The sequence below is a fragment of the Ranitomeya imitator genome, chromosome 1 (genome assembly GCF_032444005.1).
Source record: "Ranitomeya imitator isolate aRanImi1 chromosome 1, aRanImi1.pri, whole genome shotgun sequence".
NCBI lineage: Eukaryota > Metazoa > Chordata > Amphibia > Anura > Dendrobatidae > Ranitomeya > Ranitomeya imitator.
The window spans coordinates 761769065-761890960 of NC_091282.1; the positions used below are offsets into that span (position 1 = coordinate 761769065).

Consider the following 121896-nt stretch of genomic DNA (forward strand, 5'->3'; position numbering starts at 1 on the left):
GATAGTATTATAGGTCACTGTGGTGATATGGTGTCTGGTCATGGTGCTGTGGTATTTGTTGCTTGTATGTGGTATTATAGGTCATTTTAAAAATTGAAAAATAAATAAAAATATACCTAAATTGTATTGCATATTTTAACAAATATTTAATAGGTTACAGTAGAGTAGGGCCCGGCCAAAAGTGTCTACCTTGTCATTTTGGTGGCTTAAAAAATCTTTTGGCCAAAACAAAAGCTGCCGGCTATATGAGTGATCTGGTGATGGGAACTGTTAATGTGTGATAGGTGAGAAGTGGAGTTTTTCCAAGAAAGAGTGGTGGGACTGTGGACAGTTTGAGGGGTGGAGCGTGGAGGCAGGGCTGGGGTGGAGCCTGGGCGGAGTCTCAAGGGGGCCCCGGAAATTTTGCCAGTATGGGGCCCTGAAATTTCTAGTGGCAGCCCTGGTGACTGATAGTCGCTCTGAGTTAAACTCTCATCGTGATGCATACTCGGCACAACCTGTTCTAGTTCTAACCTATAGCACATTTTTCAAATCTGTTTCTCAAATTGTCACACGCAATCTAAATATACTCAGAGATGAACATATCATAGATTCCATCCTGAAATATGGTATTAGAATCGTATCTAGACGCGCTCCTACGCTGGGAAACGCTTTATCACCCAGTTTTTTGCATTCTAAAAAGACTAAAAATAATTCAGATTGGTTATCCACTACAAGTTGTTTCAAATGCGGATCACATTCATGTAAGACATGCGCTTACATGAAAAAAAAATGCAAATTTCAATTGTTCACAAACTTTAACCACTTTTCCTATAAAAAAAATTGTAATTCTGATTATGTGGTTTATATTGTCGATTGCACTGAATGTAAACTTTCCTATGTTGGATCTACTATTAGGAAATTTAAAGAAAGATTTAGAGAACATCCTTATGACATAGTACATCTTACATTTCGACATGTGTCCAATGTATCTAACCATTTTATAAGAAATCATAATAGGCATACCACTCATCTTAAGACATTTGCCATTGAACAGATACACAAGGACCCACGGGGTGGTGATAGGGAAAAAAAATTACGTGATAGAGAGGCTTTCTGGATTTTTAGGCTTAATACCAGAGTCCCTTCAGGGTTAAATCTCAGAAGGGAAATTATGCTCCATTATTAATTGATCTTGCGGTTTCTCTTAGATTTTTTCAGATTTTCAACTTTTTCTAAATTTGCATGTTCCCTATGATTATTCATGCCAACTGAATTGTTGCACAGTTTTAGTTGTTCATTTTGTTGCATTCATTTGGTCACATCACGTGTTTATTTTAATTGTATTCACCTGCTGTGAACATTTTTATAGTAACCTGTGTTTCCATCAACACACTGAGGACAAAGAACACGTCTGTGTTCGAAACATATCTAGTCGGGTGTTGATTACTCTCCCCTACCGACCATGCCGGTCATGTTTCAGCAGCATTTTAATACGTACCAATAATGTCTCTACATTTTATTCCTGGAGGTGGAGCCATTTCTTCTTTTCCAATATGAGGAAACAGTACTGGGGTATGGGGAGAATGTATGGGCAATGGGGGGCATATATGAGGAAACAGTATGGGGGGATGGGTGCAGACAGTATAGGGAGCGAACGGGAGAATGTATGCGGGCACAGTATGAATAGCGATGTGAAAAATGTATGTGGACAGAGTACGGGGAGTGAGGGTGATGGGATGTGTGCAGGCACAGTATGGGGAGTCAGGTGCACAGGCAGTATATAAAGCGAGGGGGTAAATATATGAGGAGACAGTATGGTGAACAGGAGGGATGGGAGAGGAGACAGTATGAGGAGGGAGGGGAATAGTGTGATCAGACAGTGTTGGGGGAGAAAAGTGAGTGGGCACAGAATAGAAACTGAGTAGTGGGTTCGTAGCATGGGGGACAGTGTAAGGGCACAGCCAGGAGCGGACAGTATACCAAGGAGGGGGAGTGTGATGAGAGAGTACAGTATAAATACTGGGCCTTATAGGGGGGACTGTTGTGAATTCTGTTATCGAACTCCCTCCTGTGGTCATGAATGGTACTTCGGCGAGTTCTGTCCATGGACTCCCTCTGGTGGCTGTGATTGGAGCTGCTGCTTCTGAGGTTCCTTCCACAGGTGACTTAGTTTATTCTTTGGCTGGCTGCTCTATTTAACTCCACTCAGATCATTACTCCATGCCAGCTGTCAATGTTCTTGTACTGGTTCAGTTCGCTCTTGGATCTTTCTGGTGACCTGTCTACTCCAGCAGAAGCTAAGTTCCTGCTAGTTACTTATTTGTTCATTGTTTTCTTGTCCAGCTTGCTATCATGATTTTGCCTTGCTAGCTGGAAGCTCTGGGATGCAGAGTGGCACCTCCGCACCGTGAGTCAGTGCGGAGGTCTTTTTGCACACTCTGCGTGGTCTTTTTGTAGTTTTTTTGTGCTGACCGCAAAGATACCTTTCCTATCCTCAGTCTGTTTAGTAAGTCTGGCCTCCTTTGCTGAAACCTATTTCATTTCTGTGTTTGTGACTTTCATCTTAACTCACAGTCCATATATGTGGGGGGCTGCCTTTTTCTTTGGGGAATTTCTCTGAGGCAAGGTAGGCTTTATTTTCTATCTCTAGGCCTAGTTAGCTCTTAGGCTGTGAAGAGGCATCTAGGCAGAGTTAGGTACGCTCCACGGCTATTTCTAGTGTGTGTGATAGGATTAGGGGTTGCGGTCAGCAGAGCTCCCACTTCCCAGAGCTTGTCCTTTGTTAGTTTAACCATCAGGTCGTTTCGGGTGCTCCTAACCACCAGGTCCATAACAGGGGACACAGTGTGAGTGGATAGTGTGAAGAGGGGGCCGGTATGGAAAGGAGAGGTCAGTGTAAAGAGCATGTACCATAAGAGGGACAGTGTAGGGGTCATGTTTTGTGCAGACAATATAGTGAGGGGCAATTTTTCATTCAAGAGCATTAAAATGACACTTGTATCTTTAAGGGCATCATGTGGAGATTTTCTGCAAAAGAGCGGAGAAGATGGAGGTCTGCAGAGACGGCTGTGGATGAGAAAACTCATCATGGGGTCTGGACAAGATGAAGAAAAGAAGGAAAACGGCTCCAGAGGCGACGTCATCTATCAGGTACCTGGATGTAAATGTTATTTGTGATACTGTCTAACTCTCATGTTTTATTTATGTTAGGAGCATTAAAGGGGATGTCCAGGTTTGTAATGAGTCTGCAGTGATTCTTTGTGACTGCAGACTTCTGATTCTCACTGTGCGCACTGCGCGCTGTCAGGATTCTCTCGTGCCGGCAATTTACATACCTGCGGTCACGTGCCGACTAGACATGTGTGGCCTCACTCTATGAAAATGAACTGAGCGAGGCCTGGAACGTCTAGTCGGAATGTGGTCAGAATTATACAAATCACATGCTTGTACTGACATGACTGTCCACCGGCAAGGAAGAATCCTAAAAGTGTGCAGTGCATGCTTTGTGAGAATTCAGAAGCCTGCGATGTCAGGATTCAGCTCTGCAGGTTCCAGTAGTTGTCACATTGACACTTCACTCACATGCGACTTTCACACTTATGGTCCTGTGACAACGAGCTTCTCTTCTGCTTCTCTCTGTTTTTCACTGAACATTGAGAGTATTAGGAAGAGAAGCTTGTCGGTACATGACTAAATGTGCAAATCGCATGTGTGCTGGGGGGGCGCCAAAATGAATTCTTGCCCCGGGTGCCAGAAAACCGACATGCACCTCTGCCTGTATGCTACTGCAAGCGGTGATTACTCGGTCTGGTGGAGGGATGTCTGTGCACAGGCAGTGAGGCAGGGACTGAGGGTGTGCACAGCGAGAGAATGGAGACTGTCCGTCCCAGTCTACGCCATAGCATGGAGCCCTCATTATCATAGGAATATGTCAGTTAATAAATTGTTTTTGTAAAGCTTTATAGTGTAGCTTTAGGTCAGAGAGGGATGGTTAGGGATGAGCTAGCAAGGTGCAGGGACAGGTAGTGATGTCTATTTGCGGACATGTGCGGCACTTGCGGTTTTGCACTTGCGGTGAGACAAAAAAACACTGCTAGCAGCGTTTTTTTCCATTGCTGCAAGTACCGCATTTGCCGGATCGCGGCAAAACCGCAAGTGCCGCACGTCTGCAAGTCCCATAGGGAATGAATGAGGCTGAACGCAGTGTTGCCGTAAGTGATCCATTACACGGCAGATGCAGAAAAACTGCCGAATCTGCTGCAAAAGGCTACTTTCACATCAGCGATTTTTGCCAAAGTCACTGCCGATAGTGTCATACTCACCAATGGGGGAGGCAGCACTAAAAGTGCCTAGGGCAGCAGAAACTCTAAATACGGCCCTGACCCCTTGCTATACATATATACACACAGTATATGTGTTTATGTACTGTAATGCTGCAGAATCTCAATCTTAGATTCTGGTTTGGCTATTATCCTAAGCCATGTGACTTGTAGGATTGCTACCTTCCAATAGGTGGCACTAGAGTTCTAGTTCTCTTCCTCTCTGAAGAGACAATTTGCATAATTAGCAGACCAAAACCATAATATAATACCAATTAAGGAATCCATATACCCACGGATCCCCCAGACCAATTTAGCACCAACTTCAAGGACCCCCCCAACTGCCACAACAAAGGCATTTGACAACCTCAAATGCCTGAGACCCCTCCACAACGAAATGCTATGGCCCTTTCAATACCAACCTGTAAACCAAGTGCCCACAAATCAATGCCTACAGCATTCAATTGTACCCTGTCCGCCAACCAGAATTCATCATTCCCTTTTTCCAACTCAAAGTGGCTAACCACAACACCCCCATTCCTAACCACAAAATTGGACACAGCCCTGTTAACTTTTATCCTGGCCTTGGTAATCTTCTCCACTGATCTCGAGTAATGCCAACATTTCCGAGGAACGATTTCGACCACACCACAGTCAACCATCTAAAAGATACCCATAACAGAAGTAAATCTTGCTTCATGTCCTTCACTGATTCCCGAAATGGGCGAAACCCCAGGCCATTACCCCTAATGTGTGGAACTAAAATATCAGGTGGCCTGTCAAGCTTGGCGCTGCTATGTACCTCCTGAAGAACCCTGCTCCAATACATTCCCCTGAAGCCAAGCCACCTGATCACTGCCACGTTCCTGGAAAAACCAAGCTGCCTCCCCTCACACCGCACATCTGCACACTGCGCTCCCGAGTGGACATACGAATGGCCCAAGATCCAAATCAATAACGGGTTGGAACCTACAATAAAAAACACAAACAACTTACACCACAAACCCTTCCCATAAACCAGGCAATCACAATTTGCCCCAAATTTGCAGATCTGCCCCAACTCCCTGAGGCCTGATATAACTCATATAGCGCCTGGAATCCCATCTCCCAATCCGCTGCACTATTTCCGGACCCAGCCCACAAACAGCTGATTCCGTTGCTGCTCCAATCAGAAAAGAATGAGATGCAAACTGGCAAGCATTCATACACAACAGAGCTAAACCCTTCCTAAACATTGTAACAAACTGGAACTTTGACAGAAAGGAACCATTCGTATGACACAATAATGCCCCCTTTTACAAGGCCGGAAGCCATTAAACGACTGTAAACAGCGTACCAAACACATCAAAGTCTCCAGCACCGCCCCCAATACTACCCACTTACCATTCCCCTCCTGATTAGTTTTCTACCTCCTGATCCGAAACTCCAACCCCTCGTTCATGATCACCATGTCCCCCTACTTTTACTGGGACACACAATCTCCCCCACCCTTAAAGCCCCAAAGAAGGCAAGCGAAAAGGCCAAACGAAAAAGACATGCCTCGAAAACTGAACCACAAATTTTGTCTATACTCCCACCTGTTACTGTTCCAGTATGCTAAAAGAAACCGGGCGCCTACAATCACCCCGACCACCACTTCGTCTAAAACATTTTAAATGCCTGTTTTATCAGAAACACTTTTGTCAAATCCCTCTGACCCCGAAGCTTGAAACCAAAGGCCAGAGCTGCACTAATCCGGGAGACCTTCCTTGATGACCAACCCTCTGCAGCCCCCGACTCAATCACCACAACAATGCTCCCACCTGATCTGCAACAGAGCTGCTACCAGCATCCGACGCCAACCAACCTTCCCAGGAACACCATACCGAGTGATAAGCGGCCCACGAGCTAGATGTCAGAGACAACTGAATCAAAGGTTCTGCAGCCCAAAGACCACGCTCCAAAGCTCCGCTGTGCTCTCCAAACCCTTGTCATCCGCATCCGGGACCAGTGATTGAAAACGATCCCATTGCGATCGAGATAGCAAGTCAGCAATGGAATTCCTTACACCTGGCACATGAGAGGCTGTAACATTCACATTTATGGACAAGAAAGTCAAAACCAATTGCCGAAGAACACGAATCACCGGAGGTGAAGATGCCGTCAAACTGTTAATTGCACACACTACCCCCATGTTATCACAATTGAAACGTACCCTCCTGTCTCAAAAATCCCTCTTCCATAAATGCACGATTACCAGAATGGGAATTTTCTCCAACAATGCTATATTCTTGTCTAGGCCTGACAAAAAACAATCCTCCGGCCACTTATCAGCACACCACCGACCTCTAAAGTATGCCCCAAAACCAACCCCTCCTGAAGTATCCATAAACAAATCCAAATCTCCATTTCCCACCGCCTCTTCCACGAGCAATGAACGGCCGTTATATTGCCCCAAGAACCTATCCCAAACCTCCAGATCATTCTTGTGCTCCCTAGATAGCCGAATGAAATGGTGCGGGGCTCGAACTCCCACAGTGGCACTAGCCAGACGAAGAGAAAAACTCTCCCCATTGGGATAATGCGGCAAGCAAAATTCAGCTTACCGAGAAGCGACTGAACTTCCCGCAACGACAACTTTTTCAGACGCCTTGCCCGAGCAACCTCTACCCGCAATGCTATTACCTTCTCCTCCGGCAATCGGAATTCCCAACTGACTGAGTCAATCATGATTCCCAAAAAAGAGGCTCATACAGGGCCCTTCTGTTTTTCCCGGAGCTAGCGGTACCACAAAATGCTCCGCCACCCATTCAACTGCCTCAGAATGACCTCGCAGCATCTGGACTGACTAGGACCAATACACAAAAATTTGTTCAAATAATGTATCAGGGAGTCATAACCTGACACATCGAGGACAACCCATTCAATAATAAAAGAACTGAATTCTTCAAAAAACGCACACGACAGAGAGCAATCAATTGGTACACATCTGTCAACAAAAAACTCCCCTCCCCAATAACCCAACAATCTAACGCTTTCCGGATGAACTGGTAACAATCAAAAAGCATATTCAATATCCGTTTTTGCCAAAAGTGCCCCCTCCCACAACTCCTAACCCAACGGGTCGCTTTATCAAATGACGTATAAACCGCGGAGCAAAGCTCCGGGTCAATCCCGTCATTCACCAACCTCCCATGAGGATAAGACAGATGATGGATAAGCCGGAATTTATTCAGCTCCTTTTTAGGAACAACTCCCAAAGGCGAAACAACCAAATCTTCAAACGGAGGAACACTAAACAGTCCGGACATCTAGCCCAAAGCAACCTCCTTGCCCAACTTCTCCGCATCCACCTCCGCATATTGCTCGGCCAACCTAAGATTCTTAAGAGCCTGAGGTCTCTCAAAAGAAGGAGCAGGAATTTTAAAACGTCCCCAAAACCAGACAACATAAGCGCCGCCTTAACCTTATCCAAAAATCTACTTAGGTAAGGCACCATCGCGGCCAGCTTCACTGGCGTCTCCCCCTTGGCTATTGTTATTTGCCGCCTTTGCCTTGTTTTTTCTAAAACATCTGGCGGTGCCAAGTGAGGAACCATTGTAGTGCGAGCAGAGATGCTTGAACTTGCAACTGGTTCCAAATTTACACTGGCTTTCGTTAAACTGCCAGCATAACCCGTGCTTCTGAACTCCTGACTGTCCCCAGCCCCTTGTGTACTCCCCAGGGTGGTGGACTGGCCGGCAACCCCGGCTTTCCCCTGAAAGGAATGGCCAAACCTAGTCGGCGCCATAACCCGCAGCCACAAACCTATGTCCTTCTGATCCCACCTAATTGCCGGATGAATAGCTTTCCTCTGCCGAAACTGTTCATCATAATGGAGCCATGCTTGAACCCAGGTATGGACTGTGGCTGAAATTCAGCCCTGGCATTTGAAGTCACACAGGCCCATGCTATCCCCATCCCCAAGCACCAGATGGGATAAATTACTAATATTACCCTGGATGGAGGAAAGGAAGATTTACTACAAGACCAATATTTCTAATGATACCTCCGTCACAACTCTTAATAGTATGGCTGTCTTGAGAACACCTATTCTGTTAACAACGTAGCAGACAAGGTGGCCCATGACCAGACAGGCCCTTCTGGCATTTGCCAGAATTGCCATATGGCCAGTCCGGCCCTGCTTGACCCCCATAAACCCTATGATCTTCCTCAATGGAGTCCATATAGCAGAACAGAGGAGGGAAATCCTCAGGCGCCTTTTCCCTATAACACTTGCCAAAATAGCAAACGCCTGAAGCCAATTGACAAATGTCTGAGGGATGAGGCGCCACCTACGCTTTTCCGCCTCCTCCTTCTCACTATCATCCTTTTTCCCTTTGTCCAAGTTAAACTTCTCTAAAGGAAGCAGGCAAAAAATCTCGACATACTCGTCCTTCCAGATTTTTTCCTTCTTACGGTGAGCCCCAAGTCGACCCTCAAAACAAACGTAAACCTCCCCATGCACCCTATCATCTAAATTAATCCTACATTTCTTCTCCTTTTCCGTCTGCATGGACACTGATACCGGATCAGAAATTCTGCCAGGCACCACCAAACTCACACTCGAAAATCTATGTCCTAAAGACTGCGATCCCACGCAGCTAAATGCGCCAGAGTCGACCTTCCCCCTTCCAAATGCATCAGTAAATTCCGCACATTATTCAGGATCTCGCTAACCCCATCACCCCCCCCCCCCCCCCGAATCTGCCTGAACCCCAACCCCTTGACCCAAAACTACTGACCTCAATACCTAGCCACAGGAAAGAATCCAGTATACTGTGCCAAGATACAATTTTTATTAAAGTATGCTAAGCAAAGTTTAGGCATACATAATACAAAATAAATAAAAAAAATCAATCGATATCAGAATTCAGGTCACTACTTTAACCTATAATGGGGAAATGTTCCAACACCAACCTGACCGAAAAACCCTATATATGTAGTGCAGAGTATGCTCATATCACATGGTCCCATGTACCATAGTACTATATCAGCTGTGAACTACATGCTCATGAGGCCATATTAGCATCTATTAGCTGAAACGCTTACATTTAGAGTGGTCCGTTATTTGTGGCTATCCCCAAGCGCCCCAACGCGCGTTTCGTCCCTTCGTCAGGAGGCGAATGCTAGATGGGAGGGGTGAGTATCTTAAATAGGAAGGGCAGCCAAGCTTGGTTTCGTTTTATATATACATACTAGTTGTCACGGAGTTCACTTCCGGTATTTATTGCGCGTGCGCCGTTGATATCATCCATCTATGCGATGCCGTGGTTCACGGCCGTGGAACGCAAGCTCAACTCAGGCCGTCATAGAGACGGCGCAGGCATCCAGCGCCAATGGGCGTAGTGCAGCGCCCCAGAGTTCTGGTCGTTGCAGTAATGACGCTCTGCCACTAAGGGGAGCGATGTTATGTCTGATTGCACTAAAGGAGTTCACTTGACCAGGTATCACAGTCACACACTACACTTCACACTCCGGCCACCAGGGGGAGCAAAAGGCACTATGTACTAGGCCACTCCTCACACTGGTAAAACTGGGGGTTGGATAGGAAGTTAGGTCAGAACGCAGCCTGGGAGAGCTCCAGGGAGGACCTGTCAGAACTGGGAATCTGGCAGGTACCTAGCAGAAAGGACAGATTGTTACGGGACCGCGCCTGCACTACCTTGCGGCGGTATCTCAAGGAAGGACACGAAGAGAAGGATATTGTGGAGAAGTGAGAAGTGGGATCATAGTACGAAGGAGATAAAACCGGAAGGAGTCGTGCCCCGAGATTGGCAACATCCTTCTGTGGCGTGTAGCCGGTGACCGGAGCACTGAGGAAGTAACAGACTCCACGCATTACTTCAAACAGCGGCAGGACAGTTAATTACAGGTTGGCTGTCTACCATACATCACCTAAGAAGACATAGGAGGCAATCGTGGGAGAGGGGAGGCTCTAGGGTCCCAGAATAACTCCAGGCCTACCTGTCATAAAGGTGCGTCCTAGCATTATAATCTGGGGTACGGAGAGAGAGAAGGAACAGATACGACAGTTGTGAGGATTATCCCGTGGTGCTCCGCAGGGAAGAACTACAACACACAGGCGCTAGAAGGTAGACACTGATTCCCACCTGCAAAGGGAACTCTGGATGTGCCCTCAGACTGGCCGGTCTCAGTCAGCCCCGTTAGCAGTGCTCTGGACTGCGGACCCCAAAGCCTTCAGTAAAAAGGTAAAGAGACTACAACCCCGTGTCCTCGTTATTCCTCGCACCTTGCACCACGCACCATCACCTTTCATTGGACGCCCCTTAGCAGGATCACGGACCGGGTCTAGCCACCGTGACAACCCCGGATCGAGTACCCCGTGGCCGTGTCTGGGGGCGCTCCAGTAACAGCCGAGCACACGTCATACCGGAGGGAACACAAGTTTAAATGTGATAATTTAAGACTTTAAGTAAAAATATAAAAGTGTAAAAATACACCGTGCTTAATAAAGTGCTGATAAATAAGTGTAAAATATAATATCACAGTGTTATATTACTAAATGGTGCACGGATAAAAAATTAATAGCTCCTATAGCGTCCCGAGTCTTATATCTCAGGGACATAACAATGAGGCCGGGATCACACACGCGAGAAATACGTCCGAGTCTCACATGGTAATACCCGGCATTGCCGCAGTCTCTCTGGAGCGGAGCATGTGGTTGCATGTATTGCTATGCAGCCTCACGCTCTGCTCCTGAGTGACAACGGCAATGCCGGGCATTACCATGCGAGACTCGGACGTATTTCTCGCATGTGTGATCCCGGCCTAAAATACGTGTATAGAAAAAATACGTAGACAAAACCTACACATATAATAATTAAGTGTCAAGTTTAAAAAAATCACTGGTGAGACGTTATCCTCAGATTAGGTGTCATTAGGGTTGAGCGAAACGGGTCGAACATTTTCAAAAGTCGCCGACTTTTCACAAAGTCGGGTTTCATGAAACCCGATCCGACCCCTGTGCGGGGTCGGCCATGCGGTACGCGACTTTCGCGCCAAAGTCGCGTTTCAATGACGCGAAAAGCGCCATTTCTCAGCCAATGAAGGTAAACGCAGAGTGTGGGCAGCGTGATGACATAGGTCCTGGTCCCCACCATCTTAGAGAAGGGCATTGCAGTGATTGGCTTGCTGTCCGCGGCGTCACAGGGGCTATAAAAGGGCGTTCCCGCCGACCGCCATGTTACTGCTGCTGATCTGAGCTTAGGGAGAGGTTGCTGCCGCTTCGTCAGAAGCAGGGATAGCGTTAGGCAGGGTCCATTAACCACCAAACCGCTTGTGCTGTAGCGATTTGCACTGTCCAACACCACCTTCGGTGTGCAGGGATAGTGGAAGCTACATTTTTGTTTTTTTTTCTCAGCGCTGTAGCTCATTGGGCTGCCCTAGAAGGCTCCCTGATAGCTGCATTGCTGTGTGTACGCCGCTGTGCAAACCAACTGCTTTTTTCAAAGCACAAATCCTCTTGTTCCTTCCTTTCTGCACATCTATCTTGTTTGTTTGTCCACACTTTTTATTTAATTTGTGCATCAGTCCACTCCTTATTGCTGCCTGCCATACCTGGCTGAGATTACTGCAGGGAGATAGTAATTGAAGGACAGTTCCTTTTTTTTTTTTTTTTGTGGGAGATTAAGATTGGCATTTCTGCTAGAGTGCCATCCCTGTCTGTGTCATCTCTCACTCAGTGGGCCATAGAAAGCCTATTTATTTTTTTGCTTGATTTGGGTTCTAAAATCTACCTGAAAAAATCACTACATCAATCAGTGGGAGAAAAATATTGGCCTCAGGGCTTGTGTGCCACTCCTTACTCCTGTGTGTGCCATCTCTCACTCAGTGGGCCATAGAAAGCCTATTTATTTTTTTGCTTGATTTGGGTTCCAAAATCTACCTGAAAAAATCACAACATCAATCAGTGGGAGAAAAATATTGGCCTCAGGGCTTGTGTGCCACTCCTGACTCCTGTGTGTGCCATCTCTCACTCAGTGGGCCATAGAAAGCCTATTAATTTTTTTGCTTGATTTGGGTTCTAAATTCTACCAGAAAAAATCAATAAATCAATCAGTGGGAGATTAATATTGGCCTTTGGGCTTGTGTGCCAGTCCTAAGCGTGCCATCTCTCTCTCTCAGATAGTGGGCCATAGAAAGCCTATTTATTATTTTTTTTATTGGGTTTATAAATTTTCCCTGGAAAAAAAAAAAAAAAGTGGGAGATTAATATTGGCCTCTGGGCTTGTGTGCCAGTCCTGAGCGTGCCATCTCTCTCACAAATAGTGGGCCATAGAAAGCCTATTTATTTTTTTGGTTGATTTGGGTTCTAAATTCTACCTGAAAAAATCAATAAATCAATCAGTGGGAGATTAATATTGGCCTTTGGGCTTGTGTGCCAGTCCTAAGCGTGCCATCTCTCTCTCTCAGATAGTGGGCCATAGAAAGCCTATTTATTATTTTTTTTATTGGGTTTATAAATTTTCCCTGGAAAAAAAAAAAAAAAGTGGGAGATTAATATTGGCCTCTGGGCTTGTGTGCCAGTCCTGAGCGTGCCATCTCTCTCACAAATAGTGGGCCATAGAAAGCCTATTTATTTTTTTGGTTGATTTGGGTTCTAAATTCTACCTGAAAAAATCAATAAATCAATCAGTGGGAGATTAATATTGGCCTTTGGGCTTGTGTGCCAGTCCTAAGCGTGCCATCTCTCTCTCTCAGATAGTGGGCCATAGAAAGCCTATTTATTATTTTTTTTATTGGGTTTATAAATTTTCCCTGGAAAAAAAAAAAAAGTGGGAGATTAATATTGGCCTCTGGGCTTGTGTGCCAGTCCTGAGCGTGCCATCTCTCTCACAAATAGTGGGCCATAGAAAGCCTATTTATTTTTTTGGTTGATTTGGGTTCTAAATTCTACCTGAAAAAATCAATAAATCAATCAGTGGGAGATAAATATTGGCCTCTGGGCTTGTGTGCCACTCCTGACTCCTGTGTGCGTCCTCTCTCACTCAGTGGGCCCTAGAAAGCCTATTTTTTGTTTTATTTGTTTTCTAAATTCTCCCTGAAAAAATCATTTTATTTTATTTGGTTTCTAAATTATTCCTGAAAAAATCATTTTTTTTTAATTTTTTTTTTCTAAAGTCTCCCTGAAAAAAAAAAAAAAAATCAAATCAGTGGGAGATTAATATTGCCCTTTCTGCTTGTGTGCCAGTCTTGACTCCTGGGTGTGCCATCTCTCTCTCTCCAATTGTGGGCCATAGAAAGCCTATTAATTTTTTTGCTTGATTTGGGTTCCAAAATCTACCTGAAAAAATCACTAAATCAATCAGTGGGAGAAAAATATTGGCCTCTGGGCTTTTGTGCCACTCCTGACTCCTGTGTGCGTCCTCTCTCACTCAGTGGGCCCTACAAAGCCTATTTTTTTTTTATTTGTTTTCTAAATTCTCCCTGAAACAATCATTTTATTTTATTTGGTTTCTAAATTCTTCCTGAAAAATTCATTTTTTTGTATTTTTTTTTTCTAAAGTCTCCCTGAAAAAAAAAAAAAAAATCAAATCAGTGGGAGATTAATATTGCCCTTTCTGCTTGTGTGCCAGCCTTGACTCCTGGGTGTGCTATCTCTCTCTCTCCAATTGTGGGCCATAGAAAGCCTATTAATTTTTTTGCTTGATTTGGGTTCCAAAATCTACCTGAAAAAATCACTAAATGAATCAGTGGGAGATAAATATTGGCCTCTGGGCTTGTGTGCCACTCCTGACTCCTGTGTGCGTCCTCTCTCACTCAGTGGGCCCTACAAAGCCTATTTTTTTTTTATTTGTTTTCTAAATTCTCCCTGAAACAATCATTTTATTTTATTTGGTTTCTAAATTCTTCCTGAAAAATTCATTTTTTTGTATTTTTTTTTTCTAAAGTCTCCCTGAAAAAAAAAAAAAAAATCAAATCAGTGGGAGATTAATATTGCCCTTTCTGCTTGTGTGCCAGTCTTGACTCCTGGGTGTGCCATCTCTCTCTCTCCAATTGTGGGCCATAGAAAGCCTATTAATTTTTTTGCTTGATTTGGGTTCCAAAATGTACCTGAAAAAATCACTAAATCAATCAGTGGGAGAAAAATATTGGCCTCTGGGCTTGTGTGCCACTCCTGACTCCTGTGTGCGTCCTCTCTCACTCAGTGGGCCCTACAAAGCCTATTTTTTTTTTATTTGTTTTCTAAATTCTCCCTGAAACAATCATTTTATTTTATTTGGTTTCCAAATTCTTCCTGAAAAATTCATTTTTTTGTATTTTTTTTTTCTAAAGTCTCCCTGAAAAAAAAAAAAAAATCAAATCAGTGGGAGATTAATATTTCCCTTTCTGCTTGTGTGCCAGTCTTGACTCCTGGGTGTGCCATCTCTCTCTCTCCAATTGTGGGCCATAGAAAGCCTATTAATTTTTTTGCTTGATTTGGGTTCCAAAATCTACCTGAAAAAATCACTAAATCAATCAGTGGGAGAAAAATATTGGCCTCTGGGCTTGTGTGCCACTCCTGACTCCTGTGTGCGTCCTCTCTCACTCAGTGGGCCGTACAAAGCCTATTTTTTTTTATTTGTTTTCTAAATTCTCCCTGAAACAATCATTTTATTTTATTTGGTTTCTAAATTCTTCCTGAAAAATTCATTTTTTTGTATTTTTTTTTTCTAAAGTCTCCCTGAAAAAAAAAAAAAATCAAATCAGTGGGAGATTAATATTGCCCTTTCTGCTTGTGTGCCAGTCTTGACTCCTGGGTGTGCCATCTCTCTCTCTCCAATTGTGGGCCATAGAAAGCCTATTAATTTTTTTGCTTGATTTGGGTTCCAAAATCTACCTGAAAAAATCACTAAATCAATCAGTGGGAGAAAAATATTGGCCTCTGGGCTTGTGTGCCACTCCTGACTCCTGTGTGCGTCCTCTCTCACTCAGTGGGCCCTACAAAGCCTATTTTTTTTTAATTTGTTTTCTAAATTCTCCCTGAAACAATCATTTTATTTTATTTGGTTTCTAAATTCTTCCTGAAAAATTCATTTTTTTGTATTTTTTTTTCTAAAGTCTCCCTGAAAAAAAAAAAAAAAATCAAATCAGTGGGAGATTAATATTGCCCTTTCTGCTTGTGTGCCAGTCTTAACTCCTGGGTGTGCCATCTCTCTCTCTCCAATTGTGGGCCATAGAAAGCCTATTAATTTTTTTGCTTGATTTGGGTTCCAAAATCTACCTGAAAAAAATCACTAAATGAATCAGTGGGAGATAAATATTGGCCTCTGGGCTTGTGTGCCACTCCTGACTCCTGTGTGCGTCCTCTCTCACTCAGTGGGCCATAGAAATCCTATTTTTTTTTTATTTGTTTTCTAAATTCTCCCTGAAACAATCATTTCATTTTATTTGGTTTATAAATTCTTCCTTAAAAAATCATTTTTTTTTTATTATTTTTTTTTTTCTAAAGTCTCCCTTTTAAAAAAAAAAAAAAAAATCAGTGGGAGATTAATATTTACATTTGCGCTTCAGTGACAGTCCTGCGTGTGTGGCATCTCTCTCATTTGTTGCCACCAACAACAGAGTGTGTAACATTGTGCCTGATTTTCGTTGTGGTCTCACCCACCTGTAAAGGGGTAGCTAAATCATACTGAAGTTATAGCTCACCGTGTAAGTTGTGTGACAGCAACAAATACCGTTAGTTTGGTAACGTTTTTAAAACAATGAGGAAGTCTGGTGGAAGAGGTCGTGGCCGGGGGCGTTCATTGTCAGCTGGTAATGAGGGTAGTGGTAGTGGTGGAGCATCAGGTGGTCGTGGGAAAAAAAATATTGCACCTAAGTCTGGAGCTGTGGAGCCAGGTTCGTCGTCTGGCTACACAAGGCCTCGAACGCTCCCTTTTCTGGGAGTAGGAAAACCGCTTTTAAAGCCGGAGCAGCAAGAGCAAGTTTTGGCTTATCTTGCTGACTCAGCCTCTAGCTCTTTTGCCTCCTCTCGTGAAACTGGTAAAAGTAAAAGCAGCGCGTCGTTAGTGGATGTTCACGGTCAGGGACAAGTCGCTTCCTTGTCCTCTTCAGCAAAAACAACAACAGAGAAGAATGCAGCAGGCGACACAACGGGTTACTCCATGGAGCTCTTTACACATACCGTCCCTGGCTTAGAAAGTGAAGCAGTTAACAGTCCATGCCCATTACAAGTTGAATCTGACATGGAGTGCACTGATGCACAGCCACAGCCAGACTACTATGCTGGTCCTTTGACTCAGACCACAACATTGCCCTCGCAGGGTGCTGATCAAGAATCAGACCCTGATGAGACTATGTTGCCCCATCACGAACGCTATACCACCGACCGACACGGTGACACAGACGAAGTTGCACACGAGCTACAAGAAGAGGTAATAGATGACCCAGTTCTTGACCCCGATTGGCAGCCATTGGGGGAACAGGGTGCAGGCGGCAGCAGTTCTGAAGCGGAGGAGGAGGGGCCGCAGCAGGCATCAACATCGAAACAGGTTCCATCTGCCGGGCCCGTATCTTGCCCAAAACGCGTGGCAAAGTCAAAACCTGTTGGAGGACAGCGTGGCCATCCGGTTAAAGCTCAGTCTGCAATGCCTGAAAAGGTATCCGATGCTAGAAAGAGTGCAGTCTGGCATTTTTTTAAACAACATCCAATTGATCAGCGCAAAGTCATCTGTCAAAAATGTTCAACTACCTTAAGCAGAGGGCAGAATCTGAAAAGTCTCAATACAAGTTGCATGCATAGACATTTAACCACCATGCATTTGCAAGCTTGGACTAACTACCAAACGTCCCTTAAGGTTGTAGCACCCTCGGCCAATGAAGCTAGTCATCAACGCAACATCCCTTCCGGCAGTGTAGGGCCACCATTTTCTGCACCACCTGCAGTATCTGTGCAGGTTTCTTTGCCAGGCCAAAGCAGTCAGGGTCAGGGAATCACCAGTTTCGTAGTAGGAAACACTGCATCTAGGGCACCGGCGGCAACAATACCATCTCCCACCGTCTCTCAGTCTGCCATGTCCACCGGCACCCCCGCTAGCTCCACGATCTCCAGCTCTCCAGTCCAGCTCACCCTACATGAGACTATGGTTAGAAAAAGGAAGTACTTAGCCTCGCATCCGCGTACACAGGGTTTGAACGCCCACATAGCTAGACTAATCTCGTTAGAGATGATGCCCTACCGGTTAGTTGAAAGCGAAGCTTTCAAAGCCCTGATGGACTACGCTGTACCACGCTACGAGCTACCCAGTCGACACTTTTTTTCCAGAAAAGCCATCCCAGCCCTCCACCAGCATGTTAAAGAGCGCATCGTCCATGCACTTAGGCAATCTGTGAGCACAAAGGTGCACCTGACAACAGATGCATGGACCAGTAGGCATGGCCAGGGACGTTACGTGTCCATCACGGCACACTGGGTAAATGTGGTGGATGCAGGGTCCACAGGGGACAGCAAGTTTGGGACAGTTCTGCCTAGCCCACGGTCTAGGAAACAGTTGGCTGTAGCCGTTCGCACCCCCTCCTCCTCCTCCTCCTGCAGAAGCGAGACCTCGTCCACAGACCGCAGTCGCACAACCACTCCATCCGCAGCTGCCACTGTTGCACACCAGGTCTCCCATTATGGGGCAGCTACTGGCAAACGTCAGCAGGCTGTATTGGCTATGAAGTGTTTGGGCGACAACAGACACACCGCTGAAGTTCTGTCCGAGTTCTTGCAGAAAGAAACGCAGTCGTGGCTGGGCACTGTAGATCTTGAGGCAGGCAAGGTAGTGAGTGATAACGGAAGGAATTTCATGGCTGCCATCTCCCTTTCCCAACTGAAACACATTCCTTGCCTGGCTCACACCTTAAACCTGGTGGTGCAGTGCTTCCTGAAAAGTTATCCGGGGTTATCCGACCTGCTCCTCAAAGTGCGTGGACTTTGCTCACATATCCGCCGTTCGCCCGTACACTCCAGCCGTATGCAGACCTATCAGCGTTCTTTGAACCTTCCCCAGCATCGCCTAATCATAGACGTTGCAACAAGGTGGAACTCAACACTGCACATGCTTCAGAGACTGTGTGAACAGAGGCGGGCTGTTATGTTTTTGTGGGAGGATACACATACACGGGCAGGCAGTAGGATGGCAGACATGGAGTTGTCAGGTGTGCAGTGGTCGAAGATTCAAGACATGTGTCAAGTCCTTCAGTGTTTTGAGGAATGCACACGGCTGGTTAGTACAGACAACGCCATAATAAGCATGAGCATCCCCCTAATGCGTCTGCTGATGCAAAGTTTGACGCACATAAAGGATCAGGCGTCTGCAGCTGAGGAAGAGGAAAGCCTTGATGACAGTCAGCCATTGTCTGGCCAGGGCAGTGTATAGGACGAGGTAGCGGGCGAACAGGAGGAGGAGGACGAGGAGGATGATGGGGATGATTATATTTTTAATGAGGAAGCTTTTCCGGGGCCAGTGGAAATTGTTGGCGCGGCAAGGCCGGGTTCTGGTTTTTGGAGGGACACAAGTGACGTGGATTTGCCTGAAACTGCCCCTCAACCAAGCACAACCACAGATTTGAGAACTGGAACTTTGGGCCACATGGCGGATTATGCCTTACGTATCCTCAAAAGGGACACACGCATAACAAAAATGATGAACGATGACGATTACTGGTTGGCCTGCCTCCTTGATCCTCGCTATAAAGGCAAATTGCAAAATATAATGCCACATGAGAACTTGGAACTAATATTAGCAACCAAACAATCAACTCTTATTGACCGTTTGCTTCTGGCATTCCCTGCACACAGCGCCCGTGATCGTTCTAACACGAGCTGCAGGGGCCAGCAGACCAGAGGTGTTAGAGGGGCAGAAATCAGAAGTGGCGTTGGCCAGAGGGGTTTTCTGACCAGGTTGTGGAGTGATTTTGCTATGACCGCAGACAGGACAGGTACTGCAGCATCAATTCAAAGTGACAGGAGACAACATTTGTCCAGTATGGTTACTAACTATTTTTCATCCCTTATCGACGTTCTCCCTCAACCGTCATTCCCATTTGATTACTGGGCATCAAAATTAGACACCTGGCCAGAATTGGCAGAATATGCATTGCAGGAGCTTGCTTGCCCGGCAGCTAGTGTCCTATCAGAAAGAGTATTTAGTGCTGCAGGTTCAATACTAACAGAAAAAAGGACTCGTCTGGCTACCCAAAATGTAGATGATCTAACCTTCATTAAAATGAACCACAACTGGATTTCGAAATCTTTTGCCCCACCTTGCCCGGCTGACACCTAGCTTTCCTATGTAAAGGTCTTGCCTGTGGACTATTCTGAACGACTTTTCCAATCTCGTAATTTGCAGCACCTGATTGTCCAGCATCCGACATGTTAACACCTCCCTAAATGGCCAAAGTCCCCACACGGGGCCGTGGTATCGCCACTTGGCGCCAGCACCCGTGAGAGTACTGTTTGTCTGAAGAGGTGGGTGTGCCCGCTTTTGGTCGACGGCACTGCCACTAGGTCCCTCATAGTACAATAAAGTGTCTGGCGGTGGTGGTGCGCACCCAACGTCAGACACACCGTTGTAATATGAGGGGCCCTGGGCCTGTACCGCCGGCCACAAGACAGTCCCCCCCCCAGGTCAAACAGTGCTCTACCACTTGCAAAATTTTCTCTCACAGCTCCACCAATGTTTAGTCTATGCGCTGACATCCTTCAATGCCTGGCACTGTCAATACCATTGTATTGACATTTTTCTTATGTTAGGCCTTCGAAGCCTGTCTGCGGTCACTCCTTCCACTAGGCCTCCACTGACCTGTCTACTGCTGCCCGTGTTCCCCTGGAACCAATTTTAAATTGCCTACAGCCAGCCCAATTTATTATGTTAGGGCTTCGAAGCCTGTCTGCGGTCCCTCCTTCCACTAGGCCTCCACTGACCTGTCTACTGCTGCCCGTGTTCCCCTGGAACCAATTTTAAATTGCCTACAGCCAGCCCAATTTATTATGTTAGGGCTTCGAAGCCTGTCTGCGGTCCCTCCTTCCACTAGGCCTCCACTGACCTGTCTACTGCTGCCCGTGTTCCCCTGGAACCAATTTTAAATTGCCTACAGCCAGCCCAATTTATTATGTTAGGGCTTCAAAGCCTGTCTGCGGTCCCTCCTTCCACTAGGCCTCCACTGACCTGTCTACTGCTGCCCGTGTTCCCCTGGAACCAATTTTAAATTGCCTACAGCCAGCCCAATTTATTATGTTAGGGCTTCGAAGCCTGTCTGCGGTCCCTCCTTCCACTAGGCCTCCACTGACCTGTCTACTGCTGCCCGTGTTCCCCTGGAACCAATTTTAAATTGCCTACAGCCAGCCCAATTTATTATGTTAGGGCTTCGAAGCCTGTCTGCGGTCCCTCCTTCCACTAGGCCTCCACTGACCTGTCTACTGCTGCCCGTGTTCCCCTGGAACCAATTTTAAATTGCCTACAGCCAGCCCAATTTATTATGTTAGGGCTTCGAAGCCTGTCTGCGGTCCCTCCTTCCACTAGGCCTCCACTGACCTGTCTACTGCTGCCCGTGTTCCCCTGGAACCAATTTTAAATTGCCTACAGCCAGCCCAATTTATTATGTTAGGGCTTCGAAGCCTGTCTGCGGTCCCTCCTTCCACTAGGCCTCCACTGACCTGTCTACTGCTGCCCGTGTTCCCCTGGAACCAATTTTAAATTGCCTACAGCCAGCCCAATTTATTATGTTAGGGCTTCGAAGCCTGTCTGCGGTCCCTCCTTCCACTAGGCCTCCACTGACCTGTCTACTGCTGCCCGTGTTCCCCTGGAACCAATTTTAAATTGCCTACAGCCAGCCCAATTTATTATGTTAGGGCTTCGAAGCCTGTCTGCGGTCCCTCCTTCCACTAGGCCTCCACTGACCTGTCTACTGCTGCCCGTGTTCCCCTGGAACCAATTTTAAATTGCCTACAGCCAGCCCAATTTATTATGTTAGGGCTTCGAAGCCTGTCTGCGGTCCCTCCTTCCACTAGGCCTCCACTGACCTGTCTACTGCTGCCCGTGTTCCCCTGGAACCAACATCAGAAAATATAAAAATAAGTATTTTGCTTATAAAAAAGAAAATACTGGAGAGATATCAAATGCAGACATTTTAACATTAAAAACAAACACATACAACAAAAATCTGGTACAGTACTAAAAATGGCCACCAGCTACAATAACTTTCTCCTGCAAGTAGTTAACTGAAAGTTTTTTCAATTTAAAACACAGATATGGCATCCACCGAGTGTTGTCCTGTCGCGTCTTCTTTATATTATTGCCAAGAAGATGCAAAACAATGAAAATAATAAAATCATTATTTACCAAAAAAATAGAGTAAGTCAAAACCACATTGCAAATAAACATTCATTACAAATAAAGAAGCAGGGCGCGTCCGAGCATATACCTAATAAGAATATAATCACCCTCGGACGCGCCCTGCTTCTTTCCGACAGCCTTCCTTCCTAAGTATCAGCCCTTCCGTGGTGTAGAGAGAGGGTGTGTTACACTCCAAGGTGTTCCCAAGGTTGCCTTTCCTGAGCTTCGATCTTAATGCTCTCGTTTAGTAGTTGTCGGAAAGTAGGCTGCATTAGGCCTACAAATTGGGTATGGGGTGGAGAGAGATGGTGTGTTACACTCCAAGGTGTTCCCCAGGTTTCCTTGCCATTGCTTCAGTCTTCCGACTCTCGTTTAGTAGTTGTAGAAAACTACACTGCATTAGGCCTACAACATGGGTATAGGGTGGAGAGAGATGGTGTGTTCCACTCCAAGGTGTTCTCCAGGTTGCCTTTCCAGAGCTTCGATCTTAATGCTCTCGTTTAGTAGTTGTTGGAAACTACACTGCATTAGGCCTCCAAATTGGCTATGGGGTGGAGAGAGATGGTGTGTTACACTCCAAGGTGTTCTCCAGGTTTCCTCGCCATTGCTTCGATCTTCAGACTCTCGTTTAGTAGTTGTAGAAAACTACACTGCATTAGGCCTACAAAATGGGTATCGGGTGGAGAGAGATGGTGTGTTACACTCCAAGGTGTTCCCCAGGTTTCCTTGCCATTGCTTCGGTCTTCCGACTCTCGTTTAGTAGTTGTAGAAAACTACACTGCATTAGGCCTACAAAATGGGTATAGGGTGGAGAGAGATGGTGTGTTCCACTCCAAGGTGTTCTCCAGGTTGCCTTTCCAGAGCTTCGATCTTAATGCTCTCGTTTAGTAGTTGTTGGAAACTACACTGCATTAGGCCTCCAAATTGGCTATGGGGTGGAGAGAGATGGTGTGTTACACTCCAAGGTGTTCTCCAGGTTTCCTCGCCATTGCTTCGATCTTCAGACTCTCGTTTAGTAGTTGTAGAAAACTACACTGCATTAGGCCTACAAAATGGGTATCGGGTGGAGAGAGATGGTGTGTTACACTCCAAGGTGTTCTCCAGGTTTCCTCGCCATTGCTTCGATCTTCAGACTCTCGTTTAGTAGTTGTAGAAAACTACACTGCATTAGGCCTACAAAATGGGTATGGGGTGGAGAGAGATGGTGTGTTCCACTCCAAGGTGTTCTCCAGGTTGCCTTTCCTGAGCTTCTATCTTCAGGCTCTCGTTAAATTGTGGTTAAATGGAACAACTGCATTTGGCGTACTAGTTGGTTTGGGGGCCTACTAACAGTGTCTGTCACTCCTTGCTGTTCTCCTGGTTTCCTGTCCTGAAATTCCGTTTTCAGGCGCTCGTTAAGTAGTTGTTAATGTTAGACTGCATTTGGCCTACTAGTTGGGTTGGGGCCTACTATCGGTGTCTGCCACTCCTTGCTGTTCTCCTCCACTGAACAAAGCTGTGCCGCCTGTTTACTACGGTTGCCAATTTTGAACTGCATTTCGACTACTTACTGATTTGGGCCTACTCTCTGTGTCAGCCTCTCATTCCAGTTGTCCTCCACTGCAATGCCCCCTGGTTATTCCTGTGTTACCAATTTTGAACTGCATTTAGCCAACTTTATTCTTTGGGCCTATATCTGTGTTTCCTCCTCATCCTGCCCATTGCCCAGCCAGTGATAGATGAGTCTGCTGGTACATTGACCCATAACGCAACATTCCCCGTGCACGCTACACAACAACATTGTGACCCTGCTGAAAGTCAGGTTGCTCTTCCCGCATACCATACCACCTTACACGGGGACAAAGAGGAAGGTGCAGATGAAAGTGCAGGTTCCTTCATCAGGTGGGGGGAGGAATACTAGTTGGCGACGTCACTGGCACAGGGCCTCTCATAGTACGCAAAAGTGTTGCTGCCGGTGGGAGGCGCCCCCGCCGTGCAAACACACCGCTGTACTTTGAGGGGCCCTGTGCCAGTGCCAATGCCAACGAGTGGGCCCCCCCTGCTTGCTCAGGTTCACAGCACTTGCAAAGTTGAAATACTTACCTCTCCCTGCTCCACTGCCGTGACGTGGTCCAGATTTCCTGGGCCCACTAATTACTTGAACCAGCCCTACCCACCACAACTTTAGCCAAATGACCCCCAATTTCAAATGCCTTCCAATTATTATAAGGTAAATTACGCTTGACAAGCTTCATTAAGAAGAATGGATGGTTTTGACATTAAAATGGGCACTCTAGGTGTTTTCCTGGCCCCCACTCACTGCCGACTATGCTGCCCCATTGACTTGCATTGGGTTTCGTGTTTCGGTCGATCCCGACTTTACGTCATAATCGGCCGATTTCACTCGACCCGACTTTTGAGATAGTCGGGTTTCGCGAAACCCGGCTCGACTCTAAAAAGGTCAAGGTCGCTCAACTCTAGGTGTCATCATAGTGCATTTATCAATATATATCTATATACATGTGCTTGCTAATTATGCCAGATTGTTATAAAGTGCACGGTGCATACAATAATCACTAGTCCAGACAAGACAAAGGCTACCCAGCCAAGAAAAAAGAGAACCTGTAGCATAATAGATATAATTAGAATCAAGCAGCATAAAATAAAATAAAAACAATAACACACCATGCAGTCAGGAATAAACCTCGACTACAAGACCGAAAAAACACCCCAATCCCAACCCGGTGCATTGCAGCAGAGAAAGCTAAGTGTGGTGTTATTGTTTCTTTGTCCCTTTGTTGTTTGTAACTTTCCCAGTGTTGTATTAGTGCAGCAGTGGGACCAGTGCTCTCACCTGCCAGTTCCCTACATAGGGATTAGAGCAGGGCAAGTGAGGGACTAGGTATCCTGGTCGGCGACGGGTTGAAAAAACCCGTATAGGGACGGTAGCAAGATCAGGGCACAGCCTCAGGTGAGTGCAGGAGGTGCCCATTCCCGTTCCCTACCGACAGGGCCCACCGTTGTTAAAGTGTCCCCGGTGTACCCTTGTGTGTTTCGCCGTTTTGTGACCGACCACCTGCTAGGTCGTGTCACACCAGGACAGTCACATCGTGACATTATAACCAACCATCCCATTTTTTTTTTCTGGTGAGCTATGGCCCAACTGCTTCAAACCCTCACTGATGAGTTTAAGGTGCTTCGTGGTGAGGTGGTGCAGCAGCTGCAGCAGTTGGTGGGGTTTTGGGCTTCGGCCCAGGTACATGCTCAACCAGAGCCCAAGATATCTCTTCCTGACAGGTTCTCTGTAGGGAGATACATTTTTGTTTTTTTTTCAGAAAGCCTGTAAACTTTACCTCAGGCTCCACCCTCGTTCATCACGGAGTGAGGAACAGTGTTTGGGGATTATAGCCCCCCTTCTTAAGGGTGATCCTCAATCCTGGGCTTTCTCCCTGCCGGCCGGTTCTCCATCTTTACGGTCGGTGGACAAGTTTTTTCTGGCCTTGGCGCTTGTGTATGGGGACCCTGATGGCGTCTCCCTGGCAGAATCCCGACTGCGTAAAATCAAGCAGGGGCTCGGCCGGCTGAGGATTACTGCTCGGAGTTTAGGAGATGGGCCACTGACACACAGTGGAATGACCCCGCCCTTAGGAGCCATTTTAGGCAGGGTCTGTCTCCTAGGTTGCAGGATGCTCTTGTGCAGTATGCCTCCCCCAGGTCATTGGAGGCCGCCATGTCCCTTGCCATCCGGGTAGATAGACGCTTGAGGGAGAGACATACACCTAATGTGTCTCCGGTATGTTTTTACTGTGGGCAGACTGGTCATTTTATCAGTGTCTGCCCAGCTCGCGCCAAAAAACCTGTACCACCTAAGAAGCCGCATTCCCCTGGTCGTGTGGAGGGAGGCGACCAGGGAGTGTATATTTCCTCCATATTCTCCTCAGTGTAACCTGTCAGCTGAAGTAGTGGTTGGCGGGGTAACTGAGTGTATACCGGTGCTTGTGGACAGTGGAGCAGGTGTCAATCTGGTGGATGTTCATTTTGTTCAGACCCATGGCCTGAGGTGTAGAACACTAACTAAACCCCTAAGCATCCAGGCCATTGACTCCGTACCACTCAGCCAGGGGTGGGTGACCCAAGTCGTGGATGATATACACCTGCGTATAGGGACTCATCATGAGGAGTTCCTGTCATGCTACGTCTTGGGGGAATACCAACACCCATCGTTTTAGGACTCCTTTGGTTGAAAAAACACAACCCGGTCATAGATTGGCGGTCAAGGGAAGTGGTCAGCTGGGATCAGTTGTGTGAGGGCTGCTGCCCAGGGGCAACTGTCTCTGCCGTCCTTCTACAACCTACCCCTTCCTCTCCAGTGGGGGCAGCAGAGATGCTGCCAGAGAGTAGGGGCAAGACTCTACCCTCACTACATGCTAACCCGGTGTGTCAGAGACCTCTTAGGAGGAGGGGTCAGAGGAGGGTGGTGGTTCCCTCTGAGCATAATGGGGGTGTGAGTTTGGTGACACACGGGGACTCCTCTGTTGTCAATTCCTCTAGGAATTCACCATCTTGTGGCAGACGCATGCATGGAAATAAACGTTCAGGTCCGGACCTGGGTGTGAATGAATATGTATGGGTTTCCACCAAAAACATCAGGTGGTAGTGTGCAACTGGGTCCTGGAGTTCCAGGGTGATTGGGCCATATCGGGTGTCAGCTATTCTCAGCCCAGGGACTTATCAGTTGGAGTTACCGGCAGTTATGCATGTACACAACTCATTTCCCAGGTTGGCCATCTGGAGGTTTGTGGCGCCTCCGGAGCCTTCGCTGGTGGCATTTTCATCAGGCCACGTTTGCTGTAAACCTGAGAGTCAGGTGACTGCCGAGGTGAACGTTGGTGGATCGAGGCGTCCTCACCATAGGTTATGTGGTGAGGTTCGGTGTTGAGTTTCCAGGGGCCCCTCATTGAAAGGGGGGTACTGTCACGATCCATGTTTGGAACTGTGTCAGATCTGGTTTCCTTCAGATTAAAACCTTTTTTCCTTTCAGGTCATCGGGGGTTAATGCAGTTTTTCTCTGGTGGCCGCTGGTGTAATTGCATTGCAGCTTGTTCTGCTGATGTGGGTGGTGACCACTCCCAACTTCCTTTAAAAGGTCACCTGGTTCATCAGCTGACTGTTGGTTATACAGGTCCTTTGGATGCCAACCTTGCTGGAATAGGAGCTTGCTGAGTGCTGTTGTTCTACAGCTGAATACTTATTCCTGGTGCCTTACTCTGCTGTGCGGTGCATTGCAGCAGAGAAAGCTAAGTGTGGTGTTATTGTTTCTTTGTCCCTTTGTTGTTTGTAACGTTCCAAGTGTTGTATTAGTGCAGCGGTGGGACCATAAAATAAAATAAAAAAAATAACACACCATGCAGTTAGGAATAAACCTCGACTATAAGACCTGAAAAACACCCCAATCCCAACCCAAGTTAAAAGATACCAATACCATTCCAAAAAAAGAACTAAACCCAAAGTTTTCATTAAGCCCTAGTGGTGTCACCGTTTGTAAGCGGTAGATCCAAAGGCTTTCAATTTGTGCCAGTTTTTTTTAATAAATCTCCACCACTTTGACCCATTGATACCTGGTCAATAGCTCTCATTTTCAGGAGACTGGAATCTGAATTGTGGAAATCCTTGAAGTGCCTAGGTAAGGTCTTCAGCGGTTCATACATGGTACTGTTTTATGATTTATCAATATCTCGCACATGTTCCCTTGCCCGGATTTTAAATTCGCGGGTTGCATTCCCACATATTTTTTTTGCATGGGCATTGGGCATAATAAATGACACCTGTAGACGAACAGGTGAGTCTGTGCCAGATTTTAAAATGTGCGTGTACACCCGGAGTTCTGAAAGTCCTTACATTTCACTAAGTTTCTACAAGCCTTACATAAACCGCATGGGAAGAAACCCTGCGGTGAGGCTGAGTTGGTTCCAATGTACTTCTGATGGTCTTTCGTATAATGACTGTGCACAAGGATATCCCTGAGATTTCTTGATCTCCTTGCTGTGACCTGTGGTTCAGGGGAAATCAGATTTTTCAGTATCAAGTCCATTTTTAAAATGTTCCAATGTTTTCGGAAAATTTCCCTGCAGCTATCCCATTTGTTATTATAAGCAGTGATAATCCTAAGTTGGTTCTTTTTTTGATCACTCTGGGATGATGGTTTGTAGAGCAATGCATTTCTGGGTGATTCATTCGCTCTACAGTACTGTCACAATCCATGTTTGGATCTGTGGCAGATCTGGTTTCCTTCAGATTAAAACCTTTTTTCCTTTCAGGTCATCGGGGGTTAATGCAGTTTTTCCCCGGTGGCCGCTGGTGTAATTGCATTGCAGCTTGTTCTGCTGATGTGGGTGGTGACCACTCTTACTTCCTTTAAAAGGTCACCTGATTCATCAGCTGACTGTTGGTTATACAGGTCCTTTGGATACCAACCTTGCTGGCATAGGAGCTTGTTGAGTGCTGTTGTTCTACAGCTGAATACTTATTCCTGGTGCCTTACTCTGCTGTGCGGTGCATTGCAGCAGAGAAAGCTAAGTGTGGTGTTATTGTTTCTTTGTCCCTTTGTTGTTTGTAACTTTCCCAGTGTTGTATTAGTGCAGCGGTGGGACCAGTGCTCTCACCTGCCAGTTCCCTACATAGGGATTAGAGCAGGGCAAGTGAGGGACAAGGTATCCTAGTCGGCGACGGGTTGAAAGAACCCGTGTAGGGACGGTAGCAAGATCAGGGCACAGCCTCAGGTGAGTGCAGGAGGTGCCCATTCCCCGTTCCCTACCGACAGGGCCCACCGTTGTTAAAGTGTCCCTGGTGTACCCTTGTGTGTTTCGCCATTTTGTGACCGACCACCTGCCAGGTCGTGTCACACCAGGACAGTCACATCGTGACAAGTGCCCTCTGTGTATGGCTCTGTGGCTGTACCCTCTATCACAGAATCTCACATATAGGTCTCTAGTACACATCTGTGGTCAGCAACCCACTTTCATTGATTTGAATGTTAACATCAAGGAAGTTTACCTCACGACCATATGTAGATGTCAGCTTTATGTTTAGGTTATTGTCATTCAGAGTATCCATCATATTTTTTAGTTCCTCCTTAGATCCCTCGCATACAAACCACACATCATCGATATAGCGGATCCAATGGTGTATTTTGTCCGCTTTTTCAATGGGATTACTCAGGAAAAGCTCACGCTCCCATGCCCCAAGGAACAGGTTTGCGTACGAGGGGGTACATGTGGCCCCCATCACTGTTCCCTGGGTCTGGAGGTAGATCTGATTATTGAATATGAAACAATTATGTTTCAGTATGAATTCCAGTAATTCGATGATTAGGTCTGCAAGGGGTTTGTACAGATCGCTGGACTGAAGGAACCAGGTAACCGCTTTAATACCATCATACCATCAGTGTGTCTAAGTGATGTGTAAAGACTCTCGAATGTCTGCTGTCACCATGACCATGTTATCGCAGAGGATTAAACCATCAAAACGCCCCAGTGCCGAGGTGGTATCCTTGATATAAGAGGGCATAGTGGATACCAAGGGCTTGAGATTAAATTCAATCATTTAACATACCACTTCACACAACCCCCCAATCCCTGACACAATTGTACTTTTGGGACTAAAGGTCCCCTCACACTGAGCAACCTTTGAACGATAACGATAGCGATCCGTGACGTTGCAGTGTCCTGGATAGCGATCTCGTTGTGTTTGACACGCAGCAGCGATCAGGATCCTGCTGTGACATCGCTGGTCGGAGCTAGAAGGCCAGAACTTTATTTCGTCGCTGGATCACCCGCTGTCATCGCTGGATAGGCGTGTGTGACGCCGATCCAGCGATATGTTCACTTGTAACCAGGGTAAACATCGGGTTACTAAGCGCAGTGCCGCGCTTAGTAACCCGATGTTTACCCTGGTTACCATTGTAAATGTAAAAAAAACCAAAACACTACATACTCACATTCCGGTGTCTGTCACGCCCCCCGCCATCACCTTCCCGCACTGACTGTGAGCGCCGGCCGTAAAGCACAGCAATGACGTCACCGCTGTGCTGTGCTTTACGGCTGGCGCTGACACAGTCAGTGCGGGAAGGTGACGGCGGGGGACGTGACAGACACCGGAATGTGAGTATGTACTGTTTTGTTTTTTACATTTACAATGGTAACCAGGGTAAACATCGGGTTACTAAGCACGGCCCTGCGCTTAGTAACCCGATGTTTACCCTGGTTACCCGGGAACTTCGGCATCGTTGGTCGCTGGAGAGCTGTCTGTGTGACAGCTCTCCAGCAACCACACAATGACTTACCAACGATCACGGCCAGGTCGTATCGCTGGTCGTGATCGTTGGTAAATCGTTTAGTGTAACGGTACCTTAAGTAAAAGGTAAGCGAGGTTTCATGGCAGCAATTATTTCCATCATTTTCTTGAGAATAATGTTATTCTATAAAGCTCTAGTCACAATGGCAATCAATTCCCCATGAAATCTATCCAATGGATTGTATGAGAGTTTTTGGTAACAATTTCTATCAGAAAGCAATTTCATGGCGTATCTCTCATACAATACCTTGGGCCATATAACCAGATTCCCGCCCTTGTCTGCTGGTTTGAAGCAGACATCAGTCCATGATTGCATTTCTTTAATTGTTGACATCATTTGTTTATCAGGTCGGGATGTGGTGGTCATACCCAATTTTTCAATGTCAGCAATGACAATTCTGACAAATATATCAATCGCAGGGCAGGAATTCAGATTTGGGAAATTCTTAGATTTTGTAAATAAATGTGTGGGGAAATTGCTTACCATTGTTGAGCTCTCCTGTGCCAAGGATACAAGAATGGCCAGTGTCTCCTGCTCCTCCTTAGTATCACACATCACAGACTCAGTATTCTATTTTTCATGGAACTGTTTTAGCAACATTTTCCATGCAAACAGATGTACATCTTTCACTATCGTGAATGTGTCTAGGGGATCATCGGGAGAAAACCTTTTTCTAGAATATTCAGTTGAATGTCTGTCAGATAAATCTGTCAAATTTAATATCTTGGGTTGTTCCCCTTTCCTACGACCTTGGTTGAAAAAATCTTTTGGGTATCTATTGCCCCCGAATCTGGTCTTGATTGTCCTTTGATTTGCCATTTCCATTTCCGAACTGGTGGAAGCATTACTTGTTTGTGAAGAGAGTGATATACTAGATGTATTATGTGTCAAAGGTCTCTGCTGTTTATCGGACCTATATTGCCACCTAAAAACTCTCTTTGTCTCATAGTCATGAGCGTCTCTTTGATATTTTTTCATTTTGTTATCACTTATTTCTTTCTCTCACTTACTTAGATCCCTGTCTAGATCTTTAAAAAAAGGTTCCACCTGGTCACTCTAAAAACTTTGACTCAAATGCGTTTGAGCATTACTTATTTGGAGATCAATTTCCTCCAATAGTTTATGGTTCTTTTCATTAATAATCTGCATGAATGAAAGAGAGCATGCAGTAGCAGCTTCTTCCCATTTTTTGGTCAAATTATCATCATCAAGAGAAAAAGTTGGGTATAATTGAATACGAAGGCCTCTTGGTATAATTTTAAGTTTTAGATAGTTATCTATAGAGGTCTTCGTCCACCAGAGTCTTGTTTTTTTGTGAGCAAGATTTTTGTATTTTTTGGTTGATTCTTTGAAATCTGGATTAGTATCATTAAAATTTAAAGTAGTGCCTTATTTGAATATATCAAAGGCCTTATTTTGCCAGGACAAAGGTCCGAATCCCGATGATTCTGACGATAACGATGCCATGGCCCTGGCGGGCGGCGGCACCATGGATGTGACCGTTTCACAGTAACCGCTTGAACCAGCAGGCTGCACCTGAGAGGGTGACCCCCCAGGCATCAACCCGCTGCCCGATCCACCCACTGGAAACAGAGGCTGCTGGGCATCCCATGTTAGACCAGTCGCCGTCGAGGGAACTCCTGGGGCCAATAACAGGGTTGGCAGCCCCAGCTGCAGGATCGGCAGCCGCCAGCATAGCATCCATGATAATCCTGCGGTCGTGTGAAGGGGAAGAGGCGGGTCGCCCGACAGGGTCATCACCATGATGACCTGCCATGATGTTACAGGAAGTTGGAATCCTGGCATGCAGGCTCCGCCTCCAACAGAGACTGAGGCGGAGGCCTACTAACTGACACTGAACCCAGCTCAGCTCTCGGATTCCTCTCAGACCGGGGCCTACTGGAACGCTTATGTTCCGGGATCCCGCCTGGAGGGTCCCCGGAGGGGCTCCGGTGCTGGGTTCAGGGAGCCGTGTTGGGGAATAGACGTTCAAGGGGCCTCACCCGACGGGGATGCTGCTCCCGAGAGGATACCACCACCACTGTCCCGGATCCACTGCCAATGACCCCCGCCACCTGCATCTCCAGCCAGTCAGGTGGCTGATACTCCGCTGCCAGACGTAACCTTTCCAGTACCAATTGAGGAAGCCATATATCCACATATCCCACAGACCAATTTAGCACCAACTTCAAAGACTCCCCCAACCAAAGCAAAGCCACATGACCCAATAAACAGATCAACCCAATCCCACCATACAGATACGAAAATTAGGGTGGGCGGGACTGTTCTTGACCTCACAGGAGCAGGAACTGAAGTATCTCCGCCCCTAACCGTCCCTATAGAAGCCCCTTTTGCATACCCCCACCCCACTAAACCTGTTTCCACCCCCTCCAACCCACTGTCATGCCGCCCTCTGCCTACGCCGCTGGGGGGAGGGGGCGGCTTGCTCCTGCCTTTACTTTATTTCCTCGGTGCTGCAATACACCAACATGTACTGTATATTGTCTCCTGACCCCGTGTTTACACCCAAACAAAACATATGAATTGCTCCAATGCTGTATTTAAGTTAGGATGGTCAGGCGTCATCTCTGTGGTCTGTGTGCCTTCTTCCTGCTCCTAAACGTCATCCTTCGACTCTGATCAATATGGATGACTTGTCATCGACATAGCTAAACAAAGTTTTACGCCGGCACAGTAGCATCGCCGTCCCGCGCAGGCACACTTTCATCAATGCTGGAATTACATCTTTTTACGCATACGCAATAATGTGCCTTACTCCACCCATAGAGCAAAGTGGAAAGGCCAGCAATGCTACTGCACAGGCACAAGATTTTGCTGCACTATGTAGATGATGCAGTATGAGTTATCCACATCAATCAGAGCCGGAGGACAACGATTAGGAGCAGTGAAGGGGAACACACACCACAGATGGCTTTGGAAAGGAAAATTCCAGCATAGAAGCAGGTAAGAAAAATGTCCAATTTTATTCAAGAAACAAATCACATCCATGAAAACATGGTAAGTGCGGTTCTGGTCACATTGGCTACAAGCGACGCGTTTGAGCTCCGATAGCCTTATTCATGGTTGTTTAGACAGTGTGAGCAAGCAAGGCTCTGAGAATAAAAGTTTGTCAAGCCACACAGCTGTATCATTCCAATTGGTAGGTACGCTGATGTTAAATTAAAGGAAACCTGTCACCCCCCCCCCCCCCCCCGGGCCTATTAAAGTAAAATAGCCACCTTCAGCAGAACTAAGGTTGCATTCTGTGAAGGTGGCTCTTATGTTTATTATCCCTAGGAATGCTAAAATAATGACTTTTATCAATTTCCCGCCATGAGTCAGAGAGGTATATTTTCTCCCCATGACTCAACCGCCTCGCAGCCGTCCATCATCCAGCGCCCGCATTCTGCAATCAGTTCTCGGGCATGCGCCGTGAACTTACATCAGGTGCCTGCAGTGTGTTATGATGTTTTCACACTGCGGGGCTGAGAATCTGGCGATTGCGCAGTGGAGCGGGTCACCGTGCTCCATTCAAGAAAGTGCCGATGTCTCACGAGACTTTAGGACTTCTATCGAGGAGCACGGTGACCCGGTCCACTGCACAGGTGCCAGATTCCCAGCCCCGCAGAATACATCAGAACACACTGCGGGGCGGGATCTGGGGCCTCCGCTACACGCAGGCACCTGATGTAAGTTCACGGGCAGCGCGCACGGCGCATGACAGAGAACTGATTACAGAGCACAGGCGCCGGTGACGTCACAAGAAAGAGAAGAGGCGGCGCACGGAGGACAGTCAGGGGGAGAAAACATACCTCCCTGACTCAATTGAGGTATGGCGGGAAATTTATAAAAGTCATTATTTCAGCGTTCCTAGGGATAATAAACATAAGAGCCATCAAAAAATGCAGCCTTAGTGCTGCTGAAGGTGGCTCTTTTACTTTAATAGGCCCTGGGGGGGTGACAGGGTCCCTTTAAGAGTGCAAACACCTGAAGACTTATTGTAACTTCTGTAATCTTGCTCTCTAGTCTAGATAGTGTACCTACAGGTCAGCAGCATACAAACAGTTTATGATGTGGACTTGCATAGCTAACAGCCACTGAATTATGGCCAATTTAGATGAGCCAATCGTGAAATGTGTGATTGTAAGAGCGCGGCTTCCTGATTATTGGCTCATTTAGATAGGTCAGTTTTCATCTGATGTAAGAGCAAAATGATTATTTGTCACTTACGACCTGTGTTCTTAAAAATGCCAGGGCTGAATTTCAGTCCCAGTCCGGCCCTGTTGGTCCCTATTATACTATTTCTACTGTGGTGAAATTTATGCCCTTTCTGTGGTGTCAGGCCCTCATTTGTAAGGTTTTGTCCTGAGGAAGAGGTCCTGTATGACCTCGAAACACATTGACTATTAACCTATTTGAAATAAAGCTTTGAAGAATATCGTCCGCCATTTATCTTTTATCAGGAGTGCAGATTTGGACACATACACCCGGTTTCACTATTTTGTTTTTTTATATTCCGTTCCGCGTGTGATAAAATTGGTAAGGCAGCTTTATTCTTCGGGTCAGTACGATTACAGCGATGCCCAATTAATATATTTTTATGTTTTGGCGCTTTTACACATTAAAACTATTTTATAGAAAAAAATAATTATTTTTGCATCGCTTTATTCTGAGAGCTATAACTTTTATTTTTCTGCTGATGGAGCTGTATGATGGCTTGTTTTTTGCCGGACAAGATGATGTTTTCAGCGGTACCATTTGTATTTACATTCGTCTTTTTGATCGCATTTTATTGCTCTTTTTGTTTGGCGGTATGATCATAAAGCATTGTTTTTTGCCTTGTTTTTTATGGTGTTCATTGAAGGGGTTAATTAGTGGGACAGTTTTATAGAGCGGGTTGTTTTGTACCTGGTGATACCAAACGTGTATTTTTATTGTTTTTTTTTTATTTACATAAAATAAATGTATTTATTGTAAAAATATTTTCCTTTTTTTCTTTGGGGATTTTTTTTTATTTACACTTTGTAATATATATACACTACCGTTCAAAAGTTTAGGGTCACCCAGACAATTTTGTGTTTTCCATACTTTTATTAATCAGATGAGTTGCCAAATGAATTGAAAATCTAGTCCAGATATTGACAAGGTTCGAAAAAAAGATTTTTATTTAAAATAATAAATTTCTCCTTCAAACTTTGTTTTCATCAAAGAATGCTCCCTTTGCAGCAATTACAGCATTACAGACCTTTGGCATTCTAGCAGTTAATTTGCTGAGGTAATCTGGAGAAATTTCACCCCATGCTTCCAGAAGCCCCTCCCACAAGTTGGTTTGGCTTGAGGGGCACTTTTTGCGTACCATACGGTCAAGTTGCTCCCACAACAGCATAATGGGGTTGAGATCTGGTGACTGCGCTGGCCACTCCATTACAGGTAGAATACCAGCTGTCTGCTCCTTCCCTAAATAGTTCTTGCATAATTTGGAGGTGTGCTTTGGGTCATTGTCCTGTTGTAGGAAGAAATTGGCTCCAATCAAGCGCTCTCCACAGAGTATGGCATGGCGCTGCAAAATGGAGTGATAGCCTTCCTTATTCAATATCTCTTTTACCTTGTATAAATATCCCACTTTACCAGCACCAAAGCAACCCCAGACCATCACATTACCTCCACCATGCTTGACAGGTGGCGTCAGATACTCTTCCAGCATCTTTTCAGTTGTTCTGCGTCTCACAAATGTTCTTCTGTGTGATCCAAACACCTCAAACTTGGATTTGTCTGTCCATAACACTTTTTTCCGATCTTCCTCTGTCCAATGTCTGTGTTCTTTTGCGCATATTAATCTTTTCCTTATATTAGCCAGTCTCAGATATGGCTTTTTCTTTGCCACTCTGCCCTGAAGGCCAGCATCCCTGAGTCACCTCTTCACTGTAGATGTTGACACTGGCGTTTTGCGTGTACTATTTAATGAAGCTGCCAGTTGGGGTCCCGTGAAGCGTCGATTTATCAAACTACAGACTCTAATGTACTTCTCTTGTTGCTCAGTTGTGCAGCGGGGCCTCCCACTTCTCTTTATACTCTAGTTAGAGCCTGTTTGTGCTCTCCTCTGAAGGGAGTAGTACACACCGTTGTAGGAAATCTTCAGTTTCTTGGCAATTCCTCGCATGGAATAGCCTTCACTTCTAAGAACAAGAATAGACTGTCGAGTTTCACATGAAAGTTCTTTTTTTCTGCCCATTTTGAGAGTTTAATGGAACCAACAAATGTAATGCTCCAGATTCTCAACTAGCTCAAAGGAAGGTCAGGTTTAAAGGTTCTCTAATCAGCCAAGCTGGTTTCAGCTGTGCTAACATACTTGTACAAGGGTTTTCAAGGGTATTCTAACCATCCATTAGCCTTCTTACACAGTTAGCAAACACAAAGTACCATAAGAACACTGGAGTGATGGTTGTTGGAAATGGGACTCTATACACCTATGAAGATATTGCTTTACAAACCAGACGTTTGCAGCTAGAATAGTCATTACCACATTAACAATGTATAGAGTGTATTTCTGAATCATTTAATGTTAGCTTAATTTGAAAAAAACTGCGCTTTTCTTTAAAAAATAAGGAAATTTCTAAGTGACACTAAACTTTTGAACGGTAGTGTATATTTTTTTACATTGTCCCATCCTTGGACATCACTGTATGGTGTCAGATCGCTGATCTGATCCTCACTGAAGAAGAACCACGAGCTGACCACTCGTGTAGCAATTGCAAAAGGAAGGAAAAAATGTTCCAGATTCTGGTAAAATTTTCAAAGTAATCTATATTCCATAAAAAAATGAAAAAATGGTGGACAGGAACAAGAGCAAGCGACACACTTCGATCACGGTTGTTCTTTATCAAGCTCACCAAACACCAGTTTATAGCCCAATTCACATATTGGGTTTTTCTTTGTTACACAGTATATTCTGTATACAATATATCTTCCTGCCTTCTACACTTTAGGTCCCTAGGGACAATCATTTTAATATTGATTTTTGTATGTTTAGTTTTTAAAGTATTAGATTAAAAGTTAAGTCTTATTATTCACCACTATTTGCTGGTATATTACTTTCCTTGACTTGCTTTAAAACCACAATAAAGTGATGCTATGACACCTAACCTGTAACCAAAGGACTCACATTTTAGTGGTCTCTTTAGTCCTGTTCCCTGGGTCCAGAGCTAAGGCTTTGCCGCCGCTCCAAGTCTGTTACTTATCGTCTGCAGCGCTGACCTCCCATCAACAGCTCTGCAGCCAATCGGTGAGCCCAGCGGCTCATACCACCTACTTGGGCAAAGTTTCTGAGCTCAGTGATTGGCTGCAGTGCTTGGATGTGATGTAAGTGCTGTAGACAATAACAGACACCAGGAATCAGAGCTGGATCCGGGGAGGGTGAAGATTCGAAGGATTCAAATCGTTCTTTTAACCGTGTCTTCTTAATCCATAGATGTGTAGAACAAAGAGCAATGCCCGGGTATCAGGATGTTTCGGACTTTGATTATAGGATTCCTATATCGTGGCATTTTACAGTAAAATTGGGCTGTTCCTACCACCAGACGAGTAGCTCATGTGAGAGGGGAAAAGAGGCCACTGTCTTTAGCTACTATTAATCAGGGTGTCATTCATTACTGCACACAATAAAGTAAAAAAAAAAAAAAAATCAGAAAGATAATGTATCAGGGAGAAAAAAAATGGTTTGTTCCTTATACCAGGTAACGTCTAAGGTTTCAATCTGTAATACCTTGTTTTCACCACTAGGGGTCAATATGTGTCTGCCATGAATTACAGCACAAGCCATGATGATAATAATAATATTTCTTACCGTATTTATATAGCGCCAACATATTCCGCAGCAGTTTACAATTAAGCGAAGACATGTACAGACAATAAATTCAGTACAAGTTAAGACAATTTAAACAGTGACATTAGGGGTGAGGTCCCTGCTCGCAAGCTTACAATCTACAAGGAAATGGGGGGACACAATAGGTGAAAAGTGCTTGTTACTTCAGGTCTGGCAATTATAATAAATAGGGATTTTGATATAAAGCTGTATGATCCGGTCATCAGCCCGTGTGTTTAAGTGCAAAAGTCAAGTATCAAGTGCAGTTATGTGTATGGAGGGTGTGGAGACAGATGAATAGTAGGGTGCAGATTCAGAATAATATTTGGAAGGAGGGAACAGGACAAAGTTAGTTTACTGAGTAGTTGATGTGGTAGGCTTGTTTGAAGAGATGGGTTTTTAAAGCGCGCTTGAATATGTTGGGGCTAGGTATCAGTCTGATCGTCTGGGGAAGTGCATTCCAGAGAACTGGCGCAGCACGAGAGAAGTCTTGGAGACGGAGATGTGAGGTTTGGATTACAGGGGATGTTAGACTTAGGTCATATGTAGAACTGAGGGCACGTGTAGGGCGATAGACGGAGATGAGAGAGGAGATATAAGGCAGTGCAGAACTGTGCAGAGCTTTTTGGGCGAGAGATGAGTTTATACTGGACCCTGTAGTGAATGGGTAGCCAGTGTAATGATTGGCACAAGATGGAGGCATCGGTGAAGCGGTTGGACAGAAATATGACCCTGGCTGCCGCATTCAAGATGGATTGGAGAGGAGAAAGTTTGGTAAGAGGGAGACCAATCAGAAGAGAGTTGCAATAGTCCAGACGAGAATGAATAAGAGCGACAGTAAGAGTCTTAGCAGTTTCAAAGGTAAGAAAAGGTCGGATTCTGGAGATGTTTTTAAGATGAAGGTGACAGGAGTGATCGGATATAGGGAGTAAAGGAAAGTTCGGTGTCGAATATAACCCCAAGACAGCAGGCATGCTGCTTGGGAGTTATGGTTGAACCCTCCAGGGTAATTTCGATGTTGTGTAGAGTGAGGTTAGTAGAAGGGAGAAACACAAGTAGTTCAGTTTTGGAGAGATTTAGTTTCAGATAGAGGGAGGACATGATGTTAGAGACAGCAGACAGACAATCCTTGGTATTTTGAATTAGGGTAGGGGTGATGTCGGGGGAAGAAGTGTATAATTGTGTCTCGTCAGCATAGAGATGATACTGGAACCCAAATCTGCTGATTGTTTGTTCAATAGGGGCAGTGTATAGAGAGAAGAGGAGGGGGCCTAGGATTGAGCCCTGCGGAACCCCGATAGTAAGGGAGGAGAGGAGCCAGCAAAAGATACAGTGAAGGAGCGGTCAGAGAGGTAGGAGGAGAACCAGGAGAGGGCTGTGTCCTTGAGGCCTATAGAGCGGAGCATAATGAGGAGGAGCTGGTGATCCACAGTTTCAAATGCGGCAGAGAGATCCAGGAGAATCAGCAGGGAGCAATGGCCTTTGGATTTAGCTGTTATTAGATCATTAGAGACTTTAACAAGGGCAGTTTCAGTGGAGTGTAAAGAGCGGAAACCAGATTGTAAGGGGTCGAGAAGAGAGTTGTCCAAGAGATAGTGGATTAGACGGGAGTGGACCAAGCGTTCCAGGAGTTTAGAGATGAAGGAAAGGTTAGAGACAGGTCTGTAGTTAGCAGTGCAGTTCTGGTCCAGGGATGGCTTTTTAAGCAAAGGGGTTATGATTGCATGTTTAAATGAGGAGGGAAAGATACCTGAAGAAAGAGAGAGGTTAAATATTTTAGTCAGGTGAGCGGTGACCATTGGTGAGAGAGACTGCAGGAGATGTGAAGGAATGGGGTCACTGTTGCAGGTTGTAGGCTGAGCAGAAGCGAGGAGCTTGGAAAATTCTTCTTCTGAAACAGGCTCAAAGATGTCTAGTGAGCTTGAGGTGCGGCAGGGAAGGGGATCCAGGCAGTGAGGAGATTGAGCTGAGATATCCTGATGGATGTGGTTGATTTTTTTCTAGGAAATACGTGGCCAGATCCTCACCGCTGAGTTCGGTGATGGGGGCCTGTACATTAGGTTTCAGGAGGGAGTTTAAGTTTTCAAAAAGTCGTTTTGGGTTGTTGGATAGTGAGGTGATGAGGGTGGAGAAGTAGAATTGTTTGGCCAGATGAAGGGCAGAGTTATTGGTTTTGAGCATGAACTTATAGTGGATGAAGTCTTCTGCCAAGAGAGATTTTCTTCACTGCCGCTCTGCACACCTTGAGCAGCGCTGAAGAAAGCGTGTTTGCATAGTGTGCCAGGTCTGCCGTTGTCTGTGTCAGGTCTTTCTGCGTGTAGAAGGTGCTGCTTCATCTAGGGCATACTTCAGTGTATTACTGAAGTCTTACAATGCTAAATCTGGACCAGGAGAGGGAGGAGATGGAGGCTAAAGAGGTGTGGAGATTGTCCATAAACTGCTGGGTATTAATGGTACGTGTATTCCGATAAGTGTGGTAAGTGGGGGTGTCCCAGGTGAGGAGACAATTCTTGACAGAGAAGGAAAGAAGGTTGTGGTCCGAGAGCGGGAGAGGGGAGATAGTAAAGCTGTGCAGCGAGCCGGGATGGGAGAAAACCAGGTCCAGAGAATTCCGGTCCTCATGCGTAGGATAATTAGCAAACTTTGAGAGGCCCAATGAAGAAGTTAGAGAAAGAAGATGAGAGGCAGATTGGGAGAGGGGATCATTGATAGGGATGTTAAAGTATCCCATGGTGAGGGCGGGGATGTCACAGGATAGAAAGTGAGTAAGCCAGGTGGCAAAGTGGTCTAGAAACTGGCGGGAGGAGCCTGGAGGGCGATAAACAACTCGCAAGGAGAAGGGCTTAAAGAATCTGACAGCGTGGACTTCAAAAGGAAGGAAATGTAAGTGAGGGAACCGGGGGGGGATGACCTGGAAAACACATTGTGATGAAAGGAGCAAACCAACACCTCCACCCTGTCTGTTTTCAGGCCTGGCGGTATGAGAAAATTTCAGCCCACCAAACAAGAGAGCGGCAGCGGCGGTGGTGTCTGAATGCTGGATCCAGGTTTCTGTAGTAGCCAAAAGGTTAAGGGAATTAGAGAGTAAAAAATCGTGAATGTAAGTTAGTTTGTTACACACAGACCGTGCATTCCTGAGAGCACAGTGGAAAGCGATAGGAGAAGGCAAGCATTGAAGGTTAATAAGATTAGCAGGGTTTCTATATGTAGCTGGAGGAAAGTAATGTGTGCTGGTGGAGGGAGGCGCAGGGTTGGGGGAGATGTCGCCTGCAACTAGTAAAAGGAGAAAAAACAGAAAGAGCAGGTGGTGGGATGATTTGTATGAACATTTGAGTGCTGCATGGAGGTATTGGATGGTTTGGAGTGGGTAAGAAATGCCAGTCGAGCCTCAGAGTTATACATGGGAGAGGGGAGAAGGGAGGGATGGATATGGAGAGAGTGCACAGAATGTGTTAAAGGGCGGGCGAGTTGCGAGAAAGCAGAAGTAAAAACAAATAAGAAGCAGATTGATATGATCAATGCATAATGTAGTACGACTTACCAAGAAGCATGTTTGTATGAAAAACTTATGCACTTTACCTGTTTCCTACCCTGTCCAACTGCCATTGTCTAACTGCCAAGCACTTTATACTGTTGGCACTTAATATCTGTTGCGCGTGTGACCCCGCGTGCGTGCTATCCCAGCCAGAGCTAAATATATATGAAATTAAATGACTGCTAGTATCAGGCACCAAATGGCCACAATGATGATCTCTACCTTGTACTGTAGGAGTTAATTACTAAATTGCTAATTTTATTTTTACCTCTTGGTAACAAATTCACTCAGACTTTTTTTTTCCTAAAATGAGGATCATGTGTAAATAATAGTGAAAAAGAAATATGAATCCCGTTGAGATGAGTGGGATGTATCAGCTGCTGTCCATAAAGTTCTGCAACTTTCTGATATAAGTTGTGTGTTTTTGCCAATTTTTTTAAAAAATGGATCCAATTCTTTCATTGCCTTCTATGCCGAATGGACATTAAGCATCTACAGTATAGGCTCTGTACAACCAGGCCTAATGCACATAGACCCCATGCAGAGGCGGACTTCCCATAGCCTTTCATTACAGACCTCAGTGTGTCACCATATGGTGCACCGCATATGCAGTTTTCTCCCCTGGAATTAGTGTTTCCAATATAGAACACTGCTATAACATGGAGACCCCTATAACATGTCTAGTATGGACCTCTTTGATTAATGACTGGGTGTCATTACTTTTAAAATCTGTACATGAGCACTGTGGCTCACATGGACCTCTTATTAAAAGATATGGATTGTGAGAGGAGGCACCTTTTTATGGGTGGGGTCACATGGGCAAAACTCACCTGCCCTCTTTTTATTTCAGTCATGTGGCCATTGGCCTGCCACACTTGGGTGGAGTGTCATACTAGTGGTCATCCGCACCGTCAGTCCTGAGCTTAGTACCTCTTTAAATTATAAGACGACAAAAGAGCAAAAAAATTGGAGCATTTACGTTTATTAGAAAAAAAATTATCAAAATTAAGAGCTCATAAACAAATCCAAATGTACAGATATAAAAAGAAGCTTTAACATTTACCATCAATATACATGAACATTTTGGGAAAAGTCTGCATGCTTTTTGAATAAGGAGAGGGGCAGAAACATAAGAAAAACACCGGATTCAGGAGAACAGAGGCATTTACACCAGGTATTTATTATATATTTTAAGGCAAGTGATAAGTCCTCCTTAAAGGAACATTTCATGGAAAAAAGTGATACACTTTGTTACGCCTAGTCAAGGGAGAGCTTCAAAAAGCATCAGAATCTCTCTACAAAAGGAAGATTAATGTAAAAAATTAGTGTCATAAAATTAGATTTTTTTTAACATACCTGCCAATCAGAATAATGCTTTTCTGAGTAGAGGAGTAAGTTCAGGAGCCCGAGGAATATTTCTCAGCTATACACAGAGACAACGCTGTGTATACTGCTGGTTGGTGCTGCATGTAGTGCTGAGATTTCCCTCTGCGAGAGAGAAAGAGAGAGCTGCTTCTTTCAATGTTTGGACACAAAGCTCATCACAGTGACTGAATTGCTGATAAAAAATAAAATTAAAAAACGCGTGAATGTTTTTGAGCTTTTTTCAATTGCAATAATCTTTTGCTGATTTTAGAGCTGATCTACAAAATAACTGTTTTCCCCTTGGGAGTAAACTTATTCCCATTTAAAGGGCTACAAACGTGTACTTCTTATCAACATATTTGGCGTCATTTATCAAGAATATCTAACTGGAAAAAAAACTGCCCTCCCAACCCAATAGAGCTCTAATTTGTGGCTATTGGCAATATATTGATTAAAAAGATTAGTTCATATACAGTAAAATGATTGGTGATAAATTGGAAAAATCAAGAAGATGAAGTTATACTGGTGTATTCCAAAAATTCTAAAATTTAGAATTCCCTTTAAAAATAAAATTGGACTACTTTTGTCTTTGATGTATCACGAGGCGACATTCCGATTTGGGGAATCTTGCGGAATGTGAAAGCTTTATAGTCATCAACTTTCGGCATATTCTATGTGGCTGCATATAACTCCGGCATCTTCCTGGTGATTGCAGTTGTGCTTGCCGATCTCCTTGTGCTTGCAGTCCAGAAGTGTCTTCTCCTTTCCAGTGCAGTCTACATCATCAAGAAGGATGCGGAGGTTCCGTCCTTCTCCAAACTCGCCCTGTTTGGCGGCTTTTATAACATATGGGAACCCCAGCTGACGACACACCACGCTTCCGGCCTTGGTGTTCCACAGGTCATCACATACCGTTCCCCATTCTCCATTGATATAGATTTCGACCCGTCCGCGGCCCGGCCTCTGGCTGTTTGCCAAGCGTACTGCGCCATTATGTAGCTCAGTGGAGGATGCTTTGGAATTGGCACCACTTTGTGCCTTACTTTTATTCCTGTGGCTTCTCCTTTCGCTACTCTTACCACCTTTCTTTGGTTTTGGTGGTCTCGTTGTGGCTGGTCTGGCGGTGGTGGAGATTGGGTTATCTCCTGGACTTTGCATCAGTTTTAGCAGTTGATCCACCCAATCGGGTGTTGAATTAACTGGAGGTTGTACGGTGACCTTGGTCTTCCTGGAGGCTTTGTATGAAGATTTCACCTTTGGCCGTTTTGTTGGAGTTGTTTTTATTATCAACTCTGTCAAAAAAAGAACACAAATCAGCTGAAAATATAACATTTATGAATATATATGACTTTATAACAACATGTTCATCTGCTATTGTGAGTACTAAGTGGGTTTTTTTCAGGACTTTAATACTGAAGACCAGTCTCGACGACCAATGGTAACTGGATTGATCACAATGATCAAATCTTGACAACATGTCCTAAGTAAAGGCCAAGAATACTAAAGTTCCAGAAAATTCGGGGGCGTGTCCTAGATGGCCATGTGAGTGGAAGCAGGGAAGAGTGCTCCTGCTGCCATAAGGACAAAAATCCTGCTTTAACCCCGATTTTCGGGTAAACTCACCTAAATCCGGCTGGCTGAAGGTCCGGAGAGTGCAGCGGTGCGGAGCAGCAGGTCCGGAGTCGGCAGCGATGACCAGGAGGCGGCAGAAAGACGCTGGCACCAGCGATGCAGGAGCCAGCCAAGATGGCTCCGATGCTAGGGAGGACACCGAGAAGGAGAACGCCGCATGTCAGCGGCGCATGGAGGTGGCCGCAAAGCTGCAGCAATATGCCAGAGTGGAGGCTGCTGAGGAGGCAGAACCAGGATCTGGAGCTGGAGCTGACCAGGAGGAGGAGGAAGCAAGCACAGCCGAGCAGCATGAGGTACAGAGGGGGAAGGAGAGAGGCAGCATAGCTGGGGCTAGTGGGGGACCTGGAGGCATATCACAGGGAGAGGAGCCGACTCTTAGAGATGTTATCACACTGATCTCTTCATGTCAGCAATCCCTGACCTCCTTGGCCCAGCAGATGCAGGAAGTTAAAGGGGACACGGCACAGATTAACCCCTTTACCCCCAAGGGTGGTTTGCACGTTAATGACCAGGCCAATTTTTACAATTCTGACCACTGTCCCTTTATGAGGTTATAACTCCGAAACGCTTCAACGGATCCTGGTGATTCTGACATTGTTTTCTCGTGACATATTGTACTTCATGATAGTGGTAAAATTTCTTTGATAGTACCTGCGTTTATTTGTGAAAAAAACGGAAATTTGGCGAAAATTTTGAAAATTTCGCAATTTTCAAACTTTGAATTTTTATGCAATTAAATCACAGAGATATGTCACACAAAATACTTAATAAGTAACATTTCCCACATGTCTCCTTTACATCAGCATAATTTTGGAACCAATTTTTTTTTTTGTTAGGGAGTTATAAGGGTTAAAAGTTGACCAGCAATTTCTCATTTTTACAACACCATTTTTTTTTAGGGACCACGTCTCATTTGAAGTCATTTTGAGGGGTCTATATGATAGAAAATGCCCAAGTGTGACACCATTCTAAAAACTGCACCCCTCAAGGTGCTCAAAACCACATTCAAGAAGTTTATTAACCCTTCAGGTGTTTAATAGGAATTTTTGGAATGTTTAAATAAAAATGAACATTTAACTTTTTTACACAAAAAATTTACTTCAGCTCCAATTTGTTTTATTTTACCAAGGGTAACAGGAGAAATTGGACCCAAAAAGTTGTTGTCCAATTTGTCCTGAGTACGCTGATACCCCATATGTGGCAGTAAACCACTGTTTGGGCGCATGGGAGAGCTCGGAAGGGAAGGAGCGCTATTTGACTTTTCAATGCAAAATTGACAGGAATTGAGATGGGACGCCATGTTGCGTTTGGAGAGCCACTGATGTGCCTAAACATTGAAACCCCCCACAAGTGACACCATTTTGGAAAGTAGACCCCCTAAGGAACTTATCTGGATGTGTGGTGAGCACTTTGACCCACCAAGTGCTTCACAGAAGTTTATAATGCAGAACCGTAAAAATAAAAAATCATATTTTTTCACAAAAATTATATTTTTGCCCCCAATTTTTTATTTTTCCAAGGGTAAGAGAAGAAATTGGACCTCAAAAGTTGTTGTCCAATTTGTCCTGAGTACGCTGATACCCCATATGTGGCAGTAAACCACTGTTTGGGCGCATGGGAGAGCTCGGAAGGGAAGGAGCGCAGTTTGACTTTTCAATGCAAAATTGACAGAAATTGAGATGGGACGCCATGTTGCGTTTGGAGAGCCACTGATGTGCCTAAACATTGAAACCCCCCACAAGTGACACCATTTTGGAAAGTAGACCCCCTAAGGAACTTATCTAGAGGTGTGGTGAGCACTTTGACCCACCAAGTGCTTCACAGAAGTTTATAATGCAGAACCGTAAAAATAAAAAATCATATTTTTTCACAAAAATTATATTTTTGCCCCCAATTTTTTATTTTTCCAAGGGTAAGAGAAGAAATTGGACCTCAAAAGTTGTTGTCCAATTTGTCCCGAGTACGCTGATACCCCATATGTGGCAGTAAACCACTGTTTGGGCGCATGGGAGAGCTCGGAAGGGAAGGAGCGCCGTTTGACTTTTCAATGCAAAATTGACAGGAATTGAGATGGGACGCCATGTTGCGTTTGGAGAGCCACTGATGTGCCTAAACATTGAAACCCCCCACAAGTGACACCATTTTGGAAAGTAGACCCCCTAAGGAACTTATCTAGAGGTGTGGTGAGCACTTTGACCCACCAAGGGCTTCACAGAAGTTTATAATGCAGAGCCATAAAAATAAAACAAAATTTTTTTCCCACAAAAATTATTTTTTAGCCCCCAGTTTTGTATTTTTCCTAGGGAAACAGGAGAAATTGGACCCCAAAAGTTGTTGTCCAATTTGTCCTGAGTACGCTGATACCCCATATGTGGGGGGGAACCACCGTTTGGGCGCATGGGAGGGTTCGGAAGGGAAGGAGCGCCATTTGGAATGCAGACTTAGATGGAATGGTCTGCAGGCGTCACATTGCGTTTGCAGAGCCCCTAATGTACCTAAACAGTAGAAACCCCCCACAAGTGACACCATTTTGGAAAGTAGACCCCCTAAGGAACTCATCTTGATGTGTTGTGAGAGCTTTGAACCCCCAAGTATTTCACTACAGTTTATAACGCAGAGCCATGCAAATAAAAAATATTTTTTTTTCCACAAAAATTATATTTTAGCCCCCAGTTTTGTATTTTTCCAAGGTTAGCAGGAGAAATTGGACCCTAAATGTTGTTGTCCAATTTGTCCTGAGTACGCTGATACCCGATATGTGGGGGGGAACCACCGTTTGGGCGCATGGGAGGGCTCGGAAGGGAAGGGGCATCATTTGGAATGCAGACTTAGATGGATTGGTCTGCAGGCGTCACATTGCGTTTGCAGAGCCCCTAATGTACCTAAACAGTAGAAACCCCCCACAAGTGACCCCATATTGGAAACTAGACCCCTCATTGAACTTATCTAGATGTGTTGTGAGAACTTTGAACCCCCAAGTGTTTCACTACAGTTTATAACGCAGAGCCGTGAAAATAAAAAATCTTTGTTTTCCCACAAAAATTATTTTTTAGCCCCCAGTTTTGTATTTTCCCAAGGGTAACAGGAGAAATTGGTCCACAAAAGTTGTTGTCCAATTTGTCCTGAGTACGCTGATACCCCATATGTTGGGGTAAACCCCTGTTTGGGCACACAGGAGAGCTCGGAAGGGAAGGAGCACTGTTTTACTTTTTCAACGCAGAATTGGCTGGAATTGAGATCGGACGCCATGTCGTGTTTGGAGAGCCCCTGATGTGCCGAAACAGTGGAAACCCCCCAATTATAACTGAAACCCTAATCTAAACACACCCCTAACCCTAATTCCAACGGTAACCCTAACCACACCTCTAACCCTGACACACCCCTAACCCTAATCCCAACCCTATTCCCAACTGTAAATGTAATCTAAACCCTAACCCTAACTTTAGCCCCAACCCTAACTGTAACCCTAACCCTAGCCCTAACCCTAGCCCTAACCCTAACCCTAGCCCTAACCCTAGCCCTAACCCTAGCCCTAGCCCTAACCCTAGCCCTAGCGGGAAAATGGAAATAAATACATTTTTTTTTATTTTTCCCTAACTAAGGGGGTGATGAAGGGGGGTTTGATTTACTTTTATAGCGAGTTTTTTAGCGGATTTTTATGATTGGCAGCCGTCACACACTGAAAGACCCTTTTTATTGCAAAAAATATTTTTTGCAATACCACATTTTGAGAGCTATAATTTTTCCATATTTTGGTCCACAGTCATGTGAGGTCTTGTTTTTTGCGGGACGAGTTGACGTTTTTATTGAAAACATTTTTGGGCACGTGACTTTTTTTATCGCTTTTTATTCCGATTTTTGTGAGGAAGAATGACCAAAAGCCAGCTATTCATGAATTTCTATTGGGGGAGGCGTTTATACCGTTCCGCGTTTGGTAAAATTGATAAATCAGTTTTATTCTTCGGGTCAGTACGATTACAGCGATACCTCATTTATATCATTTTTTTATGGTTTGGTGCTTTTATACGATAAAAACTATTTTACAGAAAAAATAATTATTTTTGCATCGCTTTATTCTCAGGACTATAACTTTTTTATTTTTTTGCTGATGGCGGCTCTTTTTTTGCGGGACAATATGACGCTTTCAGCGGTACCATGGTTATTTATATCTGTCCTTTTGATCGCGTGTTATTCCACTTTTTGTTCGGCGGTATGATAATAAAGCGTTGTTTTTTGCCTCGTTTTTTTTTTTTTACGGTGTTTACTGAAGGGGTTAACTAGTGGGACAGTTTTATAGGTCGGTTCATTACGGACGCGGCGATACTAAATATGTGTACTTTTATTGGTTTTTTTTTTTTATTTAAATGAAGAAATGTATTTATGGGAATAATATATTTTTTTTTTTTTCATTATTTTGGAATATTTTTTTTTATTTTTTTTACACATTTGGAAAATTTTTTTTTTACTTTTTTACTTTGTCCCAGGGGGGGACATCACAGATCAGTGATCTGACAGTTTGCACAGCACTCTGTCAGATCACTGATCTGACATGCAGCGCTGCAGCCTTCACAGTGCCTGCTCTGAGCAGGCTTCTGTGAAGACACCTCCCTCCCTGCAGGACCCGGATCCGCGGCCATCTTGGATCCGGGGCTGGAGGGAGCAGGGAGGGAGGTGAGACCCTCGCAGCAACGCGATCACATCGCGTTGCTCCGGGGGTCTCAGGGAAGCCCGCAGGGAGCCCCCTCCCTGCGCGATGCTTCCCTGCACCGCCGGCACATCGCGATCATCTTTGATCGCGGTGTGCCAGGGGTTAATGTGCCGGGGGCGGTCCGTGACCGCTCCTGGCACATAGTGCCGGATGTCAGCTGCGATAAGCAGCTGACACTCGGCCGCGCTCCCCCCGTGAGCGCGGCCGATCGGCTATGACGTACTATCCCGTCCAGGGTCAGATAAGCCCAGGGCACCTCGACGGGATAGTACGTCTAAGGTCACAGAGGGGTTAATGCGGCTCTGCAGAAAATGGACAAACGTATAGGAGTGGTGGAGGAGAGGGTGAGCATGGCAGAAGATCACATAGTTAAGCTACAAAAAGCTGAAAAGAAGTTCGCCCAAGCAATAGCCGAGCTCGCTGCCAAAAATGAGGATCTGGAAAATAGATCCAGAAGAAATAATATACGTATAGTGGGGCTGCCTGAAAAGACTGAGGGGAGAAATCCCACTGAGTTTGTGGAGAACTGGCTGCTGGAGAAGATTGGGAACACAGTGTTGACAAAAGTCTTTGCTGTTGAACGGGCTCATAGGGTCCCGCCGCAGCCCCCTGCCCCAGGAGCAAATCCCCGTACCATGCTTGCTAAAATACTCAATTACAGAGACAGAGACATTATCCTTAGAAAGGCTAGAGAGATGGAGGATCTGACGGCTGGAGGTCAGAAAATCGCCATTTATCCGGATTATTCCGCTGCGGTTCAGAAACAGCGGATGAAGTTTACTGGAGTCAAGCGGCGACTGAGGGAGCTGGGAGTGCAGTACTCAGTGATGTTTCCCGCCAAGCTGAGACTGGTGGCTTTTAATAAGACCCACTTTTTCTTGACACCGGAGGACGCTACCCAGTGGCTTGATACTCATGAGAAAAAACTTAAGGGAATGGGCGACTGACATTTCGGCAAGATCCAGTTGGGATTTGTTTTCTCTGTTGATGGAGGAGAGTTCTGCGCTCGTTAGCAATGGTTAAAGAGTTGAGCAACTGTTGGGGGTTTTGCTGGGCCATATTGAAGGAATGGCCGGAGGGGACAGTACCAACTACTAAGTACGGGGGAGGAGGGTTATGCTGGGTACTGGGAACTGGTTTGGTACTTTTTCTATATGTTAATATAAGTTGAAATGTTAAGATACAATAAAGTGAAAGTTGGGGGGGAAATTGTGATTGCTATGGCAGCGGGACACGAATGGAGAGGGTTAAGTAAGGGAGAGTGTTCGCAGTGGGCAGTGGAGCCCCACTCTTGATGAGAGGAAGAATGCGTTATATTGGGGGGGTTAGGGGGGTAAGTTGGGAGGGGGCAGGGGGGGTGGGAGGGTTGGGGCAGCTCATACTTGGGAAATTGGATACTTTAAGAAATGATGAGCCACATGATGGGAGATTGTATTAAAATATTGAGTTGGAATGTGAGAGGTCTGGCGGATAAAACACGGCGGGCGGCAAGTCTGCAGTATGTCCGAGAACAGAAAGTCTCAATGATATGCCTGCTGGAGACACATTTAGTGCGGGAGAGGGTGAACATATTGAATAGGCGCTGGATACAGAGGGCGTATCATTCTACTTTCTCGACGTATTCTAGGGGTGTGTCGGTGTTAATACCTGCGGGGGTGCAGTATGAGGAGGTAATGGTAAAAGAGGATGTCGATGGTCAGTATGTGGTGGTGAAATGTAAAATGAATGGAGTATTGGTATGTATAGTGGCAATGTATATTCCGCCCCCATACTCAAGCAAGAAGATAAGAGAGGTGCTAGAGAGGGTAGAGCGCTGGGGACCGTTACCATTACTAATTATCGGCGACCTTAATAATATATGTGATGACTTTTGGGATAAGAACAAAAACCCCCAGAATAGGACGGCGGGACATATCACTACGTTTGGGACTTATGTCGGGGAAGTGGGCATGGTTGATTTATGGAGAGTTAGGCATATCGGGGAAAGGGCGTATTCATGCTACTCACCAGCTCATGGTACGCTGTCTAGGATTGATCTGGCACTGGGTAACCGATTACTAGATACGATGGTAAGGGACGTGAGATATTTACCTAGGGTTCTCTCAGACCATAGTCCAGTTGAAGTGGAATTTCGATCAGTGGGGACACGGAACGGGAGCAGAAGGGAGTGGAAAATTCACCCTAATTGGCTACACAGTATAGACTTGGAGAAGATTAAGAAGGAATTGGTGGAATTTTTTTAGATAAATGAGGGTAGCGTAGATGTGCTTACTGTGTGGGAAACCATGAAAGCGTACTTGAGAGGGCTGTTGTTTAGGGATATTAGCAGGTGTAAGCGGAAATCGAGAGAGGCAGAGAGGCTGGCGATAGATGGGCTGAGGGTGGCTGAAGATGAGATGGTAATAATGGGTGCTTTGGAGGCTGGGAGGAGGTTAAAGGCAGCTCAAAGCCAGCTAGAGGCGGTCTTGCTGAGTAAGGCTGAAAGGAAGAGGGAATTCATGAATTTGGCCTATTACCAGGAGGGTGAATCAGTGGGTCATTTGCTGTCGCTGGTGGCATCTGCCCAGAGAAATACTTCCTTTGTTCACTCTTTGGTGACTGGGAGTGGTGTTGCTGTTTCTGAGACTTCAGAGATTTTGGAGACTTTTGCAGATTTTTACGCAGACTTATACTCCTCTCGGGTAGATGGGTCAATGGAGGACACAGTGGTGTTCCTTGAGGAGTTGGAGCTCCCGAGGCTGAGTGACACAGCTAGGGAGGATTTGGAGGCTCCCATTACGGAGGAGGAACTGGGATGGGCATTGCAGTCGATGGCTAATGGGAAGGCGCCTGGCGTAGATGGATTTCCTGCCGAAATTTATAAAAGCTTGGGGGAAGTGTTGATCCCTAAATTGAAGGCGGTCTTGGAAGAGGCTATGAATGGTGGAAGGCTACCGGCATCTATGCGGAAGGCCACAATAGTGGTGATTCCAAAGGAGGGGAAAGACCCGACACAGCCGGATTCATATCGGCCAATTTCTTTGCTTACTATCGACGTTAAACTCCTGGCTAAGGTGTTGGCGATGAGGTTGACAAGTGTTATTTCTGGCCTGATACACTCAGACCAGTCTGGCTTTATGCCTGATAGGTCAACTGCGATTAATCTACGAAGGCTGTATATGAACTTGCAACTCAAAGCCGATAACTGTGGCCAGAGAGTTATTGCATCTTTAGACGCTCACAAGGCGTTCGATAGTGTGGAGTGGGGGTATCTCTGGCAGGTGTTGCGAAGAATGGGGTTTGGACCGCAGTTCATATCATGGATTCAATTAATGTACTCGATGCCGATGGCCAGGGTTAGGGTAAACGGGGAGTTGTCACGGACCATACAATTGGCTAGAGGGATGAGACAGGGGTGTCCGCTTTCCCCCCTTTTGTTTGCTCTGGCGGTGGAACCACTGGCCGCTACGCTTCGACAGTCTGATGAGATGACGGGGTTTAAATATGGGGTGATTGAAGAAAGGGTGGCGTTGTATGCGGATGATATTTTGTTGTTTCTGGTTGACCTGGTTGCATCCTTGGAGGGAGCCATTGGGATTATTGAACGATTCGGATCAGTGTCGGGACTTAGGATAAATTGGAGTAAGTCTATCTTGTTTAAGGTGGACGATGTGGATGGGGAGCCATTGGAGGACGGGCGACTGGAGGTGACAAGTAAATTTAAGTACCTGGGAATATGGGTATCTATGCCGGTCACTGACTATATACATGAGAATCTGACTCCAATCTTGGGTGCCCTCAAGGCAAAAGCGGATGCATGGCTTAAGCTACATTTGTCTGTGGTAGGCAGGATGAATCTTATCAAAATGATTCTGATGCCGAAAATATTGTATATTCTTCACAATGCGCCGGTTTGGATACCACGTGGGAAATTTAGACAGATCAACTCTCTGTTTAGGAATCTGATTTGGGGGAGGCAGCATCCGCGTATCAAACTGGAGACACTTCAGCGACCCAAGGATGATGGGGGTCTGGCATTGCCTAACCCTGAGTTGTACTTTCTTGCAGCCCAGAGTCAGCATTTAAGGGGCTGGGCGCATGAAGGGTCATCTGGGGCAGTACAGCGGTTGATGGAGGTGGTGACAAAAAGAAGGCCAGTGGTACAATGTTTGGAGGATGGATCCTTGGAGAGTTTGGGGAAGCTATATCCGACTTTGCTGTTGATACGCAAGCTGTGGAGTAGATTGAGGCACATACGTGGGATCACGGACTTGACTAGATACTCGCCGCTATGGCATAATAACAATCTGAAAGAATTTGAGGCATTGGGGGTACTGATAGAGTGGTTGGGCAAAGGGATTCAGTATGTGTATCAAATAATTGAACAAGGTGAACTGAAATCATTTTCCCAATTGCAGGCGGAATTTGGTCTTGGGTCTGCAGGGGAGTATCAATATTTGCGGATGAGGCATGCCTTTGGAGCTCAGAGTAGGAATGGAGGTATTAGGATTCAAAGGGATATAGTACTGGAGTATGTGTGTAATGATGGGACGACTGGAGGAGTCATATCCACTCTGTACAGGGATCTGTTGCACACTTTTCTATTGGGGTTTCCAATAATGGCAAGAGCTAAATGGGAAAGGGATTTGGGCCCAATAGATAACGAGACTTGGGAGTCGGTGTTGGAATGGATCCCAAGACTGTCGCTGAGTGAACCGTATAGACGGTCACAGCTCTATGTGATACACAGAGTTTATAGGTCTCCGATGGTGCTATATAAGGCAGGATTGCGTAATGACTCTGAATGTCCGAGGTGTAAGTCTACGGATGCAGACATTTTCCATATGATGTGGACATGTCCGAGGTTGGCTGCCTTCTGGGTGGTAGTTTTGAGTCGTATGGAAGGTGCGTATGGATGCATGGTGCCAAGGGATCCAGTTGTCTGTTTGTTGGGATGCGTGGATGAGATTGGAGTGGATAAACACCTAAAGATAGCTATAGCCAGATTGTTGTATATGGCTAGGAAGGTGATAGCTAGAAACTGGATTAGGGAAGAGCCGCCGTCAAGAGGAGAGTTCCTCCAGTATGTGAAACAGGGCCTGACACTAGAAAAAGGGATTTATAAGAAGAAAGGGAAAACTGAAACGTTCAATAAAATGTGGTCTCCATGGATTGCTATGGGATAGTAATGTGAAGTGTGGCTTATACGAATGGTTGAGGGATTAGATACTCTATTGTTTTAATGATGGTAGTAATTAACAAGATGAGCTGCTTTGTGGGGTGGGGGTGGGGGGCTTTGGGATCGAAGGGGGCTGTTTGAAGGGGGAGGGGGGGGGAAATACTCTATATTGAAAATGTAAATGTAACATGTTAATTGCCTTGTTATTCTTAATAAAAATTTATTTGAATAAAAAAAAAAAAGTTCCAGAAAATTCACTTTTATTGCTAGTCATCTTGATAGAATGCTATGGTTTTATGTATACAGATTCTATTTGTGTCTTCATAGCTACAAACTACAAACGAAACCTGTGTAGTCTGATCCCACAGTGATGAGAAACCATGTCCATGTTTCCTATACATAATTTGCAGATAATAAAGAAGGAGCAGATGGTAGGGAGATATTTGTAGGATCAGACTACACAGCATCATAGGATCAGACTACACAGTTTTTGTAGTCTGTAGCCATGGAAACATACAGAAAAAATGTTAGTGGAGTGGGAGGAAAACTGTGCAATTACCACGGCCTCCTTCCCCAAAGGAAATCCATACTCAGCTGCAGATTTGGTGGTCCTCTTGCCTTCACAAAACAGAAATTGAACTGATAATGCCAACCCTGCATTTCAGTTTCCAAGGACCTTTGGTGATTTTATGGTCACATGACCAAGGGTCCTTATGCCATCACAAAAATCATCAGTGGTTTAGTTTATCCACTGCATATCACCCACGTAAACAGAGTATACACTGCCGATAATTTGCACTGTAAAAGGGGACAGAACAGTGATATTATCAATCGTTCTCTCCCCATCATTGCTCGTTGTTCTGTGTGAACAGTGCAGTAAACAAGCAATGATAAACTTGTACATAGCCGATCAGCCCTCATTTCACGGCCTAAGGGTATGTGCACAGGTTGCAGATTTGCCGGAGGATTTTTCTGCACTAAATCTGCATCTCTTCGCAGAAAACGCAGGTGCGTTTTTTTGCGCATTTTTATGCGTTTTTGGACGTTTTTGATGCCATGTGATGTCATTTCTTGTCCAACCTCCTCTTTTACATTTGTCCAACCCACACTCCATTACACATAGATAGACAGATAGATAGAAATATAGTTATAAATATAGATAGATAGATCTATAGATAGAAGGAATGAGATAGACAGAGAGATAGATGATAGATAATAGATATAAATATAGATAGAAAATAGATGGAAGGAATGAGATAGATAGACAGATAGATCTATACATAGATCGATAGATAGATAGATGACAGATCTATAGATCTATCTAGCTCATTCCTTCTATCATCTATCTATCTATTCTATCATCTATCTATCTCTCATTCCTTCGATAGATAGACAGAAGGAATGAGATAGATAGATAGATGACAAATAGATCTATAGATAGATCTATACATAGATAATATCTATAGATCTGGCATCTATCTATCTATCTCATTCTTCTATCATATCTATCATCTATCTATCTCATTCCTTCTATCGATAAATAGAAAGATAGATAGAAGGAATGAGCTAGATAGATAAACAGATAATATCTATCGATCTATGTATTGATCTATCTGTCATCTATCTATCTAGCTCATTCCTTCTATCTTTCTATCTATCGATAGAAGGAATGAGATAGATAGATAGATAGATAGATGATAGATATAATAGATAGAAGGAATGAGAGATAGATAGAATAGATAGAAGGAATGATAGATAGATATTATCTATCTATAGATCTGTCATCTATCGATCTATGTATTGATCTATCTATAGATCTATCTGTCATCTATCTATCATTCCTTCTATCTATTCTATCTATCTCTCATTCCTTCTATCTATTATATCTATCATCTATCTCATTCCTTCTATCTAATCGATAGATGGAAGCAATGGGATAGATAGATAGTTAGATAGAAGCAATTAGATAGATATATGAATAGATATATCTGTCTATCTATAGATATATCTATGGGTAGATGTAGATAGATATATGGATAGTTAGGCTACTTTCACACATCAGTTTTTTTCCGTCAGACAGGATCCGGCGAATTTTTGAAAAAACGGATCCGTTGCAAATAGTGAAAAACTGATGCAACTGATCTGTTTTTTTTTAGAGAGAGAATGAAAAATGTGCATGATTTGAATGGAAAAATGCATGAAAAACCGGATTCGGAGGCCAGATTCATCATTTCACATCTCAGTTTCATACGTTTTTCGCCGGATCAGTCGCTGGGCGTTTTTTCCCTGGACAGAAAAAACATTCCTCTAAGTTTTCCCAGTCCACTGGAAACAGTTTTTTTGATGGATCCGGCAAAAAACAGATGAAACGTGCAGCCATCAGGCGCACTCCGGCGCTAATACAACTCTATGAGAAAAAAACGGATCCGGCAGAAAAAAAAACGGATCTTTTTTCAACACACGCCAGATTGTGCCTGACGGCAAAACTCTGATTTGTGAAAGTAGCCAGATAGATATATGGATAGATATATCTATGTATCTATCTATAAATATATCTATAGATGGATAGATAGATATAGCCATAGTTATATCTATAGATATATTTATAGATATATCCATCTATATATAGATTTATCCATAAATATATAAAATAGCAAGGCCGATGTTGATTAATGAACATGTTTAATTAAAACAAAAAGCCTGGGAAGGGGGTAATACCCATGGCCCCTTCCCAGGCTATGACTATCAGCCTGCAGCTGTCTGCGTAGCCTTTACTGGCTATTAAAATAGGGGGACCCCCCAAAAAATGACGTAGGGGCCCCCTATATTTTTTTAGCCAGAAAGGCTACGCAGACAGCTGTGGGCTGATTTTCATAGCCTAGAGAGGGGCCATGGATATTGCCCCCCCAGCTACAAATACCAGCCCCCAGCCACCCCAGAAATGGCGCATCTGTGAGATGCGCCAATTCCGGCACTTAGCCCCTCTCGTCCCACTCCCCTGTAGCGGTGAGATATGGGGTAATAAGGGGTTAATGTCCCCTTGCTAATGTAAGGTGACATTAGGCCCGATTAGTAATGGAGAGGCATCAATAAGACGCCTATCTATTACTAATCCTATAGTAGTGAGAGGGGAAAAAAAAAAAAAGACAGCCAGAAAAAAGTAATTTAATATTCTTAATTTCACCATACTTACCATACTCGATCGCCTGCAAAAAATTAAAAATAATAAACCAACTGTATACTACCTTTCCGCCGTAGTTCAATTAATAACAAGTGTCCCACGACGATCTCCCCTATACAACAGTGACATCGGGTGATATCACCGCTCTATAGGGCCTCCCAGTGATGAACTGACAGGAGACAATGACTCCTGCAGTGCATCACTGAAGAGATTACCTGAGGTCATTGGTCTCACTTTATGGTAAAGCTGCGTGTGTGTGTGTGCTCACTTGTGGCACACAGCAGTGCCACAAGTGAGAGTAGGAACTATTTCTCACAGAGGCGGAGGGATACAGTGCGGAAGGATACCACCTGTCATTGTATTCTGGAGCCCCTGGAGAGCGGTCGCATCAGCGGATGTGGCTGCTCTCCACGGGAGATTGTCGTGGGACACTTGTATTAATTGGATATCTGCGGACACAGGGAGTATATTGTTTGTTTATTATTTTAATATTTTTTTTACAGGTGCGCAATAGCCTCGGGGGTCAAGGTGATGGTGAGTATGTACTCTATGTTGTATGTACTGTATGTGTTGTATGTACTGTATGTTGTATGTTATTTGTTGTATGTACTGTATGTTATATGCTGTATGTACTGTATGTTATATGTACTATTGTATGTTCTGTATGTCATATGTTGTATGTACTGTAAGTCATATGTTGTATGTACTGTTGTATGTGCTATATGTTGTATGTAGTATGTTCTGTACGTCATATGTTGTATGTACTGTATGTTATATGTACTGTTGTATGTTTTGTATGTCATATGTTGTATGCACTGTTGTATGTCCTATATGTTGTATGTACTGTTGCATGTTGTATGTGCTTTATGTTGTATGTACTGTTGTATGTAGTGTGTTCTGTATGTCATATGTTGTATGTACTGTATGTTGTATGTTATTTGTTGTATGTACTGTATGTTATATGCTGTATGTACTGTATGTTATATGTACTATTGTATGTTCTGTATGTCATATGTTGTATGTACTGTAAGTCATATGTTGTATGTACTGTTGTATGTGCTATATGTTGTATGTACTGTTGTATGTACTATGTTCTGTACGTCATATGTTGTATGTACTGTATGTTATATGTACTGTTGTATGTTGTGTATGTCATATGTTGTATGCACTGTTGTATGTGCTATATGTTGTATGTACTGTTGCATGTTGTATGTGCTTTATGTTGTATGTACTGTTGTATGTAGTATGTTATGTATGTCATATGTTGTATGTACTGTATGTTGTATGTACTGTATGTCATATATTGCATGTACGGCTGTCATATATTGCATGTACGGCTGTATGTAATATGTTCTGTATGTCATATGTTGTATGTACTGTATGTTATATTTTAATGTATGTACTGTAGTATGTTCTGTATGTCATATGTACTGTATGTTGTATGTACTCTTGTATGTAGTATGTTCTGTATGTCATATGTACTGTATGTTATATGTTGTATGTAATGTATGTCATATGTTGTATGTACTGCTGTATGTTGTATGTGCTATATGTTGTATGTACTGTTGTACGCGCTATATGTTGTATGTACTGTTGCATGTAGTATATTCTGTATGTCATGTTGTATGTACTGTATGTTATATGTTGCATGTACTGTATGCTATATGTTGCATGTACTGTATGTCATATGTTGTATGTACTGTTGTATGTCATATGTACTGTTGTGTGTAGTATATTCTGTAGGTCATATGTTGTATGTACTGTTGTATGTTATGTATGTCATATGTTGTATGTACTGTATGTTGTATGTACTGTTGTATGTAGTATATTCCGTATGTCATATGTTGAATGTACTGTATGCTGTATTTTATATGTTGCATGTACTGTATGTCATATGTTGTATGTAGTTGTTATACGTGGTATGTACTGTATGTGTGTATGTTTTTTTTTTTTTACATTCAACACATTAGCCGGATGATGGTACTACAACTGTGCCATCTTTGGCTAATTTGTCAATCACTGTCACTGTAGCAGGCATAGCCAGATGGGACTTGTAGTCCCATTGGACAATGCCTGCATACACACACACACACACACACACACACACACACCGAGACCGCCAGCAGCCCCGCAGACCCCGGGACAGCCTCGGCAGACCCGCACAGACCTCCAACAGCCCCGGCAGACCTTTGACATCCCCGCAAAGACCCCCAACAGCCCCCCGGCAGCCCCTCACAGACCTCCGCCAGCCCTAGCAGCCCCGCACAGACCCCCGACAGCCCCGCACAGACCTCTGACAGCCCCGGCAGACCCACCGACAGCCCCGCACAGACCCCCGACAGCCCCGCACATGCCCTGGACTGCACGCACCCACATACACGCAGTCTCCGCCCACACACTTCCCTCCTCCCAATCTGCAGCGCTTCCCCCGCAGCTAAACCGCAGGTCTTTTTTACATCTGCGGTTTTGCTGCGGATGTGCTCGACTCAATGCAAGTCTATGGGTGCAGAAACGCAGCAGATCCGCACAAAGAATTGACATGCTGCGAAAGAAAACAACGCTGCGCTTCTGAGCGTTTTTTTTTCGCGGCATGTGCACAGCGGATTGGGTTTTCCATAGGTTTACATGGTACTGTAAACCGCATAGAAAACTGCTGCAGATGCGCAGCATCAAAAACGCTGCGGATCCGCGGTAAAATCCACAACGTGTGAACATGGCCTAAAAGTGTAAATGCACCGTAAATGTTCTTGTATGGCGACGCAATACTGTAGCAATTGAGACCCCACCTTTAATTTTTCCCAGGACCATACTTTGTCTCACACCAGCCATGGGGACCTATAGGTTCTAATAGCAGCTGTACACTCAAAATAATAGGAAATTTGTTATCAATACTTTTTCTTGCAAAGTTGTCAGTTTTTTTTCTCCTCGTAGATAATTTGTAGCAAAATAAAGAACATTTACAGAGTGAAACGTTTAACGAGCTGACCTTCCTGCCCGACCTCTGCTTCAGGGCCACCATCAGGACATTACTGCCCTGACTGGTGTATGGGGCCCGGTGGGCAGAGGGGGCTCGCATCGGGCCCCGTCTCATCTGCTCACCGGGCCCCTACCGGCAGGCTAAACCGAGCCCTTAACGGCGCTGTGGCAACACTATTGACGTGCAGGCCCGTGCCCGCACGTCAAAAGTTAACAGCCGACAGCCAATCGGAGGCTGGCAGTTGACGTCAGACGCAGCGCGCACGTTGCCGGAGTCTGACGTCAGTGTCAGTTGCCGGCAAGTTCGCCTTTGCCGCAGGAGCGCTGTCAGGTGAGAACATTTTTTTTTATTATTGAGAGCGGCGATCCGGGGGGCCCGGGGCTGAATGCTGGACACACTGGGGGCTGCATGCTGGACACACTGGGGGCTGCATGCTGGACACACTGGGGGCTGCATGCTGGACACACTGGGGGCTGCATGCTGGACACACTGGGGGCTGCATGCTGGACACACTGGGGGCTGCATGCTGGACACACTGGGGGCTGCATGCTGGACACACTGGGGGCCGAATGCTGGACACACTGGGGGCCGAATGCTGGACACACTGGGGGCCGAATGCTGGACACACTGAGGGCCGAATGCTGGACACACTGAGGGCCGAGTGCTGGACACACTGAGGGCCGAGTGCTGGACACACTGAGGGCCGAATGCTGGACACACTGAGGGCAGAATGCTGGACACACTGAGGGCAGAATGCTGGACACACTGAGGGCAGAATGCTGGACACACTGAGGCAGAATGCTGGACACACGGACGCAGAATGCTGGACACACTGGGGCAGAATGCTGGACACACTGAGGCAGAATGCTGGACACACTGAGGCAGAATGCTGGATATTTATCAGTATTGTAGTATTCAGTCAGTGGTGGTAATATGTGGTCTGGACATGGTGTTGTGGTATTTGTCCCTTGTATGTGCTATTTGGTCACTTTGTGGTGGTAATATGTGGTCTGGTCATGGTGCGGTGGTATTTGTTCCCTGTATTTGATATTATTCGATCACTGTGGTGGTAATATGGTGTCTGTTCATGGTGTTGTGGTATTTGTTCTTGGTATATGATATTATTCGGTCACTGGTGGTAATATGTGGTCTGGACATGGTGCGGTGGTATTTGTTTGTTCTCTGTGATATTATTGGTCATTTTAAAAATTGAAAAATAAATAATATACCTAAATTGTATTGCATATTTTAACAAATATTTAGTAGGTTACAGCAGAGTAGGGCCCGGCCAAAAGTGTCTACCGTGTTATAGTGGTGGCTTATAAAATCTTTTGGTCAAATCAAAAGCTGCTGGCTATATGTGTGATCTGGTGATGGGAACTGTTAATGTGTGATAGATGAGAAGTGAAGTTTTTCCAAGAGAGAGTGGGGGAACTGTGGCAGTTCGAGGGGTGGAGGCAGGGCTGGGGTGGAGCCTGGGCGGAGTCTTAAGGGGGCCCCGAAAATTTTGCCAGTATGTGGCCCCAAAATTTCTAGTGGCAGCCCTGCTCTGCTATCTGTGCACTTCATGTCCTATTAATAGTGTGTATGATGAGGGCTAATCCGTGGGGCGGGTGTGAGGGGCTGATGCGAGGAGCGGATGCAAGGGCTAATGCGAGGGCAGATGTGAGGGCCGGATGCGAGGGCAGACCTGCGTTACAGTCTCACAGAAGACGCTGATTGGGTTTTGTGCATGTAGATTACTTGTAGAGACGATTCCATGGAAAAGATCTTTGTTGCCAAGACAACCAACACCGCTGAAGTACTATTCTCCTTAGCGGCGCTGACCTACATACGCCGGCGGCCAGAGGCGCAGCGCCACATTCTCTGAGCAAAAGTCTGCAGGGCTGTCATAGAACAAAAACCTGACTGAGGGAACGGGTGTAATTCACTTTACACAATCTACACACAGAAATGTAATGCTATCAGAGAGACAACATACATTACATTATTCCTCTATTCTTCTGGTGTGTATATGCAGGTGTTTCTCACTAAATTGGAATATCATCAAAAAGTATTTCAGTTCTTCAATACAAAAAGTGAATCTCATGTATAGAGGGATTACAAACAGAGTGATCTATTACAAGTGTTTATTTCTGTTAATGTTGATGATTATGGCTTACTTTATAACACCAGCTTGAAAAATGATTTTAAAATCCGAAATGTTGGCCTACTGAAATTTATGTTCAATAAATGCACTCAATACTTGGTCGGGGCTCCTTTTGCATCAATTACTGCATCAATGTGGCATGGCATGGAGGCGATCAGCTTGTGGCACTGCTGAGGTGTTATGGAAGCCCAGGTTGCTTTGATAGCATCCTTCAGCTCATCTGCATTGTTGGGTCTGGTGTCTCTCATCTTCCTCTTGAAGATTCTCTTTGGGGTTAAGGTCAGATGAGATTGCTGGCCAATCAAGCACAGCATTGCTGTTTTTAAACTTTGTATTGGTACTTTTGTCAGTCTGGACAGGTGCCAAGTCCTGCTGGAGAATGAAATTTCCATATCCAAAAAGCTTGTCGGCAGAGGGAAGCATGATCTGCTCTAAAATTTCCTGGTAGACGGCTGCGCTGACTTTGGTCTTGATAAAACACAGTGGACCTACACCAGCAGATGACATGGCTCCCCAAACCATCACTGATTGTGGAAACTTCACACTAGACCTCAAGCAGCTTGGATTGTGGCCTCTCCACTCTTCCTCCAGACTCTGGGACCTTGATTTTCAAATGAAATGCAAGATTTCCTTTAATCTGAAAACACCTTGGAACACTGAGCAACAGTCCAGTTCTTTTTCTCCTTAGTCCAGGTGAGGCCCCTTTCACACATCAGTTTTTTGCCGTCAGTCACAATCCACTTGCTCGACGCATCGATGGATGCGTCACAGATTGTGAAAAACTGATGCGACGGATCTGTTTTTTTGGATGGATCCGACTAGCAGATCTGGCCAATTGGATGCTCAGTTAAAAAAAAACGGAATCAGTCGCCAGATTCCATCATTTGACGGATCCGGCGCCATACCCTACCATTCTAGCAAACGACGGACGGCGATGGATCCGTCGCTGTCCATTTTTTTTTTAGACGTACCCAAAAAATTTTACTTTGTCCGTTGTCTCTGGCCGCTGGACAAACAATTTTTGACAGATCTGGCGAACGACTGATGAAATTTGAGGCCATAACTCGCAATCCGTCGCTAATACAAGTCTATGAGAAAAAAACGGATCCGGCGGCATCAGTCACTGGATCCGGTTTTTTTTTTATAATTGGACAGATTGCGACTGATGGCAAAAAACGGATGTGTGAAAGGGGCCTAAGATGCTTCTGGCATTGTCTATTGGTCATGAGCGGCTTGATACAAGGAATGCGACACTTGTAGCCCATGTCCTGGATGCGTCTGTGTGGTGCCTCTTGAAGCAATGACTCCAGCAGCAGTCCGCTCCTTGTGAATACCCCCAAATTTTTGAATTACCTTTTCTTAACAATCCTTTCAAGGCTGCGGTTATCCCGGTTTCTTGTGCACCCCTTTCTATCACACTTTTTCCTTCCACTGAATCTTCCATTAATATACTTGGATACAGGACTCTGAACAGCCAGCTTCTTCAGCAATGACCTTCTGTGGTTTACCCTCCTTGTGGAGTGTGTCAATAACTGAATTCTGGACATATGTCAAGTCAGCAGTCTTTCCCATGATTCTGGAGCTACTGAAACAGACTAAGGGACCTTTTTAAATGCTTAGGAAGCCTTTGCAGGTGTTTTTTGTTAATTATTCTAATTTACTGAGATAATGACTTTTGGGTTTTCTTTGGCTGTAAGCCATAATCATCAACATTAACAGAAATAAACACTTGAAATAGATCACTCAGTTTGTAATGACTCTATATAATATGAGTTTCACTTTTTGTATTGAAGAACTGAAATAAATTAACATTTTGATGGTATTCTAATTTTGTGAGAAGCACCTGTACATTATGACTCCTGTACTGATCCTAAGTTACTGTACATCCTGTTTTACCGTCCAGAGCTGCACTCACTATTCTGCTGGTGCAGTCACTGTGTACATACATTACATTACTGATCCTGAGTTACCTCCTGTATTATACTCCAGAGCTGCACTCACTATTCTGCTGGTGAAGTCACTGTGTACATACATTACATTACTGATCCTGAGTTACATCCTGTATTATACTCCAGAGCTGCACTCACTATTCTGCTGGTGCAGTCACTGTGTACATACATTACAGATCCTGAGTTACATCCTGTATTATGCTCCAGAGCTGCACTCACTATTCTGCTGGTGCAGTCACTGTGTACGTACATTACATTACTGATCATGTACTGACCCTGAGTTACATCCTGTTTTATACCTCAGAGTTCCACTCACTACTCTGCCTGTGCAGTCACTGTGTACATACATTACATTACTGATCCTGTACTGAACCTGAGTTGCATACAGTATTATACCCCAGAGCCGCACTCACTATTCTGCTGGTGGATTTACTGAGTGCATACATTACATTACATTACTGATCCTGAGTTACATCCTGTATTATACCCCAGAGCTGAACTCTCTATTCTGCTGGTGCAGTCACTGTGTACATACATTACATTACTGATCCTGTACTGAACCTGAGTTGTATACTGTATTATACCCCAGAGCCGCACTCACTATTCTGCTGGTGGAGTTACTGAGTGCATAGATCTGTTCTTAAAATTTGGATTCATGTTGCAGTGCTTCTGTGCCTCTGAGCCCTCAGTCTTGCGGTAATTCTGCCAATCTGAGAAGGTCTGTGGTTGTTGGGAAGGCAGTATGACAGAAGACATGCCGTTTCATTCCCCATCTCAGCTGTGAGGCAGTGACCAGTGTTGTATGAGAGGGTCGCTATGTGTCCCCCAGGATGTGCAAAGAAGCATATTGAGGCCGTGGGAGTGCATTGCAGTCACAGGCATAGCTGTGATTGTAATGCAGAATACAAGTAAGTGTTGATCTTGGGCAAGCGATTTGGCCAAGGCAGATTTAAGAAAACCTGCTCTGGGCTTTTATTTTTTAAACGGACTACAGGAAGGTAGTGAAGCAGTCTGTTTCTTCCCCCCGGCCCGGGTTTTCCATGTGGCCGGTAGCCACAGGTTCTTTGGTAAAAACCCCTGCAGCAGAGAGTTGGGTGTGTCAGTTTGGTTTTGCAATTGTGCAGAACAGAAGGCTCTGCAGGTCTCCCCTGTGTGATGCAACACAGAACCTAAGTAGAGCAAGAGACCTGACACCCTCAGCAACAGGACGCATTTACCGACTGTCTTGTTTTCCCGGCTGCGATCCAGAGCATACCCTTGTTTTGTTGTACTTTTGGACATTAAAAACTACATTTACTTTGAACTTTCTTGGATCACTGTACAGTGTGGACACTGCTGCGCCACGCAGCCTTCACTATGTTTCTATAAATTAAGCAGAGAGTTTCTGAACTTACTTTCTTTTGGTACAAGGGGTATAGCGGCACTCCTCGTCTTCACTGGAATGGGATGAAAGCTGCATTTGCCTGGCGGCGCCCTCCTGTGGCAACAGAGAGAATTTATAAAGCAGTTAAATTCAGAGGCTAGGAGAGAACTTCCAGCTGCTATATGCAGCGATCCAGGGTCCTGAGACTGAGCATGAGAACTATCCATCTGACCTATGTGTATTAATGATTCATATCAACAGAAAATGTGAGATAGATTCACCAGCCGAAGAGGGGACTGTGACGTTTGCTTGCAACGCGGCACATATGTGTGCACCAGCCAATAATCAGTGTGAGCATTACCGGGGGGCCGAATACATCGGGAGAAAAGTCCCTTTGCAACGAGACGGCGTATTTGTTTTTTTAATGAAGCAGTCGCCATGACCGTAATGAGATAATTAGCGTAGTTCAGCAGCACATACAACACGTTGGCATTTCGAAACCTTCAGTAAGATATGGGGAATTTATAGATCTGCATATTATGTTGTGGCACAAATTAAAGTGTTGTAAAACATGTAAAATAGGACATCATTCCCTGTAAGACTATGTTCACATAGAATTTTTGCCCTATGTTTTAGCCAGTCCCAACATATCTGCTAAATGTGGCCATAGTGCTCCATGCCGGAGAGAGGGCAAACGAATGTCCTTGTAGCCTTGGTCAGTGTATGTCACTATACCGCCAATATAAGGAGGTGACAAGAAACATTGTTGGCCAGATTGTCGGAGGTGTATAATAGTTCACTGGAAAGAGGGGAGCTACCTTCATCAATGAGAGAGGCTATTGTGGTCGTTATACCTAAGGCCGATAAGGACCCACAACTACCAGAATCCTATAGACCAATCTCACTTTTGACGGCCGACATCAAGATTCTGGCAAAAGCTCTGGCAAATAGGTTATCCAGGGTGATTGACAGACTGGTTCACCCGGATCAGTCAGGCTTTATGCCCAACAAATCAACGGCACTCAATCTGAGAAGGTTATTTTTAAATTTGCAAATCCCCTCTGACAATGTCGGAAGACGGGTTGTGGTATCCTTAGACGCCCATAAGGCTTTTGATTGCGTGGAGTGGAGCTATTTGTGGTCAGTACTGGAACGAATGGGGTTTGGACCTAAATTTATTTCATGGGTGCAGCTGTTGTACTCTTCTCCGGTAGCCAAAATTAGAGTGAATAACGCTCTCTCTGAGACCTTTTCATTGTCTAGAGGTACTAGACAGGGCTGCCCTTTGTCCCCGCTGCTCTTTGCGTTGGCGGTGGAACCCCTTGCTGCGAAGATCAGAGGTTCCCGGGAGGTGAGGGGTTTTATATACGGGGAGGCAGAGGAAAAAGTAGCGTTGTACGCTGATGATATTCTGCTATTCTTGGAGGATTCTGAGGAGACCCTGGTTAAGACGGAAGCCATTATTGAGGAATTTGGTAGTTACTCGGGCCTAAGGATCAATTGGGACAAATCGAATATGATGTTGATAGATGGGGATAGCGGGGACGGTGGTGGGGAGGTTTCTTCTACAAGGTTGAAGCTAGTTGATAAATTTAAATACCTGGGGATTCAGATCACTCTCCCTTTGACTAGCTTTGAGGAACTGAATTTGGCACCTCTTCTGCGGAGGATACGTACTAAGGTCCAGGCGTGGAGGAAGTTACATTTATCAGTAATCGGCAGGATAAACTTGATAAAGATGATTGTGATGCCACAACTACTTTATGTGCTGCACAACTCCCCTATATGGATATTGCAGAATAGGTTTCGGAGGATTAGATCTTTGTTTGGGGAATTGATTTGGGGTGGAAAGAGCCCCAGATTTAAACAGGAAACTCTACAGAGACCAAAGACGGAGGGAGGGGTGGCATTGCCTAATCCGTGGTTGTATTTTTTGGCTTCACAGTGCCAGCATTTCAAGGGATGGGGAGATGTGGTAGGTGGGACGCGGGCACCTTGCAGCCTGAGATCACTGATTGGGACGAAGGTGTTGAGTGAGGGTCTGGAGGGGGGACATTTCCGAGAGAAGGGCTCTAAATTTTGTACTATTAGGCTCATCCATAAGGTTTGGGACAAAGTTAAGGGGATTAGGGGTGTGCACGCACTCACTAGATTCTCACCCATTTGGAATAACTGTGTCCTACAGGAGTTTAGACAGATGGAGGGATTTCATAATTGGAGGGAGGCAGGCATCTCTCGGATGGGCCAGATTCTACATCAGGGCAGAATTAGAGATTTTGAGGCATTGCAGGAGGAGTTTTTACTACCGGACTCTGAGTTGTTTCAATACCGCCGTCTTTCACATGCGCATCGGGCACAGTGTAGGAGAGGACCCGTTGAAATACAGGTGGACCTAATGCTAGATTTTATCCTTGTAGGGGGTGGCACGAGGGGGGTGATCTCGGGAATATACGAATTCCTTTTGTTCTCTTTCTTGGAGGAACACCCTATTAGAGCAAGGGCGAAATGGGAGGCGGACCTTGGGGCAATTGATATTGATCATTGGGAATCAGTACTGGACTATGTGCCCAAAATATCAATGAGCGAGCCTGGGAGGCTATCACAATTATTTGTTATTCATAGGGCATATAGAACTCCGGATATGTTATTCAAAGCCGGATTGAGATCTAGTTCAGAATGCCCCAGATGCTCGCAGTCCGATGCGGGCATCCTTCATATGTTATGGCAGTGCCCCAGGTTGTCCTCCTTCTGGGTGGTGGTGCTGAATAAAGTGGGACTGGCATATGGTTGCACTGTGCCGCGTGATCCCCTGGTATGTGTTTTGGGCTATGTTGAGGTGATCATAACTGATAAGATGTATAAAGTGGTTATTGCCAGACTGCTATTTATCGCGCGAAAATTGATTGCCAAATTCTGGATTAGAGAAGAGCCACCAACAAGGAGAGACTTTATGAAGCAAGTGGACCATATCATTGCTTTGGAGAGGAGTATCTACGTTAGGAGGAGCAAGGCGGACCTCTTTGACAGGCTGTGGAACCCGTGGCTTGAATCAATGTGATTTAAAAGACCTTGTGCTCCATTGGGAGGTTTATTGACAAATCATCTTCCTTTTCTTGTACTTTTATATATGACAAAGTAGGGGGGGTCGACTCTTGACAGGTCTCTAGAGGGGGGGAAGGGGGGTGGGAGTTTGGTTTGGGACTAAATATGTTTTCCTTTTTTTAAAAAAACAAGTATTGTACACTGGTATATTGCTGATAACAAAGTATTCCTTTTATTGTTTATGTGCAATATTTATGGTTCAATTAAAAATATCTGATTTAAAAAAAAAATATAAGGAGGTGACAGTGTAGTAGACTACGTATTTACATGCTGCAGAGTCCAGTAAAATAAACATATCTATCAAATTAATTTAAAAAAAAAACATGGAAGTCATTGAGTACGGCATCTGTCACTGGCTTTCGTTTATGGGGTACATCATGGGCTTTTCGATGACCATTAAATGGACGCTCTTATAACCTATGGGTGACATGGATTCATACATTGCAGTCAGATCAACGTATTCGCCTGCAAAAAAATGTATTCAGATGTATATGGCGGCGTACCCATAGACTAAAATGTGCAAGACAAAGTTAGAAAAAAAAAGTTATTTTGACTGTTTTGTCAGGTTTACATCATATTGGTGTTTTGTTTGCTTTTTTAAATCGCACACAAAAATGTAGCTCACGTCGCTTTTTTTGTCCCTCAAAAAGTAGAAATATAGAAATAGACGTATAAGATGTAAAACAGTACACTTCAATCTTGATGAATTTAGTGGGGAGGATAAAAAAAGTTTACTGTTCTAAACACATCCCCAGCACCTCCCAGCAAAACTGGCTCCGAAATCCTGGGGGGGGAATTTGGGCCTGTTTAAACAAAGTAAAAATAAAAAACAAAAAGTATGCACACATAGGTGGGTGTGTTTTACTGGTTTAAGAGAACCTGGGAGCCCGATTTTGTAGTGTAAAGACATGGCTGTCATGGCGTTGTAATATAGATGACATTGATACCTTTGGTGAAGAAATCCGCTTTGTTGTTCTTCTTTAATCACCATTTGAAGTTTTCTGATAGTTAGATTTCAGTGCACAGGGGCAGGATAGTGCACTGGGACTTCTCCTCCCTGTCTGAGATTCGCCGGACCCTCCGCTGCCTCTGGATTGTGATTTCCTGGACCCTTTGCCTATCTCTGTTCTGTGAATAATCCACCTCCTCTGAAACTGCAGCAATGACCTGTCAATCACAGACCGGAGGCATGCGGGAGCTGGGGAATCACAGACAGGGAGAAGACCCAGTGCACAGTCCGGCCCCTGTGCACCGAAATCTAATTATCAGAAAACTTCAATTGCAGAAGAACAACAAAGCGGATTTCTTCACAAAAGGGATCATTGTAATCAGCATTATAGCGCCATTACAGCCATGTCTGTACTTTGCATTACACAATCATGCTGACAGGTTCTCTTTAAACCTATACATCAAAATACAGGCAGACGTAGGTCGGTGTATGGCACACGGTGGGGATCCAGCAACCTAACATTTATCTTTATGCTTTGGATGAGAAACTCCCTGCAGGTAGCATTGCAAGACCAGCTCTCCACGCAGTGTAAATTCTTCTTTTTTTATCCTGCTGCATTTTTTAATTTTATTTATTTTATTTATTTTATCTCATGCATTTTAATAGTTCAAGCTAGCGGATACGGTTTCACGAAATCTCCTGCCCACTGTGCATTCAGAAACTCTGAAACTGTGCAATTTTTGTTCTCTACAGATTTCTATGAGAAGCCTGAAAATAAAAATATGTACAAACACAAATTTACAGAATTCCAGAATTTCTGCACAAAAAAAATACATTAAAAAGGAACCAAAGATGCAATAATCACAGTAGATTACTACGGGATATTTTGGTGCAATCATCTGCAGAAAAAAAAAAAAAAGTATTTTCACACCTGGGAACTTGGCCTGAAAGTTATGCAATTTCTGACATATATCGCAAGATCGCTTCTAACTTTCAATCAATGGGAACATTCGTGTTTACATCACATCGGAAAGTGTTACAATGTTACCCAATCCTCAGCACTACAGATCTCTCTTCTGTCCTGATAGTTTGCTACAATGTATCAGTTCAGATCACATTATATATTACCTGCTCGGGTCACAGAATATTGCAAAAAATAAATATTGACTATCTAGTTTATTTGGTGAGAAAGTATCAGACTTTGCCATTGGATGCTGGATAAATTCCGGATAGTCTCACCTTGATGTATCTATGATCTTGTACACGACACCGGTGGGGGATGTCGCACTGGGTATACCGGTAGACATGAAGTACATTTCTCCTGAAAGAAAACAAGGAATCAGGAAAGGGTCTTATATAGGATTTATGTTTTGCTGGCAGGTGGGCTCAGGTGTACAGTATATAGGAAGGGTACATTGCAGCTTGCTAATTAAATCTGTTTTTTTTAATTTTTTTAATTTTTTTTATTTTAGGCTCTATGCAACCAATCAGAGACCAGCTTTCATTTCTTAAAGGGGTAGTCACAGCAGGCAACCCCCTTAATGTGCACAGACTTTACAAAGAGCCTAAACATTCAAAGAAAGAGAATTCATTTAGCAAATTGCCAGATCCGGACAACCTCATAGACACAAATGTGAAATGGATATTTTAACGAGATGATGCTGTAATGTGTCATTCAGAAAGTGTATGAAACGGAACAAACCGCTCTGGCAGAATTATCTGTCTTTCAGGGTCTTAGGGCTCATACCCATATGAGAGAAAAAAAATGGTCCAATTTCCGGACTGAAAAAACGGACAAGTGCTATGCGAGGGTCTTGCAAGTAAAATCTGATTTTCACACCTAGCTATCTGATTGCAATGCGATTTAAACATGAGCTTTTACATACAGCTGTTCTCTGGATGTAAAAGCTCATGCTAAAATCGCATTGTATAATACAACTGTACACATCCTTTTAAAACCAAATATTCTTCAAAACATATACAGTCATGGCCAAAAGTATTGACACCCCTGCAATTCTGTCAGATAATACTCAGTTTCTTCCTGAAAATGATTGCAAACACAAATTCTTTGTTATTATTATCTTCATTTAATTTGTCTTAAATGAAAAAACACAAAAAGAATTGTCCTAAAGCCAAATTGGATATAATTCCACACCAAACATAAAAAAGGGGGTGGACAAAAGTATTGGCACTGTTCGAAAAATCATGTGATGCTTCTCTAATTTGTGTAATTAACAGCACCTGTAACTTACCTGTGGCACCTAACAGGTGTTGGCAATAACTAAATCACACTTGCAGCCAGTTGACATGGATTAAATTTGCTCAACCTGTGTCCTGTGTCCTTGTGTGTACCACATTGAGCATGGAGAAAAGAAAGAAGACCAAAGAACTGTCTGAGGACTTGAGAAACCAAATTGTGTGGAAGCATGAGCAATCTCAAGGCTACAAGTCCATCTCCAAAGACCTGAATGTTCCTGTGTCTACCGTGCGCAGTGTCATCAAGAAGTTTACAGCCCATGGCACTGTGGCTAACCTCCCTAGATGTGGACAGAAAAGAAAAATTGACAAGAGATTTCAACACAAGATTGTGCGGATGTTGGTTAAAGAACCTCGACTAATAACCAAACAAGTTCAAGCTGCCCTGCAGTCCGGGGGTACAACAGTGTCAACCCGTACTATCCGTCGGCATCTGAATGAAAAGGGACTGTATGGTAGGAGACCCAGGAAGACCCAACTTCTTACCCCAAGACATAAAAAAGCCAGGCTGGAGTTTGCCAAAACTTACCTGAAAAAGCCTAAAACATTTTGGAAGAATGTTCTCTGATCAGATGAGACAAAAGTAGAGCTTTTTGGGCAAAGGCATCAACAGAGATTACAGGAGAAAAAAAAGAGGCATTCAAAGAAAAGAACACGGTCCCTACAGTCAAACATGGCAGAGGTTCCCTGATGTTTTGGGGGTTGCTTTGCTGCCTCTGGCACTGGACTGCTTGACCATGTGCATGGCATTATGAAGTCTGAAGACTACCAACAAATGTTTCAGCATAATGCAGGGCCCAGTGTGAGAAAGCTGGGTCTCCCTCAGAGGTCATGGGTCTTCCAGCAGGACAATGACCCAAAACACACTTCAAAAAGCACTAGAAAATGGTTTGAGAGAAAGCACTGGAGGCTTCTAAGGTGGCCAGCAATGAGTCCAGACCTGAATCCCATAGAACACCTGTGGAGAGATCTAAAAATGGCAGTTTGGAGAAGGCACCCTTCAAATATCAGGGACCTGGGGCAGTTTGCCAAAGAAGAATGGTCTAAAATTCCAGCAGAGCATTGTAAGAAACTTATTGATGGTTACCGGAAGCAGTTGGTCGCAGTTATTTTGGCTAAAGGTTGTGCAACCAAGTATTAGGCTGAGGGTGCCAATACTTTTGTCTGGCCCATGTTTGGAGTTTTGTGCGAAATAATCAAATGTTTTGCTTTTTGCTTCACTCTCTTTTGTGTTTTTTCATTTAAGACAAATTAAATGAAGATAATAATACCAAATAATTTGTGTTTGCAATCATTTTCAGGAACAAAATGAGTATTATTTGACAGAATTGCAGGGGTGTCAATACATTTGGCCATGACTGTATAACTGATAGATAGATATAAAAAAAGCCAGTAATTTGTATGCGCATACAGTAAATAGCTTAGAATAGAAAAGATAGAAAACATATATACACATAGGATATATATATGTGTATATACTGTATATATATTTTATACTACAGAGAGAGCTAGATAGAAAATTAGCCGGTAATTCATTTGTCGGCTTCTGTAAAATCAATGGAGGAGCCGAAAGGATAGAAGAGATGGTTTACATACAGTAAATAGCTGCAGAATAGGGAGCTATATATATGTCAGTGACAAATACAATTACTATAGTGTGTGTGTGTGTGTGTGTGTGTGTGTGTGTGTGTGTGTGTGGGGTCCCCCTATAATTTATAGCCAGAAATAGCAATGCAGACAGCTGAGAGCTGATATTTGTAGCCTACAAAGGGGACATGCATGGTGCAAGTGCTGTGCGTTTTTTTCTCGCATCCATTGACTTGCATTGGCGAGTCTCCTCTGAGATACACAGCAAATAGCAGCAAGCTGCGATTTTTTTTTCAGAGTCCAATTTCAGCTGAGAAAAAAAAAAAATCGCAGATGAGATGTCACCCATTGAATAACATTGGTCCAAGTGCAATCCGATTTTTTTATTGGCTTGCACACGTCCGTTTTTCTTGCAAGTGAGTATGAGCCCTTGTGCGAATTAAGATATCACAGAAAGAATAAGCTTCCCCCAGTCACTAATGGGGCAGAGAGATGCACTAAAAGATGTGGATTTTTCCAACTGAAAAATCCAAGTCCAAAAAATACGTAAGCTACTTACCAGTAGCGATGTTTTTTCAGGAGCCCATGACAGCACTACTTCAGGGACAGGAAACCTACAGACATAAAAGGGCGGTACCTCTCTCCCGCATCAGTAGGTTGCAGAGCATGAGAGGACCCCCTTGGTTAGTAACACAGAAACAGCATAAACTATGGTACAATTCACCACATGAGTGAAAGTAGGATTTAAAGAAAAAAACTAAAGTTTTTAGCCATCCGAGAAAGAATAGGGTAGGGAATTAAGGGTGCTGTCATGGGCTCCTGAAAAAACACCGCTACCGGTAAGTAGCTTACGTATTTATTCAGTCGCCATGACAGCACTACGAGAGACTTTCAGAGAAGTAAGAAAGATTTAGGGAGGGATAACTGCCTCAAGCACCCTTCTCCCAAATGTGAGGTCGGACGAGCCACCCAGATCTAGCCTATAGTGTCTAAGAAAGGTAGATGGAGAAGACCATGTGGCTGCCTTACAAATGTCTTCAATTGACACCTCTGATCTCTCCGCCCAGGATGTTGCCACGGCTCGAGTGGAGTGAGCTTTTATACCTTCTGGGATCTCCATGCCACCTGCTGTATAAGCGAGAGAGATCACCTCTCTGATCCATCTGGCTAGTGTGTTTTTAGATATTCTAAAGGTACCTTCACACTAAATGATATCGCTAGCGATCCGTGACGTTGCCGCGTCCTGGCTAGCGATATCGTTCAGTTTGACACGCAGCAGCGATCAGAATCCTGCTGTGATGTTGTTGGTCGGGGCTAGAAGGCCAGAACTTTATTTGGTCGCTGGCTCTCCCGCAGACATCGCTGAATCGGCGTGTGTGACGCCGATTCAGCGATATGTTCACTGGTTAACAGGGTAAACATCGTGTTACTAAGCGCAGGGCCGCGCTCAGGGCCGGCTCCAGGTTTTCGAGGGCCCCGGGCGAAAGAGTCTCAGTGGGCCCCCCCTTTAACAAATACCCCGATTTATGATGCCCAGATACGGCAGAGAAATGTATAGTACAATGCCAGATTTCACTTCTTACATGAGTGACAGCTATTGTAAATTCTGCAGTGTATATATACAGGAGAGGTGCTGTGCAGTGTATATATACAGGAGGAAAGGTGCTGTGCAGTGTATATATACAGGAGAGGTGCTGTGCAGTGTATATATACAGGAGGAAAGGTGCTGTGCAGTGTATATATACAGAAGAGGTGCTGTGCAGTGTATATATACAGGAGGAAAGGTGCTGTGCAGTGTAAATATACAGGAGAGGTGCTGTGCAGTGTATATATACAGGAGGAAAGGTGCTGTGCAGTGTATATATACAGGAGAGGTGCTTTTCTGTTTTGAGTTTTTCTATGAAATAAAGACTTTTCTACATAAACAACGTTGTTTGGTTTTGCGGCCCCAACAGATTTGTGCTACAAAGTAACAGGCGGCTCGGGCATTAATGAGGGACCTGATACTGAATCCTTTTCACAAACCCTAATGACCCAATTAGTGCCCTGTCATTAGAAGCTCATTAAACGCCTCCCTGTCCCGAGCAGTCACGTACAGTATGGGGGGATCCTGCAGCCCACCCCCTGACTGCTCCATACCATACACTGCCCTCTGTCGCGCTCACTATTATCCTGTGCATTTCTCCACCATGGCAGCAGGAAATGTCTGCTCCTCTATTGGGTTGGAACCTGATTTAATCAAGGAATAATGTGGATTTGTTGCCGGTGGCCGCAGGGGAAGGGTTAAGTGATTCCATGTCCGTGGTGGGAGCAGTGGCAGCTGCTGGGACCTGGACAGAGACAACCAATGTTGCTGTGACTGCACAGTGTGATGTGGAGGAGAGAAGCTGAGACGCAGAAATCACCCACATGCCAGCACTGGGCAGAGTCCCTCCAGTCACCAGCCTGGGGCCACGGGGCCCCAACGTACAGCCCACAGCTCAGTTTTATCCATGGCAGCAGCTCCCCTTCTTCCTGGCATCTGGTTAACCCCATTTATGCGGGTCCGATTGTTATCTTTAAGGTTCAGCAATAACCTTCATACAGATGGGAAGGGGTTAAGCTTCTTCCTACCCCACTGGTGCAGGTTGGTGAGGAATGCATGTATTCTGGGGTTCTGGGTGAGCTGGGCGGCTGCAGGTTGCAGGCTGCTCTTCACCATCTCCTCCTCCAGACATCACCCACATTTTTAGGCAGCGGAGACAGCAGCAGACTGAGCCACAAGTCCAACCACTGCTGGATACTTTAGTTTGCACTCACTCAGGCACTGGTAGGACGGAGCTCCCCCGGAATCTGCCTGATAATAAGTTCAGCACTGCAGCCAGCCAGGGGCTCTCTCCGCCCACAAACAGTCACACTGGCTGCGTTCTCTTAACCCCTATGTGTGCCTGCCTGGCTGCACTGACTGAGTGAGAAGATGCTTGTGTCAGAGCTGGCACATAGGGGTTAAGAGAACTCAGCCAGTGTGACTTTGTGGGCGGAGAGAGCATGTTCTCCTGCTCTGCTCTCTCAGCTGTATCTATGATAGTGTGAGTGGGCCCCCCTCTCTCTCTAGGGCCCCGGCATTTGCCCAGGTGCGCCGGGTGCTGACGCCGGCCCTGGCCGCGCTTAGTAACCCGATGTTTACCCTGGTTACCATCCTAAAAGTAAAAAAAAACAAACGCTTCATACTTACCTTCCACTGTCTGTCCTCCGGCGCTGTGCTTTCCTGCACTCACTGTGAGGACAGCGGCCGGAAAGCACAGTGGTGATGTCACCGCTCTGCTTTCCGGCCGCTGTGCTCACAGCCAGTACAGAGAAGCACAGCGCCGGGGACAGACAGCGGAAGGTAAGTATGAAGCGTTTGTTTTTTTTACTTTTAGGATGGTAACCAGGGTAAACATCGGGTTACTAAGCGCGGCCCTGCGCTTAGTTACCCGATGTTTACCCTGGTTACCGGGGACCTCGGGATCGTTGGTCGCTGGAGAGCTGTCTGTGTGACAGCTCTCCAGCGACCAAACAGCGACGCTGCAGCGATCCGGATCGTTGTCTGGATCGCTGCAGCGTCGTTTAGTGTGAAGGTACCTTAAAGGTACCGTCACACATAGCGACGCTGCAGCGATACCGAAAACGATCCGGATCGCTGCAGCGTCGCTATTTGGTCGCTGGAGAGCTGTCACACAGACAGCTCTCCAGCGACCAACGATCCCGAGGTCCCCGGTAACCAGGGTAAACATCGGGTAACTAAGCGCAGGGCCGCGCTTAGTAACCCGATGTTTACCCTGGTTACCATCCTAAAAAGTAAAAAAAACAAACGCTACATACTTACCTACAGCCGTCTGTCCTCGGCGCTCTGCTTCTCTGGTCTGGCTGTGAGCGCCGGGCAGCCAGAAAGCAGAGCGGTGACGTCACCGCTCTGCATTCCGGCTGACCGACGCTCACAGCCAGAGCAGGAGGAGTGCAGAGCACAGCGCTGGAGGACAGACGGCTGTAGGTAAGTATGTAGTGTTTGTTTTTTTACTTTTAGGATGGTAACCAGGGTAAACATCGGGTTACTAAGCGCGGCCCTGCGCTTAGTTACCCGATGTTTACCCTGGTTACCAGCGAAGACATCGCTGAATCGGTGTCACACACGCCGATTCAGCGATGTCTACGGGGAGTCCAGCGACCAAATAAAGTTCTGGACTTTCTTCCCCGACCAGCGATCTCCCAGCAGGGGCCTGATCGCTGCTGCCTGTCACACTGGACGATATCGCTAGCGAGGACGCTGCAACGTCACGGATCGCTAGCGATATCGTCTAGTGTGACAGTACCTTTAGACCCTTTCTAACTCCCTGGTAGGCTATAAATAAGGAGTTAAATAAATTTCAGTTACAGATACCTGGAAAAAAGATAAGAAGACATCTTCTTACATCTAAAGAATGAAATCTATGTTTCTTATCATTAGTGGGATTAGAACAAAACAATTCTTTGTTTGAAGCAACCTTTGGAAGATAAAGACGATCAGGTTACAAAATAACTCTATCTTCTCTAAACTGCATGTATGGAGGTTGTCTAGATAATGCTTGTAGATCACTAACCCTTCTCCTATGTGAGTGCAACTAACAGGGCTGTTTTAACCGACAGGATCTTTATTGGAACAGTATCAATAGGTTCAAATGGGGCTTGCGTTAAAGCTGAGAGCACAAGATTTAGGTCCCACGGAACTATTTTTTGTTTAATGACTGGTCTGGATCTAGTAACAGCTTTGAAGAACCTGGATATCCAATGATTGCTGGCTAAGTTAGAATTGTAGAGTGCCCCCAGGGCCTAAAATTTGAACTCTGAGAGGCCTATTTCTAGACCCTTTTGTAAGAATTGTAAAATTTGATTAATACAAGGTTCCTGGTCAATATGTGCTCCCGACCTTGATAGGAATTTCTTCCAAACCCTGACGTAAATGTTTGTCATAGAGGTTTTCCTACTCTTTAGAAGTGTATTTACAAGATCTCGAGAAAACCCCCTCCCCCTTAGTAATGACCTCTCAAATTCCATGCTGCTAGGTGTAAATTGGCTACTCGTGGATGGAAAATTGGGCCCTGGGAGAGGAGATCTGGTAATTCTGGGAGAATCCATGATTGGGTAATAGACATCTTCCTTAGCCAAGGAAAGCACGACCTCCTGGGCCAGAAAGGGGCTATCAGGATTACCCGAGCCCTGTCTTCCCATATTTTCCTCAGAACTATAGGAATTAGGTTTAGAGGGGGAAAGGCATAAGCGAGACTGAAGTGCCAAGAAGTTAGAAGACCGTCCACTGCATACGGGTTGTCCCTTGGATTTGAGGAACAGAATTGGTGTAGTTTTCGGTTTCCTCGATCGGCAAAAAGATCTATTTCTGGACATGCCCATATTTGCACGATCTAAGTGAAGATGGCCGGATTTAGTGACCGGCCCCCCTGTCTGAGTTTGTTGCGGCTTAGATAGTCGGCCGCGGTATTGAGTTTTCCCTTATGTGAAGAGCCGTAAGAGAAAGTAGGTGATTCTCGGCCATCTGAAAAATACGATCCGCGACCTCCATTAATGAACTGGACCGCGTACCTCCTTGATGGTTAATATAGGCTACGGTTACCTGGTTGTCTGAGAACAGTTTGAAGTGTCGACACTGTAGGGGTATAAGAAAACTATTTAAAGTGTGCTCTACTGCTAACAATTCTTTTAGATTGGAAGATGAATTTTGTTCAGACTGGGACCATAGTCCATGGACCCAATTATTTTCCAAGTGTGCCCCCCATCCCTTGGGGCTAGCATCTGTAGTTATTAGCCGTGTTACATGATTTGTCCAGGGAACTCCTCTACGTAGATTTGGTATGTATGTCCACCAATCTAACGAATGAATAGTTTGAACGGACAGTAAAAATTTGCTGTCAAGATGAGCTCCTAGCCGACGAGAATTATGTAGAACATCCCACTGTAGTGTTCTGGTGTGATATTGAGCCCAGAGAATCGCCGGAATACAAGATGTAAGTGAACCCAAAAGAGACATTGCTCCTCTTACGGAGACTAAAGGATTGCTAATCATTCTGGCGGCCAGCCGTTGAATACTATCCACTTTTGAATCTGGCAGGTGACATTCCTGCTGACTAGAGTCTATGACAAGACCCAAAAATTCCTGTATTTTTAAGGGTCGTAAACGAGATTTTTTTAGATTAATGATCCATCCTAATCTGTGCAACGCTGCTATCACCTTCCCTAACTGGTCTTTGCAATGTGACTCTGAATGTCCCACAATCAATAAATCATCTAGGTAGGGAATTATTAAGATGTTCTGTTCGTAAAGGTGCGCCATAACCTCTACCATGATTTTAGTAAATACACGGGGTGCAACTGCGACACCAAAGGGAAGTGCCTGATATTAGAAGTGTTCTACTGTGCCAGCAAGTGAAACCGCCACCCTAAGAAAACGTTGATGATCTACATGGATTGGGACATGATAATGGGCGTCTTTTAAATCTAAGACAACCATGAAGCAATTGTTAAACAGAAGCTTTATTGCCGTCTTTACATACAGACTCCATTTTGAAGGGCGGAACCAGCAAAAATTTATTCAGGCCTTTTAAATTGATGATGGTACGAAATGATCCATCAGGTTTTTTGATCAGGAACAAAGGGGAATAGAACCCCTTACCCCTTTCTTCCGCGGGTACTTTAATCAGAACCCTTTTTTGCTCGAGTTCCTGAACTTCCGACTCCAGTGCCAATTGTTCTGCAGGGGAAGAACGGATAGGCGCCAGTTTAAATTTGTCCTGAGGAACTCGATAGAACTCGAACATCAGACCCCTTTCAATAATACTGAGAATCCATGGGCTATTGGTGATCTGTATCCAGGCCGGATAGTAGGCTAAAAGCCTACCCCCACCTGGTACGTCAGTCATTGTGGCTTTTTAAAGTCTCGAGAGGAATTAAACATATATCCTCTACCTCTTCTCCTGTTGCTGTCATATCTGGTTGATTCTCTGTTTGAATCTCTGTTAGATCTTCTGCGGTTAGACCAACCTGTGTTGTAATCTTGTCTATAAAATGGTCTTCTTAAGAAAGGAAATTGCTTTTTATTGTCTCCCGCCTTTTCCAATAGTTCATCCAGAACCGGTCCAAACAAATGAGCTCCTTCAGAGGGAATGCTACACAGTTTTGATCTGGCCTGTAAATCTCCTGGCCAACATATTATCAACAGCGCTCTACGGGCTGCGTTAGATAGGGCTGAAGATCTGGCGGCCAATTTAACAGAATCCGCCGACGCATCTGAAAGGAAAGCTGCTGCATCCTGAATTATAGATATGGAAGATATCATTTCTGGGAACTTTATTTTCAAGTTGATCCTCTAGGTGACCCAGCCACACCATTAAGGACCGAGCTTTGCAAGTGGCTGCAAGTGGCCTCAGGGAACCCGCTGATGTTTCCCAAGCACCTTTAAGGAAGACGTCAGCTTTACTATCCAGTGGGTCCTTTAGATTTCCTAAATCTTCGAATAAAAGAGAGGTTTTTTTTGCACGCCTTGGCCACTGCTGCATCTAGTTTCGGGGCCTTGTCCCATGAGGATGAGGCTTCCTCCTCAAATGGATACCTCCTTTTGAACGCTGGTGGAAGTGAACCCTTCCTTTCGGGCTTTTTCCATTCCCTTGTAATCAAAGTTTTTATCTTATCCACTACTGGAAAAGACCTTCAGGATTTCCAATCTATACCCTTGAACATTATGTCTTGAATGGAGCATTCTGACTGGGTCTCCTCAATCCCCATTGTGTTGTTGACTGCTTTAACTAGGTGGTTATCCCTATCGAGTGACAGACAGGCCTGGCTAGACTCTATATCCCCCGACGAGGAGGATGATGGGAGGGAATCTGAGCTCAGTTCACCCGAGTCTGAACCTATATCTGAGATTGGGGATGTAACTTCCTTCCTCTTTTTGGCATCCGTTTTCTGAGACCTGGTTTTATAGAACCTCTGACTTCTTGTCTAACCATCTCTCTTAGCGTAGAAGTAAGGTCAGGGGCCTCTTCCTCAAATAAGTGTTGTATGCAGGATCTACATAATCTCCTTTTATGCGCATCTGGGAGCGGTTCCCCACACTCGGCACACTCCCTATGCTTGGCCTTGGTAACACATTTTCTCCCCTAGCAAGGAGAGAGGGAATATAAGGAAGGATAACAGTCAGTAAGTGAACTTCCACGTAGATCACTTACCCAGCCCTGCAGCGAGTGGTACCGTAGTTGGGGGGGTCCTTCCTAGCCGGTGATTCTTTACGGCTTGAGGACTTGCTTGATCTTGACTTTTGAGTCCCTTTAGCTCCACCAGCACGACTACCGCCACTAGAACGCCGCTGGGAGATCACCTGAGACTCTTCCGAATCTTGAAGCTGCTGCTACTGCTGTGGCTTGTCCAGCTGCGGTGCTCCCTCTGATGATTCCATCCTAAGAATGGGTCCAGAGCACCTTGCAGCCCTCATACAATACTTTAAATACCCCCCCACGGTACCACCCCCGGATGGGGGTCAGCAGGATCTCCAGGTGGCCTGCTCGGTACCATAAACTGAAGGGGCGTGCCTTCCCCCCACAGGACCGCGCCCCCGTCGCCGACCAGGGAGACCCCCGCCCCTTCCTGGGCCCAAGCCCGGCTCGGATGCCGGAGCGCCGCCATCGGCCGGAACGGCACTACTGCGCATGCCCCGCCACGTCATCAGGCCGCGCCGCCTATTCGCATCCACCGGACACGCCCTTTCCGATCGCGACTGCGGCCTTGCAAGCCGACACGCGACCGAGGACGCCAGCACCGCCTGGACCGACGCGGACACCCCCAGCAGGTAGCGGATAGACCCCAGAGGCACCAGCAGGCGCGGTCACAGAGGAGAGACCCCACATACTCACCAGGTACTCGTGACGATGGACCACATCGGAAGCCAGCCCTTTTTACCCAAGGCTGCTTCCCCCTGCTGTCAGACACCAGTCAGTTCCCGAGGTGTGGTGCTTCCAGCATCCTGATCAGGCCGAGGTAGGGGACGCCCGCTACCTGCACCGGTCTGTCAGGAGTTGGATACCTTCTTTATCTTCAACCTTCTTCTTAAGGCCTGCCTGAAGAGGTTCCCCTGTCAGGGACAGGAAACCAACTGATGCGGGAGTGAGGTACTGCCCTTTTATGTCTGTAGGTTTCCTGTCCCTGAAGGGCGGATCCACTCTCTCGTAGTGCTGTCATGGCGACTGAATAATTAAGTTTTTTTTTGTGCTTTCAATCATTTATTAGTGAAATTTGTGATTTTTTTTTTTCAAATCAGAAATATCTCAAGAATTGACAAGTTGCTTCTTTCTCCTAGTGGAAAGAAAACAGCACCTGGTGCACAATAAACAGGTTTTCACATTGAAATTAATAGGAAATTGTTCTTTATGTCAAGTTTAGAGTAGAATTTGATCCAAAATCCATGTCAAAAACATGTCATCATAGCCTTAGGGAATGTGCCGTGAATTTCGGCGCGCGTTCATGGTTTGTATGTGAACAGAGTTTCTTAAATCCCAATCACATGAAATTTCCAAGCAGATGTTTGAAAAAAAAATCTGGCAGAAATTTAGTATCATGCCACTTTGTTACTTAAGAAAAGCCAGGGATTAGCCCTACGGAATTATTAACAACTAGATGGCAGCCCGATTCTAAAGAATCGGGAGTCTAGAATCCATATATACTTTATTTATTCAAATGTAAGAATAATACAATTAATAAATAATAGTAAGAAAGAACAAAAATAATAGGCAGTATATGGAGAAAACACCAAACAAAAGTTCAAAATTGGTGTGAAAATGTCACTGAACCACTTCACAACTAAATATATATATAGTTTTGGTAAATGGTATTATCATTTTTTTGACGAAATTCGGCAGGAGCTTGAAGAGCAACGTCACTGGGCCCGCCTCCACGCAGTAGAAACTTGCTGTGAGGTAAAAATTCAAAAATCACACCAAAATGGCGGGCGGAGTGTGTCACAGTACGGCACGTTTCTGATTGGTCGCTCGCAGCAGGCGGCAACCAATCAGACACTGGACACTGTTGACATCACTTATCTCCGGACATTAGCTCCGGACATTAGCTCCGGACAAAGCCACGGAAGTTGGCACAAATTGCAGGAAGTAGTATTCTAGGCAATTATATATTAGATGGGGCAAATGCTCAACAGGATCTGTGGCAGTTGACAACTTCATGGTAGAAATTCAGGGGTCTTCTGTAAGAATAGGACTGGCAACTCTAAAAAGCACAGGGCTATGACTGGGACCCTTAAGTCAGGACTGATATTTAAGACCGAGCCTAAGTATACACCATCAATACTGTGGTTCTGTAAAACCTATCCAGGCCTACTGTAGATCAGGGGTGTCAAACTGCATTCCTCGAGGGCCGCAAACAGGTCATGTTTTCAGGATTTCCTTGTATTGCACAGGTGATAATTTAATCACCTGCACAGAATGATTCCAGCACCTTGTGTAATGCTAAGGAAATCTTGAAAACACGCATGGTCTGAGGCCCTCGAGGAATGCAGTTTGACACCCCTGCTGTAGATAATCCCCTTTGGCATGTGCTGAAAAATAAAAGATCGGATAACCCAATTCTTCTCCAGGGACAGTCATTTACCCTGTATCATCCTTCTCTATGGCCATAGGCCTATCCAGAGAATTAATTTACCCCATTTACCTGCTTCATCCTCCGCAAAAGAGATGATGTACTGGTAATAGTTATTGATGAGGCCAGGAAATAAGCACGTCTGCCCCATCCCCATGCAGATTTCATGGTACTGCCATTCCCCCGTATTATGATCTTCCTTCAGGGCCATCAATCTTCTGTTTTGATTAAAAAAAAGGAAATACAATGCAAAAAAATTATTTTACCAATGCATATAATATTTGCAAAATTCAGACACAGTTCCAAAATTCTGAAAATCTATTATGGTTGTATGACATGGACATGACTGTCTGCCTCCAAGACTACAACACACATTTCTAGATAAGAAACTTTGACTCCGATTCATTTGCATTTTGTTTTTGTTGAATTCATTTTTTTTTGGTCTTTTCTTGCCTAGATGTATTTTGTTCCAAATTTATCGTAATGGCGCACATTATTAGATGAATATTCTGTCAACTCACAGAAGCTTTTTTTGTGCCTTTTTAGAGTTAAAAATTAACCAAACTTTTAAAATGTCACATGCTAGCAAAAAATTACCGTATATTTGTGCCAAAAAAAAAAAATTTAAATTGCAAATTAATGAATTGGAAGAAAACTTCCGGAAATGATTATTGAAGAACAAAAAAAAAGTGATAGAGTTTTAAAAAAGGAAGAAAAACATGCAAAACGTATAATAAAATGCTGCAAAAAAAAAAAAAAAAAAGACGTACAAATTTATTGCTGAATTGCCCCTTTGTTTTTTTTTTTTTTTTTTAAAACATCATTTTTATTGGTTTTTTTTTTTTTTTAAACAAATAAGTACAATACATATTGCAAATGTTGCTTTAAATTATTACATAGAAATAAAACAAACATTAATCTTTGTAACACAAATAGCATTAACATATCCCCTAATGTCCACATCTAACCAGCTTCAATGATTGGAATCCGACAATCAAATCCAGAACATACACCAACTGATGCATTTATCATGTGACAAATTTTAATTTATCCAAACTACCACTTAAATCTTCTAACAAATACCAATCTGAATTAACAAAGGGCCTCATTATCTCTTGAATTTCCCCTGTCGACAATAAGGATTCTATGAACACTCTCCATTTTTTAAAAAATCTTTTCGTCATCTTATCTTTATCCCTTTCTGCTTCTCTTTTTTCTAAATATAGGACAGCCATTAGTCCTGCTTTAATCTCTTTTATCCCTGGGAGTGTACTAGCCAACCAATATTGCAAAATTAAACGTTTTGTCACCAAAGCAATAGTATGGAACAGATCATGTAACTGACCCCCTCTTGTTTTGCCTGTCGTATAATGAAACAGCCAGCACATCGGGCTAGAATCCACCCAGATCCCACACATCTGTAGATACATATCTTGAACCATTGTCCATAACTCTTGTGTCTTGGGACACGACCACATGCCATGCTCCATATCTGTTCTTGATGCGCCACATTTGGGGCAACTCATCTGCCTATCAGGGTTCTGTGGAGTTGGCGGTATATTAAAGCCACATATTATTTTATGCATTATTCTAAATTGGCTATCCCTCCATTGCTCATTTATGATATGTTCCCTTACCAATTTCCATCCATGTAGTATTTTATGCTCAAGTTCTTCATCTTTCATGTATTTTTCCCATTTGCAAAACACTTTGTCTGTCCCTGATGGTCGTAATACATCTCTCAACAACCCATATATCGAGGAGATCGATATTTCCTTAATGTCTTTAGTGACTAAGTCTCTCCACACATCTGAATCAACCTCCTTGCTTACATCTTGTAAGAAATCTAGTACATAATGCTTCAGTTGACTATATAGCATCAAATGGAATCCCGGTAACTCATATTTGTCTAATACCTCAGATCCCGTCAACCAGCGACCTTCCTGTAAATGTAGTAAATCTTCTAGTGTCTGTACTCCTTTTCTAGACCATTCTATGAATAATTTATTTTCCCTTCCCAATTTAAAGGCTGGAAATGACCAAGGATTCAGGTGCTTTGACACTCTCCATGACATTTTCAGTTTTTTCCTTACTGCTTTCCATGTAGCAATAGTGTCTTTACAAATAACCGAGTGTTTAATATTTGGTGGTAAGTATGACAGTGGCGTGTGAAGCAATGCTGTCAAATCCCATGAGCCACAAAATTCCGTTTCTAGTGTATAATCTGTATAGCGTCCTGTCTTTTTAATCCAATCAACTACATTCCTCATTAAGCACGAGAGATTATACCCTCTAATATTCGGCAACCCTACTCCTCCTCCCTCTTTTGGACGCATTAGTGTTCTCATAACAAGTCTCGCTCTTCTCCCCCTCCAAATAAATTTAGAAAAAGCCCTATTCAATTTGAGAACATCTACGTGTCGGATTAGCATTGGAATAGTCTGCATTGGATATAATAATCTCGCAAAGCTTGTCATCTTAATTAGATGACAGCGGCCTAGTAGTGAGAGGGGTAGATTTCCCCATCTTTCCAATTCTTTCTCTATTTTGTCTATAATAGGCTTATAATTAAGATCATACATCTGTTTCGGCGGCCCCTTTGTTTTTAAAGAAGCTATTCACATCTCATAAATCATTTTCCGACTGGTCAGGGCCTGAAATCAGGGACCCCCAATGATTCTGAGGTTTCCATGCACAGTGCATATCCTGGAAGTACGGGAAACTTGCAGCTGGTACCATTCACTTAAATGGGACTGTAACACATTTCCCTGCCCTGACATGTGGCTATGCTGGGAAAAACAGTGAAAACAGCAATGCCACATCTCCTCCATTTTCAGATTTGATGGGGTCCCAGAAATTAGAACCACCTTCCAATTATAAACCTAGTGATAAAGTGGAGTGGAGAACCAAGAGCAATGGCTCTTACTTGGTCTGTCTATGTTTCATAGGGTTATTCCCATTTTTAGACATTTAATTTGCTGATCAGTGGGGGTCCGACCACAAGGACCTCCACCAATCCCGAGCACAGAACTTGGCAATCTTCAGCACTCCCATAGAGACTGAATGCAGAAAGGGGTGCGCGTGTCCAGTGTCCGTTTAATTCAGATGGGGCTCTGCAGAGATGCATTCTCAGCAGCGGATGGACCCCAACTGCCCAGCGAGTTATCACCTCTCTAAGGATAGGCGATACCCTAAAGATGGGAATAACCCTATAAATAGATGGCCACTGATCTGAATAACGCCAGGTCCAGACGGCCCTGGATTCTCTCATCCGAGAGATTTGGGCCAATTATGCTAATGACATGCTGATCAGAGTGTAAGCACAGTGTGCTCCGATTTTGTCAGACAAGAAGAATATGGCAAAAAAAATCTCCATTCTGTGAATGTATGGAAATCGGACTGCACTCATATGTCATCCGAGTGCAGTCTGATGTTTCCCCAGCACTTATTTACTTGCGATACGAAAATTGGATTAAACTCGAGCATGCAGCAATTTTTTCCTGTGCATGGAAAAAAATTGGACACGTGTACGGCCCCATGGGCTATCATTGGTCCGCATGTGATCCGATGTTTTCTCGGATCGCACTAGGACCGAAAATACCCTCGTCTGCAGCTGCCCTAATACTGCATTTCCCAATCAGCTGATCATCGTAGTGGATCTCAACTATAAAAATGGGGTCTGTGTGATGAGACGACCCGTCTACATCTGCTGCTATCACTGATTTTCTCCAAAGAAATCTCCTTATTTATAATCTCCCGTTTTTTGATCTTGTGCGATCCCACATTATTCTGAAGTTGCACAGAGGGTGAGACTTTTCGGATTATTGTAAAGCAGATTACTCGCTGCATTACCGAAGCTTAGAGCACTTGATAAGGAAAACAAAAAACGTACCCACTCATAAAATCTCCAAATATATAAAGTCCATTTAAGTTTGGATACTCGCAGCCGCGGTACACGTATCCGCCAGTGACGGATTTTCCAACTTTATGGGGGTAGGCATAAATCGGAAGAACGTCATCTGCACAAAAACATATTCAGTAATTAAAAAAAAAAATAAACAAACATATAAACTGGTAAAAAAAAAACCCTTAAATTATGCTTTTGTTATTTAATTTCTGTCTCATAGCGCTGCAGGGGGTGAACAATTGCCTATGTTGACCAAAGCAACCAATCACCGTGCAGCTTTCATTTGAAATTCTGCTCATAAAAAATGAAAGTGGCACTGTGAATGGTTGCTAAAGTGTAGCCCCCATTGCTGCGGTCTGAACAATGCCTTATGGTTACCAAATATAACATAGCACACATATTAATAAAACAAAACATCTTAAATATCAGACTTCATCTTTTAACATGCCTTCATTTACAACATTTAGATTTGGTAACCATTAAGTCTCATTCATAACGGCAGCAACGGGAGCTGCATTATTGTATCTGTGTTGTCCATAGCAACCAATCACAGCACAACTTTCAGTTCTTAAGAGCAGAATATGAGATGAAAGCTGCGCTGTGACTGGTTGCTATGTTCAATCAACAGCCCATTGCTGCCATTGGAATAAGGCCTATGGCTACCAAATCTAATGTACTAAGTAACTACACACAAAGTAAAAAACAAAAGCATCTTAAAGGGGAAGTCTGTATTAAACATCCCATGTGTTGTGCAGCAAATATAGACTCAACCACTCGAGACTCCTAAACTACCACTATGGCGATATTCTGCCCCTCTCCTGCATTTTTAACATGCCCATTATCAACTTTTATAACAGTTGTGAACATTAATTAGCCTCTGCCAGGCATCTGGGCAGTGACGTATCCAGATTGATGTCCGCCATGCAGCCTTGTGTAACCCTGGTCAGGAAAAATGAATGTTTGCATGCATGCTCAGGGTAACTTAGGGCTGCGTGGAAGATGACAATCACACCAAGGTAGGTGCGATTACACTGCCTTTGGTGGGACTACTAAACAAGTTGACTTTGGGCACAAAGTTAATCCTGACAGGGACATCATCAGAGGCATGCTATAAATTAAGAAAAGGGGGCAGAACATCATTTATGGCCCTTTCACACATCAGGTTTTTTTGCCATCAGTCGTAATCTGTCGAATTTTGAAAAAAACGGATCCGTTTTTTTCTCAGTCTTGTATTAGCAACAGATGGCCTCACGTTTCATCCGTCGTTCGCCGGATCCATCGAAAATTGTTTGTCCGGCGGCCGGAGACAAAGGACAAAGTAACGTTTTTTGTGTACATCGAAAAAATGGACAGCGATGGATCCGTCGCCGTCCGTCGCTTGCTAGAATGGAAGCCTATGGATTCAGTTTTTTGTTTTTTTTTAACTGAGCATGCTCCGATCCAATTAGCCAGATCTGATAGTCGGATCCATCCAAAAAACGAATCCATCGCATCAGTTTTTCACAATATGCGACGGATCCGTCGAGCCAACAGATTGTGACTGACGGCGAAAAACTGATGTGTGAAAGGGGCCTAAGTTGATAGTTTGGGAAGTTTAAAGCATGAGACAGGTTACCTTTAAAGAAGATCCTTCACTTGCCATAAATATGTATTTTTTTTATACCTGGTGTAAATGCAGCTGTTCTCCTGAATCCGGCGCTGTTTTTCTTTTGTTCCTGCGCCTCTCCGTTCCTCAGATATGGCCCTTTCTTCCCTGTATATACCGTAAATCTAAGTCTTGTTAGGCAACTGGGCTCGGAACACAAAGAAGACCCTGCCCACTTGGATAAAGAGTCTAGATTTACATACTAGGAAGAAGGGGCCATATCTCAGGAATCGAGGGGCGTAGAAACAAAAGAAAAACAGAGCCGAATTCAGGAGAACAGCGGCATTTACAGAAAGTAAAAAAATAAAGTATTTATGGCAAGTGACATGTCCTCTTTACCCCAATCATACTGTGCATTGATAAAATAAAAAGTAAATCTGGTCTTCAAATCCCAAAAAGGGGAAGATTTTGGCTATGTGGGCTTAGCCGGCCCATAATGACTTTGGGACTTCGTTGGAAATCTAGCAGTAAGCTGCTGCACTTTGCATGCATACTCCAAGAGGTGACCTCAGAATCTCACAGAAATGGTGGAGTTGCTAAGGAGCCTTCAAACCACAGACCCTGGAATCTGCAGATTTCTTAAAGAGAATCTGTCAGGGTCCGACATGAATAAAACATTCCGCAATGTGAATGCGAGGCTGCCGCTTCTGGTAAACTTTCCACCTCATGTAGTGTGCGATTTTACAATGGGACCTTATGGGTGATTTATGCCACTATATGGCTTACAGTGTCATATATTAGAACTTTGTATTGGAGGTGTACGTCAATAGTGTGTACCCAGATTTTTTAACCCTCTTCCCGACCAGACGATTTGCAATTTTTTTTTTTGCGTCTTTGATTTCATCCAAGAAACAACTCTTTTATTGTTCTGTCAACATTTGCTTTTTTTTTTTTTTTCCTACAGGACAAGTTCTAAGTTTGAATGACACCATTCGTTTTATCATATAATGTACTGAAAAATCGAAAAAAAAAATTCCAAGTGCAGTAACAGTCCTGAAAAAAACCCAAAAAATGCAATTCCGCCACGGAGTTCAGTCTGCGGTAAAAATGACCTGGAAAAATGATTCTCCAAGTCAGTATTGCTGTGGTGAAAACAAACTTGCATATATTTTTTCAGTGGTTAAAAAAAATATACGGTATTTTTATACATCGGAATTTTGCAGGTGTGGAAAAACTGAACATGTTTTTGATTATTCTCTTTTTTTATAATTTTTTTTTAACTGGAAATCCAATTTTTTATGTTTTTTTTGTATTTAAAACTTCTTTATACATAATGTGGCATCGGCATATTTGTTAAAAGCATGAGATCTCGTTTTTTGCCAGTCTGAGGGGGGCAGGAGAAGGTCCTGGGAGGCAGCAGGGGGTCCTGGGATTACACTCTACATGCCCGGATTTCGTAATGCGGAAGTTCGGACTTGACATATGCTATAAAGTAGGGTCCGTTAGGTTGGCATTAGGGACCCTTCTAATGCTATTAAGGGAGATATCCTGCTTTAATTAGTGGGGTAACCAGGCAGAAAGCGTTCAATTCCCCTGCAGCACCCCCACAGGAACAGGATTAATTAAGCATTACACAGTTCCTACCAAAATCCTATTTACCTGGAGCCATAACAGACAGCAGCTTCTAAAATGTCAAAGTAAAACCTTTTGTGAACTTTTCATTGGATTTCCCCTATAAATAAAGATCATATAGTCATGATTGGAAGAAGTGCGGCCACGCAATCGGCAGTCATTACCTAGAGAAGAATTGGCGCACAGCTTTTTATCATAGCAGCTGAAGCCTTCCCTGGCTCTCCAGCCATAATTTTTTCCTTTCTCTACAATGTCGACTTCTTCGAATTTATTCTGTCCTACATCTCCACAGAACAGGCGTCCTTTCCCTTCCTTTGTATGGGGGTCTCCCCTATCAAATGAGCAGCGCCACATGTTCCTCACCCCATATGCATAAATTTCGGGCCTGGCCAATGGGTCATTGACAAACGGGTTGTCTGGTGGGATTCGGTAAAGAGGTCCGTGGTTGTTATGATTCACGTCAATACGGAGGACTTTGCCTAATAATGTTGATCTGGAAACGAAAGGAGAAATAAAAGACGAGACAAAATTAAAAAAAAAATATGCAGGCAAGAAAAAAATAAATAAATAGTGTTTGACCTGTGTGCCCACTCTACAACGCCCAACACCTTCCTTACCTCTTTTGGGTTCTGAAAAGTGAAGACCTCCACCTTCTCTCTACCCAGGCATTTGAACAAGAAATATTCTCCTTTTCAGCCTTGTTCACTTAAGTGGAATTTACGGTAAATATTGAGACCGCAATGCCCGATCTGGCAATGGCTCTTCCAACCGATACTTAGAGCCTCATATGTGTCTATGAGGTTGTATGTTTGGGTGGGGAGACCTGCGGGCAGTTCAGGCATTGCGGTCTGCACTGTGAAATATGAACATATCAACCATCCTAAGGGGTTGTCAAAAAAAAAACATGGCTGCCTGATTTCAAAAATGGCAGCTCAGGATCACTTTAACCTCTCTGCACCCCTTTTGTAACTGCACAGCAGAGTCAGTGATGTTCCGTATGGAGAAGGTTAAGGAAGGGACTAAAAAAATAAAGTAAAAATGCCAAAAATAATGTTTTAAAAATTCTTTAAAAAACAATACCAAAATGTCTAAAATCTCCCCTTTTTTCAATTAAAAATAAAGAAATATACCATAACAAATAACAATATTTTATTTTATCAAAATATTAAATTATTTAACCCATAGTGAAAATGTTAAAAATAAAAAAAAAAAATAGAAAAAGTGCTAGAATTGCCATTTTTTGGTCATCGCACTTCCCCAAAAATGCAAAAAAGGGAATCAAAATGTTGATTATAAGCCAAAATGGTGCCAAAGACTAGAGGTCAGCGATAATGACAGTCATAATGGCAATTGGTCCTTGTCCTCTAGAAGGTTCTAGGCAAGCAAGACTTTGGAGATACGGTACAAAGGATGGGGGTGACATTAGAACAAAAACTTTTAAAAAAAAGCCTACTAGAGTCTGAAAAAAAAGAAACAAAGTCTTTAATAATGGGTAAAGCTGAATACGGTATATACTCTGTCTTGCTTTCCAGGTTCTACTGATTGTATTATGTATCTGGAGGACACATAGCTAGTAAATGATTAAAAACAGAACACAGTTCAAATTCCCTCAGGATATATGTGAATGTTCTTACTTGTTCTGAGCATTTCCAAACTTTCCAAATGGATCTCCAGCCATGCCTCCATCTCCAATAAATATATAGAGGTAGCCATCATCTCCAAAGAGCACCTCCCCGCCATTGTGATTAGAGGCCGGTTCCTCCACTTCCAAGATTATCCTAATAATATCAGCAAAATTAAGTAATTCAAATGTTTATTCTCATTACTTACAATCAGATGCCCCGACTGTCCCATTAGGGTGCAAGATGATCCTCAAATGGACCCAGGTTCTGACACCTTAGTGGACCCAAGGGTCCAGCAGAAGAAAAGCAGATGACATTGGAGCTAATCATGTCACCAAGGTCTATTTCTTACAGGAGGATTCACAAATAATGTACATGTCCTGGTTATACAGTGATAGTGGACATACACAGTGTCAAGAGGGTCCATCAGAATAATTTCCAAGGAATCACGGCTGGCCACTGTCAGTGGTGTGGAGTGTGACCATGGGCACCTCAGTCCTATTCAAAACGTGGCTCTTCAGAGCCACGTTCTTAATATCGCTGGGGGTCCCAAAAGGTCGAACCCCCAATGATCAGTAAGTTATCCCCTTTCCTATGGATAGGAAATGGCTTTCAATTGTGGGAATATACTTTTAATGTAACATAAAGTCTATCATCTCTTTATGTAAAGTACCCCCTGATGACAGCCGATTTCTGACCAGCATTGGCACTTTTTTAGTGAGATATTGTTTTTTCTCTTTCCTATATATATTTTCTTACAGGCTCCTATATTTAGAGGGGGAACATTAGGATCATATGGTAAATTCTTCAACACAAAACGAACACACACAAAGCCTTAAAATTAAAAGAAACCATTATTCCCCCGGACATCACATTTCCATTATTTTCCTGGCATGAAATTTATGTAAAAGGAGGGGACCTCTAAAAAATGGCAGCAAAATGCTATGTTTTTATTATGCCACGGAGGTTCCAGACAAGTGACGCAGTGCCCAGAGAAGCAGCGCTGGTGAATGCTTGCGGAAAATTACCTCTCTGAGCTGTGATCGACCATGTTCATGTCGTGAGCGGAAACTCTGAACTCGCTGATTCGTATGATCTCATCAAAGCCAATTTCCACCGAGTAATAAACATAGACTTTGCCGTTATGTCTGAAGTTTGGATGGAAAGCAATTCCTAGAAAACCTCGCTCATCGCCTTCCCAGGGCGAGGTCAGGACGGCTTGGGAGATATTTAAAAAGGGCTTTTCCAGTCTGGAACGATCGGGGAGATAGGTCCAAACTAGACCAATCTGCTCCGCCACAAAGAAGCGATGTGTACCATCGTTGGCGTGGACCATGGCCACGGGATTCTGGAGACCATTCGCCACTTCTTCCAGACATAGCTGCAGGCAGCCCTCTGAGTCAGCCGTCACCAAGCCCAAGTTCTGGTTGAGTTTCGTGTTCACTAACAAACGAGGAAAACAGTAATCGATGTCATCTAGAGCCAAGTGGCGGCAGAATTTGGCCATGTTCCCTTCCAAAGCCAATAAATCTTTGTCAGACGTCATGTATCTAAAAAGCGATCTGCATTTTTTCCAGACATCCGAGCAATAATCTTCACAGAGGCCAGCCATGGAACGCATGGGTGTGCTGGGGTCTTCAGCATCGTACAAGTGAGCAGCAAACGGCGAGCACTCCTACAATGGCAGAAGAATAAAAGGAAAAATAAGCAACACCATTTTTTGTACAGATTAATTCATAGAATACAGAGAAGAGCAACGGACTCTGCATACTTGAGTAAAGCTATTCAGGCAAATTATCCTGAAAAGTTATGTGGATGGCTCTGGGCGATATGTGGCTGGTCATGGTGGGATATGTGGATGGCCATGGGCAGTTATCTGGGTGGCCATGGGCGGTTATGTGGATGGCCCTGCGTGGGATATGTGGATGGCCCTGGGCGCTTATCTGGGTGGCTATGGGCGGTTATGTAGATGGCCCTGGGCGGGATATGTGGATGGCCATGGGCGGTTATGTGGAGGGCCATGGGCGGATATGTGGATGGCCCTGGGCGGATATGTGGATGCCTATGGCCATTGGTGGTTATGTGGGTGGCCATGGGCGGTTATGTGGATGGCCATGGGCAATTAGCTGGGTTTCCATGGGCGGTTATGTGGAGGGCCATGGGTGGTTATGTGGAGGGCCATGGGCAGTTATGTGGAGGGCCCTGGGAGTTATGTGGGTGGCCATAGGCGGATATATGGATAGCCATGGGCGGATATGTGGATGCCTATGGCCATGGGTGGTTATGTGGCTGGCCATGGGCAAATAAGTGAATGGCCCAGGGCGATATGTGGGTGGCTATGGGTGGTTATGTGGGTGGCCATGGGCGGTTATGTGGGTGGCCATGGGCGGTTAGCTGGGTGGCCATGGGTGGTTATTCGAATGGCCAAGGATGGTTATGTGGATGGCCATGGGTGGTTATTTGGAGGGCCATGGGTGGTTATGTGGGTGGCTTAGGTAAATAACTTAGGGCAAGTTAATCTATTAGACTTATTTAAATGTAAAAAATATGTAAAAATTAGGGGGAAAAAAGCACAAAATGAGCTAAAACACAATATCTGCAGCCAAAAATTTAACCAGAGGCTGTTCAGGGAGTTCTACATTGAATATTTACTATGAAAATATTGCGGCTTCTGCCTTGTCCAATTGACATTTTTATCAATCAATGTGACACAGTGGTCTAGCTGGACATGCAAGTTACAGGCAGCAGTACGGCATTTTAAAGTTACAAAAGGGATGATGTTTTTGACCTGTCTTTTTCTGGAGGACTCCATTGTATGAGATATCAATGTGCCCGTTATTAGCATAGCCTTCAGGGCATTTTTGAGTTATAAAAGGGGTGAAGGGTAATTCCCCCAGCATGGGCCTGAATAATTAGCTAGAGCAGATTACGACTACAAAGTGTATATTTTGTTCTGGAGGACCTCACTTTGTTGGGTATCATGTAATACTTGCTTCCTCCTGTGGAGGCACTGCAGAGAAAATAAAAACCTCTTGCTAGGTTTCCCTACAGATATGGTTTATTTCTGAAGTTTCAAGCAGTCTCTGCCAGGTTTCCCTACAGCTTATTTCTGGGCCTCCAAGCAGCCTCTGCCAGGTTTCCCTACAGCTTATTTCTGGGCCTCCAAGCAGCCTCTGCCAGGTTTCCCTACAGATTATTTCTGGGGCTCCAAGCAGCCTCTGCCAGGTTTCCCTACAGATTATTTCTGGGGCTCCAAGCAGCCTCTGCCAGGTTTCCCTACAGATTATTTCTGGGGCTCCAAGCAGCCTCTGCCAGGTTTCCCTACAGATTATTTCTGGGGCTCCAAGCAGCCTCTGCCAGGTTTCCCTACAGCTTATTTCTGGGGCTCCAAGCAGCCTCTGCCAGGTTTCCCTACAGCTTATTTCTGGGGCTCCAAGCAGCCTCTGCCAGGTTTCCCTACAGATTATTTCTGGGGCTCCAAGCAGCCTCTGCCAGGTTTCCCTACAGATTATTTCTGGGGCTGCAAGCAGCCTCTACCAGGTTTCCCTACAGATTATTTCTGGGGCTGCAAGCAGCCTCTGCCAGGTTTCCCTACAGCTTATTTCTGGGGCTCCAAGCAGCCTCTGCCAGGTTTCCCTACAGATTATTTCTGGGGCTGCAAGCAGCCTCTACCAGGTTTCCCTACAGATTATTTCTGGGACTCCAAGCAGCCTCTGCCAGGTTTCCCTACAGCTTATTTCTGGGGCTGCAAGCAGCGTCTGCCAGGTTTCCCTACAGCTTATTTCTGGGGCTCCAAGCAGCCTCTGCCAGGTTTCCCTACAGATTATTTCTGGGGCTGCAAGCAGCCTCTACCAGGTTTCCCTACAGATTATTTCTGGGACTCCAAGCAGCCTCTGCCAGGTTTCCCTACAGTTTATTTCTGGGGCTCCAAGCAGCCTCTGCCAGGTTTCCCTACAGATTATTTCTGGGGCTGCAAGCAGCCTCTACCAGGTTTCCCTACAGATTATTTCTGGGGCTCCAAGCAGCCTCTGCCAGGTTTCCCTACAGCTTATTTCTGGGGCTCCAAGCAGCCTCTGCCAGGTTTCCCTACAGATTATTTCTGGGGCTGCAAGCAGCCTCTACCAGGTTTCCCTACAGATTATTTCTGGGGCTCCAAGCAGCCTCTGCCAGGTTTCCCTACAGCTTATTTCTGGGGCTCCAAGCAGCCTCTACCAGGTTTCCCTACAGATTATTTCTGGGGCTCCAAGAAGCCTCTGCCAAGTTTCCCTACAGCTTATTTCTGGGGCTCCAAGAAGCCGCTGCCAGATTTCCCTACAGATTATTTCTGGGGCTCCAAGCAGCCTCTGCCAGGTTTCCCTACAGCTTATTCCTGGGGCTCCAAGAAGCCTCTGCCAGGTTTCCCTACAGATTATTTCTGGGACTCCAAGAAGCCTCTGCCAGGTTTCCCTACAGATTATTTCTGGGGCTCCAAGCAGCCTCTACGAATGGTCTGATTGCATCTTCTGACATAAAATTGTGAATTTCCCTTTAATCATTCAGACTTCTCTTACATTTTACTGTAAATTATGCTTGTTTTTTCCTCCTTTAGACCTGGAACAGAACGTGATCTCCTGAGATGTTCTCCTGAGATTGTAGATAATCTCTCACTTGGTAACCACCTCTGGCAACATATGAGTCACATGTTAATGCATGATAACACTTGTAATCCTTTATCTGTGGCCATAACAGATCTGTGGTTATAGCAGTCCTATATATCAGCTGTTGCTCTGCCTCCTGCCGGGACTTTGCTTGCCCTCTCATGGTGTGAGCATGCATGTGTTTTTCAATGGGAAGAGGGAAGTCATTGCCAGACTTTTCTGGTTGTTTATTTTCCATGAGACTAAAGGATGAGGCATGTTGAAATCCAACATGTCCGATCCTTCTATTACTGAACATCTGTCACTGAGGAACCTTCTGATACTTTAGAGAATTGGTTTATCTTCCCAATAATGGAAGGTTTCTTTGTTTCTTTGGGAATTTTGGAAGCAAGAATGGGAATTCTTAACATCTTATTGGACATGCCTGGCAAGAGATGCTTCAGACAGAGCCTAACCCTGTCCCATTCAGTATGGCATTTCTTCAACTTGGTGATTACCCATTGCGCCAAGAAAATGCGCCCCATTACCCATCATAGCTAGGCTTTCCATCACGTGTGTTAAACATTCTGCCTGGCATGAAATATATTCATTATATTCTTTTGTATCATCCCATGGCTGAGATCACCTGACCCTATATCCAGTGTCACCTGGCAGAGATCACATGACCCCATATTCAGTATCATGTGACCCCATATCCTGTATCATCTGGCAAGGATCATGTAACCACATATCCTTTATCACCTGGCCGAGATCACCTGACCCCATATCCTCTGTCACCTGGCAGATATCACATGACCCCACATCATCTATCACCTGGCAGATATCACATGACCCCGTAGCCCGTCACCTGGCAGAGATCACACGACCCCATAGCCTCTGTCACCTCGCAGAGATCACATGACCCCATAGCCTCTGTCACCTGGCAGAGATCACATGACCCCATAACATGTATCACCTGGCAGAGATCACGTGACCCCACATCCTGTATCACCTGGCAGAGATCACGTGACCCCACATCCTGTATCACCTGGCAGAGATCACGTGACCCCACATCCTGTATCACCTGGCAGAGATCACGTGACCCCACATCCTGTATCACCTGGCAGAGATCACGTGACCCCACATCCTGTATCACCTGGCAGAGATCACGTGACCCCACATCCTGTATCACCTGGCAGAGATCACGTGACCCCATAGCCTCTAGAATTTGGGGGCTACACAAGTCTTTAACGAAAATATGGTGGAACATTAGAAGTCTGGAGGAATATAAAAAAGCAGGCTTTGTACCCCGCCGTTTACATATTCAAATCTTTCCAGCATGGGAAGCTGCCCCTGATTTTCAAAAAACCTGGGAGACCGGACTTGCTAAATGTTCCACCATTCTGATAAATATGCTCATTGAACATGACCAGATTTTGTTAAATAAAAAAATGAACTCAAAACCTGTGAAAACAAGTTACGGTAGTTTATTTTGACAAGGACACTGTGGTGAATCCCTTTCAACTAAAATTGAAGAATTTGATTGACTCCTTTGAAAAGGAGGTTACCACTCGAAAGAGAAACAAATTTCATAGGGATAAATTGGACTACAATAACGGCAGGGCATACAAATAGGTCCATCGGGATAATAAAAGACCCCCTTTTGATGGTCCAAGCAAGGCAGTTGAAAGTAAATTTGGACAGGAAATATCCTTGAGTCATTTTTTATCATCAGATCCCAACGACGCAGCAGAAAAACAAGAAAACAACAGAAAGAGGGGCAGAGGATACAAGAATCGGTCACCGTCATACAGGAGAGAAACCAGATTAAAAAAGAAGAGAAACACCACACTACAGGAAAATACCCAAGCAGGTAATTTACAAATTATTAATTTATCCTCTTATGTTCTGTCGGACTTGGAAACTAAGGTTCTATCAAGGGGCCTTTCCTTTTCCCCTATGAATCCTCTTAACAAATTTGTTCTGGTTAAAGATCTGTATCTTTTCTGCTGACAGCTAACTTTTAGGCTATGTGCACACGTCTGGAATTGCTGCGGAAATTTCCGCGGCAATTCCGGAACTCCCTGCCGCGGGAAAAACGCCTGCGAAATTGGCATGTGTTTTCCCATTAAACACTAGCGTTTTACAAGCGTAATTAGCTTGCAGAATGTTAGCGTTTTCCAAGCGATCTGTAGCATCGCTTGGAAAACGGATTGACAGGTTGGTCACACTTGTCACACATGGTCACACTTGTCAAACACTATGTGTGACAAGTGTGACCAACTTTTTACTATTGATGCTGCCTGCCTAAGCAGCATCAATAGTAAAAAGATCTGATGTTAAAAATAAAAAATCGTGATATTCTCACCTTCCGGCATCCCCAGCAGTCTTCCCGCTCCCAGCAATGCATTGCGAGAATGACCTGTGATGACGCAGCGGTCTCGCGAGACCGCTATGTCATCACAGGTCATTGCCGCAAGGCATTATTGGGAACGGAAGCATCGCGAGGAGCGGGAAGACTGCCGGGGATGCCGGAAGGTGAGAATATCATGATTTTTTATTTTAATTTTTTTTTAACAATTATATGGTTCCCAAGGCCTGGAGGAGAGTCTCCTCTCCTCCACCCTTGGTACCAACCGCACATGATCCGCTTACTTCCCACATGGTGGGCATAGCCCCATGTGGGAAGTAAGAGGATCAATGCATTCCTATGTGTGCGGAATCCCCGCGATTCCGTACAAAGAATGAACATGCTGCGTTTTTTTCCGGAATGCAATTCCGCCGCGGAAAAAATGCAACATGTGCACAAAAATTGCGGATTGCATTCTAATAATAGGACGATATGATTAATGTATGCTTTTTTTTTTGCAGTTTTATCGCGTTTTTATAGCGAAAAACCATGAAAAAAAACATGAAAAATCCTGAACGTGTGCACACAGCCTTAACCTTCTCTATCAACAACCGGCCTTACTGGACACATTCCCTGACAATGAGAAGCAAGCCTTCCGTGATTTGCTGGATCTCTTGCAAGAAAATGAATCTTAGGATACAAGAAACAAATTTACTAGGTGACTTCCATCACAAGCCACCCCGTCCTTCTACTTATTTCCTGCAGCCCAGATATTTTTGACACAGTTTACAGAGATATTGATAGATTGAAACCAGATTCTCATAGACAAAATAATTTCAGCAAAAGTTAAAAGAAAGCACTACAAGGTGTAAAAAACAACAAGGAATTTGTGGTGCGTGAGGCTCATAGGGAGGGGAATGTTGCTTTGTGGCCACATGCTCAATATTTAAGAGAAATTACACGCCAACTTGGGAATGCTTATTGCTACACTGTGTTACCGTCTGACCCCACCGCCTTTTTTAAGGACTAAGTGGATTGTCTTATTAACGGGGCTCTTCGTGACAACATTGTGTCCAAGAAAGAGGCGGATTTTCTAACGACACTATTTCCGGTTGTACCTACCTTCTACGCTCTGCCGAAGGTTCATAAGTCCCTCAGCGAACCACCATGTAGGCCCATTGTCTCTGACAATGGCAGCGTATTTGAGCGGCCGTGAATTTATGTTGATCAGTTTCTCCAACCACTGGTCACCTCCTTAAAATCTTTTACCAGAGACTCCACGCATCTTTTGCAACTGGTTGATAATTGTGAAATACCGAACAATACATTTCTCGTCAGTATGGACATTGAATCTCTTTATATGAGTATTGCACATCAAACAGGTATGCGGGCCGTTATTTACTTTATAGAAAAATCTCTGGGGAGCTCTATAGAGCATGATCACTTCATTCTGAGACTTCTTTTTTTGTACTAGTCAAGAACTACTTCGTATTTGATAGGAAATTTTATAGACAAACATCTGGCACAGCTATGGGGGCTCAGTGTGCACCCTCATATGCTAATTTGTTTCTTGTGTGGTGGGAGAAGTCAATAGTCTATAACCATCAGATGAATCATTCCAATGTTCTCATGTGGCAACGATACATCGACGATATTCTGCTTGTATGGACCGGTTCTTTGGAGGACTGCAATCATTTTATTGAAGATCTTAACTGTAATGATTTGAACATCAAGCTCACACGTATCATTTCAGAGACCTCTATTGATTTTTTGGACCTCAGGCTTTCCATTGTTGACTCAGGAATCTCGTGTAGTCTGTTCTGGAAAGCTACGGCCACTAACAGCCTCCTCCATTTTACAAGTTTCCACCCTTACATCTTAGGAACGGAATCCCAAAGGGACAATTCCTCTGTTTGAGGAGAAATTGCAGCACGAATACTGATTTTGTGAATCATGCAAGGGATCTCTCCAGCCGCTTTAAAAAGAGGGGCTATCCACAGAGGACGATTTCTTCTACCTACCAACATGCTCTCCAACAGGATAGGAAAAGCCTCTTTAGTAAAAAAGTACGTGAATTCTCTCGACCTCTTTCTCTAATCACTACCTACAATAACCAATGGTCTGAGATCCGGGAAGTTCTGATTAAAAACTGAGACATTTTGTTAAGTGACAAGAAAATTATTCCCTTGGTCTCAAATTCTCCATGAATGGTAGCCAGAAGGGCTAGAAACTTGAGAGACGATCTTTGTCACAGCCATTATCAATGCCCTACCATCAGACTGAATCGTGGGACTAACTTTGGGCCCTATCCCTGTGGAAATTGCAACATCTGTTAATATGTGATCTCTCAGGATGGGTATTCAATATTTACTTTATCCTTTCAGATTCGGCCAAGGGAATTATTCAACTGCAGATCTCGGAACCTGATTTACGCCATTTTTTCTCACTGCCCGAAAATATACGTGGGGCAGACGACGCAGGAAATAAGGAGAAGGATGCAACAACACCTTTCAAATATTTCAACATCACATAAGGATTGGTAGAAAAATAAGACCGCACACTTCTTGGACCATCATCAGAGCAGAACCTCCGGTTTCAGAGTCATGGGACTTGAGAGTGTACATATGAATATTAGGGGCGGAGACATCAACCGCCTTCTTTGCTGTGAAACAAAATCTACTATATATTGTCTAAGGGTCACTTCCTTCTGTCTGTCTGTCTGTCCTGTCACGGTTATTCATTCGCTGATTGGTCTCGCCAGCTGCCTGTCATGGCTGCCGCGACCAATCAGCAACGGGCACAGTCTGGAAGAAAATGGCCGCTCCTTACTCCCCGCAGTTAGTGCCTGTCGTCCGCATACTCCCCTCCGGTCACCGCTAACGTTATGCCGCGGGTAACGCACTCCGTTACCGCCGCTATTAACCCTGTGTGTCCCCAACCTTTTATTATTGATGCTGCCTATGCGGCATCAATAGTAAAAAAGTAATGTTAAAAATAATTAAAAAAAAACAAAAAACCTGCTATACTCACCCTCCGTTGTATGCTGAGCCGCTCTCGCCGGCCGCCATCTTCCGCTGCAGTTTCCGGTGGCAAAGATGGTATGGCAGAAGGACCTGCCATGACGTCACGGTCATGTGACCGCGACATCATCACAGGCCCTGCGCTAGAAAGACCTGCCATGACGTCACGGTCATGTGACCGCGACGACATCACAGGTCCTGCGCTGTGATACCAACCCTGGGACCGCAAGCTGCCGTGGACTACAACTGGCCTTCGGAAAGGTGAGTATATGTTTTTTTTTTTTTCTTCACCTGTTACAAACCTGGCTGGGCAACATACTACGTGACTGGCCAATATACTACGTGGCTCTGTGCTGTATACTACGTCGCTGTGCAATATACTACGTGGCTCTGTGCTGTATACTACGTCACTCGACAATATACTACGTCACTGGGCAATATACTACGTGGCTGGGCAATATACTACGTGGGCTGTGCAATATACTACGTGACTGGGCAATATACTACGTGGCTGGGCAATATACTGCGTGACTGGGCAATATACTACGTGGCTGGGCAATATACTACGTGGGCTGTGCAATATACTACGTGACTGGGCAATATACTACGTGGTTGGGCAATATACTACGTATACTACGTGACCCATGCTACGTGATATATCAGCATGGGTTTATGAGAAATCGCTCCTGTCAAACCAATCTAATCAGTTTTTATGAAGAGGTAAGCTATAGGCTGGACCACGGTGAGTCATTGGACGTGGTATATCTCGATTTTTCCAAAGCGTTTGATACCGTGCCGCACAAGAGGTTGGTACACAAAATGAGAATGCTTGGTCTGGGGGAAAATGTGTGTAAATGGGTTAGTAACTGGCTTAGTGATAGAAAGCAGAGGGTGGTTATAAATGGTATAGTCTCTAACTGGGTCACTGTGACCAGTGGGGTACCGCAGGGGTCGGTATTGGGACCTGTTCTCTTCAACATATTCATTAATGATCTGGTAGAAGGTTTACACAGTAAAATATCGATATTTGCAGATGATACAAAACTATGTAAAGCAGTTAATACAAGAGAAGATAGTATTCTGCTACAGATGGATCTGGATAAGTTGGAAACTTGGGCTGAAAGGTGGCAGATGAGGTTTAACAATGATAAATGTAAGGTTATACACATGGGAAGAAGGAATCAATGTCACCATTACACACTGAATGGGAAACCACTGGGTAAATCTGACAGGGAGAAGGACTTGGGGATCCTAGTTAATGATAAACTTACCTGGAGCAGCCAGTGCCAGGCAGCAGCTGCCAAGGCAAACAGGATCATGGGGTGCATTAAAAGAGGTCTGGATACACATGATGAGAGCATTATACTGCCTCTGTACAAATCCCTAGTTAGACCGCACATGGAGTACTGTGTCCAGTTTTGGGCACCGGTGCTCAGGAAGGATATAATGGAACTAGAGAGAGTACAAAGGAGGGCAACAAAATTAATAAAGGGGATGGGAGAACTACAATACCCAGATAGATTAGCGAAATTAGGATTATTTAGTCTAGAAAAAAGACGACTGAGGGGCGATCTAATAACCATGTATAAGTATATAAGGGGACAATACAAATATCTCGCTGAGGATCTGTTTATACCAAGGAAGGTGACGGGCACAAGGGGGCATTCTTTGCGTCTGGAGGAGAGAAGGTTTTTCCACCAACATAGAAGAGGATTCTTTACTGTTAGGGCAGTGAGAATCTGGAATTGCTTGCCTGAAGAGGTGGTGATGGCGAACTCAGTCGAGGGGTTCAAGAGAGGCCTGGATGTCTTCCTGGAGCAGAACAATATTGTATCATACAATTAGGTTCTGTAGAAGGACGTAGATCTGGGGATTTATTATGATGGAATATAGGCTGAACTGGATGGGCAAATGTCTTTTTTCGGCCTTACTAACTATGTTACTATGTTACTATGTTACTGGGCAATATACTACGTAGCTGGGCAATATACTACGTGGCTGGGCAATATACTACATGGCTGGGCAATATACTACGTGGCTGGACAACAGGGCCGGCTCCAGGTTTTTGAGGGCCCCGGGCGAAAGAGTCTGTGGGCCCCCCCTTTAACACAGCGCAGTATATAGCACAGCACGCGCACTATATAACACAGCACGCGCACTATATAGCACAGCCACATAGTATATAGCACAGCCACGTAGTATATAACACAGCCCATGGCCCCATGCAGTATACAGCACAGCCCAGTAGTATATAACACAGCCCATGTAGTATACAGCACAGCGCACGTAGTATAGCACAGCCCCGTGACGTTGTATATAACACAGCCAGCCATATATATATACAGTAGTGAGTAGTCTATGACTATAACTACAAGTCCCACTCCCAGCATTGCTAACATACCAATACCATAGATAGCAGGCTGCATCCCTCCTGCCCCTGCAATGTGTTGGGACCGAAGACTCACTCACTGCTTCACGCGGCGCTGCTGCCCCCGTTGTGGACACAGGGTGCATGCACCGACCGTGCACCGTCCGCACCTGACTGCAGCTCATCTGCTTGGCGCTGCCGCTGGACTTATCCTGGACGGTGAAAGTGGAATTCTTCTCTGAGCTCTAGACACTCTCACTGACCGGAAGTGACACAGGACAGATGACCGCTGGCCCGGAAGTGACTCTTCGTATCCATGGTGACGGCGGAGGTGAGTATTGCAGCTGTGCAGCGCCTGCGAAACCCTCAGAGAGCTCTGTGCCGCCTGCTGCCGGGACGCCGGCGCGGCGGGGATGATGGATGTGCTCCGCCATGTAAGAGTCACACACAGCAGGGATGTATTCTGGCTGCGGGGCCCCCAGGAGCGCTGCGCATGAGTGTGTACAGACTCAGTACTTGTACGTTACTACCATAAATGGGCCCCCCCGTCTCGCCAGGGCCCCGGCACTTGCCCGGGTACGCCGGTTGCTGACGCCGGCCCTGCTGGACAATATACTACGAGGCTGGGCAATATACTACGTGGCTGGGCAATATACTACGTGGACATGCATATTCTAGAATACCCGATGCGTTAGAATCGGGCCACCATCTAGTGGATTTATAATTTGCAAAGTTTATATTTAAGGTCTTAACGAAGAACTCCTTTTTACAGGATTCTACAAGCAACTTTGATGCCCCACATCCTTTTTCTCTCCAGAATGGTGGTGCTCCACTACATTCGACTGTTTCTTTCACGGCTGTTGGGAGTTTTATAAAAATTCCAAGTCTACAACCAGTGAAGCCTTTTTATTTTCACTTTTTCCTAAATAGACTTTAAGACCCTCTGGACCTCTGGCTTTCAAACTCCTGTTGTGGGTATGGTTCCTTTCAAATAAGAAATTCAGCATCATTGATGGGCATTTTCAGCTTTCAGGGACTGGGTTCATCGCATAGTCCCGCCCCATGGGCCAAATGGTCCATCTTATCTACTATATAATTGTCTAAGGGTAACTTCCGTCTTTCTGTCTGTCTGTAACGGAAATCCCAAGTCGCTGATTGGCCGCAGCAAAACAGCCACGACCAATCAGCGACGGGCATAGTCCGGTGGCAAAATGGACGCTCCTTACTCCCCGCAGTCAGCGCCCGCTCCATACTCCCCACTCACACAGGGTTAATGGCAGCTTTAGCGGACCGCATTATGCTGCGGTGTAACGCAGTCCTTTAACGCTGCTATTGACTCTGTGTGACCAACATTATATATATTATTAGATGGTGGCCCGATTATAACGCATCGGGTATTCTAGAATATGTATGTACTGTATATACTCGAGTATAAGCCAAGATTTTCAGCCCACTTTTTTGGGCTGAAAGTCCCCCTCTCGGCTTATACTCGAGTCATACCCAGGGGTCGGCAGGGGAGGGGGAGCGGTCTAATTATACTCACCTACTCCTGGCACGGTCCCTGCGGGTCCCTGGCTTCCCCGGCGCCGGCAGCTTCTTCCTGTACTGAGCAGTCACATGGTACCGCTCATTACAGTAATGAATATGCAGCTCCACCTCCCATAGAGGTGGAGCCGCATATTCAGTACTGTAATGAGCGGTAACGGTGACCGCTCAGTACATGATGAAGCTGCGGCGTCGGGGAAGCAGGGACTGCACAGCGCCAGGAGCAGGTGAGTATAACGGGGAGGGGGAGCGCTGCGTGATTTTCACCTGCTCCCTGTTCCGGGCGCCGCTCTGTCTTCAGCAGTGACGCTCAGGTCAGAGGGCGCGGTGACGTGGTTAGTGCGCACCCTCTGCCTGAACATCAGTGCGGAAGACACTGAAGATGGAGCGGCGCCGGAACAAGGAGCAGGTGACCATTGAAAGTGCCAGGGGGCTGAGCGACAGAGAGGTGAGTATGCGATTTATTTATTTTTATCGCAGCAACAGCAAATGGGGCAAGTGTCTGTATGGAGCATCTATGGGGCCATAATGTTTGTGCAGCACTATATGGGGCCATAACATTTGTGCAGCACTATATGGGGCCATAACGTTTGTGCAGCACTATATGGGGCCATAACGTTTGTGCAGCACTATATGGGGCCATAACGTTTGTGCAGCACTATATGGGGCCATAACATTTGTGCAGCACTGCATGGGGCCATAACATTTGTGCAGCACTATATGGGGCCACAACGTTTGCGCAGCACTATATGGGGCCATAACATTTGTGCAGCACTGTATGGGGCCATAACGTTTGTGCAGCACTATATGGGGCCATAACGTTTGTGCAGCACTATATGGGGCAAGTGCTTGTATGGAGCATCTATGGGGCCATAATCAACAATTGTGCAGCATTATATTGGGCAAATGTGTCTATGGAGCATCTTATGGGGCCATTATGCAGGATTATATGGGACATATTTTAATATGGAGCATCTTATGGGGCCCATCATAAACTTTATGGAGCATTATATAGGGCTACTGATTCAATATGGATATTCAAAAACACAACCTACTGATGTCTCAATCAATTTTTTCTTTTATTGGTATCTATTTTTACTTTTGACATTTACCGGTAGCTGCTGCATTTCCCACCCTAGGCTTATACTCGAATCATTAAGTTTTCCCAGTTTTTTGTGGCAAAATTAGGGGGTCGGCTTATACTCGAGTATATACGGTATGTATATAGCAGCCATGCAGTATATAGCACAGCCCACGCAGTATATAACACAGCCGACGCAGTATATAGCAGTGTGAGCACTGTTAAAAAAAATATGTAAAATAAAAAAGTTATATACTCACCCGCCGGCGTCCAGCGAAGCTGTCCCGATGCGTGCGCTGCCGCCGCCAGCTTCCGTTTCCAGCGATGCATTGCGAAATTACCCAGATGACTTAGGGGTCTCTGCTTCTGAGGAGAAGTTTATCCGAGTCACCAGCCTCAGAAATCGCAGGTTAACAGCAACTCAGATTAGAGACCAGGTCAATGCCATACAGAATTCTAATACAGGAAAGAAATATATCTTGGTACCGTGTTAGCCAGTAGATAGAAAAATATTTAGAATTGAGAGTCCTCGGTGGTTGATACCTTTTAATGGCTAACTGAAAAGATGGTAACAAATTGCAAGCTTTCGAGACTACATACGTCTCTTCATCAGGCAAAGACTAAAAGAAATTCTGAAGAATCACATATTTATGCACAACATAGTATAGAAAAAAAAAAAAAAAAGGAACCATGGATAAGCCAGGTGACATGAAGCAGAATTACCATGGGTGATAAACAGTTACGTGCATAAATATTGAGCCAATTCTTAGATAAGGATTGTTTTATTGTCCTGTGATTAGGGACTCTGTTGTGATGACCCTTCATGGTCTAAGGGGCAAGTTCCTTAAGGTACCTTCACACTGAGCGACTTTAGAACGATAACGATCCGTGACATTTCAGCGTCCTGGATAGCGATATCGTTGTGTTTGACACGCAGCAGCGATCAGGATCCTGCTGTGAGATCGTTGGTTGGAGCTAGAAGGCCAGAACTTTATTTCGTCGATGGATCTCCCGCTGACATCGCTGAATCGGCGTGTGTGACGCTGATTTAGCGATGTCTTCACTTGTAACCAGGGTAAACATCAGGTTACTAAGCGCAGGGCCGCGCTTAGCAACCCGATATTTACCCTGGTTACCTAAAAAAAACAAACACAACATACTTACATTCCGGTGTCTGTTGCGTCCCTCGCAGTCAGCTTCCCGCACTGACTGTGAGCGCCGGCCGTAAAGCACAGCGGTGATGTCACCGCTGTGCTCTGCTTTACGGCTGGCGCTCACTGTCAGTGCGGGAAGCTGACTGCGAGGGACGCGACAGACACTGGAATGTAAGTATGTACTGTTTTTTTTTTTTTTTTTTAGGTACCCAGGGTAAATATCGGGTTACTAAGCGCGGCCCTGCGCTTAGTAACCCGATGTTTACCCTGGTTACCCCGGCATCGTTGGTCGCTGGAGAGCTGTCTGTGTGACAGCTCTCCAGCGACCACACAGCGACGCTGCAGCGATTGGCATCGTTGTCTATATCGCTGCAGCGTCGCTTAATGTGACGGTACCTTTAGTTGATGTAAAAAGACATAAATCCGTGTGACACATTCATTCCTGCATTTAGAGTGTCAAAGGTCATCATCAGTTTATATTCCCAGACTCTTCTGTCTTTCTGGGATTTGAAGTTCCCCTTTAGCACAAGTAATTTCATGTCCATAATGTTATGATTAGGGAGACAGAAATGTATTGCCACAGGTAGATCCATTCTTTTTTCTCTTATTGTGTGGCAGTGAGAGTTCATCCTTGTCCTCAGTTTCTGCCCTGTCTCCCCACATACAGACCCCCAGTTGGACATTTAGTACAAATAATTAAGTACACCACATTAGAAGTGTCGTAGCTGAAAGTACCTGGTATCTTGTAGTCCTGATGTGAATTGGGGATCTTTATCTTGTCAAATGGACAGGTTTTACATTTTTTCTGGTTGCAAGGAAAGGTACCTGCAGCTGTTGGAGAGGACAGGGAGCTCTTGACAATGATGCTTCTTAGATTTGGGGGCTGCCTAAAACACAGTAGTGGAGGGTCTGGAAAAATGGATTGTAAGCGGGCATCTTTATGTAGTAAAGGTTGTAATTTCCGTGCAGCTCCCCTTAGCACCTCCAGATTTGGATTGTAGGTAACCACCAGGAGGTACCCGCTTATTTTCTTCTTTAGCTTTGTAATGTAGCAGGTGATTCCTTGATATTCTGGTGGCTCTTGTGATCTGATTTTCAATTGTTCTTGGATGGTAGCCCTGATTCAAAAAGGTCTTTCACCAAGGTGTTTATCCAGTGGCGTAACTACAAAGTGAGGGGCCCCGATGCCAGGGCCGGCGTCAGCACCCGGGCAAATGCCGGGGCCCTGGCAAGACGGGGGGGCCCATTTGGTATGTACAACACACTCGTCGGTCAGCCGCCAGCGCGCGTCACTCAGTCACTACATCCCGACCACGTCCCCCGGCGGCGCCTTCGCCTTGGCTGCAGGGGGCCGGCCGCCGGGCGGGGCACAGTCAGCTGCTGTGTCTCTGAGGACTGAGTCACTGAGCTGAGGCCATTTCGCTGGCGCTGCGCAGCTGCAATAGCAGCTGCAATACTCACCGCCGCCCGGCCCTGGCCTCACCATTGGATAGAGAAGAGAGAAGACACTTCCGGTTCCGGGTCGCGACGCTGGTGCTGGGTCTGGGTCATCTCTCCTCCTTACATCCGGTCGGCGGGCGGAGAGGAGAGAGATAGAGAGCTGCGGTTCGGAGTTGAACTTGGACGTCCAGGCTGCGTCCACTCCACGGTCCACCATCCAGATGATCCAGCACAGCCAGGAGGAGACTAGGACAGATCCGGACCGGCAGCCGCAGCGCCAAGCAGGAGGAGAAGAGGACGAGGGAATCTTCCAGACCTCAGGCTTCCCACCCACCACCTGGGACAAAGTGTAAGTGTTCAATGTAAGAAGTACTGCCCTCATCATGTATCGATTCGACTACATATCTCAGCTGCACAGTGCCTTGTTGATGCCTCACCCCAAAGCTAGGAGCAGAGGTCCCGATTGCCCACCCGTTCCCAGCACCCCTTTGCCCTTGCACTCCCAGGCTGGGGCACCCGCACCTTTGCTGGGTGCTGCTGAATGCTCCACTTTGCTTTCCACTTATGGTGCAGGCTCTTTTCCAGCAGTACAATGGCTCCATCCTGTTTTTCCATCATTTGCATATGATCTGACCCATAAAACAGACCTTCAGGGCAGCCGCAGGTGCCAACGAACGTATTTTCTGATAAAACATTGCATCGCGCCCGGACCAATCTTATTCTATGGCGGAATCATTGTATCAGATATTCTGATCTCACGTGACGCGGCCATGCAAGTAGTCCATGGGAAAAAAATCAGACTGCACTCGGGTGACATCTGACTGCAGAATGGAGATGCTGGAGACATTTTTTCTCATCTTCTTGTCAGCCAAGAAAATGAGATCACACTGCTGAGAAAATACAGAAGTGTGACCCCGGCCTAAGGCTGTTATCAAAGCAACAATGGCCACGACGGCCATTCTTATCTGTGCATCATGAATCGTGGTATAAATGTGTTAAAGGGGGGTTGGGGGGGCCCACTGAGACTCGTTCGCCCGGGGCCCTCAAAAACCTGGAGCCGGCCCTGCCCGATGCGAACTTTCAAAAGGGGCCCCCCCACGCCAAAATATTTCCCACCGAAATTCACATTTTCGCTATTCATTTCGCACACTATAGTTGTGTTGCAATGTTGTATAGTCTGACCTAATACTGCCCTGTACTCGCTGAGAAAAATGATTTTATAACTAACATGTCCCTATAGTAATATGTCCTCCCTCGCTCTAATTCCAAGCGCACTCCCGGCGTTTGAAATCTGTGTGCTGTTTCTTCCTGGTATGACGCTGCAGTGCGTCATTTCCGGATCTGTGCAGTGTGGGGGTGTATTCGGTGTACTGGTCGGCTCCGGAGCATGCGCACTGCACATTCTGATGCTGGCGAGTACACGCAATACTCCCCCACAGTGCACATGCTGGGCTCTGCCCACAGCCGTGTACAGCCCGTACACACACGGCTTTGCTCCAAGAACCCGTACACACACGGCTCTGCTCCGTACACCTTGTACACACGCGGCTCTGCTCCTTACACCTTGTACACACGCGGCTCTGCTCCGAGAACCGCGTACTCCTTGTACACACGCGGCTCTGCTCCGTACACCTTGTACACACGCGGCTCTGCTCCGTACACCTTGTACACACGCAGTTCTGCTCCGTACACCTTGTACACACGCGGCTCTGCTCCGAGAACCCTGTACTCCTTGTACACATGCGGCTCTGCTCCGTACACCTTGTACACACACGACTCTGCTCCTTACACCTTGTACACACGCGGCTCTGCTCCTTACACCTTGTACACACGCGGCTCTGCTCCGAGAACCCCGTACTCCTTGTACACACGCGGCTCTGCTCCAAGAACCCCGTACTCCTTGTACACATGCGGCTCTGCTCCGTACACCTTGTACACACACGACTCTGCTCCGAGAACCCCGTACTCCTTGTACACACGCGGCTCTGCTCCGTACACCTTGTACACACGCGGCTCTGCTCCGTACACCTTGTACACACGCAGTTCTGCTCCGTACACCTTGTACACACGCGGCTCTGCTCCGAGAACCCCGTACTCCTTGTACACACGCGGCTCTGCTCCGTACACCTTGTACACACGCAGTTCTGCTCCGTACACCTTGTACACACGCGGCTCTGCTCCGAGAACCCCGTACTCCTTGTACACACACGGCTCTGCTCCGTACACCTTGTACACACGCGGCTCTGCTCCTTACACCTTGTACACACGCGGCTCTGCGCCTTACACCTTGTACACATGCGGCTCTGCTCCTTACACCTTGTACACACGCGGCTCTGCTCCTTACACCTTGTACACATGCGGCTCTGCACCTTACACCTTGTACACATGCGGCTCCGCTCCTTACACCTTGTACACACCACAGAATCAGCATCTTCCTTGTTTTCCATTAATAATTTGCAGGCATTTAATCCATCCTAGTGTGGGATATTGGAGTACAAATATTCCACATCCATGGTGGCCAGGATGGTTCCTTCTGGTAGAAGACCTATTGCAGCTAGTTTATTCAATAGATCAGATATGTACTGAATGTAGCTGGGTGTATCCTTTACCAGGGGTTAAGAATACCCTCTGCTCATCCAGATACCTGCTCAGTAAGGGTGCCCACACGAGATAATTGGTCTTCCTGGATTTCCAGATTTGTGGATTTTGGGAAACATGTAGAATGTCCCTGTTCTTGGCCTTTCTGGTATCAGGTCATTGGTTCTTATGGATTCTTCGGGCAGACAAGATACCAACTTATTTAGTTCCTTGTAATAGTCCTGTGTAGGATCCGACTCCAATTTTTTGTAGTAGTGTGTGTCCATTCGTCAGGGGCGAAGCCGAGGCGAAACACACGTTGGGGCCTCGGCGGTGACCCCTGTGTTCCTGTTTAATGGGTAAGAGCTATTGAACCGGGCTAAGTATGATATTCGCCGAATATGGTGATCGGTACCCCACTGTGGGAAGTATATGGATGGACTCTTAGTTATCCGGTCTATGTAGCGCTCTTTACCTTAACATGCACTATTGGCACTTTGAGATGGTAAATTAACAGGGATTCACAGGGGCTGCCGCCCTGCAGATCGTTTCAGTGTTTTCCTTCGGTTCCTTCCTGTATACATTATGTCTGTAATGAACTATTGTCTAAAAGATTTTGTATCTGACAGTTTTGTTAATAAAGATATGTATTTATACTTTTTCTAAATGGGACTCATACTCCATGTTATTCTCTGGTGTTTTCAATGTGCTGCTGGAGTGTCCTTTAGTGATATATGATCTTGGTAATCCTTCTAAACACATTACTACTAGTATGTGTGAGAGACCAAGAATATTGTTGTCCATTGTGGGATGGTTTTATTATACTTTATTAATCAAAGTACATATTATACCATCATGAATTTATGCTCTTAGTCAAGCCCCATTAATGGAGCCCCTTTGGTGTATGAGTGTATTTCTCTGACCTCTCACAGACCTGGAGCATGCTGAGATACCACTTCTGATGCCGCATTCTTTAGTATAGTGGACCACACGTCTATTGGGAGATTTATGTCATTGTTTATGATCATTTGTAAACTAGCTATTAAAAGTTTGGCACTTTGTTCACGTTATTGATTTACTCTGGTGCTGCCATGTCCAGGGGGCAGATCCCACCATGGGATCTATGAAATGTGTTTGGTTTTAAATGTTTTTATATTTGTGGTGTTTTGGTTGATTTCTACAAATAAAATCTATTTTGTAACATATCAGTGGTGGTCCCTGCCACATAGCATGTTTCTGTATGTTTTCCTTTGATGACCCCACAGCCCCTGTCACTTGGCCGAGATCACATGACCCCATAGCCCCTGTCACTTGGCCGAGATCACATGACCTCACAGCCTCTGTCACCTGGCAGAGATCACATGACCCCACAGCCTCTGTCACCTGGCAGAGATCACATGACCTCACAGCCTCTGTCACCTGGCAGAGATCACATGACCCCACAGCCTCTGTCACCTGGCAGAGATCACATGACCTCACAGCCTCTGTCACCTGGCAGAGATCACATGACCCCACAGCCTCTGTCACCTGGCAGAGATCACATGACCTCACAGCCTCTGTCACCTGGCAGAGATCACATGACCCCACAGCCTCTGTCACTTGGCCGAGATCACATGACCCCACAGCCTCTGTCACTTGGCCGAGATCACATGACCTCACAGCCTCTGTCACTTGGCCGAGATCACATGACCTCACAGCCTCTGTCACCTGGCAGAGATCACATGACCCCACAGCCTCTGTCACCTGGCAGAGATCACATGACCTCACAGCCTCTGTCACTTGGCCGAGATCACATGACCTCACAGCCTCTGTCACCTGGCAGAGATCACATGACCCCACAGCCTCTGTCACTTGGCAGAGATCACATGACCCCACAGCCTCTGTCACCTGGCAGAGATCACATGACCATATAGCCTCTGTCACCTGGCAGAGATCACATGACCCCACAGCCTCTGTCACCTGGCAGAGATCACATGACCCCACAGCCTCTGTCACCTGACAGAGATCACATGACCCCACAGCCTCTGTCACCTGGCAGAGATCACATGACCCCACAGCCTCTGTCACCTGGCAGAGATCACATGACCCCATAGCCTCTGTCACCTGGCAGAGATCACATGACCCCATAGCCTCTGTCACCTGGCAGAGATCACATGACCCCACAGCCTCTGTCACCTGGCAGAGATCACATGACCCCACAGCCTCTGTCACCTGGCAGAGATCACATGACCCCACAGCCTCTGTCACCTGGCAGAGATCACATGACCCCACAGCCTCATGTCCTGGATGTGGGCACTCACCTGGCACAGGATGTCCTGCACATGGGCAGCGCACAGCTCGTAGCCTGCCTCCTCTACGTGCCCCATCACCCGGTAAAAGGTCTCCATGATCTCCCTGTCCCGGGAGGAGTCGCAGCAGCCGAAGTCTCGGTACTGCACACAGAAGGTGAGCGCCTGCGGGGGCCGGAACGGGGGCTTGAAGTCCAGACACTGCGGGTGGCAGAGAGCCCGGTGCAGCAGAGCCGGGAGCAGCAGCCAAGCAGCCCATGGCAGCCCCATCCTGACAGCCCCAACACTGAGACCACGTTTATTCAGCTCGTCCCTCCCCAGTGATCTGCGGCAGCTGCACATTGTCCCTGTTATGCAATAAGACCTGCCCCTGGGCTGAGCGGAGCCTGCACCGTGCACCCCACCCCCCTGCACCCCACCCCCCTGCACCGTGCACCCCACCCCCCTGCACCGTGCACCCCACCCCCCTGCACCGTGCATCCCACCCCCCTGCACCGTGCACCCCACCCCCCTGCACCGTGCACCCCACCCCCCTGCACCGTGCACCCACCCACTGCACCGTGCACCCACCCCCTGCACCGTGCACCCCACCCCCCTGCACCGTGCACCCACCCACTGCACCGTGCACCCCACCCCCCTGCACCGTGCACCCCACCCCCCTGCACCGTGCACCCCACCCCCCTGCACCGTGCATCCCACCCCCCTGCACCGTGCACCCCACCCCCCTGCACCGTGCACCCCACCCCCCTGCACCGTGCACCCACCCACTGCACCGTGCACCCACCCCCTGCACCGTGCACCCCACCCCCCTGCACCGTGCACCCACCCACTGCACCGTGCACCCACCCCCTGCACCGTGCACCCACCCCCTGCACCGTGCACCCCACCCCCCTGCACCGTGCACCCACCCCCTGCACCGTGCACCCCACCCCCTGCACCGTGCACCCCACCCCCCTGCACCGTGCACCCACCCCCCTGCACCGTGCACCCCACCCACTGCACCGTGCACCCACCCCCTGCACCGTGCACCCCATCCCCCTGCACCGTGCACCCCATCCCCCTGCACCGTGCACCCACCCCCTGCACCGTGCACCCACCCCCTGCACCGTGCACCCACCCCCTGCACCGTGCACCCCACCCCCCTGCACCGTGCACCCCACCCCCTGCACCGTGCACCCACCCCCTGCACCGTGCACCCACCCCCTGCACCGTGCACTCACCCCCTGCACCGTGCACCCACTCCCTGCACCGTGCACCCCACCCCCTGCACCGTGCACCCCACCCCCTGCACCGTGCACCCCACCCCCTGCACCGTGCACCCCACCCCCTGCACCGTGCACCGACCCCCTGCACCGTGCACCCCACCCCCTGCACCTTGCACCCACCAGCTGCACCGTGCACCCCACCCCTCTGCACCGTGCACCCCTGTACCGTGCACCCACCCCCTGCACCATGCACCCCACCCTCCTGCACCTTGCACCCACCCCCTGCACCGTGCACCCCACCCTCCTGCACCGTGCACCCCACCCTCCTGCACCGTGCACCCCACCCCCCTGCACCGTGCACCCCACCCTCCTGCACCGTGCACCCCACCCCCGTGCACCCCACCCTCCTGCACCGTGCACCCCACCCTCCTGCACCGTGCACCCCACCCTCCTGCACCGTGCACCCCACCCTCCTGCACCGTGCACCCCACCCCCCTGCACCGTGCACCCCACCCCCCTGCACCGTGCACCCCACCCCCTGCACCGTGCACCCCACCCCCCTGCACCGTGCACCTACAGCCCCTGCATCGTGCACCCCACCCCCCTGCGCCGTGCACCCCACCCCCCTGCGCCGTGCACCCCACCCCCCTGCGCTGTGCACCTCCAGCCCTTGCACTGTGCACCCACAGCCCTTGCACTGTGCACCCGCAGCCCTTGCACTGTGCACCCGCAGCCCTTGCACTGTGCACCCACAGCCCTTGCACTGTGCACCCCACCCCCTGCACTGTTCACCCCACCCCCTTGCACTGTGCATCTCCAGCCCTGGCACTGTGCACCTCTATATGTCATTTATTTGCACCCCACTTATACTAGGCACCATCAACCTCTGCACTATGCACCTCCAAGTCCTCTATGTGCACCCTATCAATTGTACAATGCACCCCCAGGCACTGCACCTCCAAATCAGCGTGTACCCCAGCTCTTGTACTATGCTTTTCCAAATCATCATTGTGCACCTCTGCACTATGCAATTCCAAAACATCTCCCTGCACTCCGGCCAACGACCTGTGCGGCTGTGCACCCTCTCTGCCTGCACTGTGTACTTTCACCTTTACAGTATTATGTGCTTCAAAATCCTCATGTGAACTTTGCACCTCAGTTTGCAGTCTTTGGACTTTTACCTCTGAACCTCTATATACACCATGCACGCTCACCCCCTGCATTATACACATACAAATCAACACCTTCCACTGATGGCCCAAGTATTGTGCACCCCCCTCTGCCTAGGGCTGTGAATGTCCACTGCCTCCCGTGTTCATCTTTAGCCTATAGCCCCACAATCCGCACATCCTCTACTGCGCACTTCCAAATCCTACCCCTGTACCCACTATCACTACCCCAGCAACCTTAACAATTCCGATCAAATGCAAACAGAGAGCCATCTCCAGCAATGATGGCAAATAGTAGAAAAGGTCAAATCTAGCTTGTATGAATCCAACATAAAAAAATGTTTATGTGCTGGTCACCATGAGAAATCCATAATATGCGAACCAACGCGTTTCAGCTAAGAGCCTTAATCATGGTCTTTACCACCTTACTCATCCTCTCCTCAGTTCTGCACCGCCCTACATCTCTCTCACCTGTCTACCACCTTACTTGTCCTCTCCACAGTGCTGCACTGCCCTACATCTCCTCATCTTTCTCCCACACTACCTGTCCTCTCCATAGTGCTGCACTGCCCTATAACGCCTACTAATATCTACCACCTGAACCATCATCTCCACAGTGCTGCACCGCCCTACATCTCCTCACCTCTTTCTACCACACTACCTGTCCTCTCCATAGTGCTGCACCGCCCTATAACTCCTACTAATATCTACCACCTGAACCATCATCTCCACAGTACTGCACCGCCCTACATCTCCTCATCTCTTTCTCCCACACTACCTGTCCTCTCCATAGTGCTGCACCGCCCTACATCTCCTCTCTCATCTGTCTACCACCTTACTCGTCCTCTCCACAGTGCTGCACCGCCCTACATCTCCTCATCTCTTTCTCCCACACTACCTGTCCTCTCCATAGTGCTGCACCGCCCTATAACTCCTACTAATATCTACCACCTGAACCATCATCTCCACAGTGCTGCACCGCCCTACATCTCCTCATCTCTTTCTACCACACTACCTGTCCTCTCCATAGTGCTGCACCGCCCTACATCTCCTCATCTCTTTCTCCCACACTACCTGTCCTCTCCATAGTGCTGCACCGCCCTACATCTCCTCTCTCATCTGTCTACCACCTTACTCGTCCTCTCCACAGTGCTGCACCACCCTACATCTCCTCATCTCTTTCTACCACACTACCTGCTCTCCATAGTGCTGCATCGCCCTATAACTCCTACTAATATCTACCACCTGAACCATCATCTCCACAGTACTGCACGGCTCTACATCTCCTCACCTCTTTCTACCACACTGCCTGTCCTCTCCACAGTGCTGCACTGCTCTACATCTCCTGTCTCATTTGTCTACCACCTTACTCGTCCTCTCCACAGTGCTGCACCGCCCTACATCTCCTCACCTCTTTCTATCACACTACCTGTCCTCTCCACAGTGCTGCACTGCCCTACATCTCCTCCTCATCTTTCTACCACACTACCTGTCCTCTCCATAATGCTGCAGAGCCCTATAACTCCTACTAATATCTACCACCTGAACCACCATCTCTACAGTACTGCACGGCTCTACATCTCCTCACCTCTTTCTACCACACTACTTGTCCTCTCCACACTGCTGCACTGCTCTACATTTCCCCTCTCATTTGTCTACCACCTTACTCATCCTATCCACAGTGCTGCACCGCCCTACACCTCCTAACCTCTTTCTACCACACTACCTGTCCTCTCCACAGTACTGCACTGCCCTACATCCCTTCCTCACCTCTTTCTACCACACTACCTGTCCTCTCCATAGTGCTGCACAGCCCTATATCTCCTACTAATCTGTCTACCACCTGAACCAATCTCTCCACAGTATTGCACCTCCCTACATCTCCTTCATCTGTCCACCACCTTACTTGTCCTGTGCTGCACTGCTATACATCTTCAACGTCAACTCTACCACCCTACCAGTGCTCTACATAGTGTTGTACCATCCTACATCTCCTCGTCTGTCTTTTCCACTGTGCTGCACCACCCTACATCTTTTTTTGTCTACCACAATACCGTGCTCTCCAGTCCTTTACCTCATTACATCTCCTCCTTATCTCTGCCTACCACCCAACCCATGCTCTCCACAGTGTTGCACCACACTACATCTCATCTGTCATCCACCCTGCCTGTCCTCTCTAGAGTGCTGCACTGCCGTACATCTCCTCCCTTATTTCTGTCTACCACACTACCCTTGCTTTCCATCCATCTAATGGTCGAAGGCTAAAATTCTCCATCTTCCGAACCTCCTCCTCCAAGTCTTCCAAGAACCTCCCTGACCCTAGATAAGCAGGGGTGTCACACTACTACTAGCACCTGACATAATGCCGTCAATGTTTATAAGCTGATGACAGTGATAATATCCCGTCTGTTCTCGGTTGTTTTCAGTGTCCGCAGCCAGAACGACTTTCCTGGATCATGCAGGATTTACTACGAGAACGTCAGCCAGCTCTGAACGTTGGCAAGAAGATGGAGATTTTAGAAAAAGTAAACAGCGTCCAAGTTTTTAGCGTGGAAATAAACATCCCAGTGATTCCCTGTAGCTTGGACACATTGCACACTTCGCTCCTCTGCACAGTTAATGATGGAGATTATTGGTGACGAGCCCATAGAGATCATCCGGACTTTCACGTTTACCTAAAACAACAATGTAACAATATAGTTATGTATTGTATCTCCTGTTTATCAAGATTAGAATGATTGTCCTGTCTGGACGAACCCTCGATGATCGAATGATCTGCTGGGAACCTGGTGGGAAAAGTTTCCTTTCCCTGCAGCGCCATCACTGGAGAAGTAATGCATTACACAGTACACATTACAATCAGTGAACTGTACAGTTATTTCTAACTTTGGTAGAATATATTATAGATACCGCAAAATTAAAGGGCGCGTCTGGTGACCATCACATGGACCGATGAGACTCTGGATCTATGCAAACTTTGCTTTACAAATCTTTTCTTTACATCTTTCGCAGTCTTCATAGATACAGATTATCTCACTGACCCAGCGACTGATGACCATAGTCCCGCCACTGGAGTCACATCAGCGCCCATCGAGGTGCCACAGAGGTGATTTATAACCTTAAAAGGGGCTTCCTAAATATACAGAGGGGGGTCGTTTACATGACCACTACACGGGTAAGGGTTTTTTCACAGGATACTATCTTTTATTTTTTTCCCGAGGTCTGTGCTTGTTTGCCACGATTTAGCAAGTTTACAGTGTACAGAGCTGGAACAGCACAGCTCCGTAAGCGGTGTAGTAGCTGTTGCTTAGTGCAGTACCTGAGAATGGCCTCTACACAGTGTATGAAGCCATGGTGATCCGGTGCTGTACACTGTGTACATCCCCTAGCTGCGGGATCTGGTAACAGCTGATCAATGGGGGTGCTGTGTGTCGGACCCCCGTCGATCTGAAATTTGTTACCTATCCTAACGTAGAGTAATCAGCATTGTAGTCCTGGACAAACCCCTTTTAATGCTGATTATGGTGGGTCACCTTATGATCTTTTGTTCCTTTTGATCTCTGACGGAAGATGCCGGGGATGAAAGAATCGGGAATATTGGATTTCAGTCTCTGCTAGAGGGGTCTTGCAGCAGATCGCTCCACTCTCCCCATGTAAATAAACATGTAGATGGTTCTGCACTCTTGGGAGCTGTCATCTATTTTATAGCATATAGGTCTGCATTGGCATTTTATCCCATGTCCTGCTGCCCCTTCCATCAGACCATTTACTAGGGGGCTCTGGATGAGCAGGACTTGTATGTTTCCTAAATGAGTGCTGTTCAGCATTGCCTCATCCGTGGCTGTCATCGATCATCGCCTCCTTGACTGTTTCCAGTTTATGTGAAGTGTCTGGTGATGTTCTTATTTTATGATTTTGCAATAACTGGAAGAGAGAAATGCGG

The 121896-nt window shown here is 45.6% G+C and overlaps 1 protein-coding gene and 1 long non-coding RNA gene across 2 annotated transcripts; one reads left to right on the forward strand and one right to left on the reverse strand.

Annotated features, from left to right (window-relative positions):
• Window positions 1-42337: 42337 nt before the first annotated feature.
• Window positions 42338-115950, reverse strand: HHIPL1 (HHIP like 1). The gene is made up of 9 exons (XM_069735398.1): window positions 115592-115950; window positions 94169-94815; window positions 93153-93296; window positions 91683-92011; window positions 88287-88413; window positions 84467-84612; window positions 71144-71225; window positions 65885-65967; window positions 42338-44028 (listed from the first exon to the last, which is right to left on the reverse strand). The coding sequence occupies exons 1-9, from the start codon at window positions 115919-115921 to the stop codon at window positions 43391-43393; spliced, it is 2526 nt and encodes an 841-aa protein (XP_069591499.1). The 5' UTR covers window positions 115922-115950; the 3' UTR covers window positions 42338-43390.
• On the forward strand, window positions 115597-121633 carry LOC138645922 (uncharacterized). The gene is made up of 2 exons (XR_011314813.1): window positions 115597-115736; window positions 120380-121633. It is a non-coding gene; the product is annotated as an uncharacterized lncRNA (long non-coding RNA).
• Window positions 121634-121896: the final 263 nt, after the last annotated feature.

Excerpts from the sequence above, each read along its gene's own strand:
- HHIPL1 (XM_069735398.1), bottom strand. The coding sequence starts at position 115,921 with ATGTGCAGCTGCCGCAGATCACTGGGGAGGGACGAGCTGAATAAACGT. Across the intron at positions 92,012-93,152 it reads TTTGGAAATGCTCAGAACAA|ATCAACATTATTAGGCAAAG; the intron begins GTAAGAACATTC and ends TTTCGTTTCCAG. Across the intron at positions 44,029-65,884 it reads ACCCCTTGTACCAAAAGAAA|AGTTGATAATAAAAACAACT; the intron begins GTAAGTTCAGAA and ends TTTTTTTGACAG.